This window comes from Euleptes europaea, chromosome 8 (assembly GCF_029931775.1).
Source record: "Euleptes europaea isolate rEulEur1 chromosome 8, rEulEur1.hap1, whole genome shotgun sequence".
NCBI classification, from domain to species: Eukaryota; Metazoa; Chordata; class Lepidosauria; order Squamata; family Sphaerodactylidae; genus Euleptes; species Euleptes europaea.
In genome coordinates, this window is record NC_079319.1 from 72,985,082 (window position 1) to 73,097,692 (window position 112,611).

The window sequence follows — 112,611 nt, forward strand, 5'->3', positions numbered from 1 at the left end:
ATGTAAAACTCAGACGTCCAAATTTGAGACCTTACTTATCACACTGATGTACATATGCATCTCCAGATTCTTTTTAAAGTAATGAAAAATATACTTCTGAATATTGTCGAAGGCTTTCACGGTCAGAGTTCATTGGTTCTTGTAGGTTATCCGGGCTGTGTAACCGTGGTCTTGGTATTTTCTTTCCTGACGTTTCGCCAGCAACTGTGGCAGGCATCTTCAGAGGAGTAACACTGAAGGACAGTGTCTCTCAGTGTCAAGTGTGTAGGAAGAGTAATATATAGTCAGAAAGGGGTTGGGTTTGAGCGGAGTCATTGTCCTGCAAAGTATTAAAGGTAATGTGCTAATCATTGTCCTGTAAGTATCAAGATAATGTGCACATTACCTTTAATACTTTGCAGGACAATGACTCCGCTCAAACCCAACCCCTTTCTGACTATATATTACTCTTCCTACACACTTGACACTGAGAGACACTGTCCTTCAGTGTTACTCCTCTGAAGATGCCTGCCACAACTGCTGGCGAAACGTCAGGAAAGAAAATACCAAGACCACGGTTACACAGCCCGGATAACCTACAAGAACCAATACTTCTGAATGCTTTCAAAGTGGCTTACTTCTAATGTGGTAGGTAGAGTAGAGGTACTAACACCATGGCAAGTGACCTTTTACATATAAAATGAATGTAGCTGTTTACATCTTTGATACACCAGCTATCTTGTTAAAAAGTCTGCTGCAGCAGGGGCCTTTGTAATCTCATTTTCTGTAACTTCTGGAAAGGGAAATATACGAGAAGAAACCTTGGCAGTTTTTAGTCCATATACCTTAAATTGTACAGTTCGCTAGTTCTTATCCTGTTTCTGCTGCTGCCTTTGGGAGTTAATATCGTTTAATTTTTATGAGACTGGGATTTAGAACTAGGGCCCAAATTTCTATTGACAAAGTTAGTTCATTGTGGAAAGCATTGGCGCATAACGTTGAAAAGTCTTTCCAGTTTCTCATTAAAGGCTGCTATGCTAGTAGAAATAAGAATTTTAGAAGCCTGTGGGAAGAAAGGGGTTGTGACGACATTGTGGTTTACGTGTCAGTTTTTCCATGATAATTTAGAATGTGATTACTATTCATTGTTTTACCAGCAAGACATGAGATTCTCATTTATTTCATGTGTGTAATAACCTAAATACCAGGGTCAGACAAAGAAACTGACAACTCTGCTACAGAATTAAGGTAAAAAATATTCATAATTTCATCCTTCAGCCCTTGAAATAGTCAAAGGCCAGATTACGGACCTCCTGCAATTCAAAAGTTCTTCACCCTCCTCTTCCAGAGAGACTGTGCTAGCTTCTCTGTAATGTGCTAGGGTACCCAGTGATAAATTCTTAACAAGCCCGGTGAGGACAGCAGGGTGTTCGTAGCCCTTGAGATATCTGGGACAACTGAACTTTGGCTAAATCTTCTAATTTATTGGTGGACCAGCAACACTGTTATCGAAAAAACTTCTTTTGTTTTACTTTTTCTCTAGTATTGTCCTGGGATCCTGATGAATCTTTTCCACTTTTCTACGAGAAGGTTGGTTTCTCAAGTATATTGTGGATTTAAACCTACTTCTTCCAAGAAACAAAGAATTTGCTTTGAAATGGCTCGGCCCAGTTCAAGTAAGCCAACTTTGTCCCTGGCATGAGTTTCTTTCTGTGTGTACACAAGATAAATTGTCTATAAATTGCTTCTTCCTACTCCTTGTGAACCTTGAAATCCTAGTATCTGTAATGTTGCCATGTTCGTTCCACTGAGAGTCACTGTTGATTAAAATAATTGAATGTACAAACAATGGGCTCTTTTGATATCCTTTTTAAAAAAGAGTTATTAGAAGGGTGGATTCTCAGCACCTTCCAGCCCCACTCCCTGAAATCTGCTGTTAACTGGAGACTCAAAATGAGACCTAATAAATGCAAAGTATGTCATTTTAATTTCATGTTTTTAAAAAAATAACTGGCTAAACTTTACAAAGCATAGTATGTCTACTTCAATACTTGAGCTTATCGGTTGACTAAAACTAATATTCATATATTGCAGTGTTCCTGAAACAACATCTTAGCCCTTACTGAATGCTTAAATGCTTGTAGAGCCATAATGCAAACATATTTTCATGTCCAGCAATTTCTGCTTGGAGGCCTGAGATATAAAATTGTGTAGACAATTTTTAGATACAAAATTACTGCGTAACCAAAGCATTAATTGTTTTGAGCTATATGCTGTTCTTTGCAGTTGTGAAGGAATGTCAACATAGATCTTCTGTGTGTGTGTGTGTGTGTGTAAAGTGCCGTCAAGTCGCAGCCGACTTATGGCGACCCCTTTTTGGGGTTTTCATGGCAAGAGACTAACAGAGGTGGTTTGCCAGTGCCTTCCTCTGCATAGCAACCCTGGTATTCCTTGGTGGTCTCCCATCCAAATACTAACCAGGGCTGACCCTGCTTAGCTTCTGAGATCTGACGAGATCAGGCTAGCCTGGGCTATCCAGGTCAGGGCAGATCTCCTCTATCTACGCCAAAATAAGCTTTGCGTGTGTTTAAAATGTGCCTACTTACAATGAAACAAACCTGAATTTCTTTCATTCCTTTTTTTTAAAGATATGGCTGATTTTCGAGAAGCGTTTGCAAAAGCGAAGCATATAGCTATCATTACAGGGGCCGGTGTAAGTGCGGAGAGTGGCGTTCCGACCTTCAGGGGTGCAGGAGGATATTGGAGGAAATGGCAAGCTCAGGTATGTGCTACTCGTAGCTGTTAGGGAGTGTCGACTTTATAATTTTATAAATAGGGGGTGTAAACTTTATAACTTTATAAATGTGGCTGGCTCCTGTGCCTCTTCACTTGTTCTCTCTCCAAGCTATTTGGAAACCTCTCTGCTTCTCTTTAGGAGCTGATCTTAAGTGTTGTATGGCTTCATGCGATCTATTATATGTTGCTGTCTTTACAAATTCTGAAATTGAGAAAGGCTTTCAGGTCCACATTTTTTGAGATGCTACGTACTAAGTACTGAGTAGCCAGCTTGCTGGGGGTAAAGGGAAGATGACTGGGGAAGGCACTGGCAAACCACCCCGCAAACAAAGTCTGCCTAGTAAACGTCGGGATGTGACGTCACCCCATGGGTCAGGAATGACCTGGTGCTTGCACAGGGGACCTTTGCCTTTTAAGTACTGTTACTTAATAGCCTTACAGGGCAATCCCAATAAGTGTTACACCTTTATAAGTCCATGAAGTCAATGGGCTTATAAGGGTTGGCTGCACTATTAGGCACTTCATTTGTTTGTTTTATTATATTTCTGTCCCGCCCCTCCTCGGCTACAAGTCAGGCTCAGGGTGGCTTACAACATATTGAACAATTAAAATATAAGCTACAATTAAAATCTCTAGCACTATCAAACTCTATTGGTGCCCTTAAAATTTTCTACAGTTGGGGGTGGGAGTTCCCCAAACAGAGTGGAAAGAATAAAGTAAAGGGGAGGAATATACTTGCTGCTTCCAGTTATGTAATTTTATTTCAAACAGAAATTGAATAAATGCATTAATGTGAGTAGCATAGTAACTAAGATTGTGGCCTGTGGAGTCTCCCAGTTCTCATCTCAGCCACACATTCTCTGTATGGCTTTTGGGCAAGCTATATATCTTTCAGCTTCAGTACTTCCATCTGTTTATAGAGGAAACAATTTTGGACTAGCTTACAGAGGTGTTGTAAGAATTACTCTTAAAAATATATGTGAAGCACTTTTAAGTGCTTAAATGTGCTACATAAATACTTAAAAAGTTCTTACAAATCATTGCAAATGAACGTGAGACTTCGTATATCGATATTTTCTTTTCACAAACCAATGAATTACATTTTTCTGTAGGAACTGGCTACTCCAGAGGCTTTTGCAAGGAATCCTTCTAGGGTGTGGGAATTCTACCATTACCGTAGGGAGCTTATGATGAGTAAACATCCCAACCCAGCACACATTTCCATAGCAGAGTGTGAGGCCAGGCTAAGCAAGCAAGGCAGAAGTATTGTGGTCATCACACAGAACATTGATGAGCTCCACAGGAAAGCTGGAACGAAGCATCTCTTAGAAATTCATGGTAAGAATCCATAGAAACCTCTTACTAGTATTTCATTTAGCTATCCTTGTATAATTGGAACAGCCAAAAATCTGCATAAACACTGACTAATAATGACCTGACAACTTTCCATTACTAGACACTTCCTTTTTTGTGTCAAATCTACTTGAAGGCACATAAAAGTAGAATTGTGTAATTGTATTCTAAGGACTGGGAGCCAAACGTCATGCTAGGTGAAAAAGATGTAATTTGATCTGCCAACATTTTCTTTTCAACGAAATGCGGGAAAAGGAGCCGATCACAGCAGTAGGAGTGGGAGAGAAGATATTTTACATTCCTCCCTCTCCCACTTGGTTTTTCTCATCACTCCCCCCCAGCAGAGCTGCTACATGTTTCGTAGGGGAATTATTATTGTTATTATTGTATACTGACTTTATAGCCCACTTTTCTCACTTGAGACTCAAGGCAGATTACAAATTATGAAGAACATAATCAAACAACACAGATCTCTAATAAACAGAGCAACGCAGTGGGCTAAGATTAAGGAGTTGGAAAGCAAATGCAAGCAAATGATAAAAAACTGCCTTAGGCAACAAAACAGTCAGCTTAGGCAAAGAAGTACATGTGGCAACACAACCGTCTTAAGGTTTGACATACCACACTGAGGAAAGGTTTACTAAAGTAGAAAACTGTGAATTGAGTTGAATTGCAGTAAAAGGCTTGTAATAAAATAGCAAAGTGCTACAATATTATCTTATCCTTTATAGAGGCAACCTACTCAGCTGATAAATTATACCGTTCTCATCCTTATATAACAATTCCCTTCTGGAAATAGGGTGAGGTACCTATGTGGTACCTGAACAGTTTCTTTTGTGCGCCAGATAACAGCTGGGGGAGCAGTTGAACACACACACATGCATGCAGCCAGCACTTAACCGGATTTAACTAACAAAAATACTTGTGTGAAAATCTGATTATGTGTATCCTTGCTTCACTGTATTCTATACAATTTGGGTTTGTGTCTTTCTATTCATTAAACATTTTGGTGGCTTCCTGTAGCTGGCTAATACATATACAGGAAATTAATGGCTTTTCTATTCTAATATTGCTGCATTTGTAATTTTCTGTTCTTACAAGATGTATTACAATCAAATTTATTGTATACTATTTTAATAATTTAGCACTATCAACCATAAAGTCAAAGTTTAAAATTAGTGTTCCTACTTTGTTTTACAGGCAGCTTATTCAAAACCCGATGCACCAGTTGTGGAAATGTGACAGAAAATTATAAGAGTCCAATTTGTCCTGCTTTGGCTGGAAAAGGGTAATTCATCTGTGCTGTGTTATCCATCCTACTAAGAACATTATTTCTTCTAAATAAGATTTGGTGAACATACAGATAATTTAAGCTGAGCTCACACAATCTCAATCAGACTTCACTGTCTATGTCTTGTTTTTAAATCCCCTGTCCAATAATATATGTGTGTGTGTGTGTGTGTGTGTGTGTCAGTGTGTAAATGTTGAGGCAAAATAAGCATTCAAGTAAGAAGTCTTATGTTTTTCAAATCACCTTTCATTGTGGAAATCACCTTTCATTGTGGAAAGCATTTGCGCATAACGTTGAAAAGACTTTCCAGTTCTCTGTGTTTTTTTAAAAAAATTATTAGAAAAAAACCCAATGACAATAACAACAACTAAAAAAGCAGTATTACTGACAGTCTTCGTAATTTAAAATACAATATATATATACACATAATAAAATAAGATCAAGTCTCCCATGCTACAGCTTATTTCTATGTCTTCATATTCATCATTACGTCCTGACTGAGCGCAACGCATTACTCTTTCCCGCCCTTATTTATGAAATTCTCTATTTTACTTATTGTATGTGACCATACCGCATCCAATCTTATTGTATCCCTGTTTTTCTGATATGCTGTTAGCTTAATTACTTACATCCGGTGCCTAGAGCTAAAAACAGGCAAGACAGATCTTTCCACAAACCTGAAAAGAGTCCTAGGTTTGCAGAAAAATTAGAAATCTAAAACAAAGCAAAAAAATGTGGGGCTTTTAAAAACCTGAAAATGATAAAAGGAGCGCCTGTTGCTTTAAGCAGCTGATTCCCTCAGTGGCCGTTGCTAGGCAACCTCAGTATTCCAGGCTTCAGTTTGTCAGTAAAAGGCAGGGGAGGGGCAGGGCCCTTTCCAGGCCTATTTTAGTCTTTCAGGGAAGACTCATTGGGTCCAGGCCTGTCTAGGGTTGCCAGCTCCAGACTGGGAAATTCCTGTAGATTTTGTGGTGGAATCTGAGAGGGGCAGGGTTCGTGGAAGAGAGATGCCTCAGCATGGTATAATGCCATAGAGTCCACCCTTCATAGCAGCCATTTTCTCCAGGGGGAGAGATCTCTGTTGTCTGGAGATCAATTGTAATTCCGGGGGATTGCCAGGTCCCACCTGGAGGTTGGCAACCCTAGCCCTGGAAGCAACCTCTGGGTGACCTGATACCACCTAACCTGCATGACTCAACTTTTGGTCCCACCTGGAGGTTGGCAACCCTAGCCCTGGAAGCAACCTCTGGGTGACCTGATTCCACCCAACCTGCATGACTCAACTTTTGGACCAGTCACATACTTTCAGCCTGACCTATCTCACAGGGTTGTTGTGCAGATAAAAAGGAGGAGAGGAGAATAATGTTGCTTTGGTCTCCACTGTGGAGAAAGGTGGGGTATAAAGGAGATAAATAAATAATAAATGTAGTTGAAAATTGGGTGGGAAGGAGATAGGGTTGCCAAGTCCAGGTTAGGGAATTTATGGAGATTTGAGGGGTGGAGCCTGGGGAGCGATCTTGGAGAGGTCTAATGCCATAGACTCCACCCTCCAAAGCAGCCATTTCCTCCAGGGGAACTAGGGCTGTCAACCTCCGGGGGGCTGGAGATCACCCAGAATTACAATTGCTCCAGACATCACAGAGATCAGTTCCCCTGGAGAAAATGGCTGCTTTGGAGGGTGGAGTCTATGGCATTATACCCTGTTGAGGTCACTTCCCTCCTCAAACCTCACCCTCCCAAGGCTTCACCCCCAAATCTCCAGAAATTTCACAACCTGGAGCTGGCAACCTTAGGGAACTGATCTCTGTAGTTGGGAGAGCTGTTGCGATTCCAGGAGATCTCCAGTCCACACCTGGAGTTGGCAACCCTAAAAGGAAAGAAAGGAGCAGGAAAAGGGAGGAGGCTATGGGCACTTTCAGGAAAGGGAAAGATGAAATAGGTCAAGGGAAATGAGATGCCTCCCACAAGTCACTGCGGGTTCCCATTTGTAATAACTAATTTTCAAGATGTCCAGTTCTGAGGGTACTTTTATCCAGACACTGGAGCCATAACCAGACAAAACACTTCTTTCTACAATCCTGAAAAGTGCTGCAGAGTTTGCAAAAGAAATCTGAGATCTTAAAAAAAAAATACATGGGAGAATTAACACACACACCCCCAAATAAAATTGGAAATGACACTAATACAATTTGCTATACTTGAAATTTTACAGTTTTTTTGTTTAACAATTCCAGTGCCCCAGATCCTGAAATCAAAGATGCTGGGATTCCTGTGGAAGAACTCCCTCGGTGAGCGCATTATAACATGTGGACAGAGCTGTAATTTTCAATGTGTTATAAAGCGACTGGCAAGAGTGAAGGTTAAAACTGTTTAAATGTTTTAGCTTTACTTTAATGATACTGTTCATATGGCCAATTCGGCCCTGAACAATGTCACACTAAGATAAAAATTAAAAAGGATCTCTCTCTCTCTCTCTCTCTCTCTCTCTCTCTCTCTCTCTCTCTCTCTCTCTCTCTCTCTCTCTCTCTCTCTCTCTCTCTCTCTCTCGTCTTCTCATAATGGCATCAACAGACTTTGACACAAAGGGAGGGAGAAAGGGGCAGAAAAACAGGAGAGGCTGGAGAGGGAAAGTGGCAACTGAGTGGAAAGAAAATGGGAACTGGACTGGGAAGAAAGGAAGGGACAACAAAGTGGCAACAGAAAAAGGTGAAAGAGAAAATGGAGACACAGCAAGAGATGGAGAAAGGGCTAAGAAGAAGGGATGGGAAGAGAAAACAAGTAGGGAGGATGAGAAGGTGGAGAGCTGGACAAGAAGAGAGGAAAAGTGGGGGCCACATGGGTCCTATGAGACTTGTGGGCCCCCTAAAGATATAAAATTTACTGATATCTTGAAGCCAAGATTTAAACAAATACCTTTTTCCAGATTATTTTTAGAAAAAAATGGGAAATTAAAAAAAAAATTTAAACATGGTCTTAGCATTTGACTGACTCTAAGAGTGAAGAAAAATCATGAGTTTCTTACAGTAGTTCCCAAAATTTCCCAATTTTTCAGTTGGAAAAACTGGAAAAAAGTCCTTGGAAAAAACATTTCCTCTTCCCAGGCTTTCATATCTGCATTTCCAGCTAGAACCTATGTTTATCAGAATATGCTCAATGGGTCTGTGGGAGTTTTTGATACTGGCTTGTATCTTACGACTTCAGTTAGTGAAGTTTGAAGCCTTCCTCAGTTGGAATTGGCTCTTTGGCTGGAGGAAGTCTCCTTAGGCTGAAGAAAGGCTTTAGACTCTAATGGGCAGGGTGGAATGATTGAAACCGTTGTTTCCTCCCTACTTTTGGACATTTGGATGTGACCAGGAGAACATTATGCATGCTTAAAATGTTAAATGTTGTTCGTCTTTAAGGTGTCGCTGAACTTCTTAAATTTTAAAATCAGTGACACCTACAGAACTTTTTGATAAATCCCATTATTATTTTTTTGCAAAATGACCGTTTTTGGGATTGGGATGAATGTTTTTGAAGTGTCTAGAGTTCTTTGTAAGATATTGTATAAATGAGCAATGTTATTTTCCTTCCAGTATTTTCTGAGAATATAAATAATGGACACATTGTCTAGGTTTGTAATAAACCTAATGTAATTTGAATACTTTATAATAAATCCACTAAAGATTTAAAGTACTCTTCTTTCCAGCTTTGCTTCTGTCTGAAGTATAACCCCCCGCCCACATTTTTCGTAGTTGTGAAGACTGCAGTGGCCTCTTGCGCCCTCATGTTGTATGGTTTGGAGAAACTTTGGATTCTGATATCCTTACAGCTGTTGAAAAAGAACTTGAAATTTGTGACCTGTGTTTGGTGGTAAGTGACATTTGGGTTTTCTGCTTTTATACTTAGGGTATGTAACTTACAGTGCAATTCTATGCATGGTTATTGCAGAGACCAGAGTAACTGCATAGGACTGCACGGGTTGTTGACACACAAACTGCATGCATAGGAAACATGTCTGAGGATAATTGTAAAATGAAGCATTGTCTTAATGCTGAGGACCAGTTCTTTCATGAGTTTCTCATGTGGTATAGACTTCATACAGGCGCTTCTGTCTGGCATGGTACTTTCTGTTATATTCATGTTGTGATGACATAGACAAACTGCTCCACATCTGAAATGTAAGATTATTCAGAGGATACTTTGAATGCTGAGTAACTGACAATTATAAACAGGAATGCTGTGGCACCTTAAAGACTAACAATGGTTAGTCTATGATAGTTACTTCTCTATCGTTAAAAACTTGTGCTGGGAACACAGAACATCCATGTTTCTGTATTTTTGTAAGAAGAAAAAGTAGAAAATTATTGAAACTGAAAACGTTTAAAACATATTTTATTACTGTTCTTTTACAAATTGATAGCACTCCCCAGAATAGTAAAAATAATATTGTTTTCCTGGCATCCGTTCAGGTAAGTTTCTTTTACACTGAAGTTGTAAACATTCACAGTTTCAAGGAAAATTGTTTGGTTTCATTTGTTCATCTGGAAGCTTTCAATGGCCATGTAATTTTATCTGTCTGTCTGTCTATCTATCTTTAGGATAACAGTAAATTTGCCCTCTTTTCTGTCTTTGCATCTTTGGTGATATGTCTCTGCCAGCTGATAATGTATCTGCCGACTGAATATAACACTGAATGCACCTGCCAACATAGGCTCTGGTTCATAAAAGGTTATGCCGCAAGACATTTGTTTGCCTAAGGTGCCACATATGTCTTAATTCTGATGAACAGTTGGGAAGTGTGACATCATCACCATGTGACCTGATATTATGTTTCCTCTCTCAGGTTGGAACCTCTTCGGTAGTCTATCCTGCTGCTATGTTTGCTCCTCAGGTATCTGCAAGAGGAGTGCCAGTTGCAGAATTCAATATGCAAAGCACCCCAGCTACCGATAAGTTCAGGTGAAACTTGAATATCTTTCACAGCTTGTAGTTGCAGATATAAATTTCCAACAATTTTGGAGCCATGGAGAAAAACTGGGGTTTTTCCCCAGTTTTTTTTTGGGGGGGGGGAGGGGGAGAGAAGTTTTGGGGAAAATCGAAATATATACTGTACTTCCGATCAAATCTGAATTTTTTTTTACTGATTGAATAACATAAAATGCACAATTTATAACTTAGTTAGCATGTAAAAAGTGTACTATTTAGCATATTTATGAAAGTTAGAAGTATAAATAACTTCATTTTCTGTAAGAAAAATTGCAGTTTTACCCAACAGAGAGTTAACTGCTGCACCCTAGGCTACAATAGCACATGTATCTCTAATTTTTGCTGCGAGGTCAGAAGAAATACACGTTGAAGGTAGAAAACAAATTTTGTATTAAATTAAAAAGTGTAGTATTTGGACAAAAACTGTCATACAGTCACAATAGGTAGGATTGCCAGCATGTTTGGATATTAAGTTTAAGAAAACACTGATCTCTTTAAAAATTTATTATCGTTAAACATATTATAGCTTATTAATTTTTACCAAAATTATTGTGTTTAAACCACACAAAACCTTGAAAATATACCATATCACTGCCTACATTAAGAAGGGTGTTTTTTCCCATGTTCCTCAAAATTTCCCAATTTTTCCATTGGAATACTGAAAAAGTCCTCAGACTTTTGTATTCTGGACATTTGAAATGAGTGAAATGCTTTGTTAGACAAAGTATTTCTCATTCAAAAAAGAAATCATAAGAGATGTTTTTAGTGTTTCTTAAAATGTCCCAGTTTTTCCATTGGAGAAATTGAAGAAGTCCTTGAATTTTTTCATGCTATACATTTTGACCACAAGAAACATTGCCTTGAAGCATTTTACTTATTCTAAAAGCAAAAACATCTCCTAGGAGTTTCTTTTTAGTGTTCCCACAAATTTTCCAAATTTTCTGTTTGGAAAAATGGAAAAAATGGTCGGGGGGAAAATTAGGAAGAAAAAAAAGTTTGGTTTTTTTTATTTTTTTTGTTCTTTCCCCTCTTGTTCCTCACATAATTAGTTTATGAACTGGGTATAGGCAACAATGGTTTTAAGATTTGCTGTGCTGGCACTGTTCTTTGATGAAATACTGTTTCTATCCTGATATCCTTTTCTCTGTTTAGTTTCCATTTTGCAGGTCCCTGTGGTACCACATTACCTCCAGCGCTTGCTCGCCATGAAACTGAGATCATCTCGTGAACATTCATCACAAGCACACAGGAAAAGAATCTGATTGCTAAACTCAGCAGGGTGCAAACACAAGAGCCACTTGGAACATATAGAAAAAGCTTTGTGTATACTGGGAAACAGGATCTGATGATGATTTTCAAATCATGATTCTCAGCTTGATTATGAGAATGAATAAAAGAATAGATCTATCATGGACACTGTCATTTGAAAAGTTATGTTTTGTTGTGCTAAATTATGTAAAATGAAAGCATTAAAATATGAACAGTTCGAAGTATAACGTCATATTGGTGACAGCAGGTTGTTTGTACTTCCATGTATCAGACTGTGTGTTTAGTGAATCAAAAACAAGGACATCACCTTTATTGAATACTTTATGACTCTGTGGTTCACAAAGTAAATCAGCTGTAAAATTCTCAGAAAATGTAACGGTGAGTGGGGAAGTATGGCAAAATTACAGCTTCTTTACCTTACACTCCAGGATTTTTTTAGGAACTCAATAAAACAAGGTCTTATTCTTCACAAGTTTCATTTCTGCAAAAAGGTTTAGGTTTGTTATTACGTGAATTTGTGATCAGCATGAGAAAGTAACAATGCATATAGCTAACAATTCACTTGCACGGTGCAGATGCTTAATTTTGTGAATGTCACGCTCCTGATTGTTTTGTTTTTTAGAATATTTGAATTCTTTTTCTCTGATGCCTTCAAAAGCTGTCTTTTGAAAGTGCAATGTCTAGTGTTTAAAGTGCATCACCTCTTGATATTAGATGATGTTGAAGAATCAAATATCACATAACTTTTAAGCAAGTGCTAGTAAGAAACTCATATTACCTTTCTATATACTTCAGCTGAGACTTTGTTTTTCTGTTATCATCTTACAAAGCTGCAGTCACTTGGTGCTGTACCAATAAGCCATAGATAATCTAAAATTGATTTATTTTGCTTACTAGGCAGGAGGACCACTTTTGAAATCAAAATATCTCCCACTTCTAATAGTTGGTGTGACTCCTCTTGGTAGGAAAGCTGTATTTTACATGTTGGCTCTCTTGATAACAAAACTGAAATTGTACATGTACATAAACAGGAGTAAGTGCCACTGATTTATGGAATTTACAATACAGAGGTGCTGGCGATACATTTTTTTTTTAAATTGTCATTTATAGTCCATGCTTCTCACTGAGATTCTAAGCAGAGTGTGCGTGTGTGTGTGTGTGTTAAGTGCTGTCAAGTTGCTTCCGACTCATGGCGACGCTATGAACGAAAGTCCTCCAAAATGTCCTATCTTTGACAGCCTTGCTCAGGTCTTGCAAGTTGAGGGCTGTGGCTTCCTTTATTGAGTCAATCCATCTCTTGTTGGGTCTTCCTCTTTTCCTGCTGCCCTCAACTTTTCCTAGCATGATTGTCTTTTCCAGTGATTGTCTTCTCACAGTGTGACCAAAGTATAATAGCCTCAGCTTAGTCATTTTGGCTTCTAATGTCAGTTCAGGCTTGGTTTGATCTATAACCCACCGATTTGTTGTTGTTTTTCGGCAGTCCACGGTATCCGTAACTCTCTCCTCCAACACCACATTTCAAAGGAATCTACTTTCTTCCTATCAGCTCTCTAGGCAGATTACATAGCGTAAATCAGTGGAATCCACAGGATGAGGAGACTTCTAATACACCATGTAATGGAGCTAGGATTATATGTCCACAGAGCAGTACGCTTGTGGATAACAAAGATTTCACTCAATAGTGCTAAAAAAAAATAGGGCAAAAATCGGCTTCAGCTAATGCCCTTTTCCCTTAAATGGTACCAAACCACTGGTATAGCGCCATCTGGGAACGTGAGGCGGGACGAGCAATCCTGCACGAGCCTAACCGGTTCGTGCCAGTCCTGGGCAGAACTAGGCCCGACGCCCTCCGTCCCAAAAGCAGCCGCCTGCTGCAGAAAGTCGGGCTCCCAGCAGCCGGAGCCCCTTCAGAGACGGAGGCCACCTGGCGTGGCTCCAGCTTGCCACACTACAGATGTTCGCATTTAAGGTGGCACGAGGCTGATTCCCCCCCCCCCGGCACCATAACGTGTGTACAGATGTTTCCACCATAGAGAGGGCACGACCAGAGCGGCCTCCAGTTTCCCCGACCAGGAAGACCGCGAAGCTGCCGGAAGCTGTCGCTTGGACCTCTCTCGAGTTTTCCCTGCTTCCGTTTCCTGGTACTTCCGGGTCGACCGGAAGTCGAGCGGGGAGGATGGTGGCCGAGGGGACTCGCGCGATGGCGGAGGAGAGAGACGCGGCCGGGTCTTTCTCCTCGGAGGACGAGAGGAGCGACGAGGCGCCCGAGGAGGTGGCCTTCGAGAGCGCGCGGGCGGCGGCCCAGGAGGCGCGGCGGGCGGCGGGAGAGCGCGCGCGCAGGTGAGGCCCGGCCCGCGCCCGGGCGGCCGGATGGATGGAGGGATGCGCCGGTCTTCTTTCCAGCCAGCAGGAAAGGCTGCCGAGGCCGGGTGGGATCCTTCCCTCCCTCCCTCCAGGAAGGCGAAAGCCGAGAGCCTCCAAAGGGAGCGCCCGGAAAGAGTCCTGGCCTCAAACCCCGTGTAACGCCCAGTCTTCCCTGCCCCTCTTCGCAGTGGGTAGCCGTGGTACTCTGTCTGCAGTCGTAGAAAAGGGCAAGAGTCCAGTAGCACCTTCAAGACTGACAAGAATATTTTCTGGCAGGGTAGCAGCTTCCGTGAGCCACAGCTCACTTCAGATATCTGAAGAATACCAGATATCTGAATATCAGATATCTGAAGAAGTGAGCTGTGGCTCACAAAAGCTCCTACCCTGCCAGAAAATATTCTTAGTGGGTAGCCGTGTTAGTCTGTTTGCAGTAGTCAAAAATATTCTTGTCAGTCTTTAAGGTGCTACTGGACTCTTGCCTTTTTCTACTATCCTTATAGTAGCCGTGGTAGTCTGTCTGCAGTCGTAGAAAAGGGCAAGAGTCCAGTAGCACCTTCAAGACTCACAAACATATTTTCTGGTAGGGTAGGAGCTTTCGTGAGCCACAGCTCACGCTCAAGTAGAAAAGAGCAAGAGTCCAGCAGCACCTGAAAGACTAACAAACATATTTTCTGGTAGGGTATGTTTTTAAGCATTACAGTAGTAGAAAAGGGCAAGAGTCCAGTAGCACCTTAAAGACTGACAAGAATATTTTCTGGCAGGGTAGCAGCTTTCGTGAGCCACAGCTCACTTCAGATATCTGAAGAATATCAGATATCTGAATATCAGATATCTGAAGAAGTGAGCTGTGGCTCACGAAAGCTCCTACCCTGCCAGAAAATATTCTTGTCAGTCTTTAAGGGGCTACTGGACTCTTGCCTTTTTCTACTATCCTTATAGTAGCCGTGTTAGTCTGTCTGCAGTAGTAGAAAAGGGCAAGAGTCCAGTAGCACCTTAAAGACTAAGAAAAATATTTTCTGGTAGGGTATGAGCTTTCGTGAGCCACAGCTGTGGCTCACGAAAGCTCACCCTACCAGAAAATATTTTTCTTAGTCTTTAAGGTGCTACAGGACTCTTGCCCTTTTCTACTGCCCTTCTTCAGACTCTCCTTATTTCTTTCTTCTTTAAGTCACTGTAGAAAGTTAAATTGGCTGCTGTTCAGCAATTTTGTCAAGGGCGCCTTCGAGCCCGTTGGCTTCCCTGATTAACTGGGTGCTGAAGCGGACGTACTTGCCAGGTTTTAAAACTCACGGAGTGGCGGTTGCCCAGCCTCGCCTGCCCTGGCAACATGCTGGTGAAAGTCAGGTTGCCGTACGCAGCAGGCTACAAGCGATCAGTTCTATATAGTAAAGAGGAGGAGTCCAGGAGCACCTTAAAGACTAACAAAATTTCTGGGAGGGTAGGAGCTTTCATGAGCCACACCTCACTTCTTCAGATATCTTCTGAAGAAGTGAGCTGTGGCTCCCAAAAGCTCCTACCCTGGCAGAAAATTTAAGGTGCTACTGGACTCCTTTTCTACTGCTAGTGACTGACTAACACGGCTACCCATCGAGTTCTATACAGCTATTGAGAATAGCTAGAAAGTCCCTTTTTTGTCTTGGCACAGACAATTGTAATACTTGTGAACATGCACATTTCCTCCTCTTAATCCATGGGTCCTCATTTTACATATCTTCAACTCCATCTCCCACACACACATACTTTTCAATCTGGCTTCATGCAGTGCATGGGTGCAAACCACATTGCGCAAACAAATTAAAACCTGGATTTTGAACAAGACAGAAGAATGGCCCCAAAATCATCTACACACGCTAAACTGTACAAATAAAATTTCAGTTCAGTTGCTCCTCAAAAGCTCCTTGAACAACAAGGACTTCTAGGTCTCTGGAATGATCCATAGTGGGAATTATGGAGGCTGTTTGAAAGAACAGGTGCTTTGGCCAGGAAGAAATGTGCTTGAGCTTTGGCAAATTTTATGGACTTTAGGGATGGCATGCTCAAAAGTAAGCCCTGGAAGGTCTGAGTTGGCACATGGGCTCATAGTGGGAAAGACAAGCTGTCAGGTTTGCAGGTCACAAGCTCTATATGGCTTTATAGATGAGAACCAGCATTTTAATTTGACCCAGAGGCAAATAGGCAGCTAATTTAGATTAGAGGAAAATTGGCTAGAATTTAGAATTACTAAAATAGCTGCATATAGACTCAGTGCAGATGTTCCTTCTTGGCTGTAAGCAATCCCATTGATTTTTCTCCCCCAATCACTCTTTTTTGCTTTGTTAGAGAAAAATCTGCCTTGAAAGAGAAGAGGCGACAAAGGGAAGAACTATTTAAAGAACAAAAGGTAATAACACTGTCTCCTCAAATTAATCCGTTATGTTTTTATTGTGCACCAACATCCCAGAGAGGTTCTGCATTTGCTCACAAAGATTAAAATCTGTTATGAACATTTTATCTCTAGGCACTCTGTAGGAGGGAACAGTGTGTTGTTTTTCTGGTGATGATAGGGGACGTGCCATATTAGATTTTGAATCAATCCTTTTCTGTATTAGATTTTGTATTAATCCATGCTTTGATTACACTTTGCCCTATTGGGCTGGAATGTTATGGGAAAGAATGCTGACAGGCAAGGCAGCTGGTGTAAAGACCAAGATGCATAGATAGCAGGCCTGTAGCGCTAAGGCATATTGTTTATGGAACATCACAAGGATGACAGTGAGTATCCAGAGGCTATGCTAGAAGAATGTATGTCTTAAAGCAATTATGGCAATCTGACATCTATTCATATCAGTAGAACACACACTCTCAAGGTTGTCTACGCATTTCAGAGAAGACCCAACAACCAATGTATCGCCAGTCCACATTCCAATATTGATTATACTAACTCAGGTGTCACTAGTACGTTTTTATTATATGTCACGTACTGCTATATGTCACGTGCAAGTCATAATGTTTTATTACCACACACCAGCAAAAAGGTATATAAGGTGACATTATGCTTGTGTCAAATGCGCACTGTCTTAGCAACCCATTGTGTTGCTGGCAGTGGCCTATTATGCATAATAAATCTCTCTTTCTTGACCGGTTTGTGTCTGGCTATTTGACTTGGGACAAAAGCACCAAGGCCCCAACTTTAGCGTAACCTACGGGTGGCGCTAACAGTGTATCTGTAAATTGACTTTATAATTCCCCTGAATCTTGTAGTGGTTAGAGTATCAGGTTAGGACTAGGAACATCTGGGTTTCCCATTATCCACTCAACCATGAACTTCACTGAATGATGTTGGACTAGTTACCCTTGCGGCGCCTAACCTACCTCTTAGGGTGGTTGTGAGGATAAAATGGGGGATGGGGGGACTTTTTATGCTGCCCTGAGCACCTTGGAGGAAGGATAGGGTAAGCATAAGTAAAATAAAAAATAGTTCTTTTAGCACTTCATTAATATAAACTTTCACTGTACTTGGTTTATATATTTGTATCCAGCTTCCTTACTTCATTTGCAACAGAAGACCGCAGTTTACACTTAAGATCCAACATCATTTCTGTGATGTTCAGAATTCTAGTAACCTTCCTTTCCAAGTGATTATGTAGACTGCACTGTTGTTAGATCTTCTGTGTTCTCAAAGTGAGAAGGCAAGATATGAGTACAATATGCATACATGAATGTAGGGATCAGACAAAAAGTCCATCTAGTCCAGTCTTTCATCATGGCCAGCTGGGAAGCTTACAAGTGATAACTTCCCTTACTTTTGTGTCCTCAGAATCTTAACCTCGCATATCCATCCAGCCCTTTTGGTGGGAAAGGGGTATGAAGGCAATTGCCAGGGAATAAAGATCACAAGGAGAGGCCCTCCAGACTGTGCCACCAATCAAAGATTCTGGTGGGCACACAAGACAGTCTTTTTGGTGGCAGCTCCACAATTATGGAACAACCTTCCCAGGGAGGTATGCCTGGCCCCCTCACTTTTGATCTTTAGGAGGCAGTTGAAGATGGTTTTATTTAGGGTCACATGTGATTAATTTAGTTTTTCTATTTATTGGCTGTCTTAAATTGTGGTTTTTTATCTATTATTTTTATGGTTATTGCAGCAGCCACCAAAAATCAACCTATGTTAAATACCCTCTGGAACAACAAAGTTTTTAAACTGTATCATATCAAGAAAATTTGGGGGTCAAATAAAGGGTGGGTAGAGCAGGGGCTACATAAGAGGGTGGAAAGACATGGCTGGATGACGGGGTAATGGAATCAGTCAAGTCAGTAACAGTAAGGAATACTTTACTGGTTCTCTTCAGATTCCTCAGTCCTGGTAAGATGTAGACTGGATTATTGCAATGTGCACTACGTGGGGCAGCCCTTGAAGAGTGTCCAGAAACTACAGTTGGTGCAGAATGCTGTGGCCAGAATGCTGACTGGAACGGATCATAGGGACTGTATTAGTGCAATCTTGTTTCATCTACACTGGCTTTCAGTTTGCTTCTGGCCCCAATTCAGGGTTCTGGTATTGACCTTTAAAGCCCTACTCCTGGTCTATGGTCATCAAGGGGTTGAGGTACCCCATCATCTGAGAAAGGGCCTTCTTGGTCATGACACCAAAACTATGGAATTCCCTCCCCAGGGAGATTCTTCTGTCCCCATCTATCATTGCCTTCCGTCAGCAGGTAAATACTTGTGTTTTGTTTGGTGTTTCCTCACTGATGCTATTTGCTGTTTATGTTTTAATTGTTGCTTTTATTTGTGTTGCTCCCTTGGGGACTGTAACTTAGGTAGAAAGGCAGCCTAAAAATGTTTTATGTAAATATAATAATTACTGTTTTTAGACTGTTTGGTAACTTCATTAAGTTTACGGAAAAACAACAACCCTTGACTTGCGAAAACTTTATTCTTTTTAGAAAAAAAAATTACTTCCTGAGAATGTACTAGAGGAGTTGGCATCATCAGCAGAGAACAGGTAAGCAAAACAGTTGTCCAGGAGGGCATTTTTATGAAGGGAAATAAGGGTGTAGTTGATGTCTGAGAATTTTTAAGCAGTTTTCATTGCTTTGTTTCTTTTACACTGTTTTTAGTGCCCAATTCTCTGATACTGTAATCCAGTTTTATGCACTGTTAGTTGGGTGGTTTGGGAGGGAAGGTAGCGTGATACAGCCTGATCTCGTCATATCTCAGAAAATAAGCAGTGTCGGTACTTGGAAGGGAGATCTCCAAGGAAAACTGCAGAGGAAGGCAATAGCAAACCATCTCTGCTTAATCACTTGTCTTGAAAGCCTCACCAGGGGACACTATAATTCGGCTGTGACTTGATGGCACGTTACACACAGGCAGTTGGATGGTTTATACTGTTCTTATTGCATTCTTTTAATTGTGTGATCCAGCTTGAGTCTCAGCGTGAAGGGCAGACTATAAATGAAATAAAAGCGCACAAATGAATGCTCCAACTTCAAGTAGTGGAACCCTCAGAAAGTGTTAACTATCTCCATATACCCTATGAGGCTTTTGACTTTCCCTTGTTGACTTGACCCAGCAACCATGGGAGGCTTACGTTTGAACCTCAAAAGAAGTTTGCAGTGTGATCAGGAAAGAGAGGTGGTTAAACTGCTATTGAAAAGGCGGAAGCCTTATAGCGTTCTTGCAACAACAACAACAAAAGTAAATAACATGTGACAGGAAAGTTTGCAGAAACTTTCTTGAAATATTAATAATAGGCAAGCAGACCTATTAACTGCACTTGCAATGTGTCAGCATGTTAAAAAAATGCATGTTTTAACTAGTCCCTGTCAGTTTGTGATGTTACTAGAATACATGGATATTTGGCTATCAAGTGTTACAAAGAATCTTTCTAAATAGAGTTTTTTTTTTAGCAATAACAAGCCATCTGACACAACTGAACAAGGTATGTCTAAAGTTATACAGGTCTGCTCAATTACTTTTATTGTGCAGAGTTGTATTATTACTTTCATTGCGCAGAGTTGTATTATGCATCCAATACCAGTGTGAATAAAAATCAATGATTAAAAAAAATTAAAAATCGGACTTAAAATTTTTAAACCGGATTTGTTTAATTTAGATTGGATTTTTTTGATAAAATGCTTTTTGAGGAAAAATCTATTTAAATATAGTTTTCTATTTAAGATAAAAACTAATCCTTGTTTCATGGATTATAATGTAACTATGTAGCATGAGGTTTTATAATCATGCAATGTTTAAATTTTTTGGTAAATGAATTCCGTTATCCATTCACAATGTCGTGTTCTTCTGTAAGATGATTTTGGGCAATTTTTCTATCAAAGTTCTTAAAACTGTAAATTTGTGTCTGCAGAGATAACATACCTCTTCTTCACAGCAAAAATGTTGTTAAATAAACAGAGAGAGTTGAGAAAAAGACCCATTGTTCCTTTGCAAATCTATGTACATAGAATCAACCCCTTACCTAAGTTTGTGAACTTTCAAGAAGTTCAATGAACAGAAGACTTTTTGGAGTGGAATAGATCTGCACAAGGTGCTAAGTGTGAGGAAGGAGGGGCAAGCAGTAAAAATGAAAGTGAAACCTTTTGAGCAGCATGCTCCACAAGTCTTGGGTTCTTCATGTGTATAGCCTGAAATTTATCATATTATTCTCTTCTGGGAGGAGAAAACCTATAATAGCAGCAGGCCGTAAAAGAGTGTAGAAGACCATGATTTAAATCTAGTCTTACTGACTAGTGATTTAAATCGTGATTTTCATCCATTTGATTTAAATCAAATCGATTGTCCAATACTGAATTAACTACACCAGATAGTGCCTGTGAAATATGTTGCCATTAATAGCTGGAGTTGTTGCATTTTAGCTATCTACCTCTTTTTGTGATAAAGGGCATTTCTGGAGTTGTTAGCTTCTCCCTGAATTTGATTAACTTCCACAGCCATAAAATAATCCTGTTTGCAAGTAGTTGAAATGAATTTCGTTTTACTCTTGTATAAAATGTGCTGACAGTAACTATGAAATGTAATGTTTTGAGAGCCAGCATGGTATAGTGCTTAAGAGTGGCAGATTCGAATGCGGAGAACCAACCGGGTTTTTTCCCACATCTCCACACGACGCCTGCTGGGTGACCTTGGGCTAGTCGCAATTCTCTCGGTACTCTCTCAGCCCATGTGGAGACAGGCAGTGGCAAACCACCTCTGAATGTCTCTTGCCTTGAAAACCCTACTGGGTGGTCTTCCCCCTTTTTTTCGTTTATTAACCCTACAGGGTCACCATAAATCATCTGTGACTTGATGGTACTTTTCACTACCACCAATGTTTTAAGTATCAATTTTTTATAGATCAGAATACTGAAGATGAGTCTGAAAGTGAGAGAGAAGAAAATGTGATGGAAGACAATGAAGAAGAAACATTGGCACTTAGGTATGAAGCTAAATAATTATTTAGTGTGTCATATTAATTTTTAGGGGGAAAGCCCACTGCTACTGTGACCTTCTCTGCAAGTACATCTAGCTAACTGTTCCCGTCTTCCCATAAGCATCAATTGGTGGCCAAAGTCCAAATGACCTATTAAAGAAGGAATATTTAGTTGCTACAACCATTCTTGACAAACAGTCGGGAAAATTGAGGATGGCTCAACTAAGATGAGAAAATTCAGCAAAGTATTGTCTGTGATGCATAGCTTCTAATCTGTTCTTGGTCACCAGGCTCCAGCAGAGCTACATGGCAGTGCGGCTGAAAGATCAGGAGTTAGCAAACCAGCAGCAGCAAGCAGCCAAGGACTTCATACAAAGGCAGCTCTATGGAGGCTTCAGCAACCGAACCACAGGTGAACTTTCTTGATGTCTTGGGAAAACCTCTTGGTTTAGCTACACACACAGTTTGAGTGATTTTTCCCCCTTTCCTTTTTCAGCAAACAAGTATTTTTCTCTTGAAAACAAGAAGAGTACAGTTAAAAAACCTGCAATCCAGTTTGTTGTTAATTCTTGGGGTGAGTTCAAGTTCTTCTTGTGGCTGTTGGGAGAAAGTTGCTCGGATCCATATGGCAAGCTGCTAAGAAACCGTTTGACGTGGCCTTTGTGGTTGGTTGTTATGTACATATTGTTCTAAGTGCTTTGCAGTTTGACACAAATGCTGGAGTTAAAATCCTCTTCTCAAACTGTTCTATGTGCCCCCACCTGCAGAGGTAAGGTGGTAGCTGCCAGATAGGGCTTGTTATTAGTTTTCGCTTCTGCCCCAGTGGGAACCCAAAGCAGCTGACATTGTTTTCTGTCTTTTTTTATCCTCCCAACAACCCTGTGAGGTAGGTTAAGCTGAGAGAATGACTGGCCCAAGATCCCGCAAGACCTTCCATGGCAGAATGGGAATTTCTGTGTATTTTTTGCAGAACCTCACTGGGTGGTGGCACCTTGCCATTAGAACGCCTTCCCACTGAGGCTCAACTGACTCCTACTTTCCTTTCGGTACCAGGCCAAAACATTTAAGCTTTTAACAAAGGGATTCCTTAGCTGTGTTATGGTATGCTCCTAGCCTGAGAATGACTTTATCAGTTTCATTTTGACATCTCCATTTGCTTTTACTCTAATGTGTTTTTATTGACTTGATCCTAATTATTTATTTTGTTGACTGCTTGTTTTTATAGACTTATCTCATTTGCTTGGTTTTTACTGTTTAACTTGTGAGAAGATCTGGAGAGCTGGCATCTGAGTTTTCTGAATAAATAAAGTGTTCAAACTGACATCTTGTCAAAAATAGACTTGTTAAGCTTTTACAGTATTTGTGTCAAAAGCTGCTTGTGACAGTTTTCCATTTTGAAATGGTGTGACAAAGGCGCAGTTGGAGAAATAAATTTGTCACATAGTGGGCAAACAATGTATTAGGACATAAGATGTTCGACATCTGTGGACAAGATTTTAATCAGACACATCCTGCCTGGTTCTTACTGTTAGACAGCATGGTGTAGTGGTTAGGAGCGGTGGACTCGAGAGAACTGGGTTTGATTCCCCACTCCTTCACTTGGGTGACCCTGGCCTAGTCACAGTTCTCTCAGAACTCTCAGCCGTACCTACCTCACAAGGTGTCTGTTGTGGGGAGAGAAAGGGAAGGCAACTGTAAGTTGGTTTGAGACTCCTTAACGGTGGAGAAAATCTTTGAATATTCTGCATTTGCTATTTTCAGATGCAATGAACTATAACAACTCAACAAGCATTGTACCAAAGTAGAGTTAGGAATGAAAAACACAATATGAATAGAAATGAGAATTTGAATGGTGGAAGGATGTGGAGAAAGCCTGAATGAGGTTGCTGCAGCAGTGGACGATCTGCGAACTACTTGTGGAGAGGCAGCAAAACACCCAGTCATAGCTGCTGCAGTGGTTTGGTGGGGTTGAGCTGATGGCCAAATGGGAAGGGGCCTGTGGCTCAATGGGAAAGTATCTCTTTTATATGCAGAAGTTCACAGGTTGAATCCCTGGCACCTGTAGCTAAAAGGGTTAGGTAGTAAGTGATGGAAAAGACGGCCGCCTGAAGAGCAGCTGGCAGTCTGAGTAAACCGTGATCTTGAGAGATCAATGGCCTGATTCTGCATGAGAGAGCTTCAAAGTTCAAATAATCACTATTTTTTTCCTAACAGGTAAAAACAAAAAACAAAAAGCCAAGCAATTTACAAAGCATTGGATCTCTTCAAAGATGACACCTAAAACATAATTTGGCTGCATTTTGACTGTCGGAAGATTATTCCCAAGAATGTTAATTATCAAGACTTTATGTTGCATAAAACTGTATTTTTTAAAAATTTGAAATTTCTGTATAAATGTTGTATTCAATAGTCAGTGTCCTGTCTTTCTGCTGTACATTTCAAGAAAACCTAGCTCAAGATTTTCCAAGTCCTGTAAAATGCAAAGCTGTGTTCAAATAACTTAAGGCTTGGATCGATGAAAAGTGAGGCACAGCATTTAATCCTTTATTACACATACCTTATGGGACGTTATAATTATGTTACCTTAGGAAGCTGGCCTTGATTTCTATGTGAAAGTCTGCCCTTTAAAATCAAGAATAATAAAACTTAGCATTGAGCCATGTTTATAGTCTGCATGGGGCTCCAGGGCTAGTGATATATAGAGCACTATATTTAGTAAACAATTTCTGGGCTCATTTGGTGCACCTCATAGCTGAACACTACAGTACTCCAGAAATAAGGCTAATATTGAAATTGCAAATTATTTCTACACCAAACACTTCACAGCAGCTGCTCTGGTGAAAGCAGGAGACATCAGCTTAACTCTCCCTCAAAATGTGCAATAGAACCCTCTAGTGCAGTGGTTCTCAACCTGTGGGTCGGGACCCCCAAGGTCGCGAAGTGTTTTCTGAGGGGTCGCCGCCACTGTCCTGGGACAGCCCCCATCCCGGGCTGTCCAGGACTAACCCAGATGCCCTGTAATCCTGATCCATCCGCGAGGGCAGGGAAGACCCCAAGCAGAGAGGTGAGGAACTGGCCGACCGACAGCCAGAAGGAGCCAGGCTGCAGAGACGCGGCGGTGTGTCGCCGCACACCAGCTGTAGCCCTGCTGCCCAGCTGAGTGGTGGGCGGGCCAGCCCTGGGCGCAGTCGCACCTGCACTGGGCAGATGATGCGGCAGGATGTGTGGGAGGCCGAGGAAGCTCCCCTGGCTCGGCCAGTTCAGGTCTCGGAGGAGAAGAGGGCGGTCCCCCTTGAGGCCGCTACAGCCACGTTTTTACTTTTAGCCGCGCTTGGGTGGGGAGGAAGCTTCAGCCTGGAATCCAAGTGCGCATGTCTGTAGCGTGGCTTCGCTTTTCTGCCCTGAGTCATCAGTTCCGTTCTGGCAAGGCCAAGGGGGAGAGAGTCGAGGTGCATGCGCAGTTCGGGATTTCCCCCTCGAGCGCGCAGGTTCGGTGAGGCGCAGAAAGAGGGGTGACTGGTGGAGGGGAGAAAAAGGCACGAAAAGTCCGAGCGGGATAAGCGGCCCTCGGCTCTTTCCTGGCCCTTTGCTCTCATGAGGTGATTAAACGGAGCTCCGCTTTGAGGGATAACTGCAGTTCTGTGCACAAGCAGTGTCCCAGTCACAAGAGAGGGGGTTTCCTTGCGAGAGCCCTGGCCTGCTTGGAAGAGTTTTTGGGGAGAGGGGAGGACAAGGAACACAGTGCATGCTCAGAGGCACTCTTTCCTCCGTGCCAGGAAAGGTTGCCGCACCACACAGTCACAGCCGCTGCGCAACAGGTGGTAGTACCATTTGCTTGTTTGTTTTAAAATTTAAAATTTAAAGTAATTATATATATGGATACCCTGGACTGCCAAAAAAACAAATGTGTTTTCTTTATCCTATTGAAAATGTCATTTATGCAAATTTATGCAAATATGACGAGGGTCACAGGTTACTTGGCAATTGTAAAAGGGGGTCGCGACTCGAAAAAGGTTGAGAACCACTGCTCTAGTGGAATAAAACACTGGCCTTTGCTATGACAATCTGTCAACAAAAGGGGGGGGGAGCTGAAACATGAGGCTAAAGAAGCTAATATAACTGTTGAAGCCTATTCATATAACCATGGGGGGAAAATACAGGAAAATTATGGTTGCTGTCAAAATCCAGAAGGAATTGAGGTCACTTTCAGGAGAGAGATGCTGTGACTGAGCTGCATAATGATGAGTTGTCCTGGTCATGACAAGAGGTTTGGGGAAAAAAGAAACAATTCTAGAGTTGGCAGTTTAGGGCAACCATCAAAATCTGAATTGGAAAGCTGGCTGTTGAGGCTGGCAGCTGGAGTGAGAGAGAAACAGCTGTGTAGGATCAAGAAGGATCCTGTGTGTGGGAAGTTATTTGACTGTCCTTCCCTAAGAGGAAAAGCTGCTAAGTAAAAGGGGTAATTCCTAACCATTTTAAGGAAGAAAACTGGGGAAACTGTGTTTTGTTCCTGACTCCACCAACATTTGAAATATTGTTTCAACAAGCTCTAGCCTGTTCGACTGAGCAATGCCCGCTAAGGGTTCTCATTATATCTCACAAGTATTGCTTGTCTGTAAAATACATCAGATACATCATGATTACAAAATATCTATTGTTTGTAAACATCCTGTTGTTTAATCTGCCAAGTTTATTTTCTGAAACTTTTTCCATTTCCCCAAAAGAGACAAAACACTTTTGCATTTTTATTTCATTTTGGGCCATATTCTAAATTATATATAGAAAGGTTTTGGCAGATCCTTCATCCATCTTAAGTGTGGGACAGGAACACAACAAGAGACAATTCATAAGTCTCTGGAGTGATTGTGGTGGTTGGTGAGCAAAAAATCAATAAAACAATAAAATCAATAAAACAAAGTTTAACTATGGGCATTAGCAACAACAACTGGAACAGCACTACCTCTCGGGGATTACTGTGTGTGTTGCTCCTTTTCCAAAGAGCTGGCTAGGACCTGGCCATCCCACAATCATTCTTCAAATACAACCTGCAATACACTTTGGGGTTAACTGAACCATCCTAGAAATATGATGCTGATGAGATTTTAATAAAGGTCAGACCAACAAATGAGTGGAAGTGGTCACTTGGGCATTTTTCTAAGCTCTCCTTAATAAAGTTAGGAACCTGGGGTGTGCTTGCCCCAGCCATTGCTAAGAGCACCTTCTTTCAATTACATCTAGATTGTAAACTGACCCCCTTATTTAGACTGCCAATCTAGCTAGGCTCTCCTGTGCTACCTACAGATTAATATGGTCTATGTAGGGCTGCACTGGGAGATGGCTTGAAAGCTTCAACTGGTACAGCAAAATTCAGCAAAGACTACCAAAGCAATAATACAGTTCAACAGCAGTAAACTTATATAGCTAAAATAGTCCCAAACACATAAACTCATCTTCATCAACTGAGATTAGGAACACTCTTTCCAAAGCTATTGGTAAAATAGGTACCTGCTGGTGGTTGCAAATGGCTTATTCAACAGCTGAACTGTGGTATGCACACTGCTGAGTGTGGTAGATTCTCTAGTCTTCTTCCACCCACCAAAACACTTCTCAGAGATTATAGGAGAGGAGGGGTTAAAACCAATTCCAGAATTTTGTACATGATGCTGTTCTTCAGGATAAGATGACAAGGTGATGGGGCAGAACTGAAGTTATCTGATCATCTAAACATTTGAAAAATTCTTATGGCTGACAAAATGGAGAAGAGGAGAACCATATAAGCTGCTTTGGGTGCCCACTGGGGAGACAGGTAATTAAGTTAACACTTTGAAGTCCACAGCACTCTGCTTTCCTACAAGGAATCCCAGCTATGTATTGTGTAAACACATTTCTTATAGCCACCCAGACTGTAAAGTTTGATTCAAAGACCATCAAGTCTGATTTTTGTTGAAAGAACAAGAACTAAACAAGGCGGCCTCCAGGTACCGCATCACACCTTTGAGCCATGTTTAACGCAAGCAGATCAGGCCTAGTGAGGTGCAGCAACGTGACTCCTAATACTTGCTGATATTCTTATTATATGAAAAATATGAAAAATACAACAAACCTATACCACCAACAACCTATAATGCCAACAATTCTAATATGATAATAATACCCTTCCCATAGAGTTTGTGTCAAAAAGTTCTTTAGACACTATATAGCTGTTCCAAACAAGCTGTATCTTTTGTGACACGCTGGAAAAAAATGTCAGCAAGGGCAGACAGTTAAGTTGATCTCTCTAGTTTTCTTTGATTTCTTCAGTTTTCTCTGATGAACCTTTCTGGCAAGCAGTATATAGGATTTCTAGCATAGTATTAGTGTAGATGGTAGTGCAGATTATGTTTAGATTCAGCCTTTTGGATTACAGAAAAAATGTTGCCTATTTTGGGCAATAAGATCCACATCGCTTCTTTAAGGACAGTGCCTTTTTAAGGACATTGCCCCTTTAAATTTGCACAGAGAGCTAGCAATGTCAGCTGCATCTGATATGTGGGGTTGTAAACTTCTATACACGCCTCAGTTAGAATTAGTTATTTCATGCATCTATGGAAAACCTGCTGGAAGAACCCTCTGTGGTCTTGTAGAATGTTATAGGTAGGAGATGGATTATTAGAATTAATAGATATAAGGAAATCAGCGCTATATTATTAATATATTAAAAATATTTAAAAATGCTTAGTTTTAAAATTTAAAATACAGTTAAATATTTTACATTATTGCTTATGCAGTAAAAGTTTAAAGTTTCTGGCTAACCTTACATCGGTAGCCTTATGCAGGAGGAATGTACACATATGAACTGTTATTGTTTATAGGTACTGTACACGTGATACATTTTTTTCAGGCTGAAGAAGCCCTATGGTGAAACGTGATAAAAATACCTAGGATACATGTCCCTACATTATCTACAACTTACGGCATTCAACTGTTGTTGACCCATATCCCAGCGACACTGATCCAGATTATAAAGCAAGATACTACTACTCTTTCATGGCATAGTGACTGATGATGTTTTTTTCCAGCGTGCCACAAAAGATACAGCTTGTTTGGAACAGCTATATAGTGTCTATAGAACTTTTTGACATGAACTCTATGGGAAGGGTATTATTATTATTATCATACTAGAATTGTTGGCATTATAGGTGGTTGGTGGTATAGGTTTGTTGTATTTTTCATGTGGTTGTTTGCATTGTGTACCTGTACACTCAGTATCTGTCTCTGTTTGAGTTATAGTGAAAATATAGTGAATATATAAGGTGATTTTGAGCTGCGTGCTGTTTTTTGCTTTGAGTCTCTCTCAGAACAGCATAGGGTATTGTTTTGGATTTCAGATATTCTTATTATGGTACGAGTACCTTAAAAGAGCTCAAGGCAACACAACAAGTTTACCTGCTCAAATCTAAAACACAGCAGACGAGCAAAGAGGGACAGGCAGCCACCCTACCATATGTAGAAGTATTTAATGGCTGGTTAATTATGATATCACTACATTTTATTGCAATAGAGTACTCGTTTAAGCACTTTTAAAAATGCAGGGTGTACAAAGATTAAATTAAGACTGAAATTGACTAAATATTTGGTTTTTATATAAATAGGCCATAACCACACTGTGTTGACATGTAATACTGTTATAATACAACAGTTAAACAGGTGAGTCTACAACGTAAGTTGTCCGCAGTTAAACAGGAAACATAGTTGAAAAGACCATGTTAAAACAAAAACCACTAGGAAACAGGTTGAGATTGTAAGTAGCAACAAACATATTCACTCAGCTCCTGAGTATTTCAAGTTTTACAGTACACATTAAAAAATATTTCTTCCCATCAATACTATACAGCCAAACTGTCAGGTACTTAAGCATTTTGCAAATTACACTGATTGAGCTATGTAATAATGGGGTGGAAGTTGGCAAATTTTCCTGCTTGAAGTTTACATCACCCACATACTAACACATCCACAACATTTTCTATTTGCTCCATTTTTTACCCCACCTTTCAGGAAGGCGAGACCTTTTTGGTTTGTCTGGAAGATTTCTTTAAAGGGTTTGTCAATCTGATGTTACCAAAGATGTTTAACTCTGGTTAAAGATGGAAAACTCTCCTAACAGTAGATTAGAAAATCATTTGCGTCATGCTGTAAACTAGGAAGCAATGTAAAGCAACAGACCTGTCCTTAGTACATAATTAAAAAAAAATCCAAACTCCAGTCTGCAGAGCTGGTCTACTTTCATGGTGAATATATGCCACATTATACATCCCGGACATCTTCATATGCATAGCTAGTGTAGATAGTCTTCCACTGTGGCGAATGCACAGGATCCAATTCCTGACCGAGCCATCAGTCCTAGACACTGCGAAGCCTGACCCATTGCAAGGGCAAGTGGAGGCTGCTTTGGTAGATTGTGTGTTTCTGAAAAACAAAAAACACAAAACCAAAATGGACATCCTTTAGTACTATTTTCCTGAAGTATAAGATGTTACAAGCAACTCAGTCCCTATCAGACATTGAAACATCACCCATTATCTTTTAAGGGACAGAGATAACACGGTTAATGCTTCCAACTTTTGTTAATGCTATCATCAGTTGCTTCAGTTAGTAGTTCTACAACTATGTGTTTCTTATGTTAAATGCCAAAACTTAGTGAATGTTGACATTTACAGGTTAATTCTTAAGGTTACTAGGAGGCCTGATGTTAGAAGTGTGCATTGATGCTTGTTTTAATAATTTATCCCTGTGGCACAGTAAATGTCTTTTACCAGTCATGGATGGAGATGAGGATGACTACTGTGAACATTTACTGAAGCCACTGCTGCTGTTTACTGGTGTCAGAATTTTCTGATTTCATCAGTACCTCTTAAGAATTATTTCTCATATCACTGTTTTTACATACCCTATAATGGCTTAGTTTACCTTAACCAAAGTGCCAACCAGAGGGGGAGGAATAGGCCTTACCTAGTATTGCACTATTGAGAACTGAACACACAGGTTCTCTCTGAATGGGGTCCAGCTGGTTTCCTACCGGACTGCTCCAGGGATCTGAATACGCAAGTAAACTGAAGGCATCCTGTTGAGATATCCAGGCTTAAGTTCATCCATAACAAAGAGTACAGAATTCTTCCACAACTATTTTCTGAGCTGTTATGGCAGGTTAGTTATTTACAATTTGCCAAAGCACACAATTGCGGATACTGCTTTATGGGGTTTTAAAATTATCGAAAGGCATCTCAATTCTGGGTAGTTTTAACAAGCTATACAGCGTTTAAGCAAATGTTCACTAGAAATGCATTAGCTACTGTGTATATAAGTTGGTTTCATTTAGCCATAAATTACAAGGTCTTTTGCATAGAAACATCGACTACATTGTTCCATCTGCTTTGTGCAAAAACTGGCACTAAGCTACCATCTCTAACTGATAACACAAGTCAAACTGTGATTCCTTTGTACTACTTGTTTATTATTCACTACTACATTATTATTTTAAAGACAGTGCTGCAAGACTAGCTCACAATAAAAGCAAGTCAGCCTGCACAAAATAGGCAACACTACACGAACAATTGGTAACATTCGCATTTAGGTTTGAAGTTGTAATTTTCATTTATTCAGTACCTGGGGAAAGGGCTGGACAAGGTATAAAGTATGTCCACATAAGCTTCTATTTTTATAGCAAGGCATTTCACTTACTTTCAGCATTTTCTTATTGGCTGTGTTTTTGCCACATTCTCTTCTCAACTGCTCGCTCATGGCTTGCAACTCTCTGCCAAAGTGAATCATTCTTTCAATAGCTGCCTGACTGCCTCCACACAGTTGACGTCTTAACTGACTGGAATCAACTTCTGCAGGACAGACAAGGCGAAATTACTAATACAGCACAACAATGAGAACACACAGTGCTTTGAGTATACACACAATTGACTCATTTAATTAGAAGAACAACAACGGTAGGAGCAATTCAGGGTTTGGTTTACCTGTTACTTCAATTTACACATAAAATTAAGTACAAACAACACAGTTATCAGCAACAGATAAAACCAAAGGAACAAAGAATAGAGTACACATAAACAAACCCAAGATTAAAACACTTGGTAGATTAAAAGAGTTTTACTACTTATTTTAAAAAGTCAAGGGTACAGGTTTAGGTTACATTCAGATTACAATAAATCATGGTCGTTGTAATGTCTGAATGCAGACAATACAAAGCAGTTTGTTGACTGGCACAAAACTAGGATTTTTTAGCTAGCTTGCTGACCACCAATGTTTCTTGTGACATCTGGATTCAAGCCATATTTTGAGGAATAGTGCCAACCCTCATAGCTGCAGTATAGGGAGTATGTCCTCCCTGCTGGGAGGAGACACTTGAAGCAGACAAACTTTGTTTATACACAAAGTAGTACATGTTAATTGTGTGTGGGAAAGTAACCAGAGTTTATTATGACATCTGAATGAAGCCCTGGTAGCTTTCCCTCAGGAAACAGCTTCATAGAACGGGGGCTACCACACAGAATGAGTTTGCTCCCCGCTCTGGATGGTGGAACCTGTAAAAAGGCTTCCTAACAGGATCCAGTCATCCTCTTGAAAACAAAACTGTTTTAGTAGACCAGGATTACATGGAAAATATATGGCTGGGTGCCAGAGAATTTTAACTTCTACAAACTATCTGATTGGGGACCCCCAAGGTTTGCAGAAAAATCTGAGCCCTTCAAAAAAAATCCTTGGAGCGAGGGTTAAATTCCCCCCAGAACTCATTAGCGCTGTCTGTACTTGTGCACAAAATGCAACTCTGTCGGCTGGCCTCACCCGCTCTCCTCAGAGCAGAGGCAGCAGAAGGAGGGCAGTCAGCGCATGACAGTTGGAGGATTTGCAATAGTTGCTGATGGCACCGCTTCAACTAGGCAGGCGGAGGCTGCAAGCGGAAGGGGAGAGAAAAGCAGGCATTGGGGGCTGCAGGAAGAAAGAGAGAAGATAAAGAGAGTGAGAAAGTCAGGAGGCACTGAGGGATGTAGAAAGAAAGAGAGTGACAGCAGGGACTGGAAAGGCAGATAATGAGATAATAAGCACTGGGGAGGGAACAATGGAGAGAAGACTAAAACAGAAAGTGAGAGCAGGGGTGGGGGAAGGTGGGGAACCAAAAGTGGAGGGAATGGGTTGGCCTCTCCCGCAAGTTCCTTAAGAGTTCCTACTTGTTATAACCCAATTTCGGAAACTTTCCTCTGATTCAAATTCAGGCAGCAAACTCTTCACTAGCAGAAGAGGAAGGAGGCAGTCCGCTCCCCCCATCCAGTGGTGCATTTTGTTTACAAGGATCCATCAAACCCAAGCAAAGGATCTTCCAGGGGACTGCTGGAAAAAGATGTACCCTACATACTCTTTCCACAAGTTTTCCCTGTAGGATCCAGCTCTAAGGCTTTGCATAACACACTAAGTTTGTAGGATTTTGAAGGCAAAAATGTGTTTGAGACGATTTCACTTGGGACCCTTTGCAAGTACAAAGTTAAAGCAACGTTAAAAAAAGTAACTGCAAACCCATTTCTGTGTCACATTCTTCCATTTCATGATCATGTTTAGAACTGCCATTTAGGAAGCCATTGGACGAAGTCTCTGTAACTCCATTGGAGTAGTGATCTGTTTCCATATCTACATCGTTACTGATGAAAGACAGAAATGCATAATTAACTTTGCCAAGATTTCCAGTGGGTTGCAATTTTAAAGTTTCACTTCCTTATGTCACACAAGGAACATAAGGAAATAAGGAGCAAATAAGGAGTTCAAGCTAATATTATTCTGTGAGAGAAACAGTATAGATTTTTTTAAATGTTATTTACAGTCTGCCTTTCTCGCTGAAAATGTAAATCAGTTAAACAGTATAAATCAATGCAGTCATAGGATAGGACATCAAATAAGCAATGTAATAGGATCAGGATTGTGGAAATTAAAACAGTAAACCTCTGGAACAAAATTGAAACAAAGCATAAAGTATTAACATGGCATATTAAATTATCCAGAAATTACAAAATACATACAGCAACGGATGGTACATACTATACACAATATAGTTCAGAATCTCTTTTCCTTTATTAAACCATCTTCATGAAACATTCAATTGTAAGAAGTCCTTATTACCTCTGTAAAAATGCCCTCCTGAATATCAGTTTTGCATAGTTCACAGAAAGCCAGGAGAGTGGGAGCCTTCCTGCCCTCATTAGGCAGGCCATTCCATAAGGTGGGGGACACAACAGAGATTGCGCATACGGGCAGTTGCTTGCCCATTTGTAGGGAGGCCCCTGCAGAAGGCCTGCTCAGATGAGAGAAGCCATTGTGGTGGAGCACAGGGTGAGAACTGGCCCTCCAGATATCAGGGTCCAAGACCATGAAGGGCTTTAGATATGATAGCCAGTACTCTGAACGGAACTCAGCAACCAATGGGCAGCCAATGGAATGACCCCAGAATGAGGCGAATATGCATGGATCCACTTTGCTCCTGATAACTAAGCTATGGCATTCTGCACCAACTACTAGAGTCTCTGAGTTGACTTTGAGGGAAGATCTCTGTAGAGCGTATTACAGTAGTCTAGTCTCAATGTTACCATGACATGGACCCAGATGGCCAGATCAGCTGTGTCAAGGTAGGGAGCTATCTTCCAAGTTACACTAAGTTGGTAGAAAGCAATTTTTTGCAGCTGCATTAGCTTGCTTCTCCAGCAGTAATGCTGGATCCAGTATAACCCCTAAGCTCTTGACTGAGTCTGCAAGGGCCAGCCAGAACACACTTAAGGTGTGAAAAAAATGTCCTGCAAGACCTCTGCCAACCCAACCAGCATTACCTCTGGGTGTCAGAATCTGGTTTCAGTTTTTATCACATTATGTTGAATTACACATATCAGTTCTGTAAAAATTATTTTACGACTGAAAAACTTAATTGCTAGGTAATCCACCAGCAAGTAGTATGAAGAAGCCTTCAAAATTGGTGGCTCAAAGACCTAAAATCCCCATTGTCAACTATTTAAAATGTTAACCATCTATATCAGGACTAGAAACCTGGACAACTTCACTTTAGATTAATTTTACAGGAGCCCCTATAACAGCATGATTATATAGGAATATATACACAGACACATATACGCACACACATGCACACAGAGGAAATGGGATATTTATTAATTGCTTTTCCCTTATGACTCTTGGCTGATTATGAAAATAGGCAATATTCTAACATACCAGAAAAGTACTCTGAAAAGTGAACTACAGCGTCTCACTTTTTCACTTCTAGACTCTCAAGTTCAGGGTAGGTAACAATAATTTTAACATAAGCAGCAAGAGGAATATTTACTCCTTTCTGAAAGGAAAGTGAAAGGAGCAAATGTTGAAGCTATCCACAACTATTTCTCTATTGCAAAATAAAAAAATAAGTAGTGGTGAAGAACAGGTATAGCATCAGACTGGATTGAGTTCACTCACCTGGAGTAGTTGTTAATCTGCTGTGATCTCGTTACATTTATGTTATTAAGTTCTGGTACATTCAAACTGATGGGCTGATGTTTACTGTGACAGTAAGACTGATGTGCTTTGTTTGATATCACCCCATTACTGCAACTACTTTCAAAACCTAGAACAAAGAAGTTCAGATTTTTTTTTTTAATGAATTGAATCAGAGCTTCTGAAATGGAGAATTCATGAAAAACACATCTTTCCCATGTTTCCCTTCCTCTACCAGTCTTTTGTATAGTTGCTGCTGAGGGTTAGGTGAACAACATGCCATTCAACACAAAAAGCAGCAACAGATGAGTTTAGTGGACAAAACCACCCCTTTTGCTCTGTTCACAGGAGGAGGTGGTCTGGTCTGATCCCCCCTCCTTGCTAAAGCCTTTTGTTGCTACAGGAGCATTTTGTTTACAAATCTTCAGCCGCTTTATGGGAGTGCAGGGGTCTGCTGAGTGATGGGGAAAGCGGGGGGAAATCTGCTGCTAACCAGTCAGGAGCTTGTATTTCCATAGTATTCAAAAAACAGAATATGCTTAACGTTGAATGTACATAAATCCCATGCAAGTTGCTTGTTGATGAGGCAAGACACAAAGCAAACCAACCACAAAACAACCTGGGTTGCATTCTCAGGACACCCTATGAGCAGGCAAATCTAGGAGAGAGCTGTCTCCTTTCACAACTTCCCTTCCCTCCAAAGTATATCCATAATGATGCCCATTATTTGCTCTACAGTGGCCTGAAGTGCTACCATTCTACCAAAGACCACCCGTTAGCCATTCAGGAAGCAGAGCCTATGAATGAGGAAAGGAATCCTAACCTTGCTTGCTTCTCAAATAAACCAAGGACAGTGGTGCAGTTAAGGGAAGGCGAGATCACCCCTTGCCTTTTACAAACTTCTACAAGGTGGCAGGAGGAGAGGGGACTGGGAATGTGTAAGCCAGGTGAGTAAGATTGAAGCCGACCATTTGTTCTTCCTTTTCTCTTGGCACTTGGGTCTCAGCCTGTGGTCCTGTGTGCATCATGCCAGCAGAACCATCACCAGCTTTGGACATCCTTTGGGTAATAAGCTGCTTGAAGTTTGTACTGGCAGCCTGTTGGGGTATGTATGGTTTTGTAAATTAAACTACTGTGTTTGATTTCATTTGCATTCAGCTGCTCTGAATCCCGAGTGTGAGAAAAGTGGTATTAAGATACCCTAAAATAATTAAATAAGTTTTAAGAATGTTCCAACAGAAATCAACATAATGAATGATGATATGGCCACGGACTACAAGAATACATATTAAGCTTTCATATATATTCCAGGATTAATCAGGACTGCATTATGGAGACTGTTCACAAGGCTATACCCTACTGCTGGTAACGCAGGAGTGCAGAGCTGTTAACTATTGCTACCAACGCTAGGTGGTTATTGCCAAGGAACGGGAAAAATCACCACCAAATTTTGCAGGCCACCAACCAACACAGCTAGTAACGCTAACAACGGAGAAGAAAAAACTCTAAGATCTCAAAAGATGTCATACAGAGGTTGTTCACTTCTGCTAACTTAACCAACTCACCAGAACAATGTGTGCTATTTCCTTTGCCTGTTGCTAAACTGTGAATATTCATTCCATGGCTTGGGCTCATACTGGGACTACTGAATGATCGAGGACTAACAGGATAACTATCTTGAGATTTTGGGCTATGCCCTCCTAGACATCGTACTTCACTGTCTGTACCGTTGACCATTTCTATGAATTGGCGCACCCTAGGACACAAAAGAAAAGAGTTACTTTATGGAGAAGAACTTCTTACTGTATTTTTCACATTATTAAACTCCTTAAGTGTCACACATAATATTATAGAATGGGAGTACTTCCTTACCAAAAGGATGGCACTAGCTACAAAATAAGCACATTATCATGCTTTAAAAAAACGTAGTCCAGAAATTTGGGCTGGGGGAGTCGGGTTAGAAAGGACATAATACAAATTAGTTTGATCTATTTGTGTATTTTATTCTGAGTGAATTCTTGGGAGAGGGTAACTGATGTTTTCTTAACGAAAAACAAGAGAGGAAGGTGCAATGGTATTTGACATTGGTAGTCAACAGGCTTACAGAGGACATGGCCAAGATGCATGAAGAGATATGGAAAGCTACACAGTGACCAGGTGTTAGTTGATACTATCTTATCCTTCTATATCTTCTCTACAGAAGCACTAAGGTTGGAAACTTTTTAAAAATAGCATTCTCAGGATTAAGATATACAGCCAATATCTTGCTTGATACAATTCACTGCACCAGTACAACAATGCAAGATTCCTAGACAACAAAATAATTTGTTACTATGGAAGCTTTAAAGGTCATGACTACACATACTCACTCTACACTCCACCCAATTTGACAGCTATTTATTAACAGACACATACTTAACTTGAAACTCACTTCAAAGCAAATAAAAGATTAGGATTTCTTTCTAATAAACTTGGGTACAGCTGTTGTGTCGTTTCAATGGCTTCACCCATTCTTCCGGCTAAAACCAGTTTCTGAATTCCTGTAAACAAAAATAAAGACTATCACCTCAAACTGTACATCCTTCCACATTTAAGTACAGTAGTGTCCTTTCAAATTCAAAGAAAGACTTAAATATGCTGTCAATTACCACTGAATCCATGGAACTTAAGTGAGTAGATTTTAGGGGCATAAATAGGTAGAAAACAAATGCAAATGGGCAGTTTTTTCTGGAAACGTTGGCAAATGTTTTATGACTAAATCAGTATATTATCTCTTGTCTTTTATATATACAGTTTTGCAGTATGTGTGTGTGTGTGTGTGTGTGTGTGTGTGTGTGTGTATGTATATATATACATACTGCCATCTGAGGCTAGACAGGTGGCAATCTGATAAGAGGTCTTTGTGCTTGTGGTGCCAAACCGTTTGAACACCCACCCTCCTCAGATAGATTCATCTTCTTCTTCTATCATTTGTCTTCTGCCAGTAGGTGAAGACTTTGTTTTGTTTGGGGTACCCTCAACTAACTCTTATTAGCCCTTCTCCCTGTTTATGTGCTTTTGCATGTTTATATTTTATGCGTGTTTATATTGTGTTTTATTTGGTTTAAATAATTTAAAATACAAAAATATAAAGTATTTTTAATGTCTGAAATGTTTCAATGCTTGCCACCTTGGGAACTATGCATTTGGAAGAAAGGTGGCATAAAATGTTTTAAATAAAAATAAATCTTTTTGAGGTTAGTAGTCTTGTTTCCCAAGTTAAAAGTTATTCATCCAACAATCTCACGAAAGGGCACCCATGTTAGTTAATATGCAAAGTCAAAATGATATAATAGGTTTGTTAGTTTAATAAATCTCTCAACCGCTGACACCCCCAGTACAAATAAAAGGCATTTTTTCCTGCACCATCTTTTGAGGCAGTTTTACTGCAGAGGGCCTAATAATAAGCAACTGATTAGAGAAATTTTTGTGATGAAATTTCACAGGTCATACAATGAGGCACGTTTTTATATGTAACAGTCCCCTTCTATCTTCATTCTTTGGAACAAAGCATTGTGCAGGCTTACTTTGCCTATTTTTAATGGAAGCTAGCTCTTCTAGTACTGTCTGATCAGTCGATCTCGCAAAGGCCTCCGCTGTTGCACAGTACCCATGATGTACCAAGTAAGATGAAACCATTCTGTACAGAGATTTAAAAAAACACATACAAATTAAAACATAGCGCTGAAGCAAAATTTCAAACTCTTCAAAATCATTTAATAAATGGGTTAGGCAAGTTTTCTTTGCAGAACAGGATGGGATAATTTAATGTGTTATCGATCCCAATTGGATGTTGACAAAATCTTCCACTAATGAAAGGTACTTCCTTAAGAGGAATGGAAATTTTCTGCCTCTCATCCCATTATGGCCCAGCGAGGTCTTTGAAGCAATGCTCCTGCAGAACAGGAGACCCTCAGGAACAGCAAGAGGGGTGAAATGGAGGTCTGCTCCAAAGAACTGGAACCAGTGAAAACTGCCCCATACATTAGCATCAGAATAAAATTTAGTTGGACTCCAGCCCGTAAGTTACACAAATATTTTAGTGTGAATGAACAGCTTCCATATATAGTATTATGGGCTGGATCAAATGGTTCCCTTTCACTAAGCAGGGAATCTTCCTCCAGGTGAAGTCCTCCAGTGGAAAGGAACCAATGGATCCGACACTGTCTGAAGTTTTATATTTTGTCAAGGTAACCAGTTTTGTTATTAAGCAAGTATGCTACATGTAGTTTTGTTTCACATTATGAGAATACAAAATATGGGATAACAAAAGGTTTAAGTTAACAACCAGAGACCACCAATTCTAGTTTCCACAATGAAAAGAGAGAAAATTTAATATGACTGCCCACAATAAAAACTTTAATGGAAGATGTAATAAAGCATATTAAGCAATGTGGCCCCTCACATATGTAACATGTGTAACAAAGCCTGAGCCCCAGGGCAGTGTTAGGCAAGCAGAGGAGAAGGACGTGCATTTCACTGTCCTCTAGGCTTACCAGGCCCCTGCCAGGGATGGGGGAATCCACTGCCATGGGGCCCCTCTCCCCATTGCCGATCAGCTGGCCAGCAAAAGGAGGCCCAGGCCAATGCGGCTGTCAGCATGGCACTGTCACTTCCAGAACACACCAGAAGTGATGTCATCATGTCTCTGATGTGAAACGCTCTGGTATTTGAGCAACGACTCTGGTAAAAATGACTTCTACCATAGAGATTTTGCCCAAATGTTAGAGCGTCTTCACTGTCAGTAAGTCCCCCACGCCATTCCATTGGTTGTCAGAGGTACCTGGCAACCCTATCACTGTTAATTTGCCCAAATCTGCAGTCTGATGACTAGTACAAGTTCAGTTTCAGTAAGTGGAGACTTTGGTTGCAAAGCAGCAACAGACCCGTAGAAGATAAGTGTTGACAATTTGTTACATTAGTTTATTGGAAAAATAATACACAAAGAATTACCCACTTTCTTTCATCCAATCAGAACCAGAGGAGGAAAGTTTGGCATTCAATCTATACAATATTAAGATAAAATCATTTTCAAAATTTTCCTAATCATAGCCATGCACATACGGCTTTCAGAACTGGATAAGTATCCTTGTAATTATGAAATTTCAATGGTGATATGTTCACCCTAACAAAAGTGGTATTGACAAGAGGGCCCTTGCTGTACATAATATGTGTATATCGCTCTGATGTGATATGTGTCACTCCAATATCTAAAAACATATGCACAATTCAAAGATGTACCTATATCTTTCAAACATTACATGGGAAGCAAGCCTAAAAACAAAAATCTATAAACATAGTAGCAACTTTCCACATTAGTCAATCCAAGCTGGCAAATTTTGAAGGCAAGTGCCATAATACAGATCCTGTAAATTGAATAAATGCCACAGTTACTTTACTGACTACATTTGGAAGAAGCCATTGTTTTCATACTGAGGTATTTAACAAAACAAAAATGACTGGTTGTATAAGAGAATTGCTATAAATTCCTCATATAGCTTTATATGAAGTTACTTAGTAGGTTGGCCTTCCACAGAAACTGACAGCAAATTTTAATAGGGGCTGTAAGCTGACTTTGGTTGGCACAAACATGCATCTACTGAACATGAGGTCGGAGCCTCTGACTGTTTTATCTATGTTAGATTCTACAATTTTATTCTGCTAAGCCTTCCTTCAAAGGAGAAAGTCTTCCAACAGAGAAGTCTTTGTGAAGGAAGTCTCTCTTTTGGAAGAAGACTTTGTGGAAGCGAATCATAGGTCCAACCCCATGGTGTGTAAATGTAGCTAGCCAATTTTTGAAAATCTGTCTCTTCAATTTGAACAGTGAATTGAGCAAGCACCCATTCATTATTTTCAAATCCTTACTTTTGGATCATTGTCTGCCATTCTCCTTCCCGGTCTCCTATAGGAAATCTGTCAATCTGAGCCTGAATTTTGGTTCTCCATTCTCGCATATAGTCTTCAATATCGAACACAAATGGATGCTGCCCAAAATTTGCATCCACTACTTCTCCTGGAGTTTGAAGTCCTACTGTTGGGTACAGGTTTGGCTGCAAGAGATCACTGTGATTAATAGTTACTTTTCAATATATATTTTTCAAATCTGCATCCAAGCAACAACATTGGAAGGTGAAAAGCAAAATTTTTGCAAGCTCCACACATAAACAAAAAAACATTTAAGCATCAATGTGGGAAAAATCAGATTCCAGAATTCTCAGATCATATATGGAACAAATACAAGATTGCCTGTTACTGTTACACTAAATCGCGCAAAAGCACACTCTCTCATCAGACTCAATCAGTGCTTTTTAATATGTTTTCAGTGAGTGTATGCAAGGGTAAAACATTCTTAGATTTGAGACCTAGCAATCCATTTTAAATAGCCCTCAGGCAGCAGGACTGCAAAAGACAACTGCAGCAGGCTTTAGAAAAGCGCTGCCAGCAAGAATTAGGCTAGACACAGAGTTATGTCTAACAGTACTACAGCTTCATGTTTCGTTCAAAGATGAAGCATCCTCAAACAGTAATCCTGATTTCAATCACCACCTTGTTGGCAAATATAAGCAATCTACAGCAATACTTTGCTTATCAAGAACATGGGAGGGGGGCTTAGTGGTAGAACATCTGCTTTGAATGAAGAAGGTCTCAGGACCAATCCACCGCATCTCCAGCTGAAAGGACTAGGTAATGTGAAAGATCTCTACTTGAGACCTGGGAGCCGCTGCCAATTAGATTAGAAAATACTGACCTTGACAGACCAGCGGTCTGACTCAGCTTCATATGTTCAATGTCTCTTCAGAGTTTTCTTAAAGATTATGGAACAGTGATACAATATTTTGCAAAACAAACCATGCAACCAAAACAAACTCACAATGGTTCTTGTGAGTTCTTTGAATTCATAATCTAAATATTGGAACATTAAACTGTCAAACACATATCTGGTAAGCTACAATGAGCATGCTGTATGGAGAAATGGTGTATAAATTATCCAAACAAATACACAAAAGTTGTTTAAGAAAAAAACTTTCCATCATTAAGATAGCAGTCCATGTATTAATTGCTGTTTTCAAAGAAAATGGAAATAGGTAATCTGAAAAGATTTCAAAGTAATGGCCCAGGCTAGCCCAAGTTTGTCAGATCTAAGACACTAAATAGGGTCAGCCCTGGTTAATACTTGGATCGGATACCTTCAAGGAAGTCCAAAGCTGCTCCACAAAGGCAGGCAATGGCAAACCATCTCTGTTTGTCTCTTGCCTTGAAAATCCTACAGAGTTGCCATAAGCCAGCTGTTCCACCACCAATGTCCTCTGCAGAGGATTTCAGCCTGGGTGCAAAGAAAGATCCTGTGTACACATGCTAGTCAGCTTTTGCTCTGACCTGGATGGCCCAAGCTAGCTCTATCTCATCAGATCTCAGAAGCTAAGTAGGGTCGGGCCTGGTTACACCTAAACAGGAGACCACAAATGAAGTCTAGGGGTGCGACACACAGGCAAGCAATGGCAAACCACCTCTGTTAGTCTCTTGCATTGAAAATCCTATGGAGTTGCCATAATTCAGTTGTGACTTGACAAAACTTTCCACCACCAATCTGAAAGAAGTTAAACCTGCAGAAAAAGGTTATATTTTACAGAATAATTTTTTTTGCTGTAAAAATTATTTAACTTACCGGCAAATCCGTGAAAGCAATACCTGTAATTAGAAGACATGAATTAAAATTTGTGCTGTCATATTCACACTTACAGTCAGATACAAACCAATAAGAAACGTTTATGGTTTAGATATTTCATTTGATGGTTTAGATATTTCGCATTACCTAAACACTGTACAAGCAGGGTAGCCAAAAGCCGCCTCCAACATTAAACTGCAGCCACGCAGGGAACAGACTGGGAAACAACAAAAGGGGGGACACTGAGAGGCCAGCAGGGGACAGACAGAATTCTTGTGGGTTCCCTTCTTGTACTGTCCAACACAGAGATTCACTTTAAACTGAAAAACAATGCAAGTGTGCCTTTCATCTCTGAAGCACTATTCGTGTTACCTATCACTCTGGCACCAAAACCAACATAACAAAGTAAATTTCAACTTATCCTTGCTGTATACACATTCTCTCAAATTGTTGATGAATACAGGTTTCCTTAGGATGAAAGCTAAAATTCAATGGAGAAAGTACAAGGAGCTAACAGGCGTTGTACTTTAAACAAGAAATACAGACAGAAAACTTTCTGGAATGCAGTTCTTTTAAGACTTTTACAGAAAGTAATTCTTGACTCAGAATTCTCTGTTAATTTGCAATGCCAAACAATTGAACAAACCAGAAACAATGTTTCAATGCCTGTTTGAGGAAGCCAAGGTAACAGCATACATATTCATATTTTACTTTAAAATAACCAGTTCGTGTCACTTCAGAATAGCTAGAGTAGAGGTCCCCACCATGGTGGCCACCAACACCTTTCCTGGCACCTGCCAAGTATTTTTAGAAAGTGGGCGAGGTGAATTGGGGCTTTTGCCCAGCAAGGCTTTTGATTGGCTGTGCCAATTTTTAAAATGTTGTTTTGGCAAAGTAACCTGAGGCAGCCATTGCATGGCTGACTTGGCCTCCTACAGCCTCCTACAGCAGTCATTCTGTGGCTGTGCCCACCCTGCTGTATCAAACTTCCAAATGTGCCCACAGGGTCAAAATGGTTGGGGACCCCTGAACTAACGTTACAATAGAATGCAGAAATTATTAGTATATAAATTTGGTTTTCCATTTCCATAGGAAAAAAATAAATCAGAGATCCTAACCAGCTACTAGTCCAAAATTGCTTTGGGAACTGCTAACACTGCAGGGAAAAAGCTGTTCCAAATTACTGGAACACAGACAAACATAGAATAACTTGCTAAGATAAACTTTGAACGGAAATGAAAATCAGCAAGTATACTGACTTCACAAAATTTGATTCTTAGTCTCCAAAACAGGTACTGTCTGAAGTCCCAGTGCAAAATGAGTGTCTTCCTAGATCTAATTGTAAAGTGTTCGTTGCACTTCTGATCTCTCTTCAGTTAGGAACTAAGTTCTGACCAATGTCATTACAACAACAATAAAAGAAAAGAGGTAAGCCTTAGAGCTGCTATCACATTTTATTAGATATTCACAGAATTCATTTATTAGTGCTTTTACCCAAACTATGTCCGTTCTTGGTGTAGAAGCAGGTATTGTTGATAAGGTTTACACAACAACCAATGACATCACCAGTAGTAAATGTTGGGCCATAGGGTTGTCCAGTTCCAGAAGAACAAAACGAGTGTCCATCTCCATGATAACCATATGAATGTTTATCCCAACCTAAAAACAAATAGGTTTCAAACAATAGGTTGGATTCTACAAACTGACACCATAAGATGCTCTTGGAAATGGATCTTTCCTCAGTCACTACCTGTGACTTTCAAAAACGCATTGCCAGGGAGAGGGTGACACCAAAGACAAAAAAAACAAAACCCACTCAAACCACAGAGGAGGAGAAATCAGGCAATATCATTCCTATTCCTTCAGCTAGTGGTTTTATTTTTTTTGCTGCAAGAGGCTCCACTGGTGGAAGAAAGGTGATTTAACATGATTCCCCAACCTCATTGTGGGAGCCCATGCAATGTGGCTTTTTTGTCTGCGGAGGATACCCCTGTGCAGGGCGCACAAAGTAAGGGAGCTGCTGTTCATAGAAATCTGAATGTGAAAAAGTTGAGTTCCCAGAAATTATTATGCCATCAGTTTTTCAGCTCACCTTCTTCCCTATTAAAAAACAATGGAATTTTCTTCTACTGATGGAAGAGAGATGAAGGGGGGTATTGTCCCTTCCCCCTCCACTGCAGCTCACCAAACTCCCAACCCACACAGCTATTTCTCCATACTAAGTCCTGTGACCCCTAGGAATCAACTTTTCTGGGACTGGAAAGGGCTGCTTGCAAGAAGAAAGCAGGTAAGATCCACAACCATTAGTGCCTTCCATAAATGCATCGCTGGATCCAACCCATTTTCAAGCAGGTATTTACTGCTTCAATAGGACTACTTTTGTCCTCAATTAATAGTCAGCAATCTGTTTGATAACACGCTATTGAAAAGTTCAATGTTTACCAGGTTATAAAGTTTAACTTGATATCCAAATATGCTGTTAAGCTATTCTGACTGTATGACTATTTCTGTCCAAACACCACACTTCCCCTTTCTTTACTCAAAATTTGTATTTTCTATATTTTCTATATTTATTCTTTCCTACTTCTGATGTGTTTTATGCTGCTAAAGCAGCAAAATAATTTTAGACGTAAGGAAGTACTGTATATATTTCCATTTTTCAAAAAAAATAATAATAAAGGAAAATAAACTCAGTTTCCATGGCTTCAAAATTTCTAGAAGTATTATACATTTTAATAGTCAACTGTGGCCCCCATCTGCAGATACTTAAAACCACAGAAGAAGGCCAGAGAGAAAGCAGATTTTTGAATTTTGAAGGCCAGAGAGAAAGCAGATTTTTGAATTTTGAACTCTGGAGGCCAGATCTAACATTATTCAAAATAATGGCCCTTTAAAATTTAAAGGGCTCATGTACTGCAGGCCAGCTGGGAGGCAGATCATCACTCGTAATAATGGACAGTAGACTTGGTCTCTGGAGTCCAGGTCATCGCCAAAGCTGGTCAGAAGTGCACTGGCCCTTTAAATTTTAAAAGGCCATTATTTTCAATGTGGCAGACCTGAACTCCAGAGGTCTTCCAATAATGTTCCTTTAAAGTTTAAAGGTCCCATGCACTGTGGACCAGCTGTTATCACGAGAAAAATATCAGAATTGGGAAATACCAGGAGTATCTCCCACAGTTTCAAATATTGCTGCTCTGATCCAGGAAATAATGGACATGGTCAGAAATATCTGATTGCGCATCCCTAAACCCAAGCACACTTCACTTCAGATCCCAACCTATGCATTCTACATTACAATGAAACCACAATCAACAGAGCTTTGTCACTTGAAAAAAACTTTTTAAAAATGAAGTGGTAATATACTACAGAAATAAGCAATGCTTTAAAATCAAAGGAAGTCTTTTAATCATACCTGGTAGTCGGTTCATATTCACACCTTGAGCGGACAGCCCAATTCCCATGTAACTGTAATGGAGGAGGGAAAAGACAGTTTACCTTGTGTTTCATTGTTATCACATCAATCAAAGCAACTCTACTAGAAAATCCACACGTTTCTACTAAATTCACTGATTGGCATTACAATCCATTTCCTGAATTACAGACATACACCGTATTTTTCACTCCATAAGACGCACCTGACCATAAGACGCCCCCCCCCCAGCTGGCCATTGGATCGGGGAACGCCGGCTCGCACCGTCCCGACGCGCCCAGCGGGCTCTGTGCGGGCCTGCCCGCCTCCCAGCTGGCCGTCAGGGCGGGGAACGCCGGCTCGCGCCCTCCTGACGCGCCCAGCTCTGTGCACTCCGCCTGCTTCCCAGCTGGCCGTCGGGGCGGGGAAAGCCGGCTTGCGTCGTTCCGGCGCACCCAGCCGGCTGGCGGGAGGGGAGGGGGTCCCTCCGCCCAGCTCTGGGAGTCCCGGATGGACCGGGCTAGGGTCCATAAGACGCACATTCACTCCATAAGATGCACAGTCATTTCCCCTCACTTTTGAGGGGGGAAAAAGTGCGTCTTATGGAGCGAAAAATATGGTAGTTTATGTTCAGTTGGCAACAGGGAAAACAGTAAACCATGATGGTGGTAAGAAACACAAATACTAGCAGCAGTAAGAGGAGACCAATATAACAAGAAGCCATCACCAATTGTTTGTCCCTGGCTAAGCAATAATTTGTATGACTCCTTTAGATATGGAAGCTAAAGTCTGCATCAGGAAATTTTCTTAATTTTTGCTTTACTCAACAGTTTTATAGTTCTATACAACAGGAACCATTATGGCATGGCCTTGGCTATCAGTTCTGGACTTTCTCACACAATCCACTCCAATTCCTACTGCCAAATAGTTACCTGCCACATTAATTTAACTTCTAATTCACTGGTAATAGCCCATATTCAGGGACCCAAAAACCACACACAGCAGGTGCGCGCAAAAGTGCAGATCCATTCACGTGCACGTCACTTTCATCTAACTCCCTCCAGTTTTTTGCCCAGAATCTCTGCAATGTAGACTGTATTTTGTTCCTCATACAATCATTCTGTCTTGAGTAGATAGGGGGGTTAGATTAAGAGCTCCAAACTAAGAAACACTCTGTTAGACCACACAGAAATGATATATTTCATAGTCAAAATATTAACAATATTTTATTAGTATATATTTTCCTTATAGTATACTGAAGTTGCTTTTAGACAGTTCAGAGCAGTGGTCCCCAAACCTTTTCGGGCCATTGCCCCCTTGGTTCCATAAACTCATCCCCAGTGCCCCCTACCCTATAAAAAGCATTATTCAGAACAGTGGTTTGCATGACCCATTAAAGTAGAAAATCACAATAAAATTCAAAATCTAATTAATTGTTTTGTTTAATGTATTCAACAAAATTGATAACTTGATCCAGTGATACCAGCTTTTCAAAGCCTGATAGTCATTTATCAAGAACCTTAGATAACACATTTAGCAACTACTTCGCTGTTCATTAAATTCTTAATGCGATGGATGGGCTTGATGAAGTGATACCAGTTTCCGTTTTAAAGTTGCTTAGCGGGACTCTTAAATCACCATGTTCAGTAATCTGGAGTCAATTTCTTTGCTTGGAGAAAAGTTGGATGACCACACTAAAACCACGTTCCACCAAATATGATGCTGGAAATGCAACAAGGAGCTTCTTAACCACTGTCCATACTGCTGGACAGTGATCAGAGATTTCCTTCTGTAATCAAAACTCTTGGTATGATTTCTTTAAAACTTTGGCTTCAGCTCAATGTCATCTTGTAGTGGTTAGTTTTTACTCCACTTCCCCAACTTCCCCAGTGTCTGAAAATGGATTTATTACTCAACGTGGAATTTCCATCAAAAGAAGATCCTCAAATCACTCAGACATATCTTCAGGCAGCAGATCCAAGTGGTCACACAAAACTCACAGATCATCATCTGTATCCCACCTTTCTCTTATAGCTCAGACAGACTTGGAAACTGGTATCACACGCAACAGCCTATATTGCATTTGAATAGTTAACTCTGAAATAAACATAGAGACGACAAATTTGGCCTTAATAAGACTGACCTCATTTTCCTTGCAACTGCAAATTCATTTCACTGAATTCTACAAATAGCTCTGATAAACAAGCAATGTCATGCCTGATTTCTTTGAGTTGATCACTGAGCATTTGCATCTTCAAAAAACTCCACAACAGTGTCAAAAAAGTCATAAAAGTATCTCATGCGCTTAGCCAATGAAGTTTAGTACGAAGCAACAAATGTTCAAAATCTTCATCATTCTCAACAAGGAGCTCCCGGAATAGTCAGTCGTTGAGAGCATGGGCTTTCATTTCATATACTAAAATAATGAGCATGCAAAGACTTCTGCAGGTGATCACTGAGGTTTTTTGCAACCAGACCTTGGCGATGAATAACACAATTAATGGTAAAGACATCTGGCACTGCTTTTTTCAAGTAGGCAACACACCCACAGTAGTGAGAAGTCACTGATGGTGCTCCATCAGTTGCCCAAGAAAGTATGTTAATAAGCGGAATTTCCTTGTCTTTGAACAACTGCACAACACCACAACATATTGACTCCCCTTTAGAATCTGTTCTTAGTTGCCTTGCAAATAACAACTCTTGAGCCAAACTTTCATCTTTTATAAAACACACATAACCAAGAAGCAAAGATTCATTCCTGACAAAGATGACTCATCCAGCTGTAATGCAAATTCTGTTCTCCTTAGTATGGTGCAGAATGTATCTTCCACATTTTCAGCCATTTCATCTATGCATCTTTGCACTGAATTGTTGTGAGGGGAATTGTCTTAATTATATTGTGTAGTGCCAAACAGTACTCAGAACGTCACTAACTGCTGGTAGGATAAGTTATTCACCAACTGTATGCGGCTTTCCAGATTTAAAGGGCAGTTGGGGGTTGGCAGCTAGTGAGTGAGTGGGGGAGTATATCTGGCTGAGTGAAGCTGAGGTGAAGAAAGCTAACTGGACAGAAAAGTCAATTGGTAACAAAAGATCCCAAATGCTGGAATAGTGACACAGTTCAAAAGTTCAATGGAAAAGAAATGTTGTAACCTCTACCTTACTCTCTTCAGTGTTATGTTCAAACCATAAATAAAAGTTTACTCTTTTTTTTTTTAACCCTGTGGGCTGTGTGGCAGTACACTAGTGAAGAACTTGGTCTACATATGTTTTTAGGATATGAATAAATGGTGCCAGCATGTTAAATAGAATAGTGCTTGACCCCCACCCCACCCCAGTAAGTGTTTTAGTGAGGGCCTGTTATTAAAGGGGGCTGGGCTACGCTGGGCTAGCCTGTCTGCTGACATCTCTGAGTGAGAGAGGAGACCTGAAAGGTGAAATGGTCATGGCTCAAGGAAATAATGAGGGACAGCTGGGTCCAGGGGTCCACAGAATTGAATCTCTTGGTCCAATCTACTTGAAATTGGGGGGTTATTCAAAGGATAGGCACTAGCAGCTCCTCTACAATGTTTGGTTCCTTTAAAACAACTCTCCCCAGTCACCCAGAAAGTTTCCCCACAGGGAATAATGGACCTGAAAAATTCAGATTCGGGGGGGGGGGGCACACTGAATCTGAATACCATATCGGTATTCCGATTTGGGAATACCGATATTTTTCAGGTCCAATATAGCCGAATACCAAAAATACAGTTGTTGTTTTTTTGCACACCTCGACGAGTGGCATGTGACAGCTTGACCTACTTGTAACCCTGAACCTAAGAGAGGGAGGGGAGTTGTGGAGGGTGGTAGGCATTCTGTGCAAGTGAGAAAGGTGCATCACAGAAGGTTTGCTGGTTCCAAAAAGAGAAGAGTGGAGTGGGGCAGGCTCTGAGCCAGCAGAGGAGTGAGATTGTACAATTTTGGCTGGCGGAACAGAGATAGTTATAGGAGCCAGCACAAAGGAATATCAAAGAAATAACTGTTAACCATTTAGTAAGGTTATATTTCAAAAAAATTATTTCTACATGCAACTATCTATAGTGATTTTATGCCAATAAAGAATGATGTCGATAATAATAAAATAAATAATTGTAAAGTCCAGGCATTCAGGATGAGTCCAGGATGGGAATCCACGGGCTTCCTGACTTTGATTGACTTGTGGGGGAGGACATTATCAAAAAGGTAACAAAAGGTGATCGCATCTAGGCAGAGTGGACAAAAGGACTGGCAGGGTGAAGAGTTCGCCTATGCCTGTAGCAAGTTGGCGGGAGACATTCAGACAAGGTTAGTGAAAGTAATCCAGCCCACCTTGATGCTTGACAGTAATTAGATTTTATGTTCAGGAAGACTTGCATGTGATGGAATTACACTGATAGCTCTAGATGGGTGCCTGGCTTTGCAAGCCCCTCCGGCAATGGGTACGCATGCAGATATCCCATCAGTGAATCAGTCTCCCGCCCAAGTTTTGGCCACTCGTTAGTATAGTCTGAGGAGAGCCTTGACCTCGCTTTCTCCAAAGCACAACATTGCTAGCTCCTAAAATGGTTGCCAAAGTGAATTTAGCCAAGATGGAGTCAGAGCAGACAGCACACATCTAAGACAAAGGTCCCTGGTAACAGTCTCCCCAGTTCACGGACAATCATTTTTACTCACATCGCTACAAGTCATTATTACTTTTGAAAAAGTTATTGATGTCATCTCCCGTTTGTTTTAATCCATCACATAAAATCAATTCTGTCAGACGCTTGAACTGGCTAAATTTTATTGGTGAAAGCTTAGTACCTGTGACAAAAGGTGGTAGATCTGGGTAGAATTTTCTGAATGCCTAGAAAGCCAAAATGATGTTCCGCATGATTCTAAAAATTTTTCTAGAGCAGCTGTAGAAATAATTCCACAGCAGTTAGCAGCCCAAAGACCAACTAGCCCAAATACAGTGTATTATATATGCATTATAAAAACCCACCTGATAGTTTGGTACTTCAAAACTGGTAATACAACATGAAATTTTGAAGACAAGAAAAAGAGCCTGATTAATTCACCAATATCTATTATCCACCTATCTTGTCAGGCAAACATAATTTTTCTATATTTTCCTCAGCCTAGAAACCCTAAAAGTTCAGCAATTGAAAATAAAAGTACATCAATGAGATTCTGCATGAAAGCATTCTAAGATAAACAAGCCATTATCAAAATATTTCATTCAGAAATATATGGAAGGAAACTTCTCCCTAAAGACATGCCAATCCCTTTTCAAACTCAAGTTCTAATGAAAAAGAAAAACTAAGAGCCAACAGTAAACTACTTTTCTACAGTATTTCAAGTAACGCTGGAAAGATCGGTCTGCTATCTGCTGGAAAAACAGAGACTCTGGCTAGAGCAGTTGTTACCAGATCCTAATCTAGTATCTCTGACCCATGTACTATATAATGGAAAACTGGCACAAATCCATACAGGTCAAGCCCTGACATTCAAATCTTCTGTCAAAGTACAGACAACGTACAAAAAATCAGAATGGTAATCCACTGATTATTCACTTTTTCCAAATATTATTCATTGCCAAAATAATTACACAGTTCAAAGTACTTTACTCCCTTGCTTTGTTTACCCTCCAAATAATATTATGATATAGGTCACTTATTTCCACTGGCTCACTGAGGCTGGGAGGTAGCAACTGGCTCAAGATTATCTAGTGAATCCCAGGCTGGGCAAAGTTGCTTGTAAGGTAAAGGTAAAGGTCCCCTGTGCAAGCACCGGGTCATTCCTGACCCATGGAGTGACGTCACATCCCGAAGTTTACTAGGCAGACTTCGTTTGCAGGGTGGTTTGCCAGTGCTTTCCCCAGTCATCTTCCCTTTACCCCCAGCAAGCTGGGTACTCATTTTACCGACCTCAGAAGGATGGAAGGCTGAGTCAACCTTGAGCTGGCTACCTGAAACCAACTTCCGTTGGGATCGAACTCATGTTGTGAGCAGAGCTTGGACTGCAGTACTGCAGCTTACCACTCTGCACCACAGGGCTCTTATAGCTTGTAAGACTGAACTCTAAAACATTACTGTGTTATCTTCCAGCTCACAACACTTTACTACCTAGACTATACACAACACAAATTATACATGAATAATATATACAGTTAGGAGCCCCGTGGCGCAGAGTGTTAAGCTGCAGTACTGCAGTCCAAAGCTCTGCTCACGACCTGAGTTTGATCCCAACGGAAGTTGGTTTCAGGTAGCCGGCTCAAGGTTGACTCAGCCTTCCATCCTTCTGAGGTCGGTAAAATGAGTATCCAGCTTGATGGGGGTAAAGGGAAGATGACTGGGGAAGGCACTGGCAAACCACCCCGTAAACAAAGTCTGCCTTGGAAACGTCAGGATGTGACGTCACCCCATGGGTCAGGAATGACCCGGTGCTTGCACAGGGGACCTTTACCTTTAATATATACAGTTACATGATACTTTGCAATCTTTATTCATCCTCACAACTACCGTATTTTTCGCTCCATAGCACGCACCTGACCATAACCCGCCCCCCCCCCCAGCTAGCCGTCGGGGCGGGGAAAGCCAGCTCGCGCTGGAACGACGTGAGCCGGCTCTGTGCGCCCCGCCCGCCTCCCAGCTCGCTGTTCCAGCGCACCCAGCCGGCTCTGTGCGTCCAGCCCGCCTCCCAGCTGGGAGGCAGGCGGGGAAAGCCGGCTCGCATCGTTCCAGCGTGCCCAGCCGGCTCTGTGCGTCCCGGGGCGCACAGAGCCGGCTGGGCGCGCTGGAACAGGGCGCACAGAGCCGGCTCGTGTCGTTCCAGCACACCCAGCCGGCTCTGTGCGCACATTCGCTCCATAACACGCACAGACATTTCCCCTCACTTTTGAGGAGGAAAAAAGTGCGTGTTATGGAGCGAAAAATACGGTACTTTTGAGGCAGGTTCACATTTTAAAGATGGAAAACTGGGGCGATATGGTCTTGATCCTAGCCACCCGATGTGGATATGTGCTCTCCCAAACTGCAAGTACGCAGGCTGCACCATATATTACATCCCACACTTCACATCATTAGCTGTTGGTAGAAAGTTTTCCGTGTATTAATGTTTTGAATGCAACAGTGTAGTAGACTGAAACATCAAACTTGAATTATAGCAACTATGATTTGTAAGTTCTGTAATACGTTGAAGCTCTGAGAGACAACTTTTGACTTTGCAACAGTGATATTACAGAGAAAGAAATCTTATTTATTGGGCATAGGACAACTTAGTTCCATCTGCTCTGCCTGTTTACAAAGATCTGCATAGCGTGCATGCGCAACTCCCAAATGAACAATTCATAGAATGTTAGATTCCATTCTTTACTTACTAAATACTTTTCCATAAAAATGTGTTTGCAATGCAATCGTTTTAAAGCATACTGATCAGATAGCCCTAAGAAGTCATCCTCTGTCTGAAAGTGAAGCAACAATGTCAGTCTGTATTTATAAAAGCATTCAACCCAATAACTTGGGTTAAACCTTTAACCACATGGAAGAACTTGGTTGTGTCATTAAACCTTTCCCATTGTTAAAAGTACAATAGCCTCAGTTTAGTCATTTTAGCTTCTAGGAGAATTCAGGCTTGATTTGATCAGTGGATTCTACAACAAATCAAGCCTGATTTTTTTCTAGAAGCTAAAATGCCTAAATTGAGGCTGTGGTATTCTGGTCACATCAAGAGAACACACTAGAAAAGACAATAATGCTAGGAAAAGTTGAAGGCAGTAGTAAGGAAGCCACAGCCTTCAGTTTGCAAGACTGGAGAGGACTTTTGGAAGGTCATTAAGTCATAGGATCACAATAAGTCGGAAGTGACTTGACAGCACATAACATACACATTGTTATAGTAGAACACCAAGAAATATACACGTGGCATTATAGCTCAAAGGCAGGCAATTTCTCTGGCCTGAGAAAACATATCTACCTCTGAGACAAAGTGCCAGCACACCAAAAGGGAAGTTATTGGGTTTTACTTAGGCAGCGACATGGGAAGCAAGCCAAGTCCCAGAGGCTTGCTTCAGAGCCAGCTGATGAATGCATATTTCTGAAAAGCAATGACAGGCAAAAGCCATGCCCATCACTTTCTCCCATGATGCCAGTAGCTCAGGGATTCACCTTAGTCACTTGGGTGGAGAACAAGCCTTGCATGCCAAACAAAATGGTTTGGCATGCTGCTGCCCTAGACTCTCAATTTCTTTTAGAATATGAAATAAGTATTTAATAATAAAGTCATTATTTCAGCAGAAATCACTAGATGGTATTAATTCGCAACATTTGAATAACTGAAGCAGTAAAATCTTACCCATCTCTTCCTTTGCTAACAATTTTAACTTCAAAGTAGTATATTCCACAAGCAGCAGGGATGGGATGGGTAGCTCGAACGGAAGCAGCATCTTTTGGCGTTTTACCATGGCCTGCAAAGTACATTGAAATGTTCAGCATTTAATAATTAGTAAAATGCATGAGACAGTGCAATTTTATATGAAACAGCTAGCAAACATGAAGCTCAAGAGACTGAGTTAACCTAATGGGCAAGCTGACTAGAAATCAAAATTTAATTTATTACTAACACATTTCCAATGACAAAGGTTCATTTCACATGTAACACAGTTTCAGAGCTATTTGGCTACCAAGTTTAACCTATCATTACATAATCTTAAACTACTGTTAAGGAAAAAACTCTGAGTACTTAGTTTATTGCTAACTAAACCAACACATCAGTTATTTTATACATTCTGTGCCACAGACCAACAATACATTATCCTGCGTCATGTATCACATCAATAAGGATACTTCTCAGGTATCCTGGCAAATCTCTTCATGGTTTTACTTAACCATTTAAGCAGCAATGCTCCACAGAACTAGGAAGCTGAAATCCCACCAATTTGGAAGGCATTTGAGCAATCTAAATGATCATGGAATTGCAGCTAGAGTATTTTGATATACCATATTGATGTAAGACTATATTTCTATAATGACAGAATACAAGCTTCTAAACCAGGGGTGGGCAACCTCCGACATCTTTGGCGGCGGCCCACGGACCCTCCCGCAGAAGCCACCGCCATTGCCGCCACTGGAGCGTGCGCAGATGGCCGGGCGAGTGGGGAACAGAAGCCAAGCGCCCGCACTCGGCATGGCTGGCGGCTTCTCCGGCGCCCTCTGGGCCTGTGCGAGCGGAGGGGCGTGGCTGGCGGGTGGGCGCGAAGGAGGCTCTACCCCACCCCGCTCACCTCTCACAAGACTGAAGCTGTGCCCCACTGCCACATCCCCCCTCGCAAGTGGGTAGGAAGGAGCCCCCCCTCGGGCCAGGCCGGCAGGTGGGAGATCCCCCCCGGGGCGGGAGACTTAGGGGCCTGGGCAAGGCAGGCAGGCAGGCAGAGAGAGGCACTGGGCTGGGCTCCCTCCTTCCCTCCGCGCCAGATGGGCCTCCTCTTGGCAGGCGGGCCGTGGGCCGGATAAAATGATCCTGCGGGCCGGAAATGGCCCACAGGCCGGAGGTTCCCCACCCCTGTTGTAAATAAATTCATTCATTCACTCAGATACGGAACATTTGGGATTAGTGCATTTGCACACAGCTCCAAAAATTGAACCAGTACACCAGCTTAAGTAACTTCACAACACAGTATAGGTAACCAGTTTATTCTAATTGAAGCTGCTAAATAACCAAGCCTCTGTGTGAGCAACATCTGTAATCAAATCCCATCATAAATGTGAGGCCTCACTATCCTTTTATCTTACAGTTCATACAAAGTGCTCTCAAGCACAAAGAACTATTTTGGTTGTTCTATCGAGTGCGGTGATGGCTCTGTAGAGACTTTAGAACATATTCTTTTTGCGTGTAGAATATATAGGCAGATTAGAGAATCCCTGATTGTGCCTATAATTGCATGTTACCCTCATGAAAATAGAAGGTCTCTTCTTTCAATCCTGCTATCGGATAAGCAGCAGCAGATTACCTGTAAAGTTGCCAAATTTGGTTGGTTGGTTCTTAAAATTAAGAATAGGCGGAGTGGCGTATAAAGATGCCTTATGTAAATTCATATTTTAATAAGATGTATATTGGTAGTATGTAAGCTATTTTACTTATGGATTAATTGTGTTCTTATTTATATTCTGGTCTATGACTGTTTTAAATAAACTTGACTTGGTTGTTCTATCGAGACACTGAATCCAAACTACAAGAACATAACATATGACTAAAGATGTCAAAATTTCCATTTTGAAGACTCTTTTTTAGGGGGAGGAGAATATGTCACTCTTTCGTCCCATCTTTGATATTATCCTCCCACTCACTGGGCCGGGCCCATGGCTCAGGCTCCTCCTCCTCTGCTTGCCAACACCAGTGTTGTGGCCTCAGCACCAAGGGAAGGGATGACTCCCACGCCCTCTCCCCTACTCGCTGCCTGGGTTGTCATCTTGCTGCCGAGGGGGTGGGAACTTCAAGGAGTAGCAGTTTCACGGGGGGGGGAGGATTAACTTCCCCTCCTTCTCAACACGCCTGCTGCCTCAGCAGCATTTTCAAGAAGGGGGGCGGAGGGCAGGAGAGGCTCCCCTTCCTACTTGCCAACCCCTGCCTCTAGGCCAGCTACCTCAACAGCCTCTTTGCTCATCCACTCACCTCCTGCACCATCCCCCAAGCCACCCTCCACAAACGTTTCCCTTGGCTGCTGATTGCGGAAAGTGAGGCAATGGTACAGGAGGTGGGTGAGCATGCGAGTTCTGATTACACGTTCACCCACGTCTAGCACCATCACTGAGACTGCAAGAAGAATGTTGGAGGCGTGGGAGGGGGGTAAGGAGGCTCCAGCACCACTGCCTGCTGCAGAGATCTGTGTTTTGTTTTAAAAACTCTCTTGTTAAGTTGTAAGATTTTTCTGCAAACCTGTGGGGGTCCCCTGAGTTTGGAGAAAGAGCTCTGTTCTGTCAATGTGGCCCCAATCCACGGATATAAGTATCCACAGATCCGGGCATGCTTGATTATTAGAATATAAGAAACTAAAGCATGACAGTGTTCCAACTGTTGCACCCTATGCTGTGTGTGTGTTATTTTACTGTCATGTCACAGCTGACTTATGGCAACCCCGTGGAGTTTTCAAGACAAGAAATGTTTGGGGGTGGTTTGCCATAGACAGCCTCAGCGTGGGCTGAGAGTTCCAAAAGAACTGTGACTGGCCCAAGGTGGAAGCCCAAGGCTTCATGTGGAAAAGTGGGGAATCAAACCCAGTTCTCAAATTAGAGACCCTATGCACCCTATGTGATTGTAGCACATTTCACCCATTCTCAAAAGAAAGAAGATTCAAAGGAGTTTTCAGTGCCCTTCCCATTTCCCATGATTTTTTTTTTAGTGCTCCACCAAATTTCCAAACATTTCCACCAGAAAAAGGGTCCTCAACAAACAGGGGGAAAAGTTTTTTCCCCCAGGCCTTTACATCTCTGTATATGACCCATGCAAACAGTGAGAAATACCACAGACCATGCTGACCATTTGATTTCACGATACTTCTGATTTTCAAGCATCATTTAATCGATTTCCTTGCTATTAGCTTATGCCATTTATAAATGGTAAATCATTTATATAATCACTTGCACCAGCTAAACTGGCACTAACTCTGGTGCGGGGCCACTTACAGCGGCTCCAGGGAGCAGTGTGGCACGTGAGCCCGGGTGCCGACGCAGCCTCGCCAGCAGCATTTTTCCAGCACAAGGGTTTGCGCTGGCGCCAAAGGGGGCAATCCCGGGGGGCGGAGCTGGCTTTAGTCAGCTCCCAAAGGTCTTTCGACCTGGGAATGCCCCCTTTAGCTGGAACTGAGTTACACTTCCAAAAACGAAGGCGAAGCCCCATGATACCATATGGAGGAGTTTCACGGGGGTTTGTTAAAATTACCTTTCCCCCTTCCTTTTTCGGGCCGGGAAGCTGCTCAGGAAGCAGCGTGGCTGCGCCGTTCCTGGGCGCTTCTTAACCACCACCCTTAGGATTGCGCAATAAGACTCCAGTTGAACCTCCTGGAAGTCCACTGATCCCCAGGAACATAACATTTGTGAACAGCAGTGAGAAGAAAAAAAAGAGAGGTCCTACTTTTCAAGGTCAGCTGCACAAGCAGATCTTGTTAGCTACAGTCTGTATGATTGGGACAATTATTTCAAATGTAACTTCTTTTTCAAAATCCCAATTGAAATATCTAGAACAATTCTCCAACACTGAACTGAAGAAACACGGTTGTCAAGCATTTTTAATAATGCTCTTAAAGAAAATACATACACTTAAGAACCATCTTGCCCTGATAGATGGAAGGAGGCCAGAGCACCATCCATCATCCAGTGGCTCAGTACTCCTCCCTTAACTGCTATTTAAGAATCGCTGGCTATTTAACAACCATCTTGCACTGAAGGGAGAAAACAGAAAAGCCTGTCAGATAACCCAAATGGAGAGAGTCACACAAAGAGTTGGTGAGACCCTACACTTAAGCTTTCAATTAGCCTGCGACAAGCATGAAAGGCTAATACAAAAAAGGGGGAAGGGGATAGACCCTAGTTCAAAATATATATTCTTAGTGTTTTACTGTACAATCTCTTTAGAGGATGGGTGATTCATACACCCAATAAAGGTATGATTGCAGCCATAAGAAAAAAGAATATAATTACAGTTTGTGCAACAGAGAGTGTGCACAAAATGAATTCATCGTAGGAATTGTTGGGAGAAGCATTTTCATATTTTCCAAGAACTATATACCCCCTAAAGGAAATATTCTTGCAATAAGCCAGTTGTCAACCTGATTCTAAACACCTGTAGTATAAAAGGAACATTGGTCTGAGACCAGGTGAAATGTGGCTGTAATGTAGAAAAAACATTTAAGTATTTTAAGTGTATTAAAAAAATCCCTTTTACACAAAACCACTAGAACATACAAAGAAGTACAACAAAATATTTGCTCTATAGTAAGACTAAATGAAACCAGTAGATTAAACAAATTAAATTTGAAAAGGTCAGTTTTTAAAAGTTTCAGTTGTGTGTTCCACAAAATTAGCTGGGTTTTAAAAGAAACGGAATCTGTTTGCTCTAACTGGATCACAATCTTATTCAAATGCAAAAAGACTGAAAGGGATAAATATTTGATTTTTGAGGCCAAACGTTATAAATGACACAATAGGTTATGTATTCTGTATTTATTCCAGGTTCAAAAAACCCTCTGGTTTTAACAGTTAAGCCACTTACAAAATTAACCCATGTTCCATAAAGCAGGGAAATAAGCCACGGCTTAACAAATGAACACCTAATGAACTTGGCTGAAAAAAGGTACAGTGCTTCCCTGACCACAGCAGCAACTGTAATAAATCCCCAGACAAAAATCACCAGGGTACCTCCTAAATTCCTAACTGGCTGGGATAAACTATCCTAATTCATGGTAAATAAAACTGTATAAAAACAGTGCAGTCTGCTGCCAAAGGCTAACAGTGTTAAGTTCAACAAGATGTCTTTATTGTTAAGAATTCCCTTACTGTACTTAGGCAAATCACTTTTCTGATCATCAGTGAGCCCCAATATAAAATGGGATAAATAATGTGTGCATGTATGTCCATCTTGTGCCTTGTGACTGTACAAGTGTGATTAGACAGTCTATATTTACTTTTCTAGCATCAATTCACTGAACAGCTTTAAGCTAGTCACTTATTTCTACACATCAGTGCCCTATAGGGATATGTTAGACAGTAATTAATTAGATATGTATGTAACACTTTTCTTAAGCTTTTGCATCTGTTAAATTTCTGCCTATGTTTTTGCCTAAGACCCAGGCAAATGTGACTGCATAGAGCCTAATTTGTAAGCAAATGTAATATACAGTACAATTTATTTTCTGAGGATCTGAACACAGAAGCAATAGGATAATTTACAGTTTCCATGCTTTTCAAACCATGGGTTAATTTGTAAGTAGCTTAGCTTTTTCTTTTACAATGAAAAAAAGAGGGAGTATATGCTTGCTGATTATTCATTTTATGCCATAGTCCAGTGGGCTTCAGCACATGGGATTGGACCCTCAACTGGGTCATGGAACTCTACCTATCAGATTGCAAGCATCTACAGCCATCCTCTGCTCCCCTTTGAAAGTTCTCCAGGTACACTCCCCTGAAGGACTTAACATTTGACTGACAATAACTTGTTGGTGGTCCCCAGCCCTATGAGTGTGCAGCTGTCCTTGACAAGAGCCAGAGCTTTTTTCGGCCCTGGCTCCGGCCTGGTCGAATGCTCTGGTAACATCAGGGCCCTGTGGGACCTTAAAGAGTTTCGCAGGGCCTGTAAGACAGAGCTTTCCACCAGGCCTATAACTGAGGGCAGCCGCAAATATCTGTGCTGGCCTCTCTACCCCCTCTCTTTTTCATTGTTCTGATATGGGTATTTTCATGCTTTAGAGGGGGTCCTGCCTGCCTGTTATATCTCAGTGAGCACTGTATCCATTTTGTGCACTATCTATGGTTTTAGCAGTTGTAGAAGAGTGTGATGCAGTAATTTTATGGTTTTTAATGCTTCACTGATACACACACACACACACACACACAATGTTGATTTTATTTTTCTTGCTCGCCCTGAGCCTGGTCTTGGCCAGGGAGGGAGGGCTAGAAATCTGATAAATAAATAGTACCATGCTTCTCTTTGTATGCAGTGGCACACCGAAGTGAAATTATGGTAGTAGTAAAAGAGGGTCCATGGCTTTGACCCTGGGCTTGAGTTTTGCTACAGTGCATCTGCTGTCCTTGCCTCTCTTGGACCACTGTCCAAAGGCCTAACCTTGACATCAGCAAAGTCATAACCTTTTCCTCCTACTCCTGATCTTACCTAGCTTGCTATCTTTTTTGCAGCTCAGAAGGTCCCAGGTCTGAAAAGGCTGAAATCAACCGCCATACTCCATGAAAATTTATAGAAGTGTTTTTAAAATGCAACTAGACTCTTAGGCTACGTTCAGATGACACTTGAAGGAGACATTAAGTTGCGATGCACACAAAACCAGACTGTTGCCATGTGCACAAGTGCGCTTCACTCCTTCCGCCTCCTTTCGGGTATGGAGAACCCTGGTTAGAAACTAACTCCAGTTACCTGTGCCATTCAAATGCAGACATGCAAGATTAAGAGAGTACGTCCTCAGCCCCCTGGGATTCCAAACCAGTTCAATCCAGATTTAGAATCCCAATTCTAGGGGTAGGGGGCAAGTAGATAAATAGCCAACTCTAATTAAACCTCATACCTGCACTTACCTAAGATACATGACCAGAATCACTCTAACCATGATTCTCTGTGCAAGAAGAGAGGGGGAGGAAGGAGAAGTAAGGACTGTGCACATCCTAGATTACAGTCTATATTTAGCTGGAAAACAAAAAAAACTGGTTAGTTCAGATGCAGTCTTAAGCCATTCATGCTGCATAATCAAGCTCTGAATCCTTCCTCTCATCATAGACCAGCAGTTAATTAGTGATATTTGATTAAGTGACACTATAGTTTGTTGCTATATCCAAATTGTCAAACCATGCCTTGTACTTCTTCTTCAAATCAATACTTCCGTCAGATTCACAAACTGTGGCTTGGAGTCCTGATTTGGAGGGGAAATCAGTCACTAACAGTGCATTCCTAAGGAGAGTTACTCCAATCTAAGCCCAATGGGGTAACTCTCCTTAGGAATGCACTGTAATTGACTAACAGCGTAATCCTGAGGGAGGGATAGTTGAGTCGGGCCCAAGGACGGCACAGCCGCTCTGCCTCCTGAGCGGCTTGCTGACCCGAAAATACAGAGTAAAAATGGAATTCGTTAAAAACCCTGCGAAACTCCTACACAGAGTTTCACAAGGCTACAGCTGCCTTTTTGTAGGGCAAGTTCGCGCCAACTAAAGGAGGCATTCCCGGGGCGAAAGGGCTTTGGAAGCTGACTAAAGTCAGCCCTGCCCCTGGGAACCCCCTTTGGTGCTGGCACGAGCCCTTGCACCAAGAAAACAGTGGCTGCAAGGCTGTGCTGGTGCCCGTGACTCACGCTACCACACGGCTCCCCAATCATAATGTAAGTGTCCCTGCAGCAGCATCCATGCCAGTTTAGCCAGTGCAAGCGGCACTTATGCCGCCGAAGGGGTCACGCCACCTCCTAAGAGCTTTCGCCCCCCCTTCAGACTTAAATAACATTTCTAAAACAGCCTAAGGCTTATCTACACCACTGGTTAGTTCATTACAAATCAGTGCTGAGCTAGAGTGGTTTTTAACATGCAGACAACCCAAAAAGAGTTTACACAAAACAATTCATACAGGCACAACTGGAAGAGGGGCAAATTTCTCTATTATACCTTATAGTTGTAAAAATATCTAGACTTAATTCCTGCACTTTCCAGTAACAAACTAAATTTTGAAATCATCTCGAATCTCATTCTGTGTAAAAGCAACTATGATTTTTGAAAACAGCTTTTCTTATTTTCTCACCTTCTACTCATTATACATTACAGACCGGATCCAATGATAAAGTCTGCCAAAGAAATAAGCAAAGTGGCTCTTTCTATGCTTTTCCCAGTCCCAAGCAGCCTGCAGTTTGTTCTTAAGCATCAGTTGAGCCTCACAGACAAAACACTCCAGAACGTGAGGAGAAATAAGGTAAAATCACCTCCTACTACCAGCTTGCATCAATGGAGGAAAAGGAGATCACTAATATTGGATTTCCAGAGCTCTAAATAGAATGTGATGTAATTCAGCATATTTATTTTGACTTTTATTTAGTAAATAAAAAGTATTGCATGTTGGTTTTTTGTACTAATACCTGAACTGAAATGTTTGATTAGGGAAAAATATCAATCATGTGTAGGTTAAATGTAGTCAAACAAATTGAAGTTTTAGGTAGAAATTATTTTTATTGGAATACCACCTGTAAACATGTAAAGACAAATAGCAGGTACTTCCGTGGTATTTTTTAAAGACAAAAAAATAACAGTGATGAAAACTGTTGACACACAAATTGTAGCACATTCAAAGTGCACTGCTCAGATCAGAGAACCATGCATTATGCACCTTAGACTCATGCATTTCAAAAGAATTTGATTCTCTTCCAGAGAGGTCACTGGGCCATCTCAGTTTCACTGTCCCTCCGTCGCATCACTTGCTAGGTCCATATCAGATTGATCATTACAATATCCTTTCCATCACATTTAAACAAATAATTTTAGCTTAGTTTTGATTTGACCTGCACAGCCAAATGAATTCATAACTTGATTTTTATTTGATTATCTGCATTTATGGTGTAAGCCAGGCTTGTCCAACCCGCGGCCCCTAGGCCACATGTGGCCCTGGACAGCTATGAATGCGGCCCAACACAAAACTAACTTAAAACATTTGAGATTTTTTTGCAATTTTTAAAGTGTTAGTGTTTTTTATGTGTGGCCCAAGACAATTCTTCTTCTAATGTGGCCTAGGGAAGTCAAAAGATTGGACGCCCCTGGTTTAAGCCCACGGACATCATTGGATTGAGAAGTGTGCAACTCTTCTGAGGAATGGTACTCTCGCAGTTCCTACGGATAATCAGCTGAAAAAAATTCATGACAACTTTGAAATTGCTTGGATATTATTGTATTGGCAATGGTACCTGTTCATTGCCATTAATTTTATGGAACAATGAATCTTGTTCATTGTTTCTTGTTCAGAAACACATGCCTCTGTTTAAGTCTAATCTAACTGCTTTTACTAAATTTTCCCCCACTTTACTAAATCCCACCACCAGACAAAACTTTTCATGGGATTAGTTTTGTTCTAAGTGATACCTGCCTAGTCAAGCCTTCAACCTTTTCCCTTTTATATCCTCAGAAACTAAGAGGGGTTTTTTTCCACAAGAAGAGTAATTACCAAATATTGCACACTTGCCCATGGGTAATAAATTATGCAGCTTTTTTCTTTTCTCCACAGGTGTGGTCACAGCTCACTGAAAGTTGCCTGAAGAAACACATTATTTTTGAGCACTGGAAAGAAGTCCACTAACAGTTCAATCCTAAGGAGAGTTATATTCATCTAAATTCACTGACTTCATTGGTCTTATAAGGGTGTAACTTTATTTAGGACAACACTATAACTGTACTACCATGTTATTTACATGTTAACAAAATATAGATAGAAATGCAGAATACAATCAAACACAGTAGAAACAGTTATGTACCAACCATAAATTAGGCCCAAAAGTAGCAAGAAAAATAAATAAACTTAAGCTGCTATAAATATAGTGACTATAACTCCACCCATATGGAAAGTTCAAGTTAATGTGTTGGATACTTTCTTATACGGTGTACAAGGTTTCTATACAACACATATAATCATATTCAATTTTTTAAAAATCACAAGATCAACAGTAGTGCTTAGGGAATCTTAGATTCCTGGTCACCTAAGTTCTCATACTGGAACATGGATGTGAATTATTTCAGTACCAATCTGTGGAAATGAAATGCTGGAGCATAGGAACATGAAATGTTTTTCTAGTCCTTGAAGGTACCATCATTAACTGTTGATTTACGATATCACCAGTTTGCATTAATATAAGTAAACTGAGTGTTTTGCATAAAAAGGCTCAACCTTCCACAGGAGAAAAATACTGCCACTTACCCATTTGCTCTACCATTTTTATCTCTTTGAACCAACAGCAACATGTTTATCAAGATTTCACTTGAATTTCCCCACTGCATACTCTGGGAAAGGCTAACCACATTGGGCTCTTTTTTTCTTCATATGACAAACCAAATGTCTTCATATGACAAAACCCTTTGTAACCAACCCAGAATAGATGAGCCTAGAATAACAGATGTATGTGTTTTTTTCTAGGACAGCATGAACTCATATGCTTTGAGTTTTAATAACATAGTTCTACAAGAGGCATTTACCAACATTCTCCACTACCATTATACTTTGCCCCGAACTAGCCATGGTGATCCATGCAACAGTCACCTCCTGGTTAGACTACTGTAACTTGCTCTATGCAGGGCTACCCTTGAGACTTATCCAGAAACTTCAGTTGGTCCAGAATGCGGCAATGAGGGTCCTTTCTGGGACCCCATGGACAGTGCATATACAACCAGTGCTCCGCCAACTGCACCGGCTCTGAGTATCGGATCAGGTTCAAGGTCTTTAAAGCACTAAACGGTCTGGGACCATCGTACCTGCAGTACCATCTCCCCTGATATACTCCCCAAAGAGTTACACTCAGCTAGGAACAACCTACTGGAGGTCCCTGGCCCAAGAGGCATCCAGCTGTCCTCAACCAGAATCAGAGCTATTTCTGCTCTGGCCCTGGCCTGGTGGAACTCTCTGTCAAGTGAGACCCAGGTAGGGTTACCAGATCCCTCAGCTCCACCAGCGGAAGTTTAGCGGGGGGGTGGCTGGGGCGTAAAACACGCCAACGTCACTTCCAGGTTTACCTGGATGCAACACCGACGCTCTAGCAGCGTCCGTGTTGTGTGCCTCCCCATCTGCATGGCCCTCTTTTGCCTGCCGATCCTCAGCTGGTTGGTAGGCAGCCTGGTGGGCTGGTGGGCTTTTGCCAGCCCCCACCGAGCAATTGACAAGACCCGGGCCCTGCAGGACTTGGCTCAATTCCACATGGCCTACAAGACTGAGATGTTCTGCCAGGCCTAATGTTGAGGCAGCAATGGTTACATCGTAGCTGGCCTCCCAACCTCCATATTTACCTCTCCTTCCATTTCCTCAGTTGCTTTTGGCTTTTGATTTCTGCATTCCCTTTCCTTTTTCTCCCTCCTTCCTGATTGGCTATCCTCACCATGGTATTTACCTTTAAGAGTGCCAATTGGAATATTAAAGTTAATAAGGTTTTTAAATTCTATACAATGCATTTTAAATTGATTGTTCTGGTTGTTAGTTACCCTGTGTTAGTTTTTTTAGTTAGTTTTTCCTGACTGTGGTCAGGAAAAGCCGGGATATAAATCTAATAAAATAAAATAAATTAACTGTACTTTATTTTTATGTCATTTCTAGATATTTATTTATTTTTAAACTATATATATATAAAACTATAGGAGAAAGAAGTCAACTGTTCCAACAAACCTCAGCATGTTAAGGTTTGTTTGAACCTTTAATTAATCATTCCCAACCATTATTTCCCTCCCATTAATGGTCTGGTATCTCACATATTAATTATATTATGGATTTGTTTATAATGCTGTATTACATATATGATCAATACCTAGAAATAAACAATGGCTTTCTACCCTGCCCCCCATTGTTATGCATCTTTAACAGTTTTACATGAGCTGTTTTCCCAGCTTCTACTGACCTTTGCTCTCCTTCTAAAACAAACACACATTTCTTGCCCTAACTGGTTATTTTTAATTGGACAGTCACACTGACTGACTTGCTTCTCTCCTCCCTTGACCCCAAGCTGTTATTCAACAAGAGAACTGATCGGCTGAAGAACCCTGCCAGCCAGTATAACCTTCTCACCCAACCCAGAGAGCAAGAGAATCCAAGTTTCCTTACAGATTTGGGAGGAGCAGAGGGAGGGATATAAACAGACTGTCTTCACTTTGCTACCTAAACTCCTCAAAAGACCCAATGAGAGTTATTTCCTGTTGTTCTATTTTCTACCTCCCCCCTCCCCCATACGGGTTCCTTTGCAAGATGCCAGTGCTCCCCATTGAGAAAGGGATATTTCCGGGGGGCGGGGGGGGGGGGAGAAGAGTAGAGACAACAACTTCGTTGAAACAGAACATATATTTCACTTTCACGCGTACACATCCCCCATCCCTAAATTAAACGGATCAAGGAATAGGGTTTCGGTCCAAGAGGAAACCACGGCCTAGTTTCCAAAAGGAACAGGCCCGACTGTCCGTATCCTGATTCGGAAAAGTGATGAGAGGCTATGGAAGGAGAGATGGGGGGGGGGGAAGGAATAATTAAAAACACGCACACAAAAGGAGACAAGGAAGGGGGGGGCTGGCCTCTGCAGGTGCCACTCGATCCGTCTGCAAGTGGGCGGGGGGGGGATGGTGGCAGCATCGGTGGTGTCGCCTGTCGAAGGAGGAAAAGGAAGGAAATGCTGAGGGGGGGGGGTTACAGCTAGGGCGACTCTACTCCAGCCGCAGGAGGGCGGATTTACTAGTGAATTGGGGTCGGGGGATTACTGGATTTAGGGTCGATCCGTGTCGTCCAAGCGCGGGTGCTGAGCGCTCGGCCCCACGGCCCGCGAGTTCACCCGCCTGCCTGGCGGTGGGGCTGTGTGGGAAGGAGGCCCCGGGGGGCAGGGCGTCGCGGGGCGGGGGGCAGGGTGTCGTGTGTGGGGGGGGTCTCATTTCTCTTTCCCCCCCCCCTTGCTCGCTCCTCACCTTTGTAGTGGACGCGCAGGTTGTTCTGCGAGAGGCCGATGTAGCTGAACTTGTCCTTGGGGCTCCAGGAGCGGGGCAGCGGCGTTTCCTGCTCGTCCACGGCCGGGTAGAGCCGCTTGAGGCGCCGCTTGAGCTCCTTCTCTTGCTCGTTGAGGGCCGGGTCGCCGCCGTGAGGGAACGGGGCCGTGGCGCCGCCGCCGCCGCCAGCGGCCATGGGCCCTGCCGAGGAGGAGGCGGCGGCGGCAGAGGCGGCGGGGGCTGCCGTTGTTGTGGCGATGGCGGGCGGCGGCGGCGGGGGGGGCGGCGGGGCCGAGGTGGCCGGGGGCGGCGGCGGGGGAGGCGGCGGCGGCGGCGGGTGAAGCAGCAGCGCGGCCGAGGCGGGCGGCGCGGGGTTGCCCGGCGCTGGAGGAGCCGTCGCCGGGAGTGGTGGCGGCTGCTGCCCGGACATGCCGGCCTCCTCCTCCTCCACCTCCTCGTCGACGGTCGGAAATGAACGGCGAGGGGAGGTAGACGTGTTCAGGGCGTTCACACGAGCAGCCTCCCCCTCCGGGCCCGGAGCGACAGCGCGAGACGGGTCAGCGGCCGGCAGGGAGAGCGGGCCGAACACTGAAGGGACAGGCGAAGGAGGCGACTCGGCTGTGGGAGCCGGACGCAGCGCGCAGGCGCGCCAGGAGGAAGAGGGGGATGGGGGGGAGGGGAGGATTGCGCGCGCGCGCCCGCGGGGGGCCTCTGCGCGTGTGCGGCGGCTCGGCCCTGTCGACGTCGGGGAGGCTGCGCGCGCGGGACCGTAGCTGGGGGTGGGGGGGAGAGAGAGGCCGCTACTGCCGCTGATTGCGCCGCGGACTCCCTTCCGAGTCCCGCTCCGCTCCGCTCCGGGCGCAGCTTCAGCAGGACGTCTCCGCCAGTCAGCTGAGCGGCGCGGCGTCCGCAGCGGGGAGGAGGCGCTTCCGCGTCGCCGCCAATGACACGCGGGGGGGGGGCGGTGTCGGCGCTTGTGCGTAAGAGGCGGCGGGCGGGCTGCGCTACCGCGAGATGTGCCGCCACCGGCGGGTTGCGTGCAGTCAATCTGTGGCCATTTATTCGTGGAAGGTTGTGCATTGGATTTGCCACTGTGGTTCCCAGCCTTTTTTTGACCAGGGACCGCTAGGACTTTTTTTGTTCGGTGCAGGGACCCCGAGGTTCAAAATAAAAATTCCGGGAATTTGAAAAATAAACTTTAATCATAACTGGTTCTTGTAGGTTATCCGGCCTGTGTAACCGTGGTCTTGGAATTTTCTTTCCAAGACCACGGTTACACAGCCCAGATAACCTACAAGAACCAATGAACTCTGACCGTGAAAGCCTTCGACAATATTTTAATCATAACTGTTAGTGAAACATTAAACTTAGAATCATATTTGAATATATATTTTTATAATAGAGAACTTTTAATTGAAAAGAAAATATTAATTTGTTATGGGTTTATAACTTTGTTTCGCGGACCTTAATTTAGTTCTCGCGGACCCCTGGGGGTCCATGGGCCCCCGGTTGGGAACCAGTGGTTTAGATGCACTAGAACATAAGGCCCCGCTGGATCAGACCGAGGCCCATCAAGTCCAGCAGTCTGTTCACACAGCGGCCGACCAGGTGCCTCTAGGAAGCCCCCAAACAGTGAACTTTTCCCCATCCATATTCTCCAAACTCAACAATATGCCCCCATGCAGAGTTTTGAGAATTCGGATGGGGAAAAAGTGCATCTGTACAGTGGCAAACCCAATGCAAAACCTTCCATGAATAAATGGCCTTCATCTTTTTGTTACCCTCTACGTTTGACCAGCGAGACTTCCTTTTTTATGCGGGGGGGAGGGGCAAGAGGAAACATCCAACTTTTGTCGTTGTTGCCACCTACGGGGGGGGGGGCGAGAAACTTGTTAGGGTACATTTGAATACACATGAACACATGAAGCTGCCTTCTACTGAATCACACCCTGGGTCCATCAAAGTCAGTATTGTCTAAGACTAGCAGCTGCTCTCCAGGACTCAGGCTGAGGTCTTTCACATCACCTACTGGCCTAGTCCTGGAGATGCTGGGGATTGAACCTGGGAGTTTCTGCATGCCAAGCAGATGCTCTGACACTGAGCCACCGCCCCTCCCCATCATATTGGATATTTTCTATATAGTCTCTGTTTTTCACTGAGGCCATTTATGCATGGGAGGTTTTGCCTTGGATTTGCCGCTCTCTAGATGCACATTTTCCCCATCTGAGTTCTCAGAACTCTTCACAGCGGCTTATTGTTGAGTTCTGAGAATTTAGATGGGGAAAATGTGCATCTAAAGAGTGGCAAAGCCAAGCCAAAACCTCCCATCTGACTCAAAGTGACAATCAATATGAAGAAGAGTTGGTTTTTATATGCCGACTTTCTCCACCACTTAAGGAAGAATCAAACCAGTTTACAATCACCTTCCCCTCCCCACAGCACACACCCTGTGAGGTAGGTGGGGCTGAGAGAGCTCTAAGAGAGCTGTGACTAGCCCAAGGTCACCCAGCTGGCTTGGTGTGTAGCAGTGGAGAAACCAAGCCAGTTCACCAGATTAGCGCACGCTGCTCATGTGAAAGAGTGGGGAATCAAACCTGGTTCGCCAGATTAGAGTCCACCGCTCCAAACCACTGCTTTTAACCACTACACCATGCTGGCTCTAATAGATAATATGCTAGGACTACGGTTACAGAAATCTGAATACAGCATCATAGACGTGATACAGTGTGCAGACGCAATGCAGAAAAAAGATATTAAATTAGTAGAAAATAATGCAATGACGACAGGCGGGATCTGGTGTGATCCCTTGATGCCATGTGTAAATTCGTTCCCTCGCTGACGCAGCGTGTAAAAGAACAAAAATGCCTGTTGTTGTTTTTTTAATTGTGAAATCAAAGTTCCAGATTATGTAAAGGGAATGACTAGAGATGCTTTGGGAGCACGCATTTCTAAGATAAATTAAATTTGAGCAGGCCCACTGTGTTCCAAATCATCCTTATCGAATTTGGTTTTTTACTTTTCCCCAGGCTTTTCTGTCAGGAAGTAATTTCTAATTATGAAGATATTTGTGACCAGCTCAATTCTACTAAATTGTAACTAAATCAAGTGGCCTGACCACCATGGGAGATAGGCACTGTGAGTTACTTGAGCATCTTTTAATATTCATATTATACATAATTGCCTGCATGCTTTGCATTTTAGCATAATTGCACACATACTTTTCCAGCATGTGGGAATTTTCATCAAGTCCTAATCAAGGATTCATACCTGGAAAAATTGTACCATCTTCTTATTGACTTCTAAGGACTTGAGGTCGAAAAGCTAGTTTAAGGGTTTGCAGAAGATCTGTACAGCTATACTGTAGTGATCAAGAATGTTGACCTGTATAAGTAGACACTGGCAGTGATATTATGCAAAGAATGTTGATGCCTGCACTGAAAGGATGGTTTCAAAGGGTAGCTGTGTTGGTGTGCGGTAGAACAGCTAGATTCCAGTAGCACCTGAGCGACCAACTAGATTTTGGGGAGTGTAAGCTTTCGAGAGTCAAAGCTCCCTTTGCCAGATACAGGTATCTGACAAAGGGAGCTTCGACTCTCGAAAGCTTATGCATATGCCCCCAAAATCGTGTTGGTCTCTAAGGTACAACTGGACTCAAATCTAATGAAAGGATAATTACTATATTTATCAAAGGTCAAAGCTCCCTCCACGAAAAGAAAATCAGACAGCAAAATCAGGAGAAATAGGTGAGACCGCAGGAGTAATTATTAAAGAAGAAATATCTTTTAAAAGTAGCTTGACAGCATTTGGATATACTTCATGATTATGTTTTATTATACCCATTTTAAACTTGCTAAATCACTCTCCTGTGGGCTATAAACAATTTTAAAATGTTTTTCAAAATGTAGCATAAAACAAATTGATATTTCTAAAAACAAATGACCACAATAATGACATTTGGTTAGCAAACACCTGTCTTGGTTAATTTTTTTAAGGATTTGGTTGCTTTTCAAGTTGCTCTTCAAATGGGGACATCCTGAGGAGAAAATTCTACAACACTGATTCTGGAAATGGTGGTCCTGCTTCATTTCCAAGCCAGTACATACTTGGGGAAAGGCCATGGATCTATGGTAGAGCATCTGTTTGGCATGCAGAAGGTCCCAGGTTCAATCCCTGGCATCTCCGGTTAAAGAGACTAGGCAAGTAGGTGATGTGAAAGACCTCCACCTGAGATCTGCTGCCAGTCTGATGGATCAATAGTCTGATTCAGTGTAAGGAAGTTTCATGTGAACAAAATTCTACCTTCTGGGCCTGATGTTAAAATGTTGGTGTCAAACATAAGACCAGCACTAATATTCAGCATTAGAATTGCTATATATTTTAAAATATACTGTGTGTTATTTTATATTTGCAAACTCCATATTTATTTATTTATAAGATTTATATTCCACCTTTTTATTTTATTCCATTTATACCCTGCCCTTTCCTGGCAAGGCCTGGCTCAGGGTGGCTTGCAACATAAAGATAATAAATAAATATATAGTATAAGTTTAACACATACAGTTAAAACAATATCCTAATCTAATACAATGTGGTACGAGATTGCACCCTAAACTACATCCAATTCCATTCCCAGCAACAACTTGGGAGACCAACCCAGAGGTTCCACCAACATCAATTGGAGGCCTCTGGAGCAATCTCTCTTTCTGATCTTTGTATGACTAAATTGTAATGTCAGATAAGTATTCATATCTAATAGAGTATGAGCTGGCATTTTAGGCACAGTCCGCTAAACCTTAAGCGTTTTTTTCGTCTAGAGATTACAAAAGCAGTTTGCCTTGAGGCATAGGTTGCTATTGTTTCAGCAACCAAGCCTAGCATTTTTTTTGCCATCAAGTTACAGCCAACCTATGGCAACCCTATAGGGCAGTGTTGGTGAACCTATGGCACACGTGCCAGAGTGAGCACTCAGAGCCCTCTCTGTGGGCACACGCGCCATCGCCCCAGCACAGAGTTCGCCTGAGTTCGTTACTAGAAAGCCAGAGGGATGTGGGGCCGGGCTGCTCCCCCTCCCCCTCTCCACGCGCGCCTGAGGACACTTCTCACATCACCCGCCCCTCTGCCCAGCAGTCCAATGGAAGCGCTTCCTCCCTCCCGTCTGGGGTAAGGCGTGTCAAGGAAATGGGACCCCCCCACAATTCCTTGTTGCTGAAGAATCTTTGGTCCAGGCCTTTGGCCTGGCTGGGGAAATCAAACTGCAAGACATTCCAGGATGCGGCTCAATTAACATTGGTAAAAAATGCAATTGCTTCCCCCATCCGTCGGACCACTTATTGTCATAGTAACAAATGGTCCTGCAATTAACTCTTATCCTGCCTCAGGGAACCCCAGGTGATCTGCTCTATAAGCATTTGTCACCTTGGTGTTTTCTGTTGCAAGCCGGATGTCATCAATCTTCGGTCAGTTGGCATCTCCAGAATCTCAGTGAGGTTTTAACTCCCCCGCCCCCCACTGAGATCCTGGAAAATAAAAGAGGAGCACACACAACTGAGCGTGTGGTGGTCTGGACACGTGGACAGTATGTCGGATACCATCAATCCATCTGATTCCTGGAACATTTATTGAATGCTAAACTGATGTGCATCATCACTTTTGGAACAGGTAACGTTTTTGTAACTTGCTACGCTTTTGCCAATCTCTTGAAGTTAAGAATCCTACTGTGTAGCTAGAAAAGACACTACTGGGGTGCGGAGGACCAGTTACTCTCCCTCAATAAAAGAGGAACACCCACTTACCCAACATGTAATTAACCTGTGGAACTCCTTGCCACAGGAAGTGGTGATGGCATCTAGCCTAGATGCCTTTAAGAGGGGATTGGGCTAATTTCTGGAGGAAAAGTCCATCATGGGTTACTAGCCCTGATGGGTATGTGCTACCTCCTTATTATAGATGTGGGCCGCTGTGAGATATAGGAGCTGGACTAGATTGTTCAAAAGCATGCCAAATGCAAACTTTTACCTTTCCATAAAAAGTTGTTTGTATCATTGAAAGCTCTGTTATTATGCTTTTCTTTTAAGACAAAAGATGTTAATGTATGAGTTGTTTTTTCTAAATCAGGTTAAATTGCCGTGTTGGCACTTGGCAATAAATAAGTGGGTTTTGGGTTGCAGTTTGGGCACTCGGTCTCTAAAAGGTTTGCCATCACTGCTATAAGATTTTCAAGGAAAGAGATATTCAGAGGTGGTTTCCATTGCCTGCCTCTGCGTCACAACCCTGATATTCTCTGGAGGTCTCCCATCCAAATACTTGCCAGGGTCAACCCTGCTTAGCTCCTGAGATCTGACAAGATCAGGCTAGCCTGGGCTATCCTGGTCCGGGCTAAGCCTAGCATAGCAGTCCTAAACAGAGGGACACCTTTTTAAGCCCGTTGACCTCAGTAGACTTAGCAGGCTACAGATTGCCCTGTAAAACTCAATGGATATACAGAAGTAGTTTTGTAGTTCTTTAGATACAGACCATAGAAAAATGTGTTTCAAATTTGCTGTTCATATTTTTGAAGGATACAATTTTTGTTACCTGCTTTTAGTTCCCAGGATAGGCTTGGCTGGACTGTATAAATATGTAATAAATACATTTATCGTTCCTGATATAACTTTCAGAATAATACTGCTGACAAAACATGCCAGTCCGGCTAAGCATATTTGCAGCTCACTTAAGTTCAGTTGATTTGTATTGGGTTTAAGCACGACTGACTTAATGGGTAAAGGCTGTTCTGCAGGCGTTACATATGAAGTGCCATGATACAGACGATGACTGTTGGTGGTCTCATTTATACCGTAAATGCAGTAATAATGAGGGGTGATTATGAATTTACATCAATTGTTCGATTATGAGTAATAAGAAAAACAGATTTTCTGCTGGTGCTGCAAAGGGATCTTGCTTTCTGTAGCTGGAAAATTTCACCCCCACCCACTTGGATACTTGGTTTGTGTTACACATTCAATGACGGGCCAAATTTTAAATGCTTGTGTGTGCGTTATTCAGTTTATATTAATATTTTAGTGGGCCAAGAAGGGGATCTGCCAGGCGTCATAGGATGAGATTGCTACTGGGCAAAGTAGTCGTCAGTCTGGGATGATTACTTCATCCTTAGCCAGCACTATTGAATAATGGTTTACTGTACTTTGCTTGACACAAATGTAATTGTCAATAAAGATTTTTTGTGTGTATGTGTTGAGTCTCTTTTGTATCTAGCTACATCTCTGGAAGGCTGAAATACATTTTAGATTTGTTTGGAGAGGCTCTTAACCAGAATTATATTTTAGAAAGATGTAGAAGACCTGCCAGTTCCCTTGTTAAAACTTTTTCTCAGTGAAGTTCATTATTCAGGTGTGTAATTTTATAGTGACTGCCAACCTTTTGATGCCGGGCTGCCAACAAAGGGCCCCTTCTCCCATGACCAAGGCCTATAACCTGTGCAACTTTAAAATCAATCGGTTGTTACTAGGTGTATCCAGACAACACAGGCAAGGTGACCGGGGGTGGGGGGAGGCAGCAAGAGCTTTGGGATTATGCCCACCAGCCTTACCTGTGATTGTCACATGTTTATCAGAATTTCTAAACAGGGCTTAGATAGATCTATGTCTTTTCAGAAGATCTGGGGAACATATGAAGGTTGAGGCGGCGGGTTGAGTCCAATAGTATAATTCCACACCCTCTCCATATGTTGTCTGAAAACAGCTTCTGCAGCATGGATTCTTGCGCCTGGACGGTGGGAACAGCCTTTTGATGCTCACTTCTGAATTCCCTCTTTTTCCTTAGGACACCTTCACTTCCTCTGATATTAGGTATCGCCGAAAGGTGATGAGGAGTCTTCCAATGACAGGGAAGTAACTGTCACTTAATTCTGCCAACCTAATGTTATCAAAGGGTTTTTTTTCCAGCAGGAAGAATCAGCTTGCTGGGAGGAAAATTGTGTAGAAGAAGAGTTGGTTTTTATATGTCGACTTTATCACTTAAGGAAGAATCAAACCGGCGTAGTCACCTTCCTTTCCCCTCTCCACAACAAACACCCTGTGAGATAGGTGGGGCTGAGAGAGCTGTGACAAGCCCAAGGACCCCCAGCTGGCTTCATGTGGAGGAGTGGGGAAACACATTCAGTTCACCAGATTAGCCTCCGATGCTCATGTGGAGGAGTGGGGACTCAAGCCTGGTTCTCCAGATCAGAGTCCTCTGCTCCAAACCACCGCTCTTAACCACTACACCACGCTGGGTAGGAGATATTCCTCATGCCCTATATGCTCATCACCCCCAGGGCTTCATGATACATTTTTAGCACATTTTGCCCATGTAGAACATTAATGGAGAGTGACATAAATAGCTGAGAAAACAGAGGCTTGGCGATTTCCCACTTGTACCTATATGGAAGAAGGCAGCTTTTGCAGGAGTTAAAATGAAGGAACAAGACCAGAGCTGAAGGCAGCTGTATAGAACTGTCTCAGATCCTATTGGCTTTTCTTGACATCTGACCGCTGCTGAGCTGGCAGTTGCCAGGCCACTCTCTAGTAATGATGGCGGAGTAGAAAGCTGGCCAGCACCTATCTCCTGTTAGGCTACAAGAGTGGCAGAGTGAGGGACCTGGGTCTGCATTCTAGTGTCCAGTTTGAGACTCCCTAACTCCATATCCTTAGGGAGAAGTGCATGGAGCTTGACAGAGAAACATTGTGTGAATACACAGCCCTTGCCTGACATTACATAATTTGCAGCAAGTACATGTGGGACAGAGAGTAATGCTGCAATCACTGCTAAGCATAAATCTACCTAAAGGCTAGCCAAGGAGAGGGAAGAAAACGGCTTCGTTTTGCATAGATGAGTTTCCTGTGAAGGTAACAGCAGCTAGAATAAATCGTTCAGATATTGCATACCTCCTTTCCCCCGCCCCCCACCACCACTTCCTTTAGAAAGCTGTATTTTCTGTAGAAGTAATATTGAAGAGTAAATAATGTTCTCGAATATGTAAAGCAGGGGTGAACCTTTTTTCCGCCAAGGGCCATTTGGATATTTATAATATCATTCGCGGGCCATACAAAATTATCAACTTAAAAATTAGCCGACCAAGCCCCAAGGAGGCAGCTGCCCCAGATGACCCCTCCGGTGTGGGCAAGCAGGCAGGCATCCAACCGGTGGTGCACTTGCCCACCTGGTGGCACAGGATGGTCTGTTGCACCAGCCGGGCATAGCCGTCCAGCCACACGCTGGAGTTGCTCCTGCTCCGCATGGTCAGGGCCAGATTCTACAACTGGCTCCTGCTACCTTCGCCTGCAGGGATGAAATGAGGACACACTGGCTAAGAAATTGGGGGGCCCTGCACACATTCTGGCCCTGTCCCCTTTAACCCCTCTATTGTCACCACTTCTGCCCCCAGCCCTCTTGTAGTACAGAGGGAATACGTTTCTCCATGGCCTGGGTTGGAAAGGGTTAACACAGTTTCTTCGGTGGTCCTAGCAGCTCCATAGCTAACAACTCTTCTGCAAGGGGGGGGGGAGTTCCTTTTTTCGGCAAAACAAACTCACATCTGCCTTGAATAGAGGCTATTCCTGTCCGCGGGAGGAGGCAGATCACCAGTCTTAGATCCTTCTAAGATGGTAGATGCAACTTAAGCAGAGTCTTGCGAGTGTATGGTAGGTTCATATGGGAAAAGGCAGTCTCTAAGGTATGTTGGACTCAGGACATACATCACTGATGACACCTAGATCAATATTACTTTGAAAAAGCCTCTGGAAGCAACTGCCTTAGCTGTTGCACAGTACTGGATGCTGTGGCCAAATAATTGAACAAAAACTGAATACAGGCACACACAAAAAGAGGTGGTACTGGCCGGTAAAAGTAATGTCCTCCCTTCTTTGGATAGAATGAATTGTTATTGCCTGATTTTGTTAAGAGTTTAACCTTTCCTTTCCTTCCCTTCTTTCAAGTTTCCTTGGCCAAAAGGTCTTGAGCAGTAAAAGGGGAGCCTTTATTTCTTTAAGGAAAATATGGGGGATAGATACTTGGCTACCGCCAATGTTTTTCTTGGGAAGAGTTTAACAAGTTCATTTAGATCCAGATTTGTTATTTGAAAAACTGATTAATACTGATATGACTGCTAGAAGTGCCTTTTTAAATTTAATTTGGCACAAAAAAATTCTCCCTTTTGGGACCATACTGATCTGTGCTACTATACCATGGAGGCTAGGGCTGCTACAACAATCTTATACACTTCAATTGGTCCAAAACATAGCAGGCCAAGTTTTACCTAGGTAGCCAGTATGATCATATCACAGCTGTTTTGAAATGTACAATGGTTGCTTGTGCATTTTTAGGTTTCATTCAAGGAGCTCTTTTTACCTTTAAAGGACTTTACAGCCTCGGATCTATATGCTTAAAGGAGACCCCCTCGCCCTCAGCTGCATGTGTCCTTTATACCTGACCAACGGTGCAATTCTAAGAAGATTTACGCCCTTCTAAGCCCACTGATTTCACATTTTGACTAATTAGCCGGTACAACCATTTTGCCACTGTTTTGAAACATGTTACTCTGCTTAGGGCTGGACTGCAAACCTGATAATTTTCACTGCTTCAGTCAGAAGCAGCAGCAAAGTTCTGTTGAAAAAGCAGAAAAATTTGTACAGGTGTGAAAGTAAAAATTTTCCAGAGGCAAACCATGCAATCAGCATCTCTTACCTTTAATTTGTCTAACTGACTTAATGTAGGCTGTTGCACTAGGCTACCAGCAGTAATGACTTAGGAAAGAGGAAGAGAGAGAAGGAACATAGACTTTCATTTTCAAACTTTATGGTGTTCTTTTGTTCTGGAGGCACCGATGCCGCTGCAGTCTCACTAATCTCTGTCTACCGGGTTCACATGCCAAATGATAGTAATTGCATACAGCCGTGTGACTGTCGGTAGGTATAAAGCAAAGGCCATTAAAGATTACGGCAATGCACCTGTAGACAAAATCACACTATTTCCCCAGGTGCATCATGTCACATTGAAAAGCTTCTGTGCTATTCTAAAAATCTATATAACTAATGGCACCATAATGCCTGCATGTTTCAAGACTTTTACTGTCAGACAATGTTAAGGACAATATTGCTTTCATGCAGAATAAAAGACCACCTGTATTAGAAATATCCCTCTCTGTTTTAACCAGGCTGTAGAGAGATTTTTTTATTAAGAGGCTCAAATGAATAGAAGGGATTTTTTTTTTCCTGCTGGAAAATCTGGTGGAGAGAGATGAAAGCACTTCTTAGCACAGCGTTATTCATTTAGGGTTCTTTTTATGTACCCGAGAGAATGGTGATAGAAGAATGTAAAGGGTCAGAATTCTCAGTGTTATGTTTCAAAAAAAAAAAAAGGACAATTTTCTTGAAAACTTTTAGAAATATATTGCTTGACAAGTTAAAATTTGGTTAAAGGTAACGTGTCTTGTGCCAAAATTATCAAAATCTCGTTCCTAGAATGTGATCCTATGCAGGTCTACCCTGAATCTTACTCAACTGTCCTCAATGGAACTCCCAGAAAAGCATTCTTAGGCTTGCTATGTTAATTACACTTCTACACGGAAGTCAGTTAAAAATGGTAATTCGTTCCTAATGGATCACATTTTTATCCTGCACTTCCTCCAAAGAGCTCACATGCTCCTCACCTCCTCCATGTTAACCTCACAACAACCCTGTGAGATAGATTAGGCTGAGAGACCACAAAAGTTCACTAGGTGGGTGAGGCTTTGGTCTTAGGGGTCTCGGAGCAATTCCAACACTCTAACCCACCGTTACTCAACGTTTTTACCCTTGCAGAACCCTTGAAATAATATGCATGTCTCAGGGAACCACTACATTTGATTACACACGATTAGCCTATTCATCACTATTTCTCGCGGAACTCCTGAAGATTTCTTGTGGAACCCTACAGTTCCGGGGAATCCTGGTTGAGAAACACTGCTCTAACCATTACCCTGCACTGACTCTCTCTCCTACTTAAGAATACTTTGGGATAGGGTTGCCAGTTCCAGGCTAGGAAATTCCTGGACATTCGGGTGCAGGGCTTGGTGCAGCTAGCATTTGGGGAGGGAGGGAGCTCAGCAGGGATGTGATGCCACAGAGTCCACCCTTCAAAGCTGCCATTTTCTCCAGGGCAGCTGATCTCTGTCGTTTGGAGATCACTTGTAATTCTGGGAGAAGTTTGACAACCGTACTTAGGGATCATTTTCAGGAGAACTGAAAATGTAGGGATCACACAATTTAAAAGGCTAAGGGATAACTATGGCTGAATAATAACTTGATTTGTTTTCCATATTATCTTAGGAGGTATCTGCTAAAATTAGAAACCTTCTGCTCCTTGCCCAAGAACAACCAGAAACTACCACCATACGCTGGGAATTTGAAAATTGTTTTTAAAAGAACATTTTATTTAGCTTGGTAAAGGTTCAGAGCTGACCTCCAGCACATTAGTGCCAATATGTGCTTTAAAAAGAAAAAAAATAGTGTAAGATCCAGCCTTTTCAAACATTTTAATTTATTTTTCTTCAAAGAATGTCATTCCCCATCTGAGTTACAACTTTTTCGTCACTGCAGGGCTATTCCTGCTGAAGCAAAGCTAGGATGCGATTCTGCTGCTAACTTCCTGGGTATCATGAAGTTCTTAAAGCATAGGAGAGCTGCCGGAGGATGGGCGAAACTTAGGGTTGCCAACCTCCAGGTACTAGCTGGAGATCTCCTGCTATTACAACTGATCTCCAGATGATAGAGATCAGTTCACCTGGAGAAAATGGCTGCTTTGCCACTTGGACTCTATGGCATTGAAATCCCTCCCCTCCCCAAACCCCACCCTCTTTAGGCTCCACCCCAAAAACCTCCCGCTGGTGGTGAAGAGGGACCTGGCAACCCTAGAGAAACTGACAATATTACTTTTGATTCTAGTAAAACAGTGTTTGCTGGCAAGAATGTTCTAATGTTCAGACTGCATGGCCTAGCAATGGAAGTAGGGTACTATTTTGATTTTCCTTGTCACAGACAAATTGCACAAAACAAGCAACAAGCGCTTTGTGGTTGATCTATTTCTACTCTTAAAGACTGATTAGTTCTCTGTAGGGCAGGGTTGTGACTGGTAAGCCGAGCTGCATTGATGTCAACATAAATTTAATGTTCAAGCCTCTCTTGGACCTGGCTTGGAAATCTGTTTTTGTTTTCCTTGCTTGTCCCAGCTGGCCAATAAGATGGCAAGATATGCACTTAAAAGACAACCAGCAGCCTGGCCTAGAACAATACACTCACACCTCAGCCAAGTGACACAATTCTTCCATCTCATCACAAAGATTTCAGAGCTAGGGAAAGGATGCAGTGAGGCCACAGAAAGTGAAAAAGGCTGCCAATCAAGTTAATTAAAAACACTTTGTTGTTATTTAATCTCTGTTTTCAGACACATTCTTCACTTCCTCCATTAACTTTCCCTCAAAAACATCTTTCACTGTTCAGCAGAGAACCATTCTACCATTTGCAAGGGCTTCCTTCCACAATTTTTGAAAAAAATCTAATTAGTAATTAATGTGCTTTCTGTTTGTATGTAGCACACTATTATCACACACCCAGGATCTTCTGATCCCTCTGAACTGTTCAGGCTTTCCCAACCCCCAGAGCACAATCCCTGGCTATATAAGTACCCTTCTGAAGCATAACCCCTCCAACCCTAGGGCCACTAGGAGAAGTTTATCTGTATGCCCAGGTAGGTTTGAGACCAAATCATGTGACCATTGGAAGGTAGTGTAACCTATTAGGATGCTACCGAGGTGACTCCTATTCTGGATGGGGTTGCACTCTCCCTAAAGGTATCGGTTCATAGTTGGTGGTGCTGCTAAACCTGGGCCTCCTGTTGGAAAAACAGGTGGTAGCAGTGGCCAGGAGTGCCTTTTACCAGTTTTACCTGGTGAGCCAGCTTTGGCCTTTCCTGGGCAAAACTTTTTGCCATGGTGGTACATGCCCTGGTGACATCTAGATTAGATTACTGCAATGCAGTCTATGTGAGGATTGAAGAGCATCCAGAAGCTACAACCGGTGCAAAATGCTGACCGAACTGAGTTGTAGGAACCATATCACTCTGGTCTTGTTCCATATACATTGGCTCCCAATTTGCTTCCAGGTGCAAACCAAGGTGCTGGTTTTGACACACGCTGTGGGAGAGGGGAGATGAGCGAGATCAGGGTAATGCATTGCTCGTGGGGTTACTTCTTGGAGGAACCGCAGCTGCTGCCTACACTGTGCAAGGCAGAACTGAAAAAAGCAGACAATTCCAGTCAGGAACAGGAAGTTAACATTTGATCCTGCCTACCCTGACTACAGGAAGGGGAATCACCTGTCTCTCCAGAAGCTCTCCCCCTTTTCTTCTGATCCCTCTGAACTGTTCAGGCTTTCCCAACCCCCAGAGCACAATCCCTGGCTATATAAGTACCCTTCAGAAAAGGCCTTTTCAGTTGTTGCACTGAACGCCCGTTCCTGGAAGATTTGTCTGTCCCTCTCTATTATTGTCTTCTGCCCGTGGGCGAAGACTATTTTGTATTGTTTGGTTTTCCCTCACTGACTCTCCTTCCTGTTTATGTGTTTATATGTTTTATTTAATTGTTGCTTTGAATCATTTTCGTATACGTATTTTAAAGCTGGTTTTAATGTTTTTGATTGTTCACCAGCTTGGTTGGGTGGAAAGGTGACATAAAATGTTTTAAATAAATCAAATTAAAAATACCCAGACATTTTTTCTGCATAATGGTATTTCTTCAATTTTTGTTGTCCATGTTTTAATTAGTCCTTCTACTAATATACATTTAGATACTCATCCTCTCCGCTGGGGTCCCAAAAACGGTTACATCTTTCTGTTCTCACAATGCTGTGAGGTAGGTTAGGGAGGGAGGGAGAGGTACAAGGTCACTCAGAAAGGTTCCATGGCAAAGTGGGGATTCAAACCTTCCAGATCCTAGTCTGACACACTACATACTGGTTTATGTATCTATTTTTTTATTTAAAACATTTTTATGCCACCTTTCCACCCGATCAGAGTCCACAAGGTGGCAAACATTAAAAAACATTAAAACCTTTAAATTATTTAAAATATACTTAAAATTATAAAATAATTATAAAATTAAATAATTCAATTAAAACACTTAAACAAACGCTAGAAGGAGGGCCAGTAACGGTTATTGGGGATATGCCAAACAAAACAAAACAAAAAATTCATCATCTGCTGGTGAAAGACACTGATAGAGGGAGACAGATAAATCTCCCTGGGTCGGCAATTCCAAAGTTTTGGTGCCACAACCCAAAAGGCCCTTTCTTGGGTTGCCACCCATCTAGCCTCAGATGGTAGATGCAACTTAAGCAGAGTCTTGCAAGATGACTTGAATGTATGGGTAGGTTCATATGGGAAAAGGCAGTCTCTAAGGTATGTTGGACTCAGGACGTACAGGGCTTTAAAGGTCAATACTAGCACCTTGAATTGAGCCCAGAAGCAAATTGGAAGCCAGTTGTAGATGGAACAAGACTGGAATGATATGGTCTTTATAGCCCACTCCAGTCAGCATTCTGGCCACAGCATTCTGTACTAACTGTAGCTTCTGGACAGTCTTCAAGGGCATCCCCACGCAGAGCGCATTTGTCCAGATTCAGGTAGGCACCTGGGGCAAAGAGGTAACAAGCATAGCTCAAACACAGTCCTGGGTCAAAACACAGGCATTCAGAAGTCCTGTATATTACCTGTTTATAGCTAATTTAAAAAATTATTTTAAAATGTCAGCTGCCATGAACATTTGAGAAGCGTGTGGTCCCTCATTAGCCGAAATAAATTTACACCTGTTAGAGGCAATATTTACAATGGATAATGCGTTGGATCTGTGCATTATGTAAAGAGATTCTAATCCCTGATCAGCCATGAGGTTTGTTGAATGGGACTGGCCTCTTAGTTTTATGTATGGTCGTTAGAAAAATAAAGACATCTGGTGGAGGTATGAGGCAGTCTAAAGAAAGCTACTAACTTCAACTCAATAGAAGGAAACAAAATAAGGACAGTTAACGTTATCTTCATACATCAAGAACCATGCATATGTCCCAAAATACAGAATGCTGTGCTGCAGTAACTGAAGAGACATGGTTTAGCTGTGGACATTGCACATGCCAACGCAGCAATTCAGATTTGTCATTGTGTTCTTTTAATAATGAACAAAGGCAGAGGGTTACTGAAATGATCCGAGTAACAGGCATCAATTGTACTTTCATAGCTCAACCAATTGCCTGGCCTTATTATGAAAAAACACAAACCCTTACTGCATCTTTTTATATAAAGTACGATATATTTTGTTCAATGAATGCCCATGAATTATTTCAGCAGCCTCTGTCAATTTTTGCTCTTGCCAAGACACTACTCTGTTCTAGCAAGAACTCCCACCTTCTTAGGCCCCCCCCCCGATAAATCCAGATACATGGTTGCCCCTGCTGCATATCTTTTCATTCTGGAAATAAACAGCCACAGAAGGGCATTTTCGCAAGTCAGATGCTCTGCCTTCCCCTCAGCACTCCTAGAGGATATAAAAAAATCCCCATCTCAGAGAGATTATGCCAGTGTGGTATAGGGAATGTAGAAACTATGGAACATATTCTCATCCGCTGCCCTTACAATGAAGAGATCCGTGACAAATTTATCCGGCCTTGGACTAACAGGCTTTCTGATAACTCGGAGGCGGAGAGAGCAAGGAAGCTGCTCTTGGATGAAAATCCAAAGGGTTACTGTTGACACTGCTAAATTTTTATTGTATTTATGTATTTTATACTTTTATATTTGGAATTTCTAGTTTAAACACAAAACATAATTCTCCAGTTTATCTAAACATCACCTGTTTTTTGAAAGAGATACTGTGTCAAGACTGAGAGTCTCAATTAACTTATGTCTCAGTCATTACAGCAGAAAACATATGTAGGAGAACTGGTTTATATGAATATTTTTAGAATGCAGTTAGCCTTGCTATAGCTTCCACAGTTAGTTCAGTATTGCCTGATTCATTGTAAACTTTAAATATAAGTTGATTTCTGCCTGTTATATGTATATGTTCATAATCAGTATTTGCAAAATGACTGAGGATGTAACTCAGCCAAAGTTACTCAAGACATTGCAGTCCAAAACAAAGGGGACAGTGATACTAACAGCGCATTCCTGACCTTTAAGGGCGAAAGCCCTTAGGAGGCCAGGAAAGCACTGCGCCGGAGTTGGAACCCTCCACACTGGTGTCTGGGCTACTTACGCCGCCATAAGTGGCCCCAACGCCGGCAGGGAGGGCCGGACGCCAGGCGCTGCAGCAGTGCCGTCCCAAGACGCTGGCAGGGCCTTCTGCCAGCATCCTACCAGTGTAAAGGCCTGCGCCGGCCTCCCGGGGAGAGGAGCTGCCGTTAGGCAGCCTCCTGTCCCCATTCACCCCGGGTACACTGGTGGTGAGAGGAGCAAGGCTGCGCCTGCTTTTTAGAAGGTGCAGCCTTGCTTTTCTCAAAGGGGTGAAAAAGCCCCGTTTGCCAAAAAAAGCCTCTAAAAGGCCTTTTTTTTGTCTTTCGGTGGCCATGGATCGACTTAGGAGGTGGCGCGGTGGCGCCTCCTCCCCGCTGTCCCAGGTCACCACCAGCTTAGGAATGGGCTGTTAGAACACACCCCCTTCCTTTCCATCCCCACACTTGTACATAAACCATACAAAGGGTATCAAGTGAATTAGAAAGAATTTTAACTAGGACACGAACAGCCCAATGCAAGACATGTGGCCCTAACCTTCTTCCCTATAAGCATAATTAGACTTTACACACAAAACCTTTAAGAAGTCAAAGCCCTGAGAAATTGTACTACTCAGGACAATTTAATTAATTGAAGGGGCTCTGTTACAGGCTTAAACTGATTTTTGCACTTCCTGTGTCTAAACTAAACAAGCCCCTTTCCTAGGTTAATTTTTTTCTTCAACTTTGTATACAACATTGCCCAGTGATGCATTCTAGACAAGAGACTGTCACCATTTAATTAGCAGTTCCATGTGAAAACTGGCACGATTTCATTAGCACAAGAGTAATTGTTAAATAAACAAATAGGCAAGATTCTTCTTCTCTTGCTTGCTTTTATTCCTCTCTAATGCAGTGTCTTCTTGCATATCCTACTAAAAGATACGACAAGCCCAGATCTGTCCTATTCATACCCAATGGAACCATTGCTAAACCAGATTGTGCATTCTGTCAATTCTGTAGCCAAGTTTTTTCTTAGTATATTGCCAAGTCTTTGGCTGAGAGACTTCAGCCTGGAGTCAGCAGAAGGGATGCCATCCTAGATTCCACACTGTATCTTCTATGAAAAGGACAAAAAGTAAGAGATGGGGTTTTGATTCAAATTGCTACATATACCATTTTTACAGCCATCTATTTTCAGAAGTGCGACTTGATGTGGTTGGCATTAATAAATCCAGTGTTATGCCTAGGTAAACCTATCTGTATCCTGATCAAAGAAAATTCTACCTAAGTCTAACTTTAGGGGAAAGCTGGGTAATACAGAGATTGGAATGTGGTTAGGTACACAGGAGCCCTACCACTCTTTAACCCAGTAGGTTGTGGCAGCTACCAATTTTTAAAATGGATTAAACCCCAGTGGTAAAGCTGGAACTATGCACTCTAAGTTTAGCAAGAGACCCCTGGGATACAGGACCAAAAACTCTCCAAAGGATGTCAGGGATGTTACATTTTTAATATTATGCTATTGTGTCTAAAAGACAAAAGTAAACCTGTGTATTCCTACAGAACATACATATTCAAGGAGAAGAGTGACTACATTATCTTGGTCTTTTATTCATGAATAAAGCATTTCATGCATAAATGTTTTGATATTTAAAGAGCATTCAGCCCACATATGCAGTACTTCCAGAAACATTTTGGTTGAACTATTAAAACTTTCTTTCCAACCTATGGCTTTGATACATAAGAAGAAACAACTCCATAGGTACTTGGAAACTTTCTTGCAATAATAAAGCTAGTTTAATCAGTAAGCTGAGAAAACAACTGTAATTGAGACTATAGTGTAAATGTCTGTTAGGGCATTATCAACACAGGAGGCCAAATACTGAAAGGGAAAAAAAAGCACAATGAAATGTCCCACAGGCAGATTCTTTTATTGATACCACGCTTGAACCCCAGGACCTTAGCTTACCTAGGGACTATAGTTCTATTATCAATCTGGATTCAGGCCTGGGTTTGGGACAGAAACAATCTTGGCATCCTGACTGATGACCTTTGCATTGAAAATGACAAGGTATCTGCATTCCTTTTTACTCTCCTCAGCCTCTCTCTCAGCTGCTTTCAGTACCATCAACGATGGTATCCTTTTGGATAGGCTGGTTGGATTGAGGGGCCCTGTGTTTCAGTGGCTCTGCACTTACTTGACAGGTTAACGGTTAATTCCAGAAAGCGGTGCTGGGGAAATGCTGCTTGACCCAGTGTGATTTATGTTTTGGAATCCCACGGGGCTCCACTTTGTCCCCCGTGATGTTTAACATCTACATGAAACCGTTGGGAAAGGTCATCCGGGGCCTTGGAGTGAGGTGCCACCAATATGCAAATGGAACCCTGCTCTATTTCTCCCCACAGTTGGAAGCACAGGTCTCCTCCTTCTTATTGGTGTCTGCTAATATGCCAGCTATGGCTGTTCTTTGAAAAGCATGATCTATTTTGCCATTGCGTTCCATGCTCTGATCACAACCAAGTTAAATTGTTATAATGCGCTGTATGTGAAAACAGCCCAGAAATTTCAGTTGGTCCAAAATGTGACAGCCAGGCTATTATCAGGCATTGGTTACAAGGATTATATCACTGCCATACTGAAAGAACTGCACTGGCTACCCATCTGTTTCCAGGCACAATTCAAAGTGCTGGTTCTTACCTTTAAGGCCATAAATGGTTTTGAACTAGGGTACCTGAAGGACTGTTACCTCCCGACTTGACCAGTCTACCAGTTAAGACCTGCTGCTCAAGGCCTTCTCTCTTTACCCCTTCTGTGCCTTCAGAGGTAAGGCAGGTGACGATTAGGGAGGGCATTAGCTATAGTGGCAACCCCCCTTTGGAATGCCTTTCCTCTTGAGGCTCACCTGGTGCCCTTTTACCTATCTTTTAATTAGGAGTTTTACCTTTCCAGGTGTTTTAAAGATAGCTTGTTTTAATTATTTGTTTTTATATTTATTACTTATTATTTTAATTGTAAGCTATAAACATCAAAGCATAAATACAAGACAATGGCCTACAATGTTCAGAAATCGTTTCATACTGCACACTGCATTACTCACACTGCATTACACACTGCATACTTCACACTGCATTGAAGTAATATAACAAATCTTGGCAAAGTCTGCACCATGGTCCCAATCACAAATATGCGTATTCATAAGTGTAGCTAGGGAGAAGGAATAAAAAAAAACCAGTGTTAAGAATTCTAACTCAAATCTAAGAAGAGATTTTGTATAGGTGGATTTCTTAGTATTTTATGCAATTTCCTATCTTCACTTTTATTCAGGCAAAGCCATACTTTAATGTTATATAATAGTAATAACAAAGTGACACAAGCAACTCCAAGCAATTCAATCCAGAATGGCCAATTTTGTGGCAGTAAAGCAAATCAGAACCTTGGCTTACCTGTGAAGGTTCCTTCTACACTGAGGGAGGAGTACATCTTCATCAGCGGATTTTGTTGTTCCTATGCTCAGGGAGGCAGGATCCAAAAAACCTTTGCTTCCTGTCACATGTGCTAGGACCGCCCTCTGATATCCAGTTCGAAGACTTCCATAGCAGAATTTTTAAAAACAGAAAGACAGATGTGCACCCAAAAGAACAAGGAGCAGCCACTGCAAAAAACACAGCTTAAAACCAAGAATTAGTAACAAGTAGAGCATGAAAATACTTTATTCTAATTCCCCTTATTTATTATTTCTATATATAACATATTGTTTTTCCATTTTTATTTTATTTTTTTGTAATTCAGCTTTATCTGGACATTTGACATTCTTCATCTTGAGCCATTCTTCACCCTGGGCGGGCAAGATGTACTCCTCCCTCAGTGTAGAAGGAACCTTCACAGGTAAGCCAAGGTTCTGTTCTCCTACTGAGTTCGGAGTACATCTTCATCAGCGAGATCTTCAAAAGCTGATGTTCACTGGGAGGGAGTCTTCACTGATCATTTGATACAACATTCTGGAGGACTCTCCTGCTGAATGCCGCGTCGGATGAAGAATAGGCATTTATCTTGTAGTGTCTTATGAACGTAGAAGGGCTCAACCAGGTCACAGCCTTACAGATTTCTTCCACGGATGCATGGCCATCAAATGCTGTTGAAGTAGCGGCGCTGCGGACTGAGTGAGCGGTAATTCTTAACGGCACTGGTATATTGCTAAGTTGATAGCACAGCTGGATACACTGTTTGATGCACTTGCTGATAGCTGCCTTTACAATTTTGCAACCTTTATTTGGGTGATGAAATATAAACGAATAAAGACTCCGAACGCCGGAAAGGTTCCGTCCTTCTCAAAAAGATGCATAAAGCTCTTTTCATGTCCAGAGTGTGCCAGTTCTTCTCTTTTGGATGAGAAGGGTGAGGGCAAAAGGATGGAAGATGGAGTTGCTGTTGTCTATGGAACTTAGAATTTACCTTCGGGATAAAGGCCGGATCTGGATGTAGTACTACTTTATCCACGTGGAAGACGCAGAGGCTTTTTCTAGATGACAAAGCCGCCAGTTCCCTTCTAGCTGATATAACAGCCGTGAGGAAGAGAACTTTCATCCTAAGGTGACCCAGGGAAGCCTCCCGTAAGGTTTCAAATGGGTGTCGAGTCAGAGCCTGGAGTACCACGTGAAGTCTCCAAGTCAGAAATCGATGAATTGTCGGAGGAGAGATGGCTGAAGCTCCTTTCAAGAAAGTGACTATGTGGGGATGCCTTGACGTTGGGTAGCTATCCAGTTGGGGAACAACCGTCGCGATCGCCGTCACCTGTCGTTTGAGAGTAGATGCCTTCAGCCCTTGAGCTAATCCCTCCTGGAGAAAGTCAAGCAAGTTGCCAGAGGAAATGGTCACTGGATCAGTAGGTTTTCTCCCGCACCATCTAGCGAAGGCCTTCCAGGAAAAATCGTATATGCACCTGGTGGATTGTTTTCTGGCTTCCAACATGGTGTCGACAACCTCTGAGGTATCGCCCGTCTCTAGCAACCTTGACCTTTCAAGAGCCAGGCGGTCAGCTTTAACCAGGCTGGAACTGGGTGTACTAAGGGGCCCAGTTGGAGAAGGTCCTGGACTGGAGGTAGGGACCATGGCTCCTGGATCGATAGCTCTCTCAGTGTCACGAAACAAGGTCGTCAGGGCCATCGAGGGGCTATGAAGATGACCAGGGCCCTCTCTTGTCTGATTTTTCGTAGAGCTTTGGAGATCACTGGTAGGGGTGGAAATGCATAAAGGAGACCCCATGGCCACGGGGACAACAGTGAGTCTATTCCCTCTGCCCTTGGATGCACAAATCTTGACAGGAACCTTGGGAGCTGGTGATTTTCACTTGTTGTGAAGAGGTCCATGATGGGTCTTCCGAATTTCTCCGTTATTTGAAGGAAGGTCTCTCTCTTCAAGGATCACTCCCCCTCGTCCACCTGCTGTCGGTTGAGCCAATCTGCCTGCTCGTTTAGTACTCCTTTTATGTGCTCTGCCCTGATGGACACCAAGTGAGCCTCTGCCCAATTCACAATTGTTATGGCTTCTGCGTGAAGGGAGGAGGAACAAGACCAGCCCTGCTTGTTTGTGTAAGCTATTGCTGAGACATTGTCCGTTCTCAGCAGGACGTGACTGTTCTCGATTCTTGGCTGAAACTCTATCAAGGCTTTACGTAACTTTAGCCGATTTATGTGGAGGTTACTCTCTTCCGGTGTCCAACGACCCTGTGCTACTTGTTGCTGCAGAATCACCCCCCAGGCTTCCAAGCTGGCGTCGGTGAAAATCTGGATCGTGGAGATCGGGAGATAGTTCTGGCCCTTGGCTAGGTTGTGGGACCTGGTCCACCACCTTAAGCTGTCCTTCACTTGTCTCGGGACGGTGAGGCGTGGGTTCTTCTTTTGAGTTATCTGCAGTTGAAATGGCTTGAGAAACCATTGCAGGTCCCTCATGTGGCGTCGAGCCCATGGCACAATCCCTATGCATGCCACCATTTTCCCCTGCAGTCTGACTAAGGACAACAGGCCGGAGGATTTGGAAAGAATCACTGTCCTTGTCAACTTGACAATGGAGGAAATCTTGTCTGGCGGAAGGAAGACTGCATTCTGGTTCGTGTCTATGAACACCCCCAGGTGATGGATGAACTGGGACAAAGAGAGGGTGCTCTTGATCCGGTTTACCAGGAAACAGTGGAGTTCTAGAGCCCAGAGGACGGTCTCCGTGCGCTGTAAGGACAGTTGTTCTGAAGGAGCGCTCACCAGGATATAGTCTAAATATGGGAAGACACGGATCCCTACCTCTCTCAGGTGAGCCACCAACGTCACCAGGACCTTGGAAAAGACCCTCGGGGCCGATGAGAGACCAAATGGGAGGGCCCGAAACTGATAGTGATCGAGGTTGTGCAAAGCAGAGAAACTTTCGGTTTCAGGATAGATGGGGATGTGTAAATTCAGGTCTATCGACGTCAGAAATGCTTGGGGACGGAGTGCCTCTATGATGGACCTGAGTGTCTCCATCCTGAAACGTTTGAGCCGGATAAATTTGTTGACATACTTTAGATTTAGGATTGAGCGCCAATCTCCGTTTCTCTTCGGAACGGTAAATAAAACGGAGTATACCCCGGCGCACCGTTCTGTCTGGGGGACTGGTTCGATTGCCCTGATTTGAAGCAGGTGGTCTATGGCTGCTTGATTGCAGGCTATCTTGTCCGGTTTGGAAGAGGAGGGGGAGAGAAAGCGGTTTGGGGGGGGGTTGCGTAGTTCTAGGCTGTATCCCTAGTGAATAATCTTCTGCACCCAAGTGTCTGGGTGAAGGGAGTCCCAGGTATTAGCAAAAAGCTGGAGTCTTCCCCCCACCGGACTGTCCCAGCAGTCATTGTTTCCCAGGTTTCTCACTAAGTCTGTTGGACTTGTTCAAGTGTTGTTGTGGCTGGAATCCCTTGTTAAACCTGGGGCCCTTGCGAAAGGATCCCCTTCCAGAATTCCAGTTGTTCCTTCTGTTGTCCGCTCTGCCCCTTGCCAGGGTGTGAGGTTCGGAAGGGACGAAAGGAAAAAGAGTAAGAGGTCTTACCTTCTTTCCTTATGTATTTTGGCAAGGCCTTTTTTTTGTCTTTCATCTTGACTAATATGTCCTCTAGTTTAGAGCCGAAGAGCCGATCACCCTCGAATGGGTATCCCAACAGGATGGATTTGGTACTGAAGTCAGCTGACCAGGACCGGAGCCAAAGTGCCCTCCTAGAAATAGATGGAAACTGCCAGTGCCCTGGCCGACATAGTCATGGAATCAAGAGTGGTGTCAGCCATAAAATTTACTGCTTTCAGAACTCTGTTAAGACAACTCAGAACCCTTTTATTGTCTTGTGGAGTCAGGTCAATTCTTTTTCTGATCCACTTGATGGATGCCCGAGCCACCAATGCTGCCGTAGCCGATGCTTGTATGGATACAGCCGAAGCCTCATGGGCCTTTTTGACAGCATAATCAGCTTTTCTATCTAGAGGGTCCCTGATGTTGCCAGCCCCATCCTCAGAAAGTAAGCCGGTGGATTGCAGAGCGGCGACTGGTGCTTCAACTAAGGGAACCTGAAGGAGGTTAAAAGCTCGGGACTCTAGATTATACATTCTTCTAACAGCAGTGGGGAGCTGTCTGTTAGAGAGAGGCTTCTCCCATTCATTTTTGAGAAGGTCCTCAAAGTATTCAGGAAAAGGCACAGCCCGGGTATGGGTCCTCAGTCTGGTGAAGAATTCCTTCATGTCCCTAAACTTAGCCTTACTTTTGGAAGCCTCTGAGCCCTCATCCTCATGAAGATCTAAGGCTGCCAATACCTTGCTCAGGAACGCCTGATAATCTTCCCCAGCAAATAACCGGGATTGTTGTTCCTGATTTTGAGTCTCCTCCCCCTCCTTGTCTTCTCCTGAGGAGAACTCGCCCTCTTCTCTACCGCTAGAAGAGGGAGAAGGGGACCTGTTCCTGCTGGAAGAGGACAATGGTGCCTGCCTTGCTGCCTTAGTTGGCCAGGCATGGTGTGCGTTGCTGGAGCATTCCCCTGACTCAGAGTGGATCGAAGCCCTGGAACCCAGGGATGAGACTCTGGATCTTGTGACGTCCCCACAAGCATGGTCACTAATTTGGGCAAACTCCTCTCTCAATGCCTGCCGCATTAAATTTATCAGACTTAAGTTGCCCTCCCCCGCTTCCGCAATTAAAAAATGAACATTTTCAACATTACCCGGGGTAGTCCCAGTCGCATGAACTCCAGAGGAGCCGGCATCACTGGGATCAAGTTCACCCTCGTACCCTCTAGAGGCCGAACAGGGAATTGCAGCGGCCATCTTGTCCATGCGTGTCTTTTTTGCGCTGTTTTGAACGTCTCCCGGCTGGAGGCTTCGTTTTTGTGCCGCCGCCTCATTCGCCCATTTTCCCCCTTCGCGGCTCTTGGACGCCGCTAGGGAAAGCTGTTGTGGGGAAGGAGTCCTTCAACTTGCTCTTCGTCTCCTGACATTAATTCCTCTGAAGCCCTATCTCCACTCTCAGACATATTGTAAACGGAGGGGGGAGGGGAGGGGGAGACAGAGGCAAAGACAAGGGAAAACAGTAGATACAAGAGGAAAAGGCTGCTGGGCGCACACAGACCAAGAATAGGACTAAGAAAAAACACAGAAATAAAGTTAGACAGGAATAATTATTGAAGTGCAAAGGCTAGGAAAGAAGGTTTGCTACAGAGCTAACCACAAATGCTGCTGCTCCCTCTAAGGCAGGAAGAGAACTGGATATCAGAGGGCGTCCTAGCACATGTGACAGGAAGCAAAGGTTTTTTGGATCCTGCCTCCCTGAGCATAGGAACGACAAAACCCGCTGATGAAGATGTACTCTGAACTCAGTGGGAGAACCAGAAGTGTATACAAATGAACAGAAGCTGATGTGGCTCTTTGGCTGCAGGGTAAGCTCTGCTTCTGTTGGTTCTGAGTCTAGTGATTTTGCTCCTCTTCCCTGTCCCTTGACTTAAAAAATATATTTTTCAGGTGTGTTTATATGGTTAACCTTTATTTGATGCTTGAAGAGCCCATTCCTGAAAGGAGAGTGAAGCTCTTTAGGCACCAGTGTGACCCTGCACCCGTGCAGGGGCAACCATGCCAGCGCCCCGCCGGCCTCGCCACCAGCACAGCCAGGCCAACAGGGCTTTCCCAGAAGGTTCCCAGGGGTGGAGCTGCCTTTAGGCAGCTTCCTCAGCCCTTTTACCCTAGGAACTCCCCCTTGAGTAGTGGGGGGGCAGGGCCACCTTTTCTGGTGGTGCAGCCTCACTGGCTCACTATGGGGCATTTTCCCCTTTACAAAATTTTAAACTTTTTTGCCTCTGCAGTGGCTGGGGAGCCTCGGATGAGGCGGCACAAATGTCCCACTCCCAGCCGCCGCAGATCCACGACCCCCTTTACCAATGGGCTGACTGTCGATCCAGTCATCCTTCTGCCCCATGAACAGCTGAAATACAGCTGGGCAAGGGTAAAGTGGCATCATGACTTTACAGTTCAAAAATGGGAAAGAAGGAAAAATACATTAAACAGGCACAGGAAAGTGCATAACAATATATACTGCAGAGTGCCGGAACAGCATGGTTGAAAAAGGGCACCACTTCTCACAAGCTCCTAAACCAGCAAAATTATTTTATAGGCCACGTCAGTGGGAGAAGCACATTAGTGTGCATATTCTTTATATATGTTCCTTTCACAGACTTAAGTGCTCCCACTCAAGTATATATTCTATTCATGAAGAAGTCACACACAGGGCTCTGAATCTAGGAAATTACATGGAATTGATTTCAATGGAACTAATTTCAGGCCTCTTGCTCTAGAAAAATATTCTAGCAATAGTCTCTGTCTTGGGTTGCCCTCCCGCCCGGGCTCCCGGGCTGTCCCAACCTCCCCAGCAGCAACCCCCGAGAGGGAAGGGAAGGGCTCGGGGAGCCCCACTTACTGGGGAAGGGGGCGAGAGGGGCAGCATGCCGAGGCGGGCCCAAGCCTTCCCCCCGCGCCTCGGAGAATGGGCCAGACGCCCCCGCAGCCGCCGACGGCCCTGCACATCAGCTGGGGAGCGGGAGGAGAGGCACAGACAGACCCCGCCCAGTAACCGGTGCGGGGCGGCAGCCAAGGCGCTACGCGGGGCCCGGGCCGGCCAGAGAGCCAGGACCCCGGGAGAACTCCCGAAACCCTACCCATCAGCTAGCCGGCGGGGGGAAAGCCATGGGACACGGAGCCCCCAGGGGGGCGCACGGGCCAACGCGACTCCCGGCCCAGGGCCCGAGGGGAGTCGGCGGAGGAGAGGGGGAACAGAGCGGGCACGGGGGAGGAGAACTGGGGGCAAAGGCCCACCCCGAGCACGACCGGCTCAGAGCGGGCGGAAGAGCCAGGGCGGGGCAGAGACGAGGGCCGAGCCCACAGGAGGAACTCTCCGGCGGAGGAGGGAAGAGGAAAGTGGGAGGAGTCATTTGTAGCCTCGGGTCGAGGCGGATGGGATGGAACACAGGTGGTGGCAGGGTATAAAGCAGCATGGGTGGAGGCCAATGAGGAAGGCGGGCGTATCACCCTCTCTGCTTACGGAGAGCGAGCAAGCTGGCCAGCTCAGGGGAGGAAGGGTCGTCCTCCTCCTCTAAATGGTCTGAGGCCGAGGAAACCTTACCTGCCCAGAGTGGGGTTCAGTCAGGCAGTGTCTCAACAGGGGAAGTCCCACCCAAAGTGGCCGCAGCCCCGGCTGGGACGCGACAGTCTCCAATCCTACTGCCAAGTTACTATCTACATAAATTAGGTCAGATAACAGATTCATAAACCTTATTCTTCAGTATTGGCCTCTACTAAGAAGTACTCTTTAATAAATATTTTCAAAATTTCAAGACTTTTGAAATAAGACTGACATTCTGCTGCTAGGTTGAACTGGAGGCTAACTTATTGGTTTAACTTAAATTGCTAGGCTAGAGGTGGCAAAAAAGTATCTATGTAAAAGGCTAGTGTTTCTCACTAAGCATTATAGTTTCCATTTTTATAATTAATGTGTCAGCTGAGATAGTTTTAAGTTTACTGTTCATTTGGCATTTGCTTATTTACATCATCTTTCCACAACATCTGCTCATAAAGCATGATTAATTGGATGGAAATGTACAACACCAGACACAATGAAAGCAATCAGTATGTCAATATGTAATGATAACAAACCTTTACAGTATGCTTCATGAACACAGAAGAAATATGTAAGCTGTGATTTAACTTAGGAGTTTCTGGTTCTGAAGGAATGGGGTCACATAAGGGTCACTGGATTCCCCCCACTTCCTGACCACTTCACTTAGTGCTGAATTCACTCCTTGAATGCCCAGTTAAGTACTGCAAATATAATAAAAGAACTTGGCATGTAACACCCTGGCAGATCTCCTTCTAAATTATAATTATATTTGAAATAGCTATGAAACACTCTTTACCAATCGTTTGAGCCCTGCAATAGCCCAGACAGCCCCAAAGATTAAGGGGTGCAAAATATGGTTGACTAATTAGGGCGAAGTTTCTATTCATATTTTAACATACATATTAGTCTTTAGGCACATTTTTTGGTTACATTCCACAGTTTAACAAGCAAAGTGGTAGCAACTCTGTTCAGTCAGGTCTAAATTTCAGATAGGCAACAATGCATCTTTGTTTCTTCTAAGGCAAGGTAATATGAGTCCTTTCAAAAAGTAGATTGTTATATCCATAAACGGTAAAATCCCAGTGCTACTGTAAGACATGTAAATACAGAACCTGAAAGAAAATAAGGGTGGGGAAAAAAGTACATACATTGTTAGTCCTTAATCCCTATGCAAATACAAGTCTGACAACCTACAAATTTTTCACGATATGGCTTCAGTCTTGACTACCTGTATAGCTGGGCAGGATCACGGTCTAAGAACGATAATACCTATTTCCAGCATACAGTTTCAAGGAGTAAATCAATTTTCTATAGTTTCTGATCTCTGATAATAACTGTCATGGAGTAGTAGTATGTTTGAGTTGCTTTACACATTCATTCAATCCTTTTCTTGAAAACATGGTAAGTTTGTAATGGTGGATATTTATAATGAAATTATCACAAGTTAGATTATATAAATAAGCAGTAACATAGGAGATTCCTTACACAGTGCTGTACACAGGATGTTATACACAGACATAGGCTGGAGACAATGAGTCAGCAAAAGGTATGAATATCCAAATAGTAATGAGATCTTCTGTTTCAAACCAACGGATAAGCCTTCATCACATAATTAGTAAATCCTGGCAGGCAACCAGAAGTCATATTTGATGTAAAGAGTATTAGAGTCTACATATGCCTAGCAGACATCCAATACAGCTGACTAGGCACATGCCCCATGAGAGACCTCTTTACCTGCTAAATATTTAATGTTGTCAAGTTTGTGTGATTCAAGCATTGTTTTCAGTCCCGCAACTTCTGTATCTATTTTCCTCTCTGTCTTTGTTAACGCTCGATCTTGCTGTGCATGCTTAAGAAGGAAAAGAAATCAATGTTTCAATACCGCTTTAAACATTTCCACTTAAAAGTTAGGCTCCTTTCTTTGAAAAACAACATTGCAGTCCATTACATAATAGACTATCCTTCAAACGATACCAACATAAAATTATTTACTCCAGCTGTTTTCCTGCAATAATCACTGCTATTCATTTGCAGATTCCCACACTGCCCGTCCTACCAGCTATTTCCAAATATCTATAACATTAAATTTTGACTCTTGTGAAGAACTACTTTGTAACACTTATGCCTTCCTTAGTAATATATATAGGTAACTTTCCAAAAGAAAAGAGCTTATTAAAACTGCCCAGTGCAGTGGTAAATCATATGAAAGTATTCACTTATTCTAAGGAATACCATGGCAACTACTAGAGAAGAGATTAGATCTTCAATATGAACTTTCCAAATCCACACACACAGTTAAGAAGTTGCTTCTTAATATACAGGAACCATTAACTGGAGTCTTATTTTTCTGGAACATAAATGAAGCATTTCTACACTAAAGGCACTTTTGCCATTATTAGTTGCTGCTATATGCAAATAATTTACATTATAGCATTTATCTATGGCTAGAATTCTAAGCATATTTACACAAAGTAGCTTCTGTTACAATCAGTGTGGCATTTCCGAGCAAAAGCAGTTAAGATTTAATGCATTTCTAACATATTGAAACTCAAATTCCCTATACTCCAGTAATGAATCACCAGAAAAAATTTCAGTTAGGCATCTTTTCTCAGATGTACAAGCACACAGATAAAGCACTCATATTGCAAATTTTGGAAATGCCAAAAAGTGTACAGAAGTATTAAAAAGCATTTGTAATTTTGCTACTTCCTCTGTGCCCAAAGACCTTAGCCTGTACGAAAGTACCCTCTACAGGCTGAACTGTGGAATTACAAGGATGGTGTTTCCTACACTGAATGTTAGAAGAAAGACAAAAATTGTGAACACCAATACTGTTGTTAAACCTATTAAAATTGTGGACACCAAACTGTAGTCAAATCATATATCCTAAGAATAATGAATAGCTTATTGCCTTACCTAAGAACATGACTACTCCAATTAATGATGCCCTCTTGATATATTGTATAGATTTTGAGAATAAACGTGCCCTTTAAGAGACAAATTGGGTTAAGCTTATCAAGTGGTATTTATCTGAGGGTGCTCACTACCATGGACTCAAGAACAGGGCAATCTCCAACCACATTGCAAACAGAGGAGAACATCAATCAAAATATACTCTTGCATCTACAGCATTGCAGGCATAGCAGTTACCAAGATGATGCTCTTTACTCAGATAAAATATAAGGGTGCTACCTAGATTAAAATAAAAAAATGTGAATAGATACATGCAGAGAACTGTTCCAAGAGACCCCTCTCAATTTTGTATATTCATGATTGCAAACCAAGGTAAACTTGATCCAGAAAAAAAATCTCATAATTTGCATTGTACTTTCAATACTCCCAGAGTTACTCAACATAAAATATAAAAGGCTCTTAAGAACTTTTTTCTTTTGCATACTCAAGGATTTGTTTTTACTCCAGTGCGTGGATAGATAAATGCCATTTCAAGTATTAGTAGCTATATAGATAAACATGCACAAACAACATGGGGGGCTATTATCATAATCAACCATTAAGTTCTAATTCTTACCATTTCCACAATTTCTGTTCTCATTTTCAATAGTTTTCTATCATTAAGCGAATACTGAAAAATAAGAGTAATTGATTATTATTATTTTTTAAAACACCACTTTGATCCAAGCAGTTACCCTACACATCAACCCTAGTAACTAATGGATTTAAAAAAAACTTTCTAATGGCACTGCAGTAGTTTCTGGCTTTAAATACTTTATCATTCAGTTGTCTGTATGTCAAATCATATCATTTCTTCAAGTAAAGCATAATAGTTCGTATAATAGTTATGATTTTAGAACTATTTATAAGCCTACAAAGGACTAACGGGTTAGCTTTTTGGACTACGCATGCCAAGAGATGTTTGTAGAACACTAGATCTGTGGACAAGTGTTTACTATGAAGATATCATACAGATTGTGTAATTCTGGGGGGCGGGGCTGGAGTGGCTTAGGAGCCACCATGACCCCAGCGCCGGCATCCGTGCCACTTGTGCCGTCCAAAGTGCCACAGACAACGGCGCAGGGTGACTTATGCCAGCTTCAGGGAGCAACGCAGTAGCATGAGGCTCGGGTGCCAGCACTGCCTCCCCAGCAGTGTTTTTACACCGCAAGTCTTCGCACCAGCATCTGTGGGGGAGGCATTCCTGGGGGTGGAGCTGATGTTAGTCAGCTCCCAAAGCCTTTTTAGCCCAGGAACGCCACTTTTTGCAGGCGTCTGCAGCAAGGTGGCATAGCCCCATGAAACTCTATGGAGAGTTTCAGGGGGTTGGGGGGGAATCTGTTTTTATTTTTCCACTGCGCCGCTGCAAGCTGCTCAGGAGGTGGTATGGCAGCACCATCCCTGGGCTCCGCAAAACTACCACCCCCCTTCAGGATTGCTCTGCCCATTATTGTATTCTATCAAACCTCTAAAGAGTACATTGTGGAGAGGACAGTATCAAGAATTTGTTTTCTATAACAAGATTTGTATGAAGTTAAGACAATATACTCACTAATCATAACTGAATTTAACAGCCACAGATTGCATCTGATATAATAATTAAATGAGAGACTTCACAGCTCCCTAAGAACATTTTTGTCAAAGCAGTGCACTGCAGCAGTGTTTCAGAACAATTTTTAATAGATAGGAAGAAATAAACATACCAATTCTTTTACTCTGCTCTTTTCTAGATTAAAATCTAATTTGCTGTCCGTACGAACTTTAAAAGTTTCATCCTAGAGAAAAATTGCACAGAAATATTGACACAAAATTTCTATACTCTGTCTTTACATTTAAACTGATAATTTCACATGAAATACTATTGCATTATTTGCATTGGGCTATTTCAGAAGTTTGAACAGGGTGACACGGGCCCTGCAGCTCCCCCTGTTGCTTTATGGAGCAGTGAGTGCAAAATTGGGGGGGAGGCAGGAAACAGCAGTGTACCATTGCTGTAATGTTACTTCTGGTGCAACTTTATAGTAAAACAATGGACTTCCAGGCAAATCCTAGAGTAGCACCCTGACGTGATGATGTCAATTCCACATTCACACCAGAAGCGATGCCACAACTGTGGCACACTGCCCATAACCAAGTTTCTGCCCCGCCTCCACATCTCCTAGCACTGGCAACCTTAAATTGGAAGTATTTTTTCCAACTCTGCCAAGTGCTTTCTCCAATTTTAGCCCCCCCCCAATGCAGACATTTAAAAAATGCTAAGTTACCATCACCAACAGTATTGGTCTCTTTGGGAAATTATATATTCTACTACTTCTTTCAGAAAAAACTGAAGCCTTCCTCCAACTGAAATGGCTCTTTCACTGAAGAACCATTTCAGTTGGAGGAAGGCTCCGAACTTTGCCAAGCAGTGGTAGGATACATGCCAGTGTGCACAATTCTGGGCTAGATCCAACAACCCTTGTGCTGAAATCACCGGCAGACCTTTTCATACTTCCCTTCCCCAAAGCAGCCTTCTGAGATCTCTGAAGAATTGATGCTCAGAACCACGAGTATCCCTTGGACAAAATGCCAGAGGTCTGCTGTGAATAAGGGGAATCAGGTGACTCTGCCTGAAATTTCTTCCACTAATGGAGTCTCTTGCATCAGTAGAAACTTTGCCAGCAAAAGAACAGAAGGGGAAATGTCACCTGATTCCCCCTTTCATAACCCATGCCCCAAAGGAAGAGAGAATACCGTTTTTCCTTTGTGCTCACAATTTGTAGGATCCAGTCCTCAGTAACTGTACGGTATCCAAGATAAGCCTTTAGCACAACTGATGAAACCAACGGCTGTGATTTAGAGAAGCCTGGAATACCCTTACTTCAAAGCACCCATTACCTTCCTGAAGTTACCACATACAAAGTAACTTACCATTACTTGCTTTTTTAGCTGCTGAAGATCAAGTTTTATTTTCTTTGAATTAAAAGAAATATACTCATTAAAGTTTCATATATTCAGGCTACAGAATTAAAGCCACAATTCCTATGCTGAATATAAGATCTAAAATTATTCTTAAATGTGCATGCATATATAGTAGAACAACATGCTCAATCAAGACTCTCTGCCCTTCTTGCTGCTGCAGCTTGTGAATCTGAGAAACCTGAGATTCTGTAAAAGCAGAAACTGTTATATGACTATGAGATCATGCAACAGAACAACATGCGCATGTGTAAGCAGTTTTTAGACTACATCCATGGTGTTTATTAATATATTTAATCCATGAGATGATCCCATCACTTTATTCCCTTCCCCAATTAGCTCTGTTGCTCCAGAAAAGAGTAAATAGGAAAACTTCAGTTATTTTTTCAAAAGCTAGCCTCCCACATAGTGTACACCTGCTGGTCACACTATTTCTCACAAAAAAGCTGGCATGTTCCTATCACACGCTCACAGCCTATGGAACTATCAGCAAGCATCAGAGTCCTGTTGGCTGGCACAAGAATTTTGCTGCTCTGCCATCCCAGAAGAGATGGGAAAGCGAGTGCAAGACTTCATGCTGAAATTCCAATGTCAATTAACTACATCTGTTAAATTACACTGTATATGTACAAGCCAAGGGTAGCTTTGGCATTTTTCAGCAGAGATCCAATTCTTCTAAATACAATGAAGATTTGGATGGAATAGACTTCCCACCACCAGAAACTCCACACATTGGGTTTTTCCCCCTCCTAAGTTACACAACGCATGCATGTCACACATTCTATTTGTACCAGCTGCCTTCAAGTGAGGAACATGAAGTAGTAAATGAACCCATACCCCACTGAAATAAATTGGACTGAAGCATACTGCACATCCTTTGTATCACACCTCAAATGCTTTCTGTGAGGTACACAAGGCCAGTTCTATGAATTGGTTTCTATGGCTGCTTTATTGTTATCTTTCCCCTTTTGCATGTTTTATACAAAAGTTGCAAGCCAAATTTTTTGATAAATGGCCAACAACTGTATATGTTAAAAGAAAAGCTTATCAACAAACCCTAGCAACAGCCAACATACATCTAGCCAACATGCATGCCATTTACAATAACTGTGATGGCAGATAATTGGAAGCCCACTGGAAATAAGGGACAGTTTTATATAATGTATCCATAAATAACTGCAGAATAAATTTTACCTGATTTTCTGCCCGAAGTGTGGAAAATTCACTCTTCTCCAAAATGATCATATCTTTTTTCAAAACACCAATGTGAGACATTATCTGCTGAAGAGCTATTTCCTTTCAAAGGAAAAAAACAACAACTTTAGACTAACACCACCAAAACCATTATATATTTTTCTCTGTTCTTGTACACTCAAGAATTTAACTGTAACTAGTATTAAGAAATTCTAAACTGGCTGAGGCTCAATCTAGTTGAACACAGGCATAGTGCCCGTGGAAAGAGAAATGCCATTGGGCTCAACAGATTCCCATTTTCCTTCTGCCTCGCCCACATGTACAGCTCACTTACCAGTAATATGCACAGCCCATAGAGAAGGCTGGGTGGGGGTACAGGATGTGCTCATGGACCTCCCATTGCCTGCAGTGGCTCCTCCTGCCATCATACATAAATGCCCTTATGTGGGGGGAATAAGGGGGAAGGGCTAGACTCCATCTGTGGAATGTGTGCTTTATGAAAATGGTTTAGTAAAGCACAGGAATCATAGAGTTGGAAGGGAGCACAAGGGTCATCTAGTCCAACCCCCTGTACAATGCAGGAAATTCACAACTACCTCCCCCCCACGCCCCCCCAGTGACCCCTACTCCATGCCCAGAAGATGGCAAAAAAGGCCCTCCAGGATCCCTGGCCAATCTGGCCTGCAGGAAAATTGCTTCCTGACCCCAAAGTGGCAATCAGCATTACCCTGGGCATGTAAGAAGGGGCCACAAGAGCCATGCACTAACACAACCCTTCCTGCCCTCCCTCACATGATCTGCCTAAGTTCATAGAATCAGCATTGCTGTCAGATGGCTATCTAGCCTCTCCTTAGAAACCCCCAAAGAAGGAAAGCCCACCCCCTTCAGAGGAAGCCTGTTCCATTGAGGAATCGCTGACTATCAGAAGTTCTTCCTAATGTTTAGCCAAAACCTCTTTTGATTTAATTTCAACCCGTTGGTTCTGGTCCGACCTTCTGAGGCAAACAGAAAACAACTCTGCACCATCTTCTATATGATAACCCTTCAAGTACTTGAAGATGGTTTATCATATCTCCTCTTAATCATCTCTCCAGGTTAAACATACCCAGCTCCTTCAACTTTTTCTCATAGGACTTGGTCTCCAGACCCCTCACTATCTTTGTTGCCCCCCTCTGGATATGTTCCAGCTTGTCCACATCCTTCTTAAATTGTGATGCCCAAAACTGAACGCAATACTCTAGGTGAGGTTTAACCAGAGCAGAATAAAGCAATACTAAACACTTTGCGCGAACTGGACACTACACTTCTGTTGATACACCGCAAAATCACATTTGCCTTTTGAGCTACCACATCACACAGCTGACTCATGTTCAGTGTATGGTCTACTAAGACCCCTAGATCCTTTTCGCACATACTATTGCTGAGTCTCCCCCATCCTATTGCCAAGTCTCCCCCATCCTATAATTATGCATTTGATTTTTCCTACCCAAATGCAAAATTTTATATTTATCTCTACTAAACTTCATTTTATTAGTTTTAGCCCAGTTTTCCAGCCTGTCAAGATCACCCTGTACCTTGACTCTGTCTTCTACTGTATTTACATTCAAAACATAAACAAATCAGTTTCCATTCACATATAAGCTAGTACTGTATTAAATGTACAGCTTTCTTGCAAGATTTTGATTCAACTAGCTTTACTCTGCATTATATAAACCAACAGGACTGGGCAGAGAATTATTTGAAGGATTATAACAACAATTAACTACTGTAGCTCCACTAGTAGTACAGCCACAATGCAACATTCCGTGAAACTAAAATTAACATATGGAAGACAATATAAACCATTCCACTACAGTGTAATGTCTAGATCAGCAACTCTGAATAAGCAGTATTCATATCCAGTATCCGATAAAAATTCTTGCAGGTGTTTTTCCCCCCTTTCTTTTTTTGGTGGAAGAGCACACCAGCTGTCTTTTCCCTAACATACTAAGCCACAAGAAAAGGACGGGCAGTGACAAGGCAAGAACTGACTACATTTCCCACAAGTCATCAAGCATCAATTATGATGAAGTCAGCCATAAGAATCTTCAGTCCATTTATGTACCACAGTTAAGGATTAACAGTGCAATCCTAAGGGGGGGGTGCTCAGGGAGCTGACTGACCTTTACATTGTTATATTGCCAAGATACACTGGCATAAGGGACAGTTACACCAGCGCAGCCCCCTAGTGCCACTTTACTGCGCTCAGGCAACGGCATAACCCCGCAGCAGCTGCTCATTGGTACGACTAAGGTACAGGATGTGGGCGGTTCTGGGGACATGGATGGAGTTAGTCAGCTCCCTGAGTCCTTTCGGCCTGGAAACGTCCCATCAGCAGTGCCAAGTTAAGCCAACAAAAAACATGTCATAGGCCATATGAGCCAATTGTACTAAAAAATCAAGCCCCACCCCGCTGCCATTGCCCCAAGGGCTGGTACAGCTTAGGATGCCGACTATGGGAGCAACCAGTCACCTCCCCAGCACCAAATCACAGCCCCACAACTCTACAAAAACTCTGGCCAGGATGCCTCACAACTCATGAGGTAGGGCATACAGAATGGGACGCTGTCTCTCAGCTCCCTGCCATGCAGACATTTCAGAATTCTAGCAGGTATCCTCTCTCGGCTTAGTTACTGAGCTGCCAGCAGGAGAGTTTGTAGATGGGTTTTCAAGACCGCAAACGCATTAGTGTCCCCCCCCACCAACCATGTTGTAGCATCCCATCCAAGTGTTGCGATAACTGGACTGTAACGGACAGGGCTGGCAGAACCAATCAGGAGTCAGCAGGCCCAAGGGCGTAGCCCAGGCTCATCACAGCCTTGAGGTGGGGGAGGGAAGGGTCATAGCCTAAAAATGTTGGCATACTTTTCTTGTATGTGTAGGCCTGTGGTTTAAAAATCTGATTATGGCATCCAGGAACTTAAGAGTGCTTCACCAACCATTGTTACTAGTCCATATAAATCCATGCACCAATTTCACTCCTTCCAGCAATTCCTTCTCTCCACTTGTAAGTAGAATCAATAATGTGTGTACAGACAGAAGCTGCCCATCACACATGGAACCAATATCAGAAAACTATTAGAGATCAGAAAACAGTACTTAAAGAAAAAATGGCTATCAACTCTAAATACCCTTCACTGTTAGCAGTACAGTTTTTGGCAAAAAATCTGTTTTGGAAAACACATTATTTATATACTTGGCTAAAAATAAACATTAAAGCTTCCACTTTTTTATATCTAACCTGTTGTACTTTGGTGACCATGTCCTTGTACATCACAGCCACGTTGCCATTCATGGTGTTTATCAAAGCAGACACGATAATCTCAGACTGCTGAGGGGTGAAACCTAGAATGGTGTACAAGATTGCAATATTGCAGAAAACTCCATGCTTGAACAAAGTTTGACCATGTGCTATTAATATGTAATGTAGCCATACAAAAAAAGCTGGAAATTGATGACATGTAATATTCACAAAAAACAAAGGCTGCCTTAGCAAGTCTTGGCATAACTGCTTGCAGAGAAAACTTCTCTTTCCCATTTAACTCGTATTACATATAGAGTAGCCTAAATCCTGAGGTGGGGCTCCAACTTTCCTAGATATCATGAGGATCTACAATAATAGCGATGGACAGAAAATTAAAATCAGATTCTTACAAAGGAATCATTTTGAGAAGTTACCACACATATGTCCAATCTGAACTATGCTATATTCATAATTGTAACAGAGAAAGAAGAGCAATTGTGGCTACAAAAACTAGTAATAATTTTTAATCGTTGTACACAAGCATACAGAAAAAAAGAAGCTATCCCTTGTACCAGCCAATGGATTTGATTAGAACAAAACCCACTGCTGTTATTTGTATTGTCATCAACTTCCATGACACATTGGGGCATAAGATGACAAGGAGTTTACAACTTAAACTTTACCACAGGGGACACAGCAAAGATAGGGATAAATATGGAAAGCATATGTGTCCATTCTACTTACAGATTTGCTTTGTTTCACTAGGGAAAGGGGTATGCTAGAAGGTTCATGGGGAAAAATGGATTTTAAGGTGGGGTTTGAAGTAGCATCTCCCTCAGTATCTAATTGTGCACAACTTGCATGCGTTGTAGCAATTTCTTTTAGCAGTCCCTTCAAATAGCACTGGCCCATTCCAGAACATTTTCTGGAACAGCTCCAATGTTCTGGAACGTGCTTTCATTAGAAGTATGGATTGCCTGCTTTCTGTCCGTTAGGAGGGCCTGCAAAATGATTCAAGAGAACTCTGAAACATTCAGTATTAGTCAGACTGCTGTAACAGTTTATTGTCTTTGTTTTGATGAGATTTGTGTATTTTTATCTTTCGGCGGTGGTTTCAACATGAGAAAGGGCTTGTGTGGTTTTCCTGTTGCTGGTGCGGCTGCAAATAAAGCACAACAGCAGCTGTTTCCCTGAGTTTCTCTGCTCCAGTTTCCAAATAGTGCCCCCCCCAAGCTATGGGGCTTTTGCATTTTTTTAAATATTGGCACTAGAATATCATTAATTTGATACATTATTGTAACATTAAGTGAAACAGGCTGTGTGAATTTCCAGTTTTCCTTTTTTTTAAAAAAGTAAGCTATGAAGATATGCCTGTTTCCTTATATCTCTGCAAAGAAAAGTGAAAGATACCTTTTTTTAAAATGAAAGCTAGGAATTCACAGACCCTGTTCCACTTACTGTGACAACAGTATGATGATATAGCAATATTCTAATGCACTGGTTCCCAAAGTGCGAGTTCTGAGGGAAAAGAAAGTTCTGAGGAGAAAAACGGAGACAGAAGCCATCTGGGTCTGAGGGCAGAGAACTGAGTGACCTGAGAAGCAGCCTCAAGAAACCAGCAGTCTTGGAGATCTGCAGCACCACAAAAAGCCGGAAGAGCAGCAGTACCACCACAGAGAGTCGTCCAAGTCACAGTTGACAGAGTCTGAGAGACCTGCTGAAGGCCTCAGAGAGTCAGTAGAAGACTCTAATCACCTCCAATTCCAACTTTAAGTGATATTGTCTAAGTTTTATATGTTTGTTCTGCTTCAATTCCCCATCCCTCTTTGTTGAATTAAATCCTACTTCTGTGTTAAGTTCTACTTGTGTATGGTTATAGGTGATCAGAGGGTTTGGGAGTTGTGTCTCAATTTTTCTTCTTCTTTTTTGCCTACTTGAATTTCTACCCCCATCCCCTCACTGAGAAGTGGAAGCCAGTGGGCTGAAGGTACTGCTGCTTTTTTTGTCACATCCCCTTCCATTAACAAACCCAGGGCCCATAATTTCTTCCCTCAACTGGGGTTGGTGGGGGGAAAATGGGGTTACATAAGGACCTAAAATTTCACAATAACAATTTTCAAACATGAAAAAAAAAAAACCAGAGTTTTAAGGAAAATTTAGGAGGTAGAAGGAAAAATTTGGGTAACTGAGGGAAAATTTAGGATATAAATAATAAACAATTTAGTAATCAGAAAATGATGGTAAATAAATATAAATATTGGGGTGAAATGTGGGTATATTTTTGGCAAAAAAATTTTTTGGAACAAATCTTTATAAAGCAAATATAACATACTGACTTTATTCAGAATTGCAGTAATAAAATGAATTTTTTTTAATAAGAAGGCAAAATTAAGATTGTCTTCTTTATTTCTTTTAGTTCAAAACATTATTTTTCTAAAAAAAAATTCAGTCTTCCAGGACCTTTTATTTTGCCCAAAGTGATAGTATTAATCCTTGGTAAAATACCTTTGGTTTTAAATATCCATAATGCATGGATGCACTTTTTCCCTATAGCTAAACACGGTCAACTGCATATTACATCATAAAAATCCCATAAAGGCCATCTTATTGCAATTCTAACATATTTCTTTCCTACGTTGTTGATTTTAATCCTACAAAGGTATCAAAGCCTATCAACATTTCATTTTCATATTCAGAGCTGCATTGTTATTATCTTCCTTAGTGGGTCGTGCAAGCTGCTATTCTGAATAATGTTTTTTATAGGGTAGGGGGCACAGGGTATGAGTTTGTGGAACCAAGGGGGCAGTGACTTGAAAAGGTTTGGAAACCACTATTCTAATATAATTTTTAAAAAATAAAGAGGCCCCCTGGTGGAAGGGGGAAGAAATAGCTGCTGCAGAAATAGGATCAAGGAAACAGCTGTATTCAAGTCCAGTAGTACCTCAGAGACCAACAAATTTTCTAAGCTTTTGAGAGTCAAACAGTATCTGACAATGGGAGCGTTGTCTCTCGAAAGCTTATACCCCAAAAAACTTGTTGATCTCTAAGGTGCTACTGGACTCATCTAGCTGTTCTGCTGAAGACCAACATGGTTACCCTCTGAAAGGATCAGGGAAAATGGCTACCATGTGGGCAGGAAAATCCAGATTTCCCACAGCAGCCATCCAGCCTTTACTGTAAAGTTTCTCAAACCTGCTTTGTACTCAAGTTTTGGGAAAGACTGGAAAAAAGTTGGCAAAGCCCCAGGAGGTGCACAAATGCACCAGAATACTGCAGGGAAGAAGGGGGGAAAAACCCCACTGAACACAGGGCAGATAATCTGTGTGGAAATCTGCACCAACAGACTGCAATATTGTATACCACTTTGAGAAGCATCAGAGAAAAGTGCCCTATAAATACTTAAAGAAAAAGAGAGAGGAGGATGGCATCAAGCAGATGCTCTGGGAGATAGTTTTAGATATAAGAGGCACCGAGAGAATTATAGGTACTTGTATCATAGTATTAAACCACCCACACGTATCTATACATATGTCTATCTATATATCTTTATCTATATCGCACAGAGAATTTACCATTTTCCTCCATAAGGCACACGAGGGCATGGGTGTCAAAATAAAGCTTTTTGGTTCCTGATGGGGGAAAACTAGCCTTTCTTGTTTCTAGTTGTAAGGGTGATGCACAGATGTTGATATCTAAAAGGAGAAAAATTAGAAACCAATTTAATACACAGCCATCCATATTATTAATACATATTTTCATATATAAAACCCCAAATCCTTCCAAACTTTACACACCGCAATTGCAGCACAATTCTGTCCACACTGCCATTCATCTCCAAATAAAACAGTGAGACCTAGTTTTAAGCAGAAAACCTGTGTTCGTTGCTAAGAACATTGTCGATCATGAATAAATCAATGCCATGTTACCACAAGTGAAATAAGGGAGTTTTACAATACTCATCCCATCCATTTTAAAAGTAGGTTTACAACAAAGCAGAATATGTAAGATACTATATCTTTGCTTAAAATAATCAGATCACTAAACACACATCCCAGTTGGCTTTTTCAATGGAACATTACTTTACAACACAATGGGAATTATCTAGCCAAAGCTGTGTGTGTGTTAAGTGCTGTCAAGTTGCTTCCGACTCATGGCGACCCTATGAATGAAAGTCCTCCAAAATGTCCTAACTTTGACAGCCTTGCTCAGATCTTGCAAATTGAAGGCTGTGGCTTCCTTTATTGAGTCAATCCGACTCTTGTTGGGTCTTCCTCTTTTCCTGCTGCCCTCAACTTTTCCTAGCATGACTGTCTTTTCCAGTGACTCTTGTCGTCTCATGACGTGACCAAAATACGATAGCCTCAGTTTAGTTATTTTAGCTTCTAGGGTCAAAGCTAAGCACTTTTAAATCCTATAGAGTTCTGCGGAGAGATTGGCACATACCAAAGCAGTGTAATGTTCAAGGTGCAGGACTAAGATCAGGAATACCCATATAAGTCCTTCCTCATCTACACAACTCACTGGGCAACCTGGGCCTCTCAAACTTTCTCAGCCTAAGCTACCTTACTGGGCTGTTGTGAGAATAAAATAGAGATGGAAAAAATTACATATACAACACTGAGCTCTTTGGAGGAATTGTGAGATATAATGAATAAATAAGCACATAAACATGGAAAACAAAGGAATCTAAAAATGCTGAATTCATGGAAAACAAAGGAATCTAAAAAAACTTAACGTTGGCAATATCATACATCTCAGAAAAGAACCCAGCAGCCGGTGTAAGGTGCACATTATGACCAGGTACAGTGTATCTGAACGGTTATTTGAAAAGTAATTCCAGATCACCTCAGTCCTTAAAGTGCCACTATTTTGTTGCTACAGCCTAACAAAAGCGATCTCGGCATGAATTTATACGCTTTGTTAGCCTATAAGGTGCCACTGGACTCCTACTATATTTGAAAAGAAGAGTCCTCCTAAACAAAAAACTGCTCCCTTTTACATCAGCAAGATAACTTAGGGAAATATTCCATTCTTCTACTTAAAAATAAACAAATGGCCCCGTGACTTTATTATGAGGATCGTTTGAAAACGAAACCCAGCAGACTTCCCAAAAACGTCTATATTTGCATGCCTCCTGCCTGCCTGAAACATCTTCCTCCCCCCCCTCACCTCGCTGTGCGGTTGCGAGGCAACGTCCCACGTTGAACCGGAGGAAGCGGGTCCTCGCCCCGAACGAACCGGCGCTCCCGCCGGACGAGAACCCGCGCGCCGCCGAGCCGTTTACCAGCTCGAGGCCGGCGGAAGCCCGGCGCGCGCCGCCGGCTCCCAGCGCGCCGTTACCCGTCCGCTTCCAGTCTCCTAGGCAACGGCGCGGGACGGGCGAGCGGCCGACCACGTGACGCGAGGCACCGGAAAGGAAAGTCCGTCGCTCCAGCTGTATGAGGAAAACCCTTTTCCTTCCACCGACAACTACCACGACGGCTGCGGCCTGACCTCCGGCCATCCCGGCTTCCGACCTTAGCCTGAAGACGGGGGGCGTTCCCGCCTTGCCTCATCGCTCAGGCCGTCATCCCGCTGTTCCTTTCGCCGTCTAAAGCACCAACTTGTTGGTTCCGGCACAAACACGTTCCGTGCCCGCGCATGCGCTGACATGGGAGGCGGACTGAATGTCGCTACAACAAACACGGGCCGCGGTTTTACACCCCCCCACACACGATTGGTTTAGGGCGTTTTAACGACCGCCTGTGTTGATTGTGTGAGCCACGTCGCTTTTTTAAGGGAAAAAATGAAGCGGGCGGGCTAAGGAGCCCCGCAAACAAGAAAACCAACCTTGCTTTGGCTAATATGCAGTTAGTACCGTGAATGGAGATCTTGACCTGTGTTAAGGGGAACGGAGGGGAGGAACACACTAACTGCCAGTGCCGGATTTACTATAAACTAAACCAGCTATAGCTTAGGGCCCCACTCTCTTGGGGCCCCCAAAAAAATTTAAAGGAAAAAAATATTAATATACTTCTTAATTGTATTTCAGTTCAACAATTGCTTTGATAAAATACGTATTTTGTTATGTGCAGATGGCTTAATAAATTGCCATATAGCATATATTCAACACAAAAAACAGCAACAATTTGTTGTTGACAAAGGACGGCTGGACATATAAAGGGCCCCATTACCTTCAATAGCTTAGGGCCTCATCAAACCTAAATCCGGCCCTGCTAACTGCCCTGGTTTTTATGTTGTCGCTGGTTTTTATGATATTTTCAGATTAGGCTAAAGAAAGTATAGGACATTGTCGAAGGCTTTCATGGTCAGAGTTCATTGGTTCTTGTAGGTTATCCGGGCTGTGTAACCGTGGTCTTGGAATTTTCTTTCCTGACGTTTTGCCAGCAACTGTGGCAGGCATCTTCAGAGTAGTAGACACTGTCCTTCAGTGTTACTACTCTGAAGATGCCTGCCACAGCTGCTGGCGAAACGTCAGGAAAGAAAATTCCAAGACCACGGTTACACAGCCCGGATAACCTACAAGAACCAAAGTATAGGACATTCGGACTAGTCAGTGCTCTATCTTGTCTGCTGTGACTGGCACATCGCCTGTTGTCAGATTTTATCGACACGCCCCCCCCCCCAAACACACACAATTTGAGGAATTTAACGACATTCTACATTACATCTTATTTTTTCTTTATTAATCAACTGCAGATCACAACCAACTTACAAAATATTACCCTGATCTGTATGGCCCAGGCTACCCTGGTCTCGTCAGATCTCAGAAGTTAAGCAGGGTCAGCCCTGGTTAGTACATGGATGGGAAGCCACCAAGGAATAGTGGGGTTGTTATGCAG

General features: G+C 42.3%; 4 protein-coding genes across 4 annotated transcripts; 2 read left to right on the forward strand and 2 right to left on the reverse strand.

Moving 5' to 3' along the window:
* The first annotated feature begins 1,522 nt into the window (after positions 1-1,522).
* SIRT5 (sirtuin 5) lies at positions 1,523-11,685 on the forward strand. The gene is made up of 8 exons (XM_056854014.1): positions 1,523-1,655; positions 2,628-2,761; positions 3,888-4,113; positions 5,329-5,416; positions 7,654-7,707; positions 9,154-9,271; positions 10,245-10,360; positions 11,540-11,685. Exons 1-8 carry the CDS (start codon positions 1,541-1,543, stop codon positions 11,613-11,615), a joined length of 927 nt encoding a protein of 308 aa, XP_056709992.1. The 5' UTR covers positions 1,523-1,540; the 3' UTR covers positions 11,616-11,685.
* A 2,147-nt stretch (positions 11,686-13,832) lies between these two features.
* Positions 13,833-23,745, forward strand: NOL7 (nucleolar protein 7). Its single transcript, XM_056854013.1, has 8 exons — positions 13,833-13,996; positions 16,340-16,400; positions 18,946-19,004; positions 19,912-19,943; positions 21,356-21,437; positions 21,722-21,843; positions 21,928-22,005; positions 23,646-23,745. Exons 1-8 carry the CDS (start codon positions 13,833-13,835, stop codon positions 23,717-23,719), a joined length of 672 nt encoding a protein of 223 aa, XP_056709991.1. The 3' UTR covers positions 23,720-23,745.
* A 5,163-nt stretch (positions 23,746-28,908) lies between these two features.
* Positions 28,909-67,663, reverse strand: RANBP9 (RAN binding protein 9). Its single transcript, XM_056854012.1, has 14 exons — positions 67,435-67,663; positions 54,404-54,515; positions 46,055-46,107; positions 44,137-44,301; positions 42,643-42,665; positions 40,842-41,026; positions 38,504-38,616; positions 37,369-37,477; positions 36,503-36,693; positions 34,920-35,067; positions 32,988-33,109; positions 31,149-31,300; positions 30,420-30,531; positions 28,909-29,876 (listed from the first exon to the last, which is right to left on the reverse strand). Exons 1-14 carry the CDS (start codon positions 67,646-67,648, stop codon positions 29,746-29,748), a joined length of 1,830 nt encoding a protein of 609 aa, XP_056709990.1. The 5' UTR covers positions 67,649-67,663; the 3' UTR covers positions 28,909-29,745.
* Positions 67,664-96,358: 28,695 nt separating this feature from the next.
* MCUR1 (mitochondrial calcium uniporter regulator 1) lies at positions 96,359-111,272 on the reverse strand. The gene is made up of 9 exons (XM_056854527.1): positions 110,939-111,272; positions 109,342-109,461; positions 105,767-105,870; positions 102,487-102,588; positions 101,245-101,286; positions 100,038-100,109; positions 98,912-98,965; positions 97,117-97,231; positions 96,359-96,494 (listed from the first exon to the last, which is right to left on the reverse strand). Exons 1-9 carry the CDS (start codon positions 111,270-111,272, stop codon positions 96,439-96,441), a joined length of 999 nt encoding a protein of 332 aa, XP_056710505.1. The 3' UTR covers positions 96,359-96,438.
* Between the last annotated feature and the right edge of the window lie 1,339 nt (positions 111,273-112,611).

Excerpts from the sequence above, each read along its gene's own strand:
- NOL7 (XM_056854013.1), top strand. The coding sequence starts at position 13,833 with ATGGTGGCCGAGGGGACTCGCGCGATGGCGGAGGAGAGAGACGCGGCC. Across the intron at positions 16,401-18,945 it reads AACTATTTAAAGAACAAAAG|AAAAAAAAATTACTTCCTGA; the intron begins GTAATAACACTG and ends TATTCTTTTTAG. Across the intron at positions 19,005-19,911 it reads GCATCATCAGCAGAGAACAG|CAATAACAAGCCATCTGACA; the intron begins GTAAGCAAAACA and ends TTTTTTTTTTAG.
- SIRT5 (XM_056854014.1), top strand. The coding sequence starts at position 1,541 with ATGAATCTTTTCCACTTTTCTACGAGAAGGTTGGTTTCTCAAGTATAT. Across the intron at positions 4,114-5,328 it reads GCATCTCTTAGAAATTCATG|GCAGCTTATTCAAAACCCGA; the intron begins GTAAGAATCCAT and ends TTTGTTTTACAG. Across the intron at positions 10,361-11,539 it reads CCAGCTACCGATAAGTTCAG|TTTCCATTTTGCAGGTCCCT; the intron begins GTGAAACTTGAA and ends TTCTCTGTTTAG.
- RANBP9 (XM_056854012.1), bottom strand. The coding sequence starts at position 67,648 with ATGGCCGCTGGCGGCGGCGGCGGCGCCACGGCCCCGTTCCCTCACGGC. Across the intron at positions 38,617-40,841 it reads TGGCAGACAATGATCCAAAA|AATGGTTTCATCTTACTTGG; the intron begins GTAAGGATTTGA and ends ATCTCTGTACAG. Across the intron at positions 33,110-34,919 it reads CAGATTAACAACTACTCCAG|TAACGATGTAGATATGGAAA; the intron begins GTGAGTGAACTC and ends GTCTTTCATCAG.
- MCUR1 (XM_056854527.1), bottom strand. The coding sequence starts at position 111,272 with ATGGCCGGAGGTCAGGCCGCAGCCGTCGTGGTAGTTGTCGGTGGAAGG. Across the intron at positions 102,589-105,766 it reads TGGTCACCAAAGTACAACAG|GAAATAGCTCTTCAGCAGAT; the intron begins GTTAGATATAAA and ends TTCCTTTGAAAG. Across the intron at positions 100,110-101,244 it reads AGCTAAAAAAGCAAGTAATG|GATGAAACTTTTAAAGTTCG; the intron begins GTAAGTTACTTT and ends ATTTTTCTCTAG.